The following is a 144,179-nucleotide window of genomic DNA, read 5'->3' on the forward strand; positions in this document are numbered from 1 at the left end:
TGCAGAACCTGATAATACACCTCAGCAGCTGCAGAACCTGATAATACACCTCAGCTGCTGCAGAACCTGATAATACACCACAGCTGCTGCAGAACCTGATAATACACCTCAGCTGCTGCAGAACCTGATAATACACCTCAGCTGCTGCAGAACCTGATAATATACCTCAGCAGCTGCAGAACCTGATAATACACCTCAGCTGCTGCAGAACCTGATAATACACCTCAGCTGCTGCAGAACCTGATAATACACCTCAGCTGCTGCAGAACCTGATAATACATCTCAGCTGCTGCAGAACCTGATAATACACCTCAGCTGCTGCAGAACCTGATAATACACCTCAGCAGCTGCAGAACCTGATAATACACCTCAGCTGCTGCAGAACCTGATAATACACCTCAGCAGCTGCAGAACCTGATAATACACCTCAGCTGCTGCAGAACCTCATCATACACCTCAGCTGCTGCAGAACCTGATAATACACCTCAGCTGCTGCAGAACCTGATAATACACCTCAGCTGCTGTAGAACCTGATAATACACCTCAGCAGCTGCAGAACCTGATAATACACCTCAGCTGCTCCAGAACCTGATAATACACCTCAGCTGCTGCAGAACCTGATAATACACCTCAGCTGCTGTAGAACCTGATAATACACCTCAGCAGCTGCAGAACCTGATAATACACCTCAGCTGCTGCAGAACCTGATAATACACCTCAGCTGCTGCAGAACCTGATAATACACCTCAGCTGCTGCAGAACCTGATAATACACCTCAGCTGCTGCAGAACCTGATAATACACCTCAGCTGCTGCAGAACCTGATAATACACCTCAGTAGCTGCAGAACCTGATAATACACCTCAGCTGCTGCAGAACCTGATAATACACCTCAGCTGCTGCAGAACCTGATAATACACCTCAGCTGCTGCAGAACCTGATAATACACCTCAGCTGCTGCAGAACCTTATAATACACCTCAGCTGCTGCAGAACCTTATTATACACCTCAGCTGCTGCAGAACCTTATTATACACCTCAGCTGCTGCAGAACCTGATAATACACCTCAGCTGCTGCAGAACCTTATAATACACCTCAGCTGCTGCAGAACCTTATTATACACCTCAGCTGCTGCAGAACCTGATAACACACCTCAGCTGCTGCAGAACCTGATAATACATCTCAGCTGCTGCAGAACCTGATAATACACCTCAGCTGCTGCAGAACCTGATAATACATCTCAGCTGCTGCAGAACCTGATAATACACCTCAGCTGCTGCAGAACCTGATAATACACCTCAGCTGCTGCAGAACCTGATAATACACCTCAGCTGCTGCAGAACATGATAATACACCTCAGCTGCTGCAGAACCTGATAATACACCTCAGCTGCTGCAGAACATGATAATACACCTCAGCTGCTGCAGAACCTGATAATACACCTCAGCTGCTGCAGAACCTGATAATACACCTCAGCTGCTGCAGAACCTGATAATACACCTCAGCAGCTGCAGAACCTGATAATACACCTCAGCTGCTGCAGAACCTGATAATACACCTCAGCTGCTGCAGAACCTGATAATACACCTCAGCTGCTGCAGAACCTGATAATACACTTCAGCAGCTGCAGAACCTGATAATACACCTCAGCTGCTGCAGAACCTGATAATACACCTCAGCTGCTGCAGAACCTGATAATACATCTCAGCTGCTGCAGAACCTGATAATACACCTCAGTAGCTGCAGAACCTGATAATACACCTCAGCTGCTGCAGAACCTGATAATACACCTCAGCTGCTGCAGAACCTGATAATACACCTCAGCTGCTGCAGAACCTGATAATACACCTCAGCTGCTGCAGAACCTGATAATACACCTCAGCTGCTGCAGAACCTGATAATACACCTCAGCTGCTGCAGAACCTTATAATACACCTCAGCTGCTGCAGAACCTTATTATACACCTCAGCTGCTGCAGAACCTGATAATACACCTCAGCTGCTGCAGAACCTTATAATACACCTCAGCTGCTGCAGAACCTTATTATACACCTCAGCTGCTGCAGAACCTGATAACACACCTCAGCTGCTGCAGAACCTGATAATACATCTCAGCTGCTGCAGAACCTGATAATACACCTCAGCTGCTGCAGAACCTGATAATACATCTCAGCTGCTGCAGAACCTGATAATACACCTCAGCTGCTGCAGAACCTGATAATACACCTCAGCTGCTGCAGAACCTGATAATACACCTCAGCTGCTGCAGAACCTTATAATACACCTCAGCTGCTGCAGAACCTGATAATACACCTCAGCTGCTGCAGAACCTGATAATACACCTCAGCTGCTGCAGAACCTGATAATACACCTCAGCAGCTGCAGAACCTGATAATACACCTCAGCTGTTGCAGAACCTGATAATACATCTCAGCTGCTGCAGAACCTGATAATACACCTCAGCTGCTGCAGAACCTGATAATACACCTCAGCAGCTGCAGAACCTGATAATACACCTCAGCAGCTGCAGAACCTGATAATACACCTTAGCAGCTACAGAACCTGATAATGCACCTCAGCTGCTGCAGAACCTGATAATACATCTCAGCTGCTGCAGAACCTGATAATACACCTCAGCAGCTACAGAACCTGATAATGCACCTCAGCTGCTGCAGAACCTGATAATACACCTCAGCAGCTGCAGAACCTGATAATACACCTCAGCTACTGCAGAACCTGATAATACACCTCACCTGCTGCAGAACCTGATAATACAGCTCAGCTGCTGCAGAACCTTATTATACACCTCAGCTGCTGCAGAACCTGATAATACAGCTCAGCTGCTGCAGAACCTGATAATACACCTCAGCTGCTGCAGAACCTGATAATACACCTCAGCAGCTACAGAACCTGATAATGCACCTCAGCTGCTGCAGAACCTGATAATACACCTCAGCAGCTGCAGAACCTGATAATACACCTTAGCTGCTGCAGAACCTGATAATACACCTTAGCTGCTGCAGAACCTGATAATACACCTCAGCTGCTGCAGAACCTGATAATACACCTCAGCTGCTGCAGAACCTGATAATACACCTCAGCAGCTGCAGAACCTGATAATACACCTCAGCAGCTGCAGAACCTGATAATACACCTCAGCAGCTGCAGAACCTGATAATACACCTCAGCTGCTGCAGAACCTGATAATACACCTTAGCTGCTGCAGAACCTGATAATACACCTCAGCTGCTGCAGAACCTGATAATACACCTCAGCTGCTGCAGAACCTGATAATACACCTCAGCTGCTGCAGAACCTGATAATACATCTCAGCAGCTGCAGAACCTGATAATACACCTCAGCTGCTGCAGAACCTGATAATACACCTCAGCTGCTGCAAAGCCTTATTATACACCTCAGCTGCTGCAGAAACTGGTAATACACCACAGCTGCTGCAGAACCTGATAATACACCTCAGCAGCTGCAGAACCTGATAATACACCTCAGCTGCTGCAGAACCTGATAATACACCTCAGCAGCTGCAGAACCTGATAATACACCTCAGCAGCTACAGAACCTGATAATGCACCTCAGCTGCTGCAGAACCTGATAATACACCTCAGCAGCTGCAGAACCTGATAATACACCTCAGCAGCTACAGAACCTGATAATGCACCTCAGCTGCTGCAGAACCTGATAATACACCTCAGCAGCTGCAGAACCTGATAATACACCTTAGCTGCTGCAGAACCTGATAATACACCTCAGCTGCTGCGGAACCTGATAATACACCTCAGCTGCTGCAGAACCTGATAATACACCTCAGCAGCTGCAGAACCTGATAATACACCTCAGCAGCTGCAGAACCTGATAATACACCTCAGCTGCTGCAGAACCTGATAATACACCTCAGCAGCTGCAGAACCTGATAATACACCTCAGCTGCTGCAGAACCTGATAATACACCTTAGCTGCTGCAGAACCTGATAATACACCTCAGCTGCTGCAGAACCTGATAATACACCTCAGCTGCTGCAGAACCTGATAATACATCTCAGCAGCTGCAGAACCTGATAATACACCTCAGCTGCTGCAGAACCTGATAATACACCTCAGCTGCTGCAAAGCCTTATTATACACCTCAGCTGCTGCAGAAACTGGTAATACACCACAGCTGCTGCAGAACCTGATAATACACCTCAGCAGCTGCAGAACCTGATAATACACCTCAGCTGCTGCAGAACCTGATAATACACCTCAGCTTCTGCAGAACCTGATAATACACCTCAGTAGCTGCAGAACCTGATAATACACCTCAGCTGCTGCAGAACCTGATAATACACCTCAGCTGCTGCAGAACCTGATAATGCACCTCAGCAGCTGCAGAACCTGATAATACACCTCAGCAGCTGCAGAACCTGATAATACACCTCAGCTGCTGCAGAACCTGATAATACACCTCCGCTGCTGCAGAACCTGATAATACACCTCACTTGCTGCAGAACCTGATAATACACCTCAGCTGCTGCAGAACCTGATAATACACCTCAGCAGCTGCAGAACCTGATAATACACCTCACCTGCTGCAGAACCTGATAATACACCTCAGCTGCTGCAGAACCTGATAATACACCTCAGCTGCTGCAGAACCTGATAATACACCTCAGCTGCTGCAGAACCTTATTATACACCTCAGCAGCTGCAGAACCTGATAATACATCTCAGCTGCTGCAGAACCTGATAATACATCTCAGCTGCTGCAAAGCCTTATTGTACACCTCAGCTGCTGCAGAACCTGATAATACATTTCAGCTGCTGCAGAACCTGATAATACATCTCAGCTGCTGCAGAACCTGATAATACACCTCAGCAGCTGCAGAACCTGATAATACAGCTCAGCTGCTGCAGAACCTTATTATACACCTCAGCAGCTGCAGAACCTGATAATACACCTCAGCTGCTGCAGAACCTGATAATACACCTCAGCTGCTGCAGAACCTGATAATACACCTCAGCTGCTGCAGAACCTGATAATACACCTCAGCTGCTGCAGAACCTGATAATACACCTCAGCAGCTGCAGAACCTGATAATACACCTCAGCTGCTGCAGAACCTTATTATACACCTCAGCAGCTGCAGAACCTGATAATACACCTCAGCTGCTGCAGAACCTGATAATACACCTCAGCTGCTGCAGAACCTGATAATACACCTCAGCTGCTGCAGAACCTGATAATACACCTCAGCTGCTGTAGAACCTGATAATACATCTCAGCTGCTGCAGAACCTGATAATGCACCTCAGCTGCTGCAGAACCTGATAATACACCTCAGCTGCTGCAGAACCTGATAATACACCTCAGCAGCTGCAGAACCTGATAATACACCTCAGCTGCTGCAGAACCTGATAATACACCTCAGCTGCTGCAGAACCTGATAATACACCTCAGCTGCTGCAGAACCTGATAATACACCTCAGCAGCTGCAGAACCTGATAATACACCTCAGCTGCTGCAGAACCTGATAATACATCTCAGCTGCTGCAGAACCTGATAATAAACCTCAGCTGCTGCAGAACCTGATAATACACCTCAGCTTCTGCAGAACCTGATAATACACCTCAGCTTCTGCAGAACCTGATAATACACCTCAGCTGCTGCAGAACCTGATAATACATCTCAGCTGCTGCAGAACCTGATAATACATCTCAGCTGCTGCAAAGCCTTATTATACACCTCAGCTGCTGCAGAACCTGATAATACACCTCAGCTGCTGCAGAACCTGATAATACACCTCAGCAGCTGCAGAACCTTATTATACACCTCAGCAGCTGCAGAACCTGATAATACACCTCAGCTGCTGCAGAACCTGATAATACACCTCAGCTGCTGCAGAACCTGATATTACACCTCAGCTGCTGCAGAACCTGATAATACACCTCAGCAGCTGCAGAACCTGATAATACACCTCAGCTGCTGCAGAACCTGATAATACACCTCAGCAGCTGCAGAACCTGATAATACACCTCAGCAGCTGCAGAACCTGATAATACACCTCAGCTGCTGCAGAACCTGATAATACATCTCAGCTGCTGCAGAACCTGATAATACACCTCAGTTTCTGCAGAACCTGATAATACACCTCAGCTGCTGCAGAACCTGATATTACACCTCTGCTGCTGCAGAACCTGATAATACACCTCTGCTGCTGCAGAACCTGATAATACACCTCAGCTGCTGCAGAACCTGATAATACACCTCAGCTGCTGCAGAACCTGATATTACACCTCAGCTGCTGCAGAACCTGATAATAGGTCTCAGCTGCTGCAAAGCCTTATTATACACCTCAGCTGCTGCAAAGCCTTATTATACACCTCAGCTGCTGCAAAGCCTTATTATACACCTCAGCTGCTGCAGAACCTGATATTACACCTCAGCTGATGTGAAGCCTTTTAATACACCTCAGCTGCTGCAGAACCTCCTCCCTCTGCGTTCACACTCCTGCAGCCAGTGGATGGCGCGGCGGTCATACTTGCACACTGCCGCAGCTTTCACACGTGTAGCACGGGCTGCCCGGGAATAAAGGATGTCTCGTGGTGAAATCGCATTTTTGTTTTCCCTAATTTCTGCTTTCAGGGGAAGATCTGGCGGCCCCTTCCCCGCACTGGATTACTGGCCGGAGCGTGGCGTGTGGTGGCCCCTTCCCCGCACTGGATTACTGGCCGGAGCGTGGCGTGTGGTGGCCCCTTCCCCGCACTCGATTACTGGCCGGAGCGTGGCGTGTGGTGGCCCCTTCCCCGCACTGGATTACTGGCCGGAGCGTGGCGTGTGGCGGCCCCTTTCCCGCACTGGATTACTGGCCGGAGCGTGGCGTGTGCTGGCCCCTTCCCCGCACTGGATTACTGGCCGGAGCGTGGCGTGTGGTGGCCCCTTCCCCGCACTGGATTACTGGCCGGAGCGTGGCGTGTGCTGGCCCCTTCCCCGCACTGGATTACTGGCCGGAGCGTGGCTTGTGGTGGCCCCTTCCCCGCACTGGATTACTGTCCGGAGCGTGGCGTGTGCTGGCCCCTTCCCCGCACTGGATTAATGGCCGGAGCGTGGCGTGTGGCGGCCCCTTCCCCGCACGGGATTACTGGCCAGAGCGTGGCATGTGCTGGCCCCTTCCTCGCACTGGATTACTGGCCGGAGCGTGACGTGTGGCGGCCCCTTCCCCGCACTGGATTACTGGCCAGAGCGTGGCGTGTGGCGGCCCCTTCCCCGCACTGGATTACTGGCCAGAGCGTGGCGTGTGCTGGCCCCTTCCCCCCACTGGATTACTGGCCGGAGCGTGGCGTGTGGTGGCCCCTTCCCCGCACTGGATTACTGGCCGGAGCGTGGCGTGTGCTGGCCCCTTCCCCGCACTGGATTACTGGCTGGAGCGTGGCGTGTGCTGGCCGCCATGTACTGTAGATTTCGGCAGAGCTTTGCGGGCAGCAATGAGTTACAGAAATGTTCCTGCACACAGAGCGAGCGCCGCTCCCTCCGACACCTCCGCCACGTGGTGACAGCTGCCTCCATTCTCTTCCCAGCCGCGTTCACAGCGTTTTGTTATTTTTGTTTTATTTTTATTTTGTTTTTTTTATCATCCGATGTGTGAAAGTTATCAGGAAAATATCAGTGTGTGAATTGACTGCGGAAAATTCATCACGACCGGTGTCGCACGCCGAGATCGCACTGCGTCAGTGACCGCCTGCGGGCAAAACCCCATCCGCAAAGCCGGGCGGGGAGGCCATCAGCCAAACAATGCTCTCTCCCCGACTCCCCCGTACACAGGAGCGCTCTCTCCCCGACTCCCCCGTACACAGGTGCGCTCTCTCCCCGACTCCCCCGTACACAGGAGCGTTCTCTCCCCGACTCCCCTGTACACAGGAGCGCTCTCTCCCTGACTCCCCCGTACACAGGAGCGCTCTCTCCCTGACTCCCCCGTACACAGGAGCGCTCTCTCCCTGACTCCCCCGTACACAGGAGCGCTCTCTCCCTGACTCCCCCGTACACAGGAGCGCTCTCTCCTTGACTCCCCCGTACACAGGAGCGCTCTCTCCCTGACTCCCCCGTACACAGGAGCGCTCTCTCCCTGACTCCCCCGTACACAGGAGCGCTCTCTCCCTGACTCCCCCCGTACACAGGAGCGCTCTCTCCCTGACTCCCCCGTACACAGGAGCGCTCTCTCCCTGACTCCCCCGTACACAGGAACGCTCTCTCCCTGACTCCCCCCGTACACAGGAGCGCTCTCTCCCTGACTCCCCCCGTACACAGGAGCGCTCTCTCCTTGACTCCCCCCGTACACAGGAGCGCTCTCTCCTTGACTCCCCCGTACACAGGAGCGCTCTCTCCCCGACTCCCCCCGTACACAGGAGCGCTCTCTCCCTGACTCCCCCGTACACAGGAGCGCTCTCTCCCTGACTCCTACGTACACAGGAGCGCTCTCTCCCTGACTCCCCCGTACACAGGAATGATCTCTCCCTGACTCCCCCGTACACAGGAGCGCTCTCTCCCTGACTCCCCCGTACACAGGAGCGCTCTCTCCCTGACTCCCCCGTACACAGGAGCGCTCTCTCCCTGACTCCCCCGTACACAGGAGCGCTCTCTCCCTGACTCCCCCCGTACACAGGAGCGCTCTCTCTCTCTGACTCCCCCGTACACAGGAGCGCTCTCTCCCTGACTCACCCCGTACACAGGAGCGCTCTTTCTCTGACTCCCCCCGTACACAGGAGCGCTCTCTCTCTGACTCCCCCGTACACAGGAGCGCTCTCTTCCTGACTCCCCCCGTACACAGGAGCGCTCTCTTCCTGACTCCCCCGTATACAGGAGCGCTCTCTCCCTGACTCCCCCGTACACAGGAGCGCTCTCTCCCTGACTCCCCCGTACACAGGAGCGCTGTCTCCCTGACTCCCCCGTACACAGGAGCGCTCTCTCCCTGACTCCCCCCGTACACAGGAGCGCTCTCTCCCCGACTCCCCCCGTACACAGGAGCGCTCTCTCCCCGACTGCCCCGTACACAGGAGCGCTTTCTCCCTGACTCCCCCGTACACAGGAGCGCTCTCTCTCTGACTCCCCCCGTACACAGGAGCGCTCTCTCCCTGACTCCCCCGTACACAGGAGCGCTCTCTCCCCGACTCCCCCGTACACAGGAGCGCTCTCTCCCTGACTCCCCCGTACACAGGAGCGCTCTCTTCCCCGACTCCCCCGTACACAGGAGCGCTCTCTTCCTGACTCCCCCGTACACAGGAGCGCTCTCTCCCTGACTCCCCCGTACACAGGAGCGCTCTCTCTCTGACTCCCCCCGTACACAGGAGCGCTCTCTTCCCGACTCCCCCGTATACAGGAGCGCTCTCTCCCCGACTCCCCCCGTACACAGGAGCGCTCTCTCCCCGACTCCCCCGTACACAGGAGCGCTCTCTCCCTGACTCCCCCCGTACACAGGAGCGCTCTCCCCCTGACTCCCCCGTATACAGGAGCGCTCTCTCCCTGACTCCCCCGTATACAGGAGCGCTCTCTCCCTGACTCCCCCCGTACACAGGAGCGCGCTCTTCCCGACTCCCCCGTATACAGGAGCGCTCTCTCCCCGACTCCCCCCGTACACAGGAGCGCTCTCTCCCCGACTCCCCCGTACACAGGAGCGCTCTCTCCCTGACTCCCCCCGTACACAGGAGCGCTCTCTCCCTGACTCCCCCCGTACACAGGAGCGCTCTCCCCCTGACTCCCCCGTATACAGGAGCGCTCTCTCCCTGACTCCCCCGTATACAGGAGCGCTCTCTCCCTGACTCCCCCCGTACACAGGAGCGCGCTCTCCCTGACTCCCCCGTACACAGGAGCGCTCTCCCCCTGACTCCCCCGTATACAGGAGCGCTCTCTCCCTGACTCCCCCGTATACAGGAGCGCTCTCTCCCTGACTCCCCCGTACACAGGAGCGCTCTCTCCCTGACTCCCCCCGTACACAGGAGCGCGCTCTCCCTGGCTCCCCCGTACACAGGAGCGCTCTCTCTCTGACTCCCCCCGTACACAGGAGCGCTCTCTTCCTGACTCCCCCGTATACAGGAGCGCTCTCTCCCTGACTCCCCCGTACACAGGAGCGCTCTCTCCCTGACTCCCCCGTACACAGGAGCGCTCTCTCCCTGACTCCCCCGTACACAGGAGCGCTCTGTCCCTGACTCCCCCCGTACACAGGAGTGCTCTCTCCCCGACTCCCCCCGTACACAGGAGCACTCTCTCCCCGACTGCCCCGTACACAGGAGCGCTCTCTCCCTGACTCCCCCGTACACAGGAGCGCTCTCTCTCTGACTCCCCCCGTACACAGGAGCGCTCTCTCCCTGACTCCCCCCGTACACAGGAGCGCTCTCTCCCCGACTCCCCCGTACACAGGAGCGCTCTCTCCCTGACTCCCCCCGTACACAGGAGCGCTCTCTCCCCGACTCCCCCGTACACAGGAGCGCTCTCTTCCGGACTCCCCCGTACACAGGAGCGCTCTCTCCCTGACTCCCCCGTACACAGGAGCGCTCTCTCTCTGACTCCCCCCGTACACAGGAGCGCTCTCTCTCTGACTCCCCCGTACACAGGAGTGCTCTCTCCCCGACTCCCCCGTACACAGGAGCGCTCTCTTCCCGACTCCCCCGTATACAGGAGCGCTCTCTCCCCGACTCCCCCCGTACACAGGAGCGCTCTCTCCCTGACTCCCCCGTACACAGGAGCGCTCTCTCCCTGACTCCCCCGTACACAGGAGCGCTCTCTCCCTGACTCCCCCCGTACACAGGAGCGCTCTCCCCCTGACTCCCCCGTATACAGGAGCGCTCTCTCGCACGCGCTTTCTTTCAACACATCGGTTGGCAGCTTTCTCCAGGAGTACACCGCTGGGGGTCTTTACACTCAGACTCTTCTATCAAGTGGCAATTGTCCAAAATCAAACTATGAAGAGCAGCTCTGGAGGACAAACTGCTGCCCTAGTGAAATGCTGTGAAGACCTGCTCCCAACCATTGCCATTAATGTAATGGTTCCTGCAATATTGAACCCCTTTTTTTTGCCACCAGCGAGGGTCCTCATCCACCATCGCTCCAAATAGTTGTAGTCTGCACTGAGTAATGTATTAGTGGGGTGACCCCAGACCCCCTGAGCTAAAAGTGGAGGAGACATGCAGAAAATGGAGTCTCCTGGAGCGAGAGCAGGTAGTGGGGGCCTCAGTCCGCACCGCTGGAGTAGTCTATGGTTTATCACAAGACATATTTAGCCCCTCGGACTGAGGGGGAGAACTCATCCAATATACTAAGTACCCCCATTTTGGGTGGTCTATGATTTGCATTCGGACAGCAGGGCACAGACGGTGACCATCGGAGCCTTTGGGGCCTTCCAAGCTCCATGGACGGAGCTTTGCCGGCAACCATGGGCCTTTATAGCCTTCTGTATTCCACCATATGGGGCCTGTACCAAGGAAGAATACCTCCATAATACTGCACGGAGCCTGTAGAGTCAGAGGAGTGGATTTGTGACTCTTATTTCGTCCATTCATGTAAATGAGCGTGCAAAAAAAAATAAAAACGCGCGTGTTGATAGGACGCCTTCCCCATAGGTGAGTGATTTTTTTTTTTTTGCACATGTTCCCCTGTTTAAGTCTCCGTGACCCTCCGCTCGCAGTCGGTCCTGTCTCCCGGGAAGGATTACAGCCGGTCGCCTCCATATCTTCTCACTGCTGCCTTTTCTGAGGGTAATTGATAGCGGCTCTGCAGAGTGCGGCGGCATAATGGAGTCACCACATGCGGTATTGGATGACGCGGGCGAGTTCTCAGCCGCCGTCTGCGGGTCAATAGCCGCTATTCATCAGATCTCTTCCAGCCGCCGAGCAGCGCGAGGATCGATAGTCTCATTGCTTGTGTGTGAGATTCAGGCTGCGCCCTGCGAGGTCTGCACCCGGCGGCTGCGGCCGGTCACCCCCTCCCCCGTAGTGAAGCCCATACAGCAGTATCCAGACCATTCCCTCCGTGATCCACGGACGCCCGTTGTGTGATTGTCCTGTTCCTCGGGTCACGTCGGATTTGTCCTGTGTCGTAATGATGGTCGTTACCTGACGCCCCCAGTTTATTTTTTGTCTGGACTGATCCTATTGACTCTTGTCATTTTAGGTATATGCACAGGATAACGGGGTCTGCGGCTTTACCCCTGGATCAGGGATAGTAGCCCCCTCACCCGTCATAAAGAGATAATACCGACCACTAAACCCCCCAATGATGAATCCTCTACATTGCCACCTGAAAGAGAGGCCGAAATTGTCATGTACTTTGTGGTACTGATGCCCGCTGCCAATCAGTGGTCCGGTGTGAGCAGTCAGGGGGGAACTTCATAGCATTGCCTGCTCTGGGGTTAGGGTCCTTCTATGTGGGCAACACTGATTAATATAGCAAGTCGATCGCCACGTAGTGAGATCCATTTACATGGAACAATGGTGGGCACTGTGTGCCACCGAAAAATCAGTATTGTGCGTCCCCATGGGGAGAGAGGTCAGCACTGTGCATCTGTGCTGTCCCTGTTGGGGGGCAGTCGGCACTGTTCTGTCTCCGTGGGGGAAATGGTTGGCACTGTGCTGTCCCATCGGGGGCTGGTCAGCACGGGCCGTCCTTGTGGTGGTGGTCAGCACTGTGCTCTCCCTGTGTGGGGCAGTTGGCACTGTGCGATCCCTGTGTGGGGTCGGTTGGCATTGTGCGATCCCTGTGTGGGGGCTGTTGGCATTGTGCGATCCCTGTGTGGGGGCTGTTGGCATTGTGCGATCCCTGTGTGGGGCGGTTGGCACTGTGTGATCCCTGTGTGGGGCGGTTGGCACTGTGCGATCCCTGTGTGGGGCGGTTGGCACTGTGCGATCCCTGTGTGGGGGCGGTTGGCACCGTGCTGTCCCTGTGTGGGGTCGGTTGGCACTGTGCGATCCCTGTGTGGGGGCGGTTGGCACCGTGCTGTCCCTGTGTGGGGGCGGTTGGCACTGTGCGATCCCTGTGTGGGGCGGTTGGCACTGTGCGATCCCTGTGTGGGGTCGGTTGGCATTGTGCGATCCCTGTGTGGGGGCTGTTGGCATTGTGCGATCCCTGTGTGGGGCGGTTGGCACTGTGCGATCCCTGTGTGGGGCGGTTGGCACTGTGCGATCCCTGTGTAGGGCGGTTGGCACTGTGCGATCCCTGTGTGGGGGCGGTTGGCACCGTGCTGTCCCTGTGTGGGGTCGGTTGGCACTGTGCGATCCCTGTGTGGGGGCGGTTGGCACCGTGCTGTCCCTGTGTGGGGGCGGTTGGCACTGTGCGATCCCTGTGTGGGGTCGGTTGGCACTGTGCGATCCCTGTGTGGGGTCGGTTGGCACTGTGCGATCCCTGTGTGGGGTCGGTTGGCACTGTGCGATCCCTGTGTGGGGTCGGTTGGTATCGTGCTGTCCCTGTGGGGAGGTTGGCACCGTGCTGTCCCTGTGTGTGGGGGGGGGGGGATGGTTGGCACCGTGCTGTCCCTGTGGGGGGATGGTTGGCACCGTGCTGCCCCTGTGGGGGGTGGTTGGCACCGTGCGATCCCTGTGTGGGGGCGGTTGGCACCGTGCTGTCCCTGTGTGGGGTCGGTTGGCACTGTGCGATCCCTGTGTGGGGGCGGTTGGCACCGTGCTGTCCCTGTGTGGGGGCGGTTGGCACCGTGCGATCCCTGTGTGGGGTCGGTTGGCACTGTGCGATCCCTGTGTGGGGTCGGTTGGCACTGTGCGATCCCTGTGTGGGGTCGGTTGGCACTGTGCGATCCCTGTGTGGGGTCGGTTGGTATCGTGCTGTCCCTGTGGGGAGGTTGGCACCGTGCTGTCCCTGTGTGTGGGGGGGGATGGTTGGCACCGTGCTGTCCCTGTGGGGGGATGGTTGGCACCGTGCTGTCCCTGTGGGGGGATGGTTGGCACCGTGCTGTCCCTGTGGTTGGTGGTTGGCACCGTGCTGCCCCTGTGGGGGGTGGTTGGCACCGTGCTGTCCCTGTGGGGGGATGGTTGGCACCGTGCTGTCCCTGTGGGGGGATGGTTGGCACCGTGCTGTCCCTGTGGGGGGATGGTTGGCACCGTGCTGTCCCTGTGGGGGGATGGTTGGCACCGTGCTGTCCCTGTGGGGGGATGGTTGGCACCGTGCTGTCCCTGTGGGGGGGATGGTTGGCACCGTGCTGTCCCTGTGGGGGGATTGTTGGCACCGTGCTGTCCCTGTGGGGGGATGGTTGGCACCGTGCTGTCCCTGTGGGGGGATGGTTGGCACCGTGCTGTCCCTGTGGGGGGATGGTTGGCACCGTGCTGTCCCTGTGGGGGATGGTTGGCACCGTGCTGTCCCTGTGGGGGATGGTTGGCACCGTGCTGTCCCTATGGGGGGTGGTTGGCACCGTGCTGTCCCTGTGGGGGCTGGTTGGCACCGTGCTGTCCCTGTGGGGGCTGGTTGGCACTGTGCTGCCCCTGTGGTTGGTGGTTGGCACTGTGCTGCCCCTGTGGTTGGTTGGCACCGTGCTGCCCCTGTGGTTGGTGGTTGGCACCGTGCTGCCCCTGTGGGGGGTGGTTGGCACTATGCTGTCCCTGTGGGGGGTGGTTGGCACCGTGCTGTCCCTGTGGGGGGTGGTTGGCACCGTGCTGTCCCTGTGGGGGGTGGTTGGTGGTTGGCACCGTGCTTCCCCTGTAGGGGGTGGTTGGCACCGTGCTGCCCCTGTGGTTGGCACTGTGCTGTCCCTGTGGGGTGTGGTTGGCACCGTGCTGTCCCTGTGGGGGGTGGTTGGCACCGTGCTGTCCCTGTGGGGGGTGGTTGGCACCGTGCTGTCCCTGTGGGGGTGGTTGGCACCGTGCTGTCCCTGTGGGGGTTGGTCGGCACCGTGCTGTCCCTGTAGGGGGTGGTTGGCACTGTGCTGCCCCTGTAGGGGGTGGTTGGCACCGTGCTGCCCCTGTGGTTGGTGGTTGGCACTGTGCTGTCCCTGTGGGGTGTGGTTGGCACCGTGCTGTCCCTGTGGGGGGTGGTTGGCACCGTGCTATCCCTGTGGGGGGTGGTTGGCACCGTGCTGTCCCTGTGGGGGGTGGTTGGCACCGTGCTGCCCCTGTAGGGGGTGGTTGGCACCGTGCTGCCCCTGTGGTTGGTGGTTGGCACTGTGCTGTCCCTGTGGGGGGTGGTTGGCACCGTGCTGTCCCTGTGGGGGTGGTTGGCACCGTGCTGTCCCTGTGGGGGCTGGTTGGCACCGCGCTGTCCCTGTGGGGGGGGTGGTTGGCACCGTGCTGTCCCTGTGGGGGTTGGTCGGCACCGTGCTGTCCCTGTGGGGTGTGGTTGGCACCGTGCTGTCCCTGTGGGGGGTGGTTGGCACCGTGCTGTCCCTGTGGGGGGTGGTTGGCACCGTGCTGTCCCTGTGGGGGTGGTTGGCACCGTGCTGTCCCTGTGGGGGTTGGTCGGCACCGTGCTGTCCCTGTAGGGGGTGGTTGGCACTGTGCTGCCCCTGTAGGGGGTGGTTGGCACCGTGCTGCCCCTGTGGTTGGTGGTTGGCACTGTGCTGTCCCTGTGGGGTGTGGTTGGCACCGTGCTGTCCCTGTGGGGGGTGGTTGGCACCGTGCTATCCCTGTGGGGGGTGGTTGGCACCGTGCTGTCCCTGTGGGGGGTGGTTGGCACCGTGCTGCCCCTGTAGGGGGTGGTTGGCACCGTGCTGCCCCTGTGGTTGGTGGTTGGCACTGTGCTGTCCCTGTGGGGGGTGGTTGGCACCGTGCTGTCCCTGTGGGGGTGGTTGGCACCGTGCTGTCCCTGTGGGGGCTGGTTGGCACCGCGCTGTCCCTGTGGGGGGGGGTGGTTGGCACCGTGCTGTCCCTGTGGGGGTTGGTCGGCACCGTGCTGCCCCTGTGGGGGGTGGTTGGCACTGTGCTGCCCCTGTGGGGGTTGATTGGCACTGTGCTGTCCCTGTGGCGGGTGGTTGGCACTGTGCTGCCCCTGTGGGGGGTGGTTGGCACTGTGCTGCCCCTGTGGTTGGTGGTTGGCACCGTGCTGTCCCTGTGGGGGGTGGTTGGCACTGTGCTGCCCCTGTGGTTGGTGGTTGGCACTGTGCTGTCCCTGTGGGGGATGGTTGGCACTGTGCTGTCCCTGTGGGGGGTGGTTGGCACTGTGCTGCCCCTGTGGTTGGTGGTTGGCACTGTGCTGTCCCTGTGGGGGATGGTTGGCACTGTGCTGTCCCTGTGGGGGTGGTTGGCACCGTGCTGTCCTGTGGGGGGTGATTGGCACCGTGCTGTCCCTGTGGTTGGTGGTTGGCACTGTGCTGTCCCTGTGGGGGGTGGTTGGCACCGTGCTGCCCCTGTGGTTGGTGGTTGGCACTGTGCTGTCCCTGTGGGGGATGGTTGGCACTGTGCTGTCCCTGTGGGGGTGGTTGGCACTGTGCTGTCCCTGTGGGGGTGGTTGGCACTGTGCTGTCCCTGTGGGGTGGGTTGGCACTGTGCTGTCCCTGTGGGGGGTGGTTGGCACTGTGCTGTCCCTGTGGGGGTGGTTGGCACCGGTGCTGTCCCTGTGGTTGGTGGTTGGCACTGTGCTGTCCCTGTGGGGGGTGGTTGGCACCGTGCTGCCCCTGTGGTTGGTGGTTGGCACTGTGCTGTCCCTGTGGGGGATGGTTGGCACCTTGCTGTCCCTATGGGGATGATTGGCACTGTGCTGTCCCTGTGGGGGTGATTGGCACCGTGCTGTCCCTGTGGGGGTGGTTGGCACCGTGCTGTCCCTGTGGTTGGTGGTTGGCACTGTGCTGTCCCTGTGGGGGGTGGTTGGCACCGTGCTGCCCCTGTGGTTGGTGGTTGGCACTGTGCTGTCCCTGTGGGGGATGGTTGGCACCGTGCTGTCCCTATGGGGGTGATTGGCACTGTGCTGTCCCTGTGGGGGTGATTGGCACTGTGCTGTCCCTGTGGGGGTGATTGGCACTGTGCTGTCCCTGTGGGGGTGATTGGCACCGTGCTGTCCCTGTGGGGGTGGTTGGCACTGTGCTGTCCCTGTGGGGGTGGTTGGCACTGTGCTGTCCCTGTGGGGGTGGTTGGCACCGTGCTGCCCCTGTGGTTGGTGGTTGGCACCGTGCTGTCCCTGTGTGGGTGGTTGCACCGGTGCTGTCCCTGTGGGGGGTGGTTGGCACCGTCCTGTCCCTGTGGGGGGTGGTTGGCACCGTCCTGTCCCTGTGGGGGTGGTTGGCACCGTCCTGTCCCTGTGGGGGTGGTTGGCACTGTGCTGTCCCTGTGGGGGTGGTTGGCACCGTGCTGCCCCTGTGGTTGGTGGTTGGCACCGTGCTGTCCCTGTGGGGTTGTTCGGCACCGTGCTGCCCCTGGTGGTAAGTGGTACGAGTCACCGCCCGGGTTCCCCGATATCTGTGGACCTTCAGCAGAGTTCATGGTGATGCAGTTTCAGAGACAAAACCGTGACCCACCTCCGTCTCGGACTTTTCACCTTCTGGTAAGAGGGGTCAGTGCCCGGCCCAGTGTCCTCGTATCATCACAAAATCCTGAGGTTGAGCATAAGCCGAGATCTGAGCACATCACATGGATAATACGGCGTACAGCGGGGAGCAGAACCGGGGAGCGGAGGAGAGGGAGGACTGTGCAGAGGAGACGGCTGCCTCATATCCATCTCATTCCGTTTTGGGTGGGTTTTTGGGGCGCTCATGTCACCCTTATAAAGTCCCATTTCTGAGCACTGAGCTCCACGTCCTGCCTCCGATTCTCCGTCCAGCGCTCGGGACCCGGATTCCCCTGATGAGCTTTGTGTCAGGCGACAGATTTCACTAGAAATCCCCATTATTTTATTTGGACAAGATTTGCAATTTTAAGCCTTAAAGTGCCCCAGAAATAGCTCTCGGGGCTTCACACGGCCCCCGCTTCACGCTTTTTCTTTTCTTTTTTTCATGTTATTTGGGTAATTCGCTTCCGGTTAAATTCACATTTTGAGTCTGAAAAAGCTGAAAAAAAAGTAAAATAATAAACCCCCCCCCCCCCCCAAAAAAACAAACCCTAATTTTATACTAGGAGTTAGAAAATTGCAGATAATGAATGAGCATGTGTGACTGTGGTGGTGTTACACAATCGCTTTCAGCTCTTTGGACCGCCCCCAGTTCTTTGGACCGCCCCTAGCTCTTTGGACCGCCCCCAGCTCTTTGGACCGCCCCCAGTTCTTTGGACCGCCCCCAGTTCTTTGGACCGCCCCCAGTTCTTTGGACCGCCCCCAGTTCTTTGGACCGCCCCCGGCTCTTTGGACCGCCCCCGGCTCTTTGGACCGCTCCCGGCTCTTTGGACCGCTCCCGGCTCTTTGGACCGCTCCCGGCTCTTTGGACCGCTCCCGGCTCTTTGGACCGCTCCCGGCTCTTTGGACCGCCTCCAGTTCTTTGGACCGCCTCCAGTTCTTTGGACCGCCTCCAGTTCTTTGGACCGCCTCCAGCTCTTTGGACCGGCCTCCAGCTCTTTGGACCGGCCTCCAGCTCTTTAGACTGCCTCCAGCTCTTTGGACTGCCTCCAGCTCTTTGGACCGCCCCCAGCTGTTTGGACCGCCCCCAGCTGTTTGGACCGCCCCCAGCTGTTTGGACCGCCCCCAGCTGTTTGGACCGCCCCCAGCTGTTTGGACCGCCCCCAGTTCTTTGGACCGCCCCCAGCTCTTCGGACCGCCCCCGAGGAGCTATGAGAGCGACAGTTTAGTGATTTCTTGATGTTATCCCCATTGTTGCTTTGCTGCACTGGGTCTGGATCATCAGTAGACCCCAGCTAGGATCTGCTTAGGGGTTTACCCCTGAAAGAGTTGTCACTCTAGTACGTCCCTCAGTAGATCCTCATGTCACTGATTTTATTTTCTGCCAGGTTCAGGAAGGCAGCAAGAAAGTACGACTCGGATCCTTGATCGCGCTGCTGGTGGATGAAGGTCAGGACTGGACCCAGGTGGAGATCCCCAGTGTTCAGAGCCCCCCACCGGCAAGTCCCACCGCCGCCACGACCACAACACCACAGAAGGGCCCGGCCCAGCCTGGAACATTTCGGTAGGTCTCTATTTATGTCTTTAACACATTTGTTTGATGTCAGCGGTGCACAGGGAAGTGAATAGAGCGGTGTCACACAGGCACGTACTTAACATCTGAACCATCAAATTATGAAAATAATTAACCCTTAAAGTAGATTTAAAGCTTTTTATTGCACCTCCACAAACAAAAAGTACTAAAAAGTGATCAAAACATGGTATGAAGCCCAAAAGCAGCAATGAAATCCTACCGTTTCCCGCAAGAACCAGCGCTTTCTGCGGCTCCACCGATGCGAAAAGCAAAATACGGAATTTTTCAAAACGAGTAAATTACCGTATTTTTCAGTTTATAAGACGCACCCCAACTTCAGAGCAAAAAAAGGTGAAAAAACAACATGGGGTCCGTCTTATAATCTGGTGGTGTCTTACCAGAGAGGGGGGGAGGGGCAGTGGTGGTGGAGCGAGGTCACAGGAGGCAGGGGCGGTGCGTGTCCCAGAAACTGTCGGCTGTGCTGGGGTTCGAGCTGCGGGCGGCGAGGGCTTCAAAGAAATGGCGCCCGGAGTCAGCGCAGATTGAGCTTTCGGCTCAATGGCAAGCCGAGATCTCATCTGCACATGCGCCACCTCCGGGCGCCATTATTCTTTAAGTCCGCTGCTGGGAGATCAATGGGTCGGAGGTGGCGCGTGCGCAGATGAGATCTTGATTCGAGAGCTCTATCTACGCATGCGCCAATTCCGGGCACCATGATTTGAAGGCCTCACCGCCCGCCCCGCAGCACCAGCATCAGCCGCCACAGACCCTACACAGCCGCCGCCGCACCAACCAACGCAGACCAAGCACAGCTCTCACAGCATCTGCACAGCTGCCACAGGATCTGCACAGCCGCCGCAGCACTAGCCAAGCGACCACAGCCCCTGCACAGCTGCCACAGCCCCTGCAGAACCACTGCAGCCCCTGCTCAGCCTCCGCAGCCCCTGCTCAGCCTCCGCAGCCCCTGCTCAGCCTCCGCAGCCCCTGCTCAGCCTCCGCAGCCCCTGCTCAGCCTCCGCAGCCCCTGCTCAGCCTCCGCAGCCCCTGCTCAGCCTCCGCAGCCCCTGCCACAGCCTCCGCAGCCCCTGCACAGCCACCACAGACCCCGCACAGGCCACCGCAGCCCCTGCACAGCCACCGCAGCCCCTGCACAGCCACCGCAGCCCCTGCACAGCCGCAGCATTCCCCCGGCCTCCTGTGACCCCTCTCCACCCCCCCGGTAAGCTACATTCAGATTATAAGACTCACCCTTCACTTTCCTGCCAAATTTTTTTGGGAAGAAAAGTGCGTCTTATAATGGGAAAGATACGGTATATAAAATAAATAGCATAACCCTTACGTGTGTGGTGTCGCCATAATCGCACTGATCTGCAGAATCCTATTATCACTATAAAAATAACATTTTCACCATTTTTTTTCTGCACATTTTATGGTAAAGTGAGCGGCGTCGGTGAGAGTGATACCTGGTGCGCAGTGCGCAGGCCCCTGTTTTGGCGGCGTGGTGCAGGTTTGCGGATGTTATATGGCGGCGCGCGTTCTCCCGGCGCTCACGTGTCCGCTCCGTGGCGTGTTCTGCTCAGACGTGTGAGAATCACAAGTGCTGATTTTTTAATTGCGGCCCTGAGCCAGCCGCCTGCGATGGAGCGAGCGCCTCTAATGACGCGCAGCCAGCTGTCTCCGGGTTCATTATCCTCGGTGCCGGAGTGCAGAGCTGCGCTCGCCCTGGGCGACCCGGCAAGACTCGAAAGGACGAGCCAACACGAAAATCGCGCTGCAAAGGTCACGCCTGCCACTGACTGCCACTGCCTGCCCACTGACTGCCAGTGACTGCCGTCTATTCCGCGCTGGTGGCGTCGCTGCAGTCTGAATCCGTTATCTAATGAGACCGCAGCCACGGACGTGATACTCATCAATTCGCCGGCGTCTCGCGGGAGCGATTTACCGCTCTGCGCTCTAATCCGTCTTAATTCATCCATGTAGACGTTTATTGACGTGGATGTAATTATTGGTATTCATAACGAGCCTTCTAAGGGGCTCTAAAGCACAAGCTATTACTCCCTGTTATCAGACAGCTCAGGCACACACATTCTATAATCTCTTCACATGTCTGATCTGATCAATAAATGCGTTATCCAATTTCTAAAACATTTAAACTTTGCAATATGTTGTTCCTCTGTTACTCCTCCTGGAAATGATCTGACAGATTTGGCAATGATTGGACAGCAGTAGAGTCCACAGGGACCAGCCCCATTGTTAAGGGTATCCCAATATGACATTGTTTGATGTTAATACTTTTCCAGGAGGAGTAACGGAGGAACGGTGAAATGAGTAGTAAGAGAAAATGCTCCAGAATTGTCATGCAAGTGCCATGTCAGGAGAGGCGGCCGTCCTCCATGTTTGTCCCCATTTATTTCCCATCTTTCCACAATGGGCGTTTTGCTTTTTTCCTCTGTTACTCCTCCTGGGAATATTTTGATTCAGTCTGCTTTGATTATTAGATTCAAACCGTATCAAGGTATAAAGGGTCATACCTCATTATCATAGAGTATAATTATATGTACATGATAATTTATTCACCTATTTCCAGGCAGTATAACAGAGCGACAACACAAACATTTTTTTAGAGTTTTGCATTATGGTGTTCCTCTGTTACGCCTCATTGAAATATTTTGATTTGTCTGCCTTGATTAGACCGTATCAAGGTATAAAGAGTCATACCTCATTATCAAAGGGTATAATTATGTGCATTTGTCAATTTATTCACCTATTTCCAGGAGATATAACAGAGCGACAACACAAGCATTTTTTAGAGTTTTGCATTATGGTGTTCCTCTGTTACACCTCATGGAAAATATTTTGATTCAGTCTGCTTTGATTAGACCGTATTAAGGGTCATACCTCATTATCAAAGGTATAATTATATGTACGTGATAATTTATTCACCTCGTTTCCAGGAGGTATAATAGAGGGACGACGCAAACTGTTTTGTTTTTTTTTTACAGCTTTTCATTATGGTGTTCCTCTGTTATTCCTCCTGGAAATGTTGTGAATCATTCGGCACTGATTGGACGGCAGCAGTGTGTGTAGAGCTGTGTCCGAAAGTAGTGCAAAGCTGTCAATATAGTGCAATGTTTCCAGGAGGAATAGCAGAGGAACAGCACAATGCTATTTTCTATGTAACGATGGGAATAATTGTGTCAGTAGAGCGGAGGGTCCTCCAGATTTGCCCCCTTACTCCTGCGTCCCCTCTCTGCATTGGTCCGCACGGGAGCTGCAGACACAGGATGGCGCGGGCCATGTCCTATGGTGGGAGGGGTGATCCTCGGTCAGGGTCTCTGCTTGCTGTCAGTGAATGGAAGGGGCGGTGGATGTTGCGCTTCTGCCGTCCCCCCGGTGTCGCGGATCTTGTAATTAATACCCAGAGCCGTCCGCGAGCCCAGAACACACACTAATCTGCTTACGGGATCAGCTTGAATGAAAGTGTAATTCCCCTTTAACTCGTCAAAAAACGGAACAGAGGAGATAAACAGACCCACGTGCACCGGCGGCTCAGCCCGGACCCCGGGGGGTTAAGATCTATTTTTTTGTGATAAATTTGATGTTTTCCTAATTTCAGGCTCCGCATGAGTCCGGCGGCTCGACACATCCTGGACACACACGGCATCGATTCCAAAAGTGTCGTCCCCTCCGGCCCCCGGGGAATCATCACCAAAGAGTAAGTGCGGACCACCGCGGCTGCAAGTCTTTATTGTCATGTATACCCATCCCCCGCCGGGGTCCAGGAAAAAGGCCGGGGATTGTCCCATGTGACCGCTAATGGACAAATATTGGGTATTTATATACGGGCTTCATTACAAGAGGGGTCATTTTTTTGTTTTTTATTATTTATTAGGGATTTTTAAAATGTAATACTTTATTTTAAGGTCTCAATTCCTAACGTGCCCAAGTGCCCCCTTATCAGCTGATATAGCCCAAGTGCCCCCCCATAAGAGGATAATGGCCCGAGTGCCCTCCTATAAGAGGATAATGGCCCGAGTGCCCCCTATAAGAGGATAATGCCCCGAGTGCCCCCCTATAAGAGGATAATGGTCGAGTGCCCCCTATAAGAGGATAATGGCTTGAGTGCCCCCTATAAGAGGACAATGGCTTGAGTGCCCCCCTATAAGAGGATAATGGCCCGAGTGCCCCCTATAAGAGGATAATGGCTTGAGTGCCCCCTATAAGAGGATAATGGCCCGAGTGCCCCCTATAAGAGGATAATGGCTTGAGTGCCCCCTATAAGAGGATAATGGCTTGAGTGCCCCCTATAAGAGGATAATGGCCCGAGTGCTCCCTATAAGAGGATAATGGCCCGAGTGCTCCCTATAAGAGGATAATGGCCCGAGTGCTCCCTATAAGAGGATAATGGCCCGAGTGCTCCCTATAAGAGGATAATGGCCCGAGTGCCCCCTATAAGAGGATAATGGCCCGAGTGCCCCCTATAAGAGGATAATGGCCCGAGTGCCCCCTTATCAGGTGATATATCTCGAGTGTCCCCTTATCAGGTGGTATAGCCCGAGTGTCCCCCTTATCAGGTGGTATAGCCCGAGTGTCCCCCCTTATCAGGTGGTATAGCCCGAGTGTCCCCCTTATCAGGTGGTATAGCCCGAGTGTCCCCCTTATCAGGTGGTATAGCCCGAGTGTCCCCCTTATCAGGTGGTATAGCCCGAGTGTCCCCCTTATCAGGTGGTATAGCCCGAGTGTCCCCCTTATCAGGTGGTATAGCCCGAGTGTCCCCCTTATCAGGTGGTATAGCCCGAGTGTCCCCCTTATCAGGTGCTATAGCCCGAGTGTCCCCCCTTATCAGGTGGTATAGCCCGAGTGTCCCCTTTATCAGGTGGTATAGCCAGAGTGCCCCCTTTATCAGGTGGTATAGCCAGAGTGCCCCCTTTATCAGGTGGTATAGCCCGAGTGCCCCCTTTATCAGGTGGTATAGCCCGAGTGTCCCCTTTATCAGGTGGTATAGCCCGAGTGTCCCCTTTATCAGGTGGTATAGCCCGAGTGTCCCCTTTGTCAGGTGGTATAGCCCGAGTGTCCCCTTTGTCAGGTGGTATAGCCCGAGTGTCCCCTTTGTCAGGTGGTATAGCCCGAGTGTCCCCTTTATCAGGTGGTATAGCCCGAGTGTCCCCTTATCAGGTGGTATAGCCCGAGTGTCCCCTTATCAGGTGGTATAGCCCGAGTGTCCCCCTATAAGGGGATTTGGGCTGAGTGCCCCCTTATACAAGGATAATGGTTCGAATACCCTGTTATAAGGGGATAATGGTCCGAGTTCCTCCTTATAATGTGTCTTATTTTTATTATTATTGTTACTTATAAATGCCACCAGATTCCATTGCTCTTCACAGGGCCGCGCATCACCTGCACAGATGGAGTCAGATTCCATTGCTCTTCACAGGGCCGCGCATCACCTGCACAGATGGAGTCAGATTCCATTGCTCTTCACAGGGCGCGCGCGTCACCTGCACAGATGGAGTCAGATTCCATTGCTCTTCACAGGCCGCGCGTCACCTGCAACAGATGGAGTCAGATCCATTGCTCTTCACAGGGCCGCGCATCACCTGCACAGATGGAGTCAGATTCCATTGCTCTTCACAGGGCCGCGCGTCACCTGCACAGATGGAGTCAGATTCCATTGCTCTTCACAGGGCCGCGCGTCACCTGCACAGATGGAGCCAGATTCCATTGCTCTTCACAGGGCCGCGCATCACCTGCACAGATGGAGTCAGATTCCATTGCTCTTCACAGGGCCGCGCGTCACCTGCACAGATGGAGTCAGATTCCATTGCTCTTCACAGGCCGCGCGTCACCTGCACAGATGGAGTCAGATCCCATTGCTCTTCACAGGGCCGCGCATCACCTGCACAGATGGAGTCAGATTCCATTGCTCTTCACAGGCCGCGCGTCACCTGCACAGATGGAGTCAGATCCCATTGCTCTTCACAGGGCCGCGCATCACCTGCACAGATGGAGTCAGATCCCATTGCTCTTCACAGGGCCGCGCGTCACCTGCACAGATGGAGCCAGATTCCATTGCTCTTCACAGGGCCGCGCGTCACCTGCACAGATGGAGCCAGATTCCATTGCTCTTCACAGGGCCGCGCGTCACCTGCACAGATGGAGCCAGATTCCATTGCTCTTCACAGGGCCGCGCGTCACCTGCACAGATGGAGTCAGATTCCATTGCTCTTCACAGGGCCGCGCGTCACCTGCACAGATGGAGCCAGATTCCATTGCTCTTCACAGGGCCGCGCGTCGCCTGCACAGATGGAGCCAGATTCCATTGCTCTTCACAGGGCCGCGCATCACCTGCACAGATGGAGTCAGATTAAATTGCTCTTCACAGGGCGCGCATCACCTGCCACAGATGGAGTCAGATTCCATTGCTCTTCACAGGGCGCGCGTCACCTGCACAGATGGAGGCCAGATTTCCATTGCTCTTCACAGGGCCGCGCGTCGCCTGCACAGATGGAGCCAGATTCCATTGCTCTTCACAGGGCCGCGCATCACCTGCACAGATGGAGTCAGATTCCATTGCTCTTCACAGGGCCGCGCGTCACCTGCACAGATGGAGTCAGATTCCATTGCTCTTCACAGGGCCGCGCGTCACCTGCACAGATGGAGTCAGATTCCATTGCTCTTCACAGGGCCGCGCGTCACCTGCACAGATGGAGCCAGATTCCATTGCTCTTCACAGGGCCGCGCGTCACCTGCACAGATGGAGTCAGATTCCATTGCTCTTCACAGGGCCGCGCATCACCTGCACAGATGGAGTCAGATTCCATTGCTCTTCACAGGGCCGCGCATCACCTGCACAGATGGAGTCAGATTCCATTGCTCTTCACAGGGCCAGCGGTCACCTGCACAGATGGAGTCAGATTCCATTGCTCTTCACAGAGGCCGCGCGTCACCTGCACAGATGGAGGCCAGATTCCATTGCTCTTCACAGGGCCGCGCGTCGCCTGCACAGATGGAGCCAGATTCCATTGCTCTTCACAGGGCCGCGGCATCACCTGCACAGATGGAGTCAGATTCCATTGCTCTTCACAGGGCCGCGCGTCACCTGCACAGATGGAGCCAGATTCCATTGCTCTTCACAGGGCCGCGCGTCGCCTGCACAGATGGAGCCAGATTCCATTGCTCTTCACAGGGCCGCGCATCACCTGCACAGATGGAGTCAGATTCCATTGCTCTTCACAGGGCCGCGCGTCACCTGCACAGATGGAGTCAGATTCCATTGCTCTTCACAGGCCGCGCGTCACCTGCACAGATGGAGTCAGATTCCATTGCTCTTCACAGGGCCGCGCGTCACCTGCACAGATGGAGCCAGATTCCATTGCTCTTCACAGGGCCGCGCGTCACCTGCACAGATGGAGTCAGATTCCATTGCTCTTCACAGGGCCGTGCGTCACCTGCACAGATGGAGTCAGATTCCATTGCTCTTCACAGGGCCGCGCGTCACCTGCACAGATGGAGTCAGATTCCATTGCTCTTCACAGGGCCGTGCGTCACCTGCACAGATGGAGCAGATTCCATTGCTCTTCACAGGGCCGCGCGTCACCTGCACAGATGGAGTCAGATTCCATTGCTCTTCACAGGGCCGCGCGTCACCTGCACAGATGGAGTCAGATTCCATTGCTCTTCACAGGGCCGCGCGTCACCTGCACAGATGGAGCCAGATTCCATTGCTCTTCACAGGGCCGTCGCGTCACCTGCACAGATGGAGCCAGATTCCATTGCTCTTCACAGGGCCGCGCGTCACCTGCACAGATGGAGCCAGATTCCATTGCTCTTCACAGGGCCGCGCGTCACCTGCACAGATGGAGCCAGATTCCATTGCTCTTCACAGGCCGCGCGTCACCTGCACAGATGGAGCCAGATTCCATTGCTCTTCACAGGGCCGCGCGTCACCTGCACAGATGGAGCCAGATTCCATTGCTCTTCACAGGGCCGCGCGTCACCTGCACAGATGGAGTCCAGATTCCATTGCTCTTCACAGGGCCGCGCGTCACCTGCACAGATGGAGTCAGATTCCATTGCTCTTCACAGGGCCGCGCGTCGCCTGCACAGATGGAGTCAGATTCCATTGCTCTTCACAGGGCCGTGCGTCACCTGCACAGATGGAGCCAGATTCCATTGCTCTTCACAGGGCCGGCGCTCACCTGCACAGATGGAGCCAGATTCCATTGCTCTTCACAGGGCCGCGCGTCACCTGCACAGATGGAGCCAGATTCCATTGCTCTTCACAGGGCCGTGCGTCACCTGCACAGATGGAGCCAGATTCCATTGCTCTTCACAGGGCCGCGCGTCACCTGCACAGATGGAGCCAGATTCCATTGCTCTTCACAGGGCCGCGCGTCACCTGCACAGATGGAGCCAGATTCCATTGCTCTTCACAGGGCCGCGCGTCACCTGCACAGATGGAGCCAGATTCCATTGCTCTTCACAGGGCCGCTGCGTCACCTGCACAGATGGAGCCAGATTCCATTGCTCTTCACAGGCCGCGCGTCACCTGCACAGATGGAGTCCGATTCCATTGCTCTTCACAGGGCCGTGCGTCACCTGCACAGATGGAGCCAGATTCCTTGCTCTTCACAGGGCCGCGCGTCACCTGCACAGATGGAGCCAGATTCCATTGCTCTTCACAGGGCCGCGCGTCACCTGCACAGATGGAGCAGATTCTATTGCTCTTGCACAGGCCGCGCGTCACCTGCACAGATGGAGTCAGATTCCATTGCTCTTCACAGGGCCGCGCGTCACCTGCACAGATGGAGTCAGATTCCATTGCTCTTCACAGGGCCGCGCCGTCACCTGCACAGATGGAGCCAGATTCCATTGCTCTTCACAGGGCCGCGGTCACCTGCACAGATGGAGCCAGATTCCATTGCTCTTCACAGGGCCGCGCGTCACCTGCACAGATGGAGCCAGATTCCATTGCTCTTCACAGGGCCGCGCGTCACCTGCACAGATGGAGCCAGATTCCATTGCTCTTCACAGGGCCGCGCGTCACCTGCACAGGATGGAGTCAGATTCCATTGCTCTTCACAGGGCCGCGCGTCACCTGCACAGATGGAGTCAGATTCCATTGCTCTTCACAGGGCCGCGCGTCACCTGCACAGATGGAGTCAGATTCCATTGCTCTTCACAGGGCCGCGCGTCACCTGCACAGATGGAGCTCAGATTCCATTGCTCTTCACAGGGCCGCGCGTCACCTGCACAGATGGAGTCAGATTCCATTGCTCTTCACAGGGCCGTGCGTCACCTGCACAGATGGAGTCAGATTCCATTGCTCTTCACAGGGCCGCGCGTCACCTGCACAGATGGAGTCAGATTCCATTGCTCTTCACAGGGCCGTGCGTCACCTGCACAGATGGAGTCAGATTCCATTGCTCTTCACAGGGCCGCGCGTCACCTGCACAGATGGAGTCAGATTCCATTGCTCTTCACAGGGCCGCGCGTCACCTGCACAGATGGAGTCAGATTCCATTGCTCTTCACAGGGCCGCGCGTCACCTGCACAGATGGAGTCAGATTCCATTGCTCTTCACAGGGCCGCGCGTCACCTGCACAGATGGAGCCAGATTCCATTGCTCTTCACAGGGCCGCGCGTCACCTGCACAGATGGAGCCAGATTCCATTGCTCTTCACAGGGCCGCGCGTCACCTGCACAGATGGAGCCAGATTCCATTGCTCTTCACAGGGCCGCGCGTCACCTGCACAGATGGAGCCAGATTCCATTGCTCTTCACAGGGCCGCGCGTCACCTGCACAGATGGAGCCAGATTCCATTGCTCTTCACAGGGCCGCGCGTCACCTGCACAGATGGAGTCAGATTCCATTGCTCTTCACAGGGCCGCGCGTCACCTGCACAGATGGAGTCAGATTCCATTGCTCTTCACAGGGCCGCGCGTCGCCTGCACAGATGGAGTCAGATTCCATTGCTCTTCACAGGGCCGTGCGTCACCTGCACAGATGGAGCCAGATTCCATTGCTCTTCACAGGGCCGCGCGTCACCTGCACAGATGGAGCCAGATTCCATTGCTCTTCACAGGGCCGCGCGTCACCTGCACAGATGGAGCCAGATTCCATTGCTCTTCACAGGGCCGTGCGTCACCTGCACAGATGGAGCCAGATTCCATTGCTCTTCACAGGGCCGCGCGTCACCTGCACAGATGGAGCCAGATTCCATTGCTCTTCACAGGGCCGCGCGTCACCTGCACAGATGGAGCCAGATTCCATTGCTCTTCACAGGGCCGCGCGTCACCTGCACAGATGGAGCCAGATTCCATTGCTCTTCACAGGGCCGCGCGTCACCTGCACAGATGGAGCCAGATTCCATTGCTCTTCACAGGCCGCGCGTCACCTGCACAGATGGAGTCCGATTCCATTGCTCTTCACAGGGCCGTGCGTCACCTGCACAGATGGAGCCAGATTCCATTGCTCTTCACAGGGCCGCGCGTCACCTGCACAGATGGAGTCAGATTCCATTGCTCTTCACAGGGCCGCGCGTCACCTGCACAGATGGAGTCAGATTCCATTGCTCTTCACAGGGCCGCGCGTCACCTGCACAGATGGAGCCAGATTCCATTGCTCTTCACAGGGCCGCGCGTCACCTGCACAGATGGAGCCAGATTCCATTGCTCTTCACAGGGCCGCGCGTCACCTGCACAGATGGAGCCAGATTCCATTGCTCTTCACAGGCCGCGCGTCACCTGCACAGATGGAGTCAGATTCCATTGCTCTTCACAGGGCCGCGCGTCACCTGCACAGATGGAGTCAGATTCCATTGCTCTTCACAGGGCCGCGCGTCACCTGCACAGATGGAGTCAGATTCCATTGCTCTTCACAGGGCCGCGCGTCACCTGCACAGATGGAGCCAGATTCCATTGCTCTTCACAGGGCCGCGCGTCACCTGCACAGATGGAGCCAGATTCCATTGCTCTTCACAGGGCCGCGCGTCACCTGCACAGATGGAGCCAGATTCCATTGCTCTTCACAGGGCCGCGCGTCACCTGCACAGATGGAGCCAGATTCCATTGCTCTTCACAGGGCCGCGCGTCACCTGCACAGGTGGAGTCAGATTCCATTGCTCTTCACAGGGCCGCGCGTCACCTGCACAGATGGAGTCAGATTCCATTGCTCTTCACAGGGCCGCGCGTCACCTGCACAGATGGAGCCAGATTCCATTGCTCTTCACAGGGCCGCGCGTCACCTGCACAGATGGAGTCAGATTCCATTGCTCTTCACAGGGCCGCGCGTCACCTGCACAGATGGAGCCAGATTCCATTGCTCTTCACAGGGCCGCGCGTCACCTGCACAGATGGAGCCAGATTCCATTGCTCTTCACAGGGCCGCGCGTCACCTGCACAGATGGAGTCAGATTCCATTGCTCTTCACAGGGCCGCGCGTCACCTGCACAGATGGAGTCAGATTCCATTGCTCTTCACAGGGCCGTGCGTCACCTGCACAGATGGAGCCAGATTCCATTGCTCTTCACAGGGCCGCGCGTCACCTGCACAGATGGAGTCAGATTCCATTGCTCTTCACAGGCCGCGCGTCACCTGCACAGATGGAGTCAGATCCCATTGCTCTTCACAGGGCCGTGCGTCACCTGCACAGATGGAGTCAGATTCCATTGCTCTTCACAGGGCCGCGCGTCACCTGCACAGATGGAGTCAGATTCCATTGCTCTTCACAGGGCCGCGCGTCACCTGCACAGATGGAGTCAGATTCCATTGCTCTTCACAGGCCGCGCGTCACCTGCACAGATGGAGTCAGATTCCATTGCTCTTCACAGGGCCGCGCGTCACCTGCACAGATGGAGTCAGATTCCATTGCTCTTCACAGGGCCGCGCGTCACCTGCACAGATGGAGTCAGATTCCATTGCTCTTCACAGGGCCGCGCGTCACCTGCACAGATGGAGCCAGATTCCATTGCTCTTCACAGGGCCGCGCGTCACCTGCACAGATGGAGCCAGATTCCATTGCTCTTCACAGGGCCGCGCGTCACCTGCACAGATGGAGTCAGATTCCATTGCTCTTCACAGGGCCGCGCGTCACCTGCACAGATGGAGTCAGATTCCATTGCTCTTCACAGGGCCGCGCGTCACCTGCACAGATGGAGTCAGATCCCATTGCTCTTCACAGGCCGCGCGTCACCTGCACAGATGGAGTCAGATCCCATTGCTCTTCACAGGGCCGCGCGTCACCTGCACAGATGGAGTCAGATCCCATTGCTCTTCACAGGGCCGCGCGTCACCTGCACAGATGGAGTCAGATCCCATTGCTCTTCACAGGGCCGCGCGTCACCTGCACAGATGGAGCCAGATTCCATTGCTCTTCACAGGGCCGCGCGTCACCTGCACAGATGGTGTCAGATTCCATTGCTCTTCACAGGGCCGCGCGTCACCTGCACAGATGGAGTCAGATCCCATTGCTCTTCACAGGGCCGCGCGTCACCTGCACAGATGGAGTCAGATTCCATTGCTCTTCACAGGGCCGCGCGTCACCTGCACAGATGGAGTCAGATCCCATTGCTCTTCACAGGGCCGCGCGTCACCTGCACAGATGGAGTCAGATTCCATTGCTCTTCACAGGGCCGCGCGTCACCTGCACAGATGGAGCCAGATTCCATTGCTCTTCACAGGGCCGCGCGTCACCTGCACAGATGGAGCCAGATTCCATTGCTCTTCACAGGGCCGCGCGTCACCTGCACAGATGGAGCCAGATTCCATTGCTCTTCACAGGGCCGCGCGTCACCTGCACAGATGGAGTCAGATTCCATTGCTCTTCACAGGGCCGCGCGTCACCTGCACAGATGGAGCCAGATTCCATTGCTCTTCACAGGGCCGCGCGTCACCTGCACAGATGGAGTCAGATTCCATTGCTCTTCACAGGGCCGCGCGTCACCTGCACAGATGGAGCCAGATTCCATTGCTCTTCACAGGGCCGCGCGTCACCTGCACAGATGGAGCCAGATTCCATTGCTCTTCACAGGGCCGCGCGTCACCTGCACAGATGGAGCCAGATTCCATTGCTCTTCACAGGGCCGCGCGTCACCTGCACAGATGGAGTCAGATTCCATTGCTCTTCACAGGGCCGCGCGTCACCTGCACAGATGGAGTCAGATTCCATTGCTCTTCACAGGGCCGCGCGTCACCTGCACAGATGGAGTCAGATTCCATTGCTCTTCACAGGGCCGCGCGTCACCTGCACAGATGGAGCCAGATTCCATTGCTCTTCACAGGGCCGCGCGTCACCTGCACAGATGGAGTCAGATTCCATTGCTCTTCACAGGGCCGCGCGTCACCTGCACAGATGGAGTCAGATTCCATTGCTCTTCACAGGGCCGCGCGTCACCTGCACAGATGGAGTCAGATTCCATTGCTCTTCACAGGGCCGCGCGTCACCTGCACAGATGGAGCCAGATTCCATTGCTCTTCACAGGGCCGCGCGTCACCTGCACAGATGGAGTCAGATTCCATTGCTCTTCACAGGCCGCGCGTCACCTGCACAGATGGAGTCAGATTCCATTGCTCTTCACAGGGCCGCGCGTCACCTGCACAGATGGAGTCAGGGATTACACATTAATACATAATTCAGCAATGTAATGAGGAGCGCGGCTCCTGCTCCCAAGAGCTTACAATCAATAAGGATATTATGGGGAAGGGGCAGAAATGTGAAAATTCACCAAGATTGCACATTCAATAATGCCTAAAGTGTCCATTAAAAAGCCATCTTGCCCCTGAGGGCTCCTCTAAAAGGTAACAATGCAGCAGACCTTATTGCGGTGACGTCCCCCCGGCCACGGACCACAAGGCAAGGAGTGCTGGAGCCACAGCGTGAGTGACACTTGTGAGCGGACGACCACAAGCAACACGCGGGGGCCACAGTCTGGGACCCCTCTTACAAGGGAGCTGATCCGGAGAGCCCCTTCCCTGATGTGACGCCGGGCGTTGTAGACCCAGGCTTGTGGATCACATGGTCACGGCGCTGCGAGAGATCCTTGGAACTGGATAAAAAAGTTGCCCAATATTTGCAGATTTGGCCAAAAAGTGCGCAATTGATTTTCTCCAGAAATATGGAATAAAGGGACTAATAAGCAACCACCTAAATGCTGCGAAGACGATATATAAATGTGTACAGGATGTGTTACACCGGAACGGTCTCACACCCGGGACCCCACCTACTGCCAAAACAGCGTCTTCTGGCCCCATATATCCGCCGGCTGAGAGACCGGGACCGGGTGCACGTGCGCCAAACAGAATCGATGGCACAGACGTGGATGAGCGCAATCATCGTCATTCCTATAGGATTTTGGGTACTAATGACCCATCTGTGTGCCCCTCTGGAGCCGGACCGGTGTGGGCATATAGGTGGAGCTATTTAATACTACTACTGACCCAGCAATTACAGGGATGGGCAGCGGGGAGGGATGGGCACCCTGGAGGAAGGTATACCCTAGAGGGATGGACATGGAGCGTTGGGTACCCTGCAGGAATGGGCATCGGGGAGTGAGGGGCATCAAGAAGGAATGGGCATTGGGGAGGCATGGGCACACTGAAGTGATGGGTACACTACAGGGTTCGGGATCCCAAAAAGATGAGCACCCAGGAGGGAAGAGCACCCTGAAGAGATGGGCACCCTGAAAGGATGGGCACCCTGGAGGGATGAGAACCCTGGATGGATGAGAACCCTGGATGGATGGGCACCCTAGATAGATTGGCACCCTGGATGGATGGGCATACTGGATGGATGGGCACCCTGGAGGGATGGGCACCCTGGAGGGATGGGCACCTTGGATGGATGGGCACCCTGGATGGAGGGGCACCCTGTAGGATGGGGACCCTGGATGGATGGGGGACCCTCGAGGGATGGGCACCCTGGATGGAGGGGCACCCTGTAGGATGGGGACCCTGGAGGGATGGGGACCCTGATAGGATGGGGACCCTGGAGGGATGGGGACCCTAGAGGGATGGGGACCCTGATAGGATGGGGACCCTAGAGGGATGGGGACCCTAGAGGGATGGGGATCCTAGAGGGATGGGGATCCTAGAGGGATGGGCACCCTGGAGGGATGGGGACCCTAGATGGATGGGGACCCTGGAGGGATGGGCGTTGGGGAGGCATGGGCACCCTGGAGGGATGGGGACCCTAGATGGATGGGGACCCTAGATGGATGGGGACCCTGGAGGGATGAGCGTTGGGGAGGCATGGGCACCCTGGAGGGATGGGTACACTACAGGGTTCTGGACCCCGGAGGGAAGAGCACCCTGGATGGATAGGTACCCTGAAGGGTTGGGTAAACTGAAAAGATGGAGGCCCTGGAGGAATGGCCACCCTGGAGAGATCGGCACCCTAGAGGATTGGTAATGGGGAGGGATGGGTGCATGGGTGCCCTGGAGGCATGTGCACCTTGGAGAAATGGGCAGTTGGAGGGATGGGCACCTTGGAGAAATGGGCAGTTGGAGGGATGGGCACCTTGGAGAAATGGGCAGTTGGAGGGATGTGCACCTTGGAGAAATGGGCAGTTGGAGGCATGGGGTACCTTGGAGGGATGGGCACCCTGGGTATAACACTTCTGCACACCACACATGTGCCGGTGCTTTTGGACCAGTGACACAGACGCTTTGGAGTATTTTTGTCACCGGGACGTTGGGTGTAGAGTTCAGCAGACATAAAGGGTTAGCGGGCGTCTGTACACAACATGCGGAAATCTCCGGAATAAATCTTTCATGCCGGGCAGATGAACCATCCCGTGTTTCTCCTTTTCCTCTGGGAGGTGCGGACACTTCTCTCCGCCGCTGACGGGTTTTTGGGTATTTTTAGCTCTGTCTGCTCGCAGCTGAATCTCGTTGTGGTGCTAATGACTCGCCTGCAGGAAAGTAACGATGGAAGCGATACAGCGCCAACCGCCGCGGAAACATCGGAATCAGAAGGCTGCGAATCTACATGACAGTTCCCCATGTTTTGCCAGGGGCCAAACGCCACAGCGCGGGGGGGGCCGGAGCCAAACGCCACAGCGCGGGGGGGGCCGGAGCCAAACGCCACAGCGCGGGGGGGGCCGGAGCCAAACGCCACAGCGCGGGGGGGCCGGAGCCAAACGCCACAGCGCGGGGGGGCCGGAGCCAAACGCCACAGCGCGGGGGGGCCGGAGCCAAACGCCACAGCGCGGGGGGGCCGGAGCCAAACGCCACAGCGCGGGGGGGCCGGAGCCAAACGCCACAGCGCGGGGGGGCCGGAGCCAAACGCCACAGCGCGGGGGGGCCGGAGCCAAACGCCACAGCGCGGGGGGGCCGGAGCCAAACGCCACAGCGCGGGAGGGCCGGAGCCAAACGCCACAGAACGGGGGGGCCGGAGCCAAAAGCCATAGCACAAGGGGCCGGAGCCAAACGCCAGAGTGCATGGGGCCCGGAGCCAAACGCCACAGTGCGGGGGGGGGGGGGCGGAGCCAAACGCCACAGAACGAGGGGCTGGAGCCAAACACCAAAGCGGGGGGGGGCGGAGCCAAACGCCACAGCGCGGGGGGGGCGGAGCCCGCTCCAAACATGTGCCGGACTGGCAGTGATCGCTGCTGTCACAGGCAGGTGCAGTGTGTTCAGCACAGCCCTTGAGCCTGTGCCCGGTACACCCCACATCCAACACATGCGATTAAAAAGTCATTAGGGCTTAACATAGTGGAGGGGTAGATATCACCAGTCCTGGTGGTCTAGGGTAATGGAAGGTTTATTATCTTATTTCCTGCTTGTCTGGGGCAGGAGAGCAGTTCTTAATTTACTTTCCGCTGAGGGCGATTCCCCTTGTCTGTGTCGTCCCGGCTAGAAGACGAGATTATATTATATTCCCTGGTGGTCTAGGGTAATGTTTCCATCTTTGATGTACTAGGCTGAAAGGTTGATTGATATTTAACCCTTTGATGTGGTGTAATTCATCCTGTTTGGACAGTCCAGGTCTGGTGTATGGGGGGGTACTCAGTGGCATCCCTCTGTGCATGGGGGTACTGTGGTGGTGTATGTAGTGCAGCACACTTGTTATTGGAGCACTATTGTGGCACTGTTATATAGAGGCACTATAGTGCAGGGACACTGCGGCGGTCGTAGTTATTGGATCACAGTGGCAGTCTCTGTTATGGTGGTCTTTGATTATGAGGGGGCACTAGCGCAGTTTTTATCCTGTGGCATGTTATAGGACATATATGTAGGGCACTATGGTGATACGTGCCTAGAAGTGAGAGGAATGGAAGTCCCGGCACCTGTAGTGCTGGTAGAATGCTGACAAAAAAGGAATGCAGCGCATTACAGAGCAGAGAATTGGGATATATTAGACTGGTATGTGCAGGAAAATGTATCCCCCCCCCCCCCCCCCCGTCTCCGCGCTCTCGCCTCACTGGTTTAGTGTCTCGCGTTACATTATATGGGATACGAGAGGATTGATTTGTAGTGGAGGCGTCTTGTTACTCCCGAATGCCTCGTTAGCATTAATTGAGGTGGACTGATTACCTGCTAAGCCCCTCCCCCGACCAAGAGCGCACGCGGCTCAATACAAGGCGAGTAATGGTTTCTTGTTGCCATAGTAACATGCCAACGCTTTAATTGGAAAGCGGAGTCTTGTCGCCATGGCGACCGCTTTACATTATTTCCTCTTTTCGTGTTTATCGCCTTGTCGGATATCGGGTTGTTTGATCCCTTTTTTTTTTTTTTTCGCGGCGCTCTTATTTTTAGCGTCGGTCGCGGTTTCACATTAGTCATCACCTCCGCATTTTTGTAGCTGTCACTTTTCATTCTCCACAGCCGCCCGCCGTAACCCCTTCCATCCCGGACCCTTCCGGGCGGCCGCTGGGATGGCACGGAGCGCTCGGCCCGTGAAGGGGTTAACGAAGGAGATAGACGAATCCGGCGTAAATGGCGCAGCGTTGGCTGTGCAGACGGGCGCGAGGCTCCTGCAATGTAAAAAGCTTTCTAAATGGAGGGCCTCGGGGGTCCGACGTTACTGCCAGATGAATTCTTAATGAGCTGGAAATGTATTTTTAGAATCCAGTGATTTTTTTTTTTTTTTTCTTTCTGATTTATGCGATTCGGGGGTCTCGGCGTTATTTACTTATATTCTGGGCGGGAGCGCGACGTGAAAATCAACATTTACACTTACTGCCTTTAGAAGGTAAAGGGAATATAAAAAGCTGTGATGGAGGGGCTGTCGGGGTGGGCACACATAGGGGAAGGGGACACGCAGGGTCCAAGCATGTGCGGCTGCCTATCTGTGTGGGGTACTAAGGATTGGGCAGATCAACCTCTTATCTCTATGGGGTACTAAGGATCAAGCATATCAACATCTGCTTAAATCTATGGGGCGATAATGATAAGGCATATCGATATATGCTCATCTCTATGGGGTACTAAGAATCGGGCATATTAAACTTCTCTTATCTCTACAGAGGACTAAGGTCAGGCATATCAACAGCTGCTTATCTCTGGGGTACTAAGGATTGGGCATATCTACATCTGCTTATCTACGGTATGTAGGGTACTAAGGATTGGGCATATCAACAGCTGCTTATCTACGGTATGTAGGGAACTGAGGATTGGTCAAAACAACATCTGCTTATCTATGTAGGGTACTGAGGATTGGGCGTATCGACATCTGCTTATCTATGTAGGGTACTGAGGATTGGGCGTATCGACATCTGCTTATCTATGTAGGGTACTGAGGATTGGGCATATCGACATCTGAGCATCTATGTAGGGTACTGAGGATTGGGCGTATTAACAGCTGCTTATCTATGTAGGGTACTGAGGATTGGGCATATCGACATCTGAGCATCTATGTAGGGTACTGAGGATTGGGTGTATTAACAGCTGCTTATCTCTACGGAGGATTAAGGGTCAGGCATATCAACATCTGCTTAAATTTCTGGGGTAATGATCAGACCTATTGACTGCTCATCTTTGTGGGGTACTAAGGATTGGTATATAGACATCTGGTCATCTCTATGGGAAACTAAAGATCAGGCATATCAACATCTGCTTATCTCTATGAGGTACTAATGATTGGCCTATCAACTTCTTATCTCTATGGGGTACTGAGAGTTGGGCATATCAACTTCTTATATCTATGGGGTACTAAGGATCAGACGTATCAACACCTGCTTAAATTTAATAATAATTTAATAATGATCAGACATATCGACTGCTCATTTTTGTGGGGTATTAAGGATCAGGCATATCGACATCTGCTCATCTCCATAATGATCAGGCATATAGACATTTGCTTATCTCTATAGGGTACTAAGGATCGGGCATATTTACATCTGCTCATCTTTGTGGGATGCTAAGGATTGGGCATATCGACATCTGCTTATTTCTGTGGGGTACTAAGGATCAGGCATATTAGACCTCTTATCTCTACTGAGTACTAAGGATCGGGCATATGAACTTCTTATCCTTATGGGGTAATAAGGCTCAGGCTTCTCAACATCTACTCATCTTTGTTAGGTACTAAGGATTGGGCATATCGACATCTGCTTATCTCTTTGGGATCATAATGATCAGGCATATCAACGTCTGCTTATCTCTTTCTGGTACTGAGCATCGCCCTCGCTTGAGGGCCCGGTCGTAGCCGCATCAATGGATCTCACCCTGACCGGCAACTGAATAAACTGCTAAGAGATTTAAAGGGATTTTCACTTTGTAGTTTATTATATTCAGGTCCCTCATTATACAGAGCGTCTCCTTTCTCTCTCGGTCCTGTCTGGTCTGCAGGTTCCTCATTATACAGAGCGTCTCCTTTCTCTCTCGGTCCTGTCTGGTCTGCAGGTCCCTCATTATACAGAGCGTCTCCTTTCTCTCTCGGTCCTGTCTGGTCTGCAGGTCCCTCATTATACAGAGCGTCTCCTTTCTCTCTCGGTCCTGTCTGGTCTGCAGGTCCCTCATTATACAGAGCGTCTCCTTTCTCTCTCGGTCCTGTCTGGTCCTCAGGTCCCTCATTATACAGAGTGTCTCCTTTCTCTCTCGGTCCTGTCTGGTCTGCAGGTCCCTCATTATACAGAGCGTCTCCTTTCTCTCTCGGTCCTGTCTGGTCTGCAGGTCCCTCATTATACAGAGCGTCTCCTTTCTCTCTCGGTCCTGTCTGGTCTGCAGGTCCCTCATTATACAGAGCGTCTCCTTTCTCTCTCGGTGCTGTCTGGTCTGCAGGTCCCTCATTATACAGAGCGTCTCCTTTCTCTCTCGGTCCTGTCTGGTCTGCAGGTCCCTCATTATACAGAGCGTCTCCTTTCTCTCTCGGTCCTGTCTGGTCCGCAGGTCCCTCATTATACAGAGCGTCTCCTTTCTCTCTCGGTCCTGTGTGGTCCGCAGGTCCCTCATTATACAGAGCGTCTCCTTTCTCTCTCGGTCCTGTCTGGTCTGCAGGTCCCTCATTATACAGAGCGTCTCCTTTCTCTCTCGGTGCTGTCTGGTCTGCAGGTCCCTCATTATACAGAGCGTCTCCTTTCTCTCTCGGTCCTGTCTGGTCTGCAGGTCCCTCATTATACAGAGCGTCTCCTTTCTCTCTCGGTCCTGTCTGGTCTGCAGGTCCCTCATTATACAGAGCGTCTCCTTTCTCTCTCGGTCCTGTCTGGTCCACAGGTTCCTCATTATACAGAGCGTCTCCTTTCTCTCTCGGTCCTGTCCGGTCCGCAGGTCCCTCATTATACAGAGCGTCTCCTTTCTCTCTCGGTCCTGTCTGGTCCGCAGGTTCCTCATTATACAGAGCGTCTCCTTTCTCTCTCGGTCCTGTCTGGTCTGCAGGTTCCTCATTATACAGAGCGTCTCCTTTCTCTCTCGGTCCTGTCTGGTCCGCAGGTCCCTCATTATACAGAGCGTCTCCTTTCTCTCTCGGTCCTGTCTGATCTGCAGGTCCCTTATTATACAGAGCGTCTCCTTTCTCCCTCGGTCCTGTCTGGTCTGCAGGTCCCTCATTATACAGAGCGTCTCCTTTCTCTCTCGGTCCTCTCTGGTCCGCAGGTCCCTCATTATACAGAGCGTCTCCTTTCTCTCTCGGTCCTGTCTGGTCCTCAGGTCCCTCATTATACAGAGCGTCTCCTTTCTCTCTCGGTCCTGTCTGGTCCTCAGGTCCCTCATTATACAGAGCGTCTCCTTTCTCTCTCGGTCCTGTCTGGTCTGCAGGTCCCTCATTATACAGAGCGTCTCCTTTCTCTCTCGGTCCTGTCTGGTCTGCAGGTCCCTCATTATACAGAGCGTCTCCTTTCTCTCTCGGTCCTGTCTGGTCTGCAGGTCCCTCATTATACAGAGCGTCTCCTTTCTCTCTCGGTCCTGTCTGGTCTGCAGGTCCCTCATTATACAGAGCGTCTCCTTTCTCTCTCGGTCCTGTCTGGTCTGCAGGTCCCTCATTATACAGAGCGTCTCCTTTCTCTCTCGGTCCTGTTTGGTCTGCAGGTCCCTCATTATACAGAGCGTCTCCTTTCTCTCTCGGTCCTGTCTGGTCTGCAGATCCCTCATTATACAGAGCGTCTCCTTTCTCTCTCGGTCCTGTCTGGTCTGCAGGTCCCTCATTATACAGAGCGTCTCCTTTCTCTCTTGGACCCGTCTGGTCCTCAGGTCCCTCATTATACAGAGCGTCTCCTTTCTCTCTCGGTCCTGTCTGGTCCGCAGGTTCCTCATTATACAGAGCGTCTCCTTTCTCTCTCGGTCCTGTCTGGTCCGCAGGTCCCTCATTATACAGAGCGTCTCCTTTCTCTCTTGGACCCGTCTGGTCCTCAGGTCCCTCATTATACAGAGCGTCTCCTTTCTCTCTCGGTCCTGTCTGGTCCGCACGTCCCTCATTATACAGAGCGTCTCCTTTCTCTCTCGGTCCTGTCTGGTCTGCAGGTCCCTCATTATACAGAGCGTCTCCTTTCTCTCTCGGTCCTGTCTGGTCTGCAGGTCCCTCATTATACAGAGTGTCTCCTTTCTCTCTCGGTCCTGTCTGGTCCTCAGGTCCCTCATTATACAGAGTGTCTCCTTTCTCTCTCGGTCCTGTCTGGTCTGCAGGTTCCTCATTATACAGAGCGTCTCCTTTCTCTCTCGGTCCTGTCTGGTCCTCAGGTCCCTCATTATACAGAGCGTCTCCTTTCTCTCTTGGACCCATCTGGTCCTCAGGTCCCTCATTATACAGAGCGTCTCCTTTCTCTCTTGGACCCATCTGGTCCTCAGGTCCCTCATTATACAGAGCGTCTCCTTTCTCTCTCGTTCCTGTCTGGTCCGCAGGTCCCTCATTATACAGAGCGTCTCCTTTCTCTCTCGGTCCTGTCTGGTCTGCAGGTCCCTCATTATACAGAGCGTCTCCTTTCTTTCTCGGTCCTGTCTGGTCTGCAGGTCCCTCATTATACAGAGCGTCTCCTTTCTCTCTCGGTCCTGTCTGGTCCGCAGGTTCCTCATTATACAGAGCGTCTCCTTTCTCTCTCGGTCCTGTCTGGTCCGCAGGTCCCTCATTATACAGAGCGTCTCCTTTCTCTCTCGGTCCTGTCTGGTCTGCAGGTCCCTCATTATACAGAGCGTCTCCTTTCTCTCTCGGTCCTGTCTGGTCTGCAGGTCCCTCATTATACAGAGCGTCTCCTTTCTCTCTCGGTCCTGTCTGGTCTGCATGTCCCTCATTATACAGAGCGTCTCCTTTCTCTCTCGGTCCTGTCTGGTCTGCAGGTCCCTCATTATACAGAGCGTTTCCTTTCTCTCTCGGTCCTGTCTGGTCTGCAGGTCCCTCATTATACAGAGTGTCTCCTTTCTCTCTCGGTCCTGTCTGGTCTGCAGGTCCCTCATTATACAGAGCGTCTTCTTTCTCTCTCGGTCCTGTCTGGTCTGCAGGTCCCTCATTATACAGAGCGTCTCCTTTCTCTCTCGGTCCTGTCTGGTCTGCAGGTCCCCCATTATACAGAGCGTCTCCTTTCTCTCTCGGTCCTGTCTGGTCTGCAGGTCCCTCATTATACAGAGCGTCTCCTTTCTCTCTCGGTCTAGTCTGGTCTGCAGGTCCCTCATTATACAGAGCGTCTCCTTTCTCTCTCGGTCCTGTCTGGTCTGCAGGTCCCTCATTATACAGAGCGTCTCCTTTCTCGGTCCTGTCTGGTCTGCAGGTCCCTCATTATACAGAGCGTCTCCTTTCTCTCTCGGTCCTGTCTGGTCCGCAGGTTCCTCATTATACAGAGCGTCTCCTTTCTCTCTCGGTCCTGTCTGGTCCGCAGGTCCCTCATTATACAGAGCGTCTCCTTTCTCTCTCGGTCCTGTCTGGTCTGCAGGTCCCTCATTATACAGAGCGTCTCCTTTCTCTCTCGGTCCTGTCTGGTCCGCAGGTCCCTCATTATACAGAGCGTCTCCTTTCTCTCTTGGACCCGTCTGGTCCTCAGGTCCCTCATTATACAGAGCGTCTCCTTTCTCTCTCGGTCCTGTCTGGTCCACAGGTCCCTCATTATACAGAGCGTCTCCTTTCTCTCTCGGTCCTGTCTGGTCCTCAGGTCCCTCATTATACAGAGCGTCTCCTTTCTCTCTTGCACCCATCTGGTCCTCAGGTCCCTCATTATACAGAGCGTCTCCTTTCTCTCTTGGACTCATCTGGTCCTCAGGTCCCTCATTATACAGAGCGTCTCCTTTCTCTCTCGGTCCTGTCTGGTCTGCAGGTCCCTCATTATACAGAGCGTCTCCTTTCTCTCTTGGTCCTGTCTGGTCTGCAGGTTCCTCATTATACAGAGCGTCTCCTTTCTCTCTCGGTCCTGTCTGGTCTGCAGGTCCCTCATTATACAGAGCGTCTCCTTTCTCTCTCGGTCCTGTCTGGTCTGCAGGTCCCTCATTATACAGAGCGTCTCCTTTCTCTCTCGGTCCTGTCTGGTCTGCAGGTCCCTCATTATACAGAGCGTCTCCTTTCTCTCTCGGTCCTGTCTGGTCCGCAGGTCCCTCATTATACAGAGCGTCTCCTTTCTCTCTCGGTCCTGTCTGTTCTGCAGGTCCCTCATTATACAGAGCGTCTCCTTTCTCTCTCGGTCCTGTCTGGTCTGCAGGTCCCTCATTATACAGAGCGTCTCCTTTTTCTCTCGGTCCTGTCTGGTCTGCAGGTTCCTCATTATACAGAGCGTCTCCTTTCTCTCTCGGTCCTGTCTGGTCTGCAGGTCCCTCATTATACAGAGCGTCTCCTTTCTCTCTCGGTCCTGTGTGGTCCGCAGGTCCCTCATTATACAGAGCGTCTCCTTTCTCTCTCGGTCCTGTCTGGTCTGCAGGTCCCTCATTATACAGAGCGTCTCCTTTCTCTCTCGGTCCTGTCTGGTCTGCAGGTCCCTCATTATACAGAGCGTCTCCTTTCTCTCTCGGTCCTGTCTGGTCTGCAGGTTCCTCATTATACAGAGCGTCTCCTTTCTCTCTCGGTCCTGTCTGGTCCTCAGGTCCCTCATTATACAGAGCGTCTCCTTTCTCGGTCCTGTCTGGTCTGCAGGTCCCTCATTATACAGAGCGTCTCCTTTCTCTCTCGGTCCTGTCTGGTCTGCAGGTCCCTCATTATACAGAGCGTCTCCTTTCTCTCTCGGTCCTGTCTGGTCCGCAGGTCCCTCATTATACAGAGCGTCTCCTTTCTCTCTCGGTCCTGTCTGGTCCGCAGGTCCCTCATTATACAGAGCGTCTCCTTTCTCGGTCCTGTCTGGTCTGCAGGTCCCTCATTATACAGAGCGTCTCCTTTCTCTCTCGGTCCTGTCTGGTCTGCAGGTCCCTCATTATACAGAGCGTCTCCTTTCTCTCTTGGTCCTGTCTGGTCTGCAGGTCCCTCATTATACAGAGCGTCTCCTTTCTCTCTCGGTCCTGTCTGGTCCGCAGGTTCCTCATTATACAGAGCGTCTCCTTTCTCTCTCGGTCCTGTCTGGTCCGCAGGTCCCTCATTATACAGAGCGTCTCCTTTCTCTCTCGGTCCTGTCTGGTCTGCAGGTCCCTCATTATACAGAGCGTCTCCTTTCTCTCTCGGTCCTGTCTGGTCCGCAGGTTCCTCATTATACAGAGCGTCTCCTTTCTCTCTCGGTCCTGTCTGGTCCGCAGGTCCCTCATTATACAGAGCGTCTCCTTTCTCTCTTGGACCCGTCTGGTCCTCAGGTCCCTCATTATACAGAGCGTCTCCTTTCTCTCTCGGTCCTGTCTGGTCCGCAGGTCCCTCATTATACAGAGCGTCTCCTTTCTCTCTTGGACCCATCTGGTCCTCAGGTCCCTCATTATACAGAGCGTCTCCTTTCTCTCTCGGTCCTGTCTGGTCCTCAGGTCCCTCATTATACAGAGCGTCTCCTTTCTCTCTCGGTCCTGTCTGGTCCGCAGGTCCCTCATTATACAGAGCGTCTCCTTTCTCTCTCGGTCCTGTCTGGTCCGCAGGTCCCTCATTATACAGAGCGTCTCTTTTCTCTCTCGGTCCTGTCTGGTCTGCAGGTCCCTCATTATACAGAGCGTCTCCTTTCTCTCTCGGTCCTGTCCGGTCCGCAGGTCCCTCATTATACAGAGCGTCTCCTTTCTCTCTCGGTCCTGTCTGGTCTGCAGGTTCCTCATTATAGAGAGCGTCTCCTTTCTCTCTCGGTCCTGTCCGGTCTGCAGGTCCCTCATTATACAGAGCGTCTCCTTTCTCTCTCGGTCCTGTCCGGTCTGCAGGTCCCTCATTATACAGAGCGTCTCCTTTCTCTCTCGGTCCTGTCTGGTCTGCAGGTCCCTCATTATACAGAGCGTCTCCTTTCTCTCTCGGTCCTGTCTGGTCCTCAGGTCCCTCATTATACAGAGCGTCTCCTTTCTCTCTTGGACCCATCTGGTCCTCAGGTCCCTCATTATACAGAGCGTCTCCTTTCTCTCTTGGACTCATCTGGTCCTCAGGTCCCTCATTATACAGAGCGTCTCCTTTCTCTCTCGGTCCTGTCTGGTCTGCAGGTCCCTCATTATACAGAGCGTCTCCTTTCTCTCTTGGTCCTGTCTGGTCTGCGGGTTCCTCATTATACAGAGCGTCTCCTTTCTCTCTCGGTCCTGTCTGGTCTGCAGGTCCCTCATTATACAGAGCGTCTCCTTTCTCTCTCGGTCCTGTCTGGTCTGCAGGTCCCTCATTATACAGAGCGTCTCCTTTCTCTCTCGGTCCTGTCTGGTCTGCAGGTCCCTCATTATACAGAGCGTCTCCTTTCTCTCTCGGTCCTGTCTGGTCTGCAGGTCCCTCATTATACAGAGCGTCTCCTTTCTCTCTCGGTCCTGTCTGTTCTGCAGGTCCCTCATTATACAGAGCGTCTCCTTTCTCTCTCGGTCCTGTCTGGTCTGCAGGTCCCTCATTATACAGAGCGTCTCCTTTCTCTCTCGGTCCTGTCTGGTCTGCAGGTTCCTCATTATACAGAGCGTCTCCTTTCTCTCTCGGTCCTGTCTGGTCTGCAGGTCCCTCATTATACAGAGCGTCTCCTTTCTCTCTCGGTCCTGTGTGGTCCGCAGGTCCCTCATTATACAGAGCGTCTCCTTTCTCTCTCGGTCCTGTCTGGTCTGCAGGTCCCTCATTATACAGAGCGTCTCCTTTCTCTCTCGGTCCTGTCTGGTCTGCAGGTCCCTCATTATACAGAGCGTCTCCTTTCTCTCTCGGTCCTGTCTGGTCTGCAGGTTCCTCATTATACAGAGCGTCTCCTTTCTCTCTCGGTCCTGTCTGGTCCTCAGGTCCCTCATTATACAGAGCGTCTCCTTTCTCGGTCCTGTCTGGTCTGCAGGTCCCTCATTATACAGAGCGTCTCCTTTCTCTCTCGGTCCTGTCTGGTCTGCAGGTCCCTCATTATACAGAGCGTCTCCTTTCTCTCTCGGTCCTGTCTGGTCCGCAGGTCCCTCATTATACAGAGCGTCTCCTTTCTCTCTCGGTCCTGTCTGGTCCGCAGGTCCCTCATTATACAGAGCGTCTCCTTTCTCGGTCCTGTCTGGTCTGCAGGTCCCTCATTATACAGAGCGTCTCCTTTCTCTCTCGGTCCTGTCTGGTCTGCAGGTCCCTCATTATACAGAGCGTCTCCTTTCTCTCTCGGTCCTGTCTGGTCTGCAGGTCCCTCATTATACAGAGCGTCTCCTTTCTCTCTCGGTCCTGTCTGGTCCGCAGGTTCCTCATTATACAGAGCGTCTCCTTTCTCTCTCGGTCCTGTCTGGTCCGCAGGTCCCTCATTATACAGAGCGTCTCCTTTCTCTCTCGGTCCTGTCTGGTCTGCAGGTCCCTCATTATACAGAGCGTCTCCTTTCTCTCTCGGTCCTGTCTGGTCCGCAGGTTCCTCATTATACAGAGCGTCTCCTTTCTCTCTCGGTCCTGTCTGGTCCGCAGGTCCCTCATTATACAGAGCGTCTCCTTTCTCTCTTGGACCCGTCTGGTCCTCAGGTCCCTCATTATACAGAGCGTCTCCTTTCTCTCTCGGTCCTGTCTGGTCCGCAGGTCCCTCATTATACAGAGCGTCTCCTTTCTCTCTTGGACCCATCTGGTCCTCAGGTCCCTCATTATACAGAGCGTCTCCTTTCTCTCTCGATCCTGTCTGGTCCGCAGGTTCCTCATTATACAGAGCGTCTCCTTTCTCTCTCGGTCCTGTCTGGTCCGCAGGTCCCTCATTATACAGAGCGTCTCCTTTCTCTCTCGGTCCTGTCTGGTCCGCAGGTCCCTCATTATACAGAGCGTCTCCTTTCTCTCTCGGTCCTGTCCGGTCTGCAGGTCCCTCATTATACAGAGCGTCTCCTTTCTCTCTCGGTCCTGTCCGGTCCGCAGGTCCCTCATTATACAGAGCGTCTCCTTTCTCTCTCGGTCCTGTCTGGTCTGCAGGTTCCTCATTATAGAGAGCGTCTCCTTTCTCTCTCGGTCCTGTCCGGTCTGCAGGTCCCTCATTATACAGAGCGTCTCCTTTCTCTCTCGGTCCTGTCCGGTCTGCAGGTCCCTCATTATACAGAGCGTCTCCTTTCTCTCTCGGTCCTGTCTGGTCTGCAGGTCCCTCATTATACAGAGCGTCTCCTTTCTCTCTCGGTCCTGTCTGGTCCGCAGGTCCCTCATTATACAGAGCGTCTCCTTTCTCGGTCCTGTCTGGTCCGCAGGTGCCTCATTATACAGAGCGTCTCCTTTCTCTCTCGGTCCTGTCTGGTCCGCAGGTCCCTCATTATACAGAGCGTCTCCTTTCTCTCTCGGTCCTGTCTGGTCTGCAGGTCCCTCATTATACAGAGCGTCTCCTTTCTCTCTCGGTCCTGTCTGGTCTGCAGGTCCCTCATTATACAGAGCGTCTCCTTTCTCTCTCGGTCCTGTCTGGTCCGCAGGTCCCTCATTATACAGAGCGTCTCCTTTCTCTCTCGGTCCTGTCTGGTCTGCAGGTTCCTCATTATACAGAGCGTCTCCTTTCTCTCTCGGTCCTGTCTGGTCCGCAGGTCCCTCATTATACAGAGCATCTCCTTTCTCTCTCGGTCCTGTCTGGTCCGCAGGTCCCTCATTATACAGAGCGTCTCCTTTCTCTCTCGGTCCTGTCTGGTCTGCAGGTCCCTCATTATACAGAGCGTCTCCTTTCTCTCTCGGTCCTGTCCGGTCCTCAGGTCCCTCATTATACAGAGCGTCTCCTTTCTCTCTCGGTGCTGTCTGGTCTGCAGGTCCCTCATTATACAGAGCGTCTCCTTTCTCGGTCCTGTCTGGTCTACAGGTCCCTCATTATACAGAGCGTCTCCTTTCTCTCTCGGTCCTGTCTGGTCTGCAGGTCCTTCATTATACAGAGCGTCTCCTTTCTCTCTCGGTCCTGTCTGGTCTGCAGGTCCCTCATTATACAGAGCGTCTCCTTTCTCTCTCGGTCCTGTCTGGTCCGTAGGTCCCTCATTATACAGAGCGTCTCCTTTCTCTCTCGGTCCTGTCTGGTCTGCAGGTTCCTCATTATACAGAGCGTCTCCTTTCTCTCTCGGTCCTGTCTGGTCTGCAGGTCCCTCATTATACAGAGCGTCTCCTTTCTCTCTCGGTCCTGTCTGGTCTGCAGGTTCCTCATTATACAGAGCGTCTCCTTTCTCTCTCGGTCCTGTCTGGTCTGCAGGTTCCTCATTATACAGAGCGTCTCCTTTCTCTCTCGGTCCTGTCTGGTCCGCAGGTCCCTCATTATACAGAGCGTCTCCTTTCTCTCTCGGTCCTGTCTGGTCTGCAGGTCCCTCATTATACAGAGCGTCTCCTTTCTCTCTCGGTCCTGTCTGGTCCTCAGGTCCCTCATTATACAGAGCGTCTCCTTTCTCTCTCGGTCCTGTCTGGTCTGCAGGTCCCTCATTATACAGAGCGTCTCCTTTCTCTCTCGGTCCTGTCTGGTCTGCAGGTCCCTCATTATACAGAGCGTCTCCTTTCTCTCTCGGTCCTGTCTGGTCTGCAGGTCCCTCATTATACAGAGCGTCTCCTTTTTCTCTCGGTCCTGTCTGGTCCGCAGGTTCCTCATTATACAGAGCGTCTCCTTTCTCTCTCGGTCCTGTCTGGTCCGCAGGTCCCTCATTATACAGAGCGTCTCCTTTCTCTCTCGGTCCTGTCTGGTCCGCAGGTCCCTCATTATACAGAGCGTCTCCTTTCTCTCTCGGTCCTGTCTGGTCCGCAGGTTCCTCATTATACAGAGCGTCTCCTTTCTCTCTCGGTCCTGTCTGGTCCGCAGGTCCCTCATTATACAGAGCGTCTCCTTTCTCTCTCGGTCCTGTCTGGTCCGCAGGTTCCTCATTATACAGAGCGTCTCCTTTCTCTCTCGGTCCTGTCTGGTCCGCAGGTCCCTCATTATACAGAGCGTCTCCTTTCTCTCTCGGTCCTGTCCGGTCTGCAGGTCCCTCATTATACAGAGCGTCTCCTTTCTCTCTCGGTCCTGTCTGGTCTGCAGGTCCCTCATTATACAGAGCGTCTCCTTTCTCTCTCGGTCCTGTCTGGTCTGCAGGTCCCTCATTATACAGAGCGTCTCCTTTCTCTCTCGGTCCTGTCTGGTCCGCAGGTCCCTCATTATACAGAGCGTCTCCTTTCTCTCTCGGTCCTGTCTGGTCCGCAGGTCCCTCATTATACAGAGCGTCTCCTTTCTCTCTCGGTCCTGTCCGGTCTGCAGGTCCCTCATTATACAGAGCGTCTCCTTTCTCTCTCGGTCCTGTCTGGTCTGCAGGTCCCTCATTATACAGAGCGTCTCCTTTCTCTCTCGGTCCTGTCTGGTCTGCAGGTCCCTCATTATACAGAGCGTCTCCTTTCTCTCTCGGTCCTGTCTGGTCCGCAGGTTCCTCATTATACAGAGCGTCTCCTTTCTCTCTCGGTCCTGTCTGGTCCGCAGGTCCCTCATTATACAGAGCGTCTCCTTTCTCTCTCGGTCCTGTCCGGTCTGCAGGTCCCTCATTATACAGAGCGTCTCCTTTCTCTCTCGGTCCTGTCTGGTCCGCAGGTTCCTCATTATACAGAGCGTCTCCTTTCCCTCTCGGTCCTGTCTGGTCTGCAGGTTCCTCATTATACAGAGCGTCTCCTTTCCCTCTCGGTCCTGTCTGGTCTGCAGGTCCCTCATTATACAGAGCGTCTCCTTTCTCTCTCGGTCCTGTCTGGTCCGCAGGTTCCTCATTATACAGAGCGTCTCCTTTCCCTCTCGGTCCTGTCTGGTCTGCAGGTCTCTCATTATACAGAGCGTCTCCTTTCTCTCTCGGTCCTGTCTGGTCTGCAGGTCCCTCATTATACAGAGCGTCTCCTTTCTCTCTCGGTCCTGTCTGGTCCGCAGGTCCCTCATTATACAGAGCCTGTAAGCTTTTTATCTGCTCTGATTTCGATATGAGAAGATATTAATTAGAGGGTTAAATGTGTGTGTGTGGGGGGGGGGGGGGTTAAGAAGCGAATTGCAGAGATTTTTTTCTTACAAAAATGCATAGAAGGAGCAGAGCAAATACCAGAGGGAAGAGGAAAGGTCCAGGACCCCGCGCGGCACACTCATCCGGCATGACAGGGTCGCACCCGGCGTCTCGTTTTCGGTGCATATGACCTGGGGGCTTTGGATGTGGGGGGAGGGGACGGGATAGATTCCGCTTCCGAGCACCTGCCCAGGGCCAGTCATCCCGCACGTGACATCATTAAAGTGACACTGAACCAGCTCCGATCTCCGTAATTACAGGACCCCTCCTCACAGGCGACTAATGACCCTCATGGATGTGCACATTAATAATGCGGGAGTGTGAGGGGGGGATGGGGGTCCTGCAGTCATACTCCCACATCCCAGTAGTAGTGTTGGGTACTGTATATTAGTGGGTGTCGCAGCATGGCACCGTGCAGTAGATGCCTCTGGATGGCACTGTGCAGTAGATGCCGCTGGATGGCACCGTGCAGTAGAGGGCGCTGGATGGCACCGTGCAGTAGAGGGCGCTGGATGGCACCGTGCAGTAGAGGGCGCTGGATGGCACCGTGCAGTAGATGCCTCTGGATGGCACCGTGCAGTAGATGCCGCTGGATGGCACCGTGCAGTAGATGCCGCTGGATGGCACCATGCAGTAGAGGCCGTTGGATGGCACCGTGCAGTAGATGCCTCTGGATGGCACCGTGCAGTAGATGCCGCTGGATGGCACCGTGCAGTAGATGCCGCTGGATGGCACCATGCAGTAGATGCCGCTGGATGGCACCGTGCAGTAGATGCCTCTGGATGGCACCGTGCCGTAGATGCCGCTGGATGGCACTGTGCAGTAGATGCCGCTGGATGGCACCGTGCAGTAGATGCCACTGGATGGCACCGTGCAGTAGATGCCGCTGGATGGCACCGTGCAGTAGATGCCGCTGGATGGTACCGTGCAGTAGATGCCGCTGGATGGTACCGTGCAGTAGATGCCGCTGGATGGCACCGTGCAGTAGATGCCGCTGGATGGCACCATGCAGTAGAGGCCGCTGGATGGCACCGTGCAATAGAGGCCGCTGGATGGCACCGTGCAGTAGATGCCTCTGGATGGCACCGTGCAGTAGATGCCGCTGGATGGCACCGTGCAGTAGATGCCTCTGGATGGCACCGTGCAGTAGATGCCGCTGGATGGCACTGTGCAGTAGATGCCGCTGGATGGCAACGTGCAGTAGATGCCGCTGGATGGCACCGTGCAGTAGAGGCCGCTGGATGGCACCGTGCAGTAGATGCCTCTGGATGGCACCGTGCAGTAGATGCCGCTTGATGGCACCGTGCAGTAGATGCCGCTGGATGGCACCGTGCAGTAGAGGGCGCTGGATGGCACCGTGCAGTAGAGGGCGCTGGATGGCACCGTGCAGTAGAGGGCGCTGGATGGCACCGTGCAGTAGATGCTGCTGGATGGCACCGTGCAGTAGATGCCGCTGGATGGCACCGTGCAGTAGATGCCGCTGGATGGCACCGTGCCGTAGATGCCGCTGGATGGCACCGTGCAGTAGAGGGCGCTGGATGGCACCGTGCAGTAGATGCCTCTGGATGGCACCGTGCAGTAGATGCCGCTGGATGGCACCGTGCAGTAGATGCCGCTGGATGGCACCGTGCAGTAGATACCGCTGGATGGCACCGTGCAGTAGATGCCGCTGGATGGCACCGTGCAGTAGATGCCGCTGGATGGCACCTTGCAGTAGATGCTGCTGGATGGCACCGTGCAGTAGATGCCGCTGGATGGCACCGTGCAGTAGATGCCGCTGGATGGCACCGTGCAGTAGATGCCGCTGGATGGCACCGTGCAGTAGATGCCGCTGGATGGCACCGTGCAGTAGATGCCGCTGGATGGCACCGTGCAGTAGATGCCGCTGGATGGCACCGTGCAGTAGATGCTGCTGGATGGCACCGTGCAGTAGATGCTGCTGGATGGCACCGTGCAGTAGATACCGCTGGATGGCACCGTGCAGTAGATGCCGCTGGATGGCACCGTGCAGTAGATGCCGCTGGATGGCACCGTGCAGTAGATGCTGCTGGATGGCACCGTGCAGTAGATGCTGCTGGATGGCACCGTGCAGTAGATACCGCTGGATGGCACCGTGCAGTAGATGCCTCTGGATGGCACCGTGCAGTAGAGGGCGCTGGATGGCACCGTGCAGTAGAGGCCTCTGGATGGCACCGTGCAGTAGATGCTGCTGGATGGCACCGTGCAGTAGATGCCGCTGGATGGCACCGTGCAGTAGATGCCGCTGGATGGCACCGTGCAGTAGATACCGCTGGATGGCACCGTGCAGTAGATACCGCTGGATGGCACCGTGCAGTAGAGGACGCTGGATGGCACCGTGCAGTAGATGCCTCTGGATGGCACCGTGCAGTAGAGGGCGCTGGATAGCACCGTGCAGTAGATGCCTCTGGATGGCACCGTGCAGTAGAGGGCGCTGGATGGCACCGTGCAGTAGATGCCTCTGGATGGCACCGTGCAGTAGAGGGCGCTGGATGGCACCGTGCAGTAGAGGGCGCTGGGTGGCACCGTGCAGTAGAGGGCGCTGGATGGCACCATGCAGTAGAGGCCGCTGGATGGCACCGTGCAGTAGATGCCGCTGGATGGCACCGTGCAGTAGATGCCGCTGGATGGCACCGTGCAGTAGATGCCTCTGGATGGCACCGTGCAGTAGAGGCCTCTGGATGGCACCGTGCAGTAGAGGCCTCTGGATGGCACCGTGCAGTAGATGCCGCTGGATGGCACCGTGCAGTAGATACCGCTGGATGGCACCGTGCAGTAGATGCCGCTGGATGGCACCGTGCAGTAGATGCGTCTGGATGGCACCGTGCAGTAGATGCCTCTGGATGGCACCGTGCAGTAGAGGGCGCTGGATGGCACCGTGCAGTAGATGCCTCTGGATGGCACCGTGCAGTAGAGGGCGCTGGATGGCACCGTGCAGTAGATGCCTCTGGATGGCACCGTGCAGTAGATGCCTCTGGATGGCACCGTGCAGTAGAGGCCGCTGGATGGCACCGTGCAGTAGAGGCCGCTGGATGGCACCGTGCAGTAGAGGCCGCTGGATGGCACCGTGCAGTAGAGGCCGCTGGATGGCACCGTGCAGTAGAGGCCGCTGGATGGCACCGTGCAGTAGACGCCGCTGGATGGCACCGTGCAGTAGAGGCCGCTGGATGGCACCGTGCAGTAGAGGCCGCTGGATGGCACCGTGCAGTAGAGGCCGCTTCTAATCGGACACTATTATTTGCTTTGATAATGGGTATTTTGCCAGGTTGTGATGTAATATATGGAGCACTGTTGCTCCCGGTAATTATGGTGACTGTATATGATTGCGGTATGGTAACGTTTGTTTGGTAATGTTGGCTCAGTCTCAGCATCGCCACCCTCTATGGCAGCGTCTTACCAGCACCTTGGATTAGATAGCAGTGTGGCACCAGCTTCCCCGCAGATCTAGTGGATCAATCAGACAGATCCCGCCCGTTACCTGCAGACGTGTGTTAATGTGAAGCCGCTGATTCCCTCTGTGCTTGTGTCTCAGCGATGCCCCTGCACTTCTCCCCATCACCTGCAGATGGCAGCGCGATGCAGCGCGGATTCTGCTACATTCAATGATTATTTTACCGTTTGACGCGAAAACGAAGATCTGTAAATAATGGTGCACGTTTATAGACACAGACGGGTACGAAAGGAGAGCACCCCAAAAAATAGCCCTGAGACGTGGGGGGAAGAGGCACAAAACCTGTCTGATGAGATCCAGGAAGAAATCCCGTGTATTGTAGAATGAAAAGTCCCACAAGATCCCTCATTCTGCTCCTGGTGACCATCCCAGCTCCCACTCAGCTTTTCCACAGCCCTGAATGGCACGGCCACTGTTATTAAACGGCAGCATGTAATACCGCATTTCTCCTCTAGTGGTCACTGCAGTGTCCAATGGAAACTGGTTTTTTGAAGGGGGTCTGGACCTCGTATTTAGTGGGCAGGCTTTGCTCAGACATCCCCTTTAATTACCCATTATTACAGGTAGGGACAAGCCGGCTGGCAGGTGTGTAACGGTGTTTTGGTTCCTGCGGCGGTATTAATCAGTGTTGTCTATTATACAGGGATGCGCTACGGGTTGTATCAGAAAAGGGCGAAACGGTGAAAATAGCGGTGCAGCCGTCTCCTGCCACACAACCGGCAAAGGTGGCACCGCAACAGCCCGCGCCTCCAGCAGGGGTTCCCCAACACCGCCCATCAGACCCTCCGATGTCCGTACCTGGAAAGCCCCTCGCTCCGGTAAGGATTTACTGTATTAGTATTCTTTTTGGAAAAGGATGTGCTTTATGGCGTGCTGCAAAACACTTCTACTCGTATGGAGGTGGAAAATAGCAATGATCGACCACACATTAAAAAGTCACAGAACTGTAGTAAATACCCCAAAAATTAAAAACAAACATATTTCTGTTGCCTGATGGCGCATTTTCCTGCCTCGGCCCCGGCCTTGTGCGCGCTGTCCCTTTAAATACCGATTTTGCTGCCGGTGAATATTCTCTATTTAATGCTGTTGTTTTTTTGGCTTCCAGGGAACGTTTACTGAAATACCAACCAGCAACATCCGAAAGGTTATCGCCAAGAGGTTAACAGAGTCTAAATCCACCATCCCGCACGCCTACGCCAGCGCGGACTGCGACCTCGGAGCTGTGCTCAAACTGAGGAAGGATCTGGCTAAAGGTCAGTGAGCCCTCGCCTCCCGGGGATGCCGCCGCAGTCGCTCTGGGTAATGGGCGGTCAGTCACACCGGGGTCTACGCCTGAAAATACTCACCGCACTGAGGGGGCTTCACATCAATAAGAGTTTCTTAAAGTGACCCTGACCCCTGATGAAGGCTTGTGGTGTAATTGCTGCAAAACGGGTGCACTTGTTTATCATAAAAAATCTTGTTCCCTTTCCAGACAATGCGCAGTTTATTAAAATAAAGTGCTGTTCTCATCTTCCCCAGGTCCATCGGTGGGTCTCTGTCGCTGCTTCCGGTGTCCGGCATTGGCTGAGACCACAGCGCAGCAGCCAATCAGTGCTCTCAGCGGCTCTGAAGCGGACACTCCTTCTCACTATTTGGCTGTCTAAGTGATTCCAGCACTGTAGTCAATGCCAGACACCCAGAACAGCGACTGAGACTCATTGATGGACCAGGGGAAGGTGAGAAGAGCTTTTTTTTCTTTTTGTTTTTTTTTTTTAACAAGTTTAAGCCTTAGCACATCATTGCCTGAAAGGGGACAACCCCTTTAAGAAACCTTGGATGGGGTCAGGATAAGCTACAACCCCCATCGTGAGCTAGGCAGACATCCAGAACAGCGCCTGAGACTCCTTGATAGACGGACCAGGGGAAGGTGAGAAGAGCTTTTTTTCTTTTTTTTAACAAGCTTAAGCTTTAGCACATCTTTGCCTGAAAGGGGACAACCCCTTTAAGAAACCTTGGATAGGGTCCGGATAAACTACAACCCCCATCGTGAGCTAGGCAGCCGATGGCAGACACCCAAAACAGCAACTGAGACTCATTGATGGACCTGGGGAAGGTGAGAAGAACTTTTTTTTTTTTTAGAAGCTTAAGCCTTAGCAAATCATTACCTGAAAGGTGAAAACCCCTTTAAGAAACCTTGGATGGTGTCAGGATAAACTACAACCCTCATCATGATTTAGAGGAGGCATTCAAGCCGAAATTGCTCTTTTTTTCTTTTTTTTTTTTTGCAGCCTTTTGTAATGCGGAGCAGATTCCTTCAGGGTCCACTTCCAAAAAGTGACGGCTACTTCTTTCTTTTCTTTTTTTTAAAAGCTTCTTAGAAGAAAAAAAAGGATTTTTCAAAATTCTGCCCCCCTTTTTTTTTCTTCTGTGTTTCTGGCCGTCGGGCTACTGACTGCAGCAGCAGCTCCCCCCTCCCCCCACGTCAGTGTCAGCAATAGATCATCAACTGTCTGATATGTGACATTAGAAATACTCTGGGATATATGAGTCAGTATTCTGTGGAAGGGTCGCTGCTCCACCCCGGGCCCCCACCCGTGTGGTTTTGTAACATGCCGCCATAAAGTCATTTTCGGCTAGACTTCCCCTTTAAGAAAAAGTTTCCCCAACTGTTGCAAAAAGGGAAAATGTACATTTTTCTTTAGCAACTAAAATCTGGAATTGGGTCACTTCTCCTTTAAAGGGGCGACTGCACGAGGGGTTAATATTAATACAGATTTGCCTCTATACATTGTAGATTATTCCGTAAGAAAAAAAAAATCCATCAGATTAATAAAAATAGGTCCGTTTAATGTGGATGTCTAATCCGTGCGTTCAGCTCAGGGCACGACCTCGCTGCTAATGGAAGCTTTAACCCCCCCGGCTCCAGCTATTTTCCCATCTACACCACGGATTCGGTCACCGATGATGGGACGGAGCCAAAGTTCCCAGACTCCGTGGAGCTGAGCGGTGTAATTACAGGCGGGATAGCGGAAACTGCCGGAAAATCTTATTCCGACGGTAGAGGGAAAACACATTCTCCAACGGTGAGGCATCGGATTAGAACGTGCGGCGTCCTCCCTGGATTACAGCACCACGAAATTTAAAGGGATTGTCAAGGCTTGGGGTGCAAGTCTGCAGTCAGTGTATGTGATGGCAGGCTTGTGAATCCTCACTGTGTGCAGTGTGCGGATTCTTCAGGGGCACGTAACCACAAGTATGTGATTTGTGTTCATACAGTCACATGCCAACTAGACGTGTGCTGTGTTGTGCAATACAAGTAACACGTCTAGTCGGAATGTGGCCGGAAGTGTGAAACTCGCAAACCGCCCTCTCCCAACACTGGAGAATCCTGACAGTCTGCACATTGTGAGGATTTAACAGTCTGCAGTCACATAGAGCGACTGCCAACTTGTACGCCAAGGCCTTTAAAGGGACTGAAGACTGATTGTTAGGTCATCAGTATCAGATCAGTGAAGGTCCAAAACCTGGTTTCCCCACAGCTCTGGGATGTTCACAGTATAAGGAGCCAGACATTACAGCGCCAAACACATGTAGTGGCCATTCTTTGTATTGCAGCTCGGCTCCTATTGAAGTGAATGTTGTCTGAGCTCCAGTACCAAGAATGACCACTAGTCGTTTCAGCTCCATACTGTGCGTCCTTCAATAATGCCATTTATCAATTTTAACTGGACTTTCTTTAATCTGATCAGAATAAAATGTTATTATTATTATTATATGTATTTGTTGTTGTATGTATTTTATTATTATATGTATTTATTATTACTATTATTATTATTATTATTATTACTATTATTATTATTGTATTTTTTATTATTGTATTTTTTATTATAATAATAATAAATACATATAATAAAATACATCTAACAAAGACATATAATATGTATTATATGTATTTTATTATTATATGTATTATTATTATTATTATTATTATTACTATTATTATTATTGTATTTTTTATTATTGTATTTTATTATTATTATTATTATTATTATTATTATTATTATTATTATTATTATTATTATATGTATTTGTTATATGTATTTTATTATATGTATTATTATTATTATTATACTATTATTATTGCATTTTTTATAATTATTATTGTATTTTTATTATTATTATCATCATTATTATTATATTTTATTTTTATAGATTTTTTTAATTTTTTATTTTTAGTATTTTTGTATTTTATTTTACTTTTGTTTTCTACGTTTTGTTTTCTTTTGAGATCATTACTTTTTTTTTTTTTTTTTAAATCTTAAATGCATGTATTTTAGGCCCAAACTAATTTTTGCAATTGGCTTTCTTTCACAATTTTTGCATCATTTTGGCTTTTACTGGCTTATTGTTTCCCTGCACATTCATCTTTGATGTGGTCTGTTGTCATAAATCAGGCGAGAGGAGCTCTGAAAAGGACAGATAAGAGTTACAAACTCTGCATATAGTTGTGTTGCCTGTCAGGAATCGGGGAAAGCAGGGTGACCATTTACAGGGTCAATGTAGATAATAATCTCAAGTGGGTTGTCACCCCTTACTAGACCCCTAAAATCTGCCATGTTGTGCAGATATACCCGGTCGCCCAATAGAAGATGAACTATATTACAAGCTCCAAATATTTTACCAGGTTCATTAACCATTCAGGACACCGGGAAAGTTCTCCGAAACCTGGCATGACGGCATTTAAAGGGGTATTACCACTTTAAACAGTTATAGTATATCCAGATGTAACTTCGCCTCTGGGGTCTGATGTAGGGATCTGGCTGCACATGTGTGACCTGCATCTTGTGGGATTTCTTGGGATATGATAAAAATGATTTCAGGAAATGCCCCTTTAAGTCATCAATATCTGATAAGCAACTTTTGAAACTCTAGAAATAAATGGTGAGAGCGGCACCTTTTCATTCTTGACAGCATGTGACTAGAACCCGTTTTGCTGGGGCCTGCGACTCCCTGAGACCCCTATAAAGGGTTATTCCCGATTTTGGATAGCACTTTTGCAATTTACTGCTTATTAAAATTTGCAGCCGTTCTTGAGATATTAACAAGTATGTTTACAGCTCGTTGCCTAGGAGACCGACCACCACTGCTGTCTAGCTTGTAAGCTCTGCGCCACAGCTAGCCGAGATTGGAAGGTGACAGCTCGCTCCAGTGATCCTGATCAGCTTCTAAACAGCGCTTACAAACTCTAAAAAAAAGAGCTTGTAAACTCTGCGCATGTTCCAATGTCTAGGAGCGGTGGTCGGTCTCCAAGGGAACAAGCTGTAAACAAAAGGAAAGTGTTAATATCGCTAGAGCGGTTGGAAATTTTAATAAGCAGCAAAATGGATTGTATATACAAGCTCTATCTAACAATATACATATGTGAAGATGTAGGCAGGCTTGTCCCTCACATTATAGGCTGGTCTCATACCAGTTGTCATCCAGAAACAGAAGCCGAGCGGAACAAGGGGCTTGTGTGCGGTACTCGCTCTTTAAGATGTCATTACTGGTGATTGAAGACCCTCTGGCGACTCCTACTGAACAGTCCCCGGGGCTCTGCCAGCTCCTCCGGTCATGTATCTGCGCTCCTGAACAGGTCACTGGCTCAGGGTGACAGCTGCTAAATAAAGAGGGTTTCCTCCCCGCCGGGCGCTGGCAGCCATGGATCCGGGGCAGGAGGTGCGCAGCAGAGCCGGGGCTGCGGGCGAGAGCGGGGACGGGAGATTATTAAATCAGCATTGTGTAACTGCACCAAGCCAAGCAATGTTCTTTTCTGCTGAGATTAGGGATTACAGGATTAACCCTTCTGCTGCTGGAGGATCAGGCCCCCCGTTCTTAGACCATGTCTCCAAAGCAAAAAATAAAAAAAATAATCTCTAAAGAGGTTTTCCAAATCTTATCATTAAAACATAAAGGGTTTGTGCCTCATTTTTGTAACCCCGATGAATATGTCACTAGATAATGACCTAAATCAGGTTTTTCATATTTATTGATTATTATTATTTATATATTTATATGTATAATTTTGTCATTTTTATTTTTTTTATTTTATTTTTTTTATTTTATATAGTTATATTTATTATTATTATTTATTTTATTAGTTATTTATATATTATATATTATTTATATGTTTTTTTATTCATTTTATTATTATTATTATTATTATTGTATTATTTAGATATTTACATGTATAATTTTGTCATTTTTATTTTTTTATTTTATTTTTTTATTTTATATAGTTATATTTTTTATTATTATTATTTATTTTATTAGTTATTTATATATTATTTATGTTTTTTTATTCATTTTTATTATTATTATTATTATTGTATTGTTTAAATATCTATATTATATATATATTATTTACAGTTTTATTATTATTTATATATTTATATTTTATTTTTTCATTATTTTGTTATTGTAGTATTATTTTTTATTTAAATATTTATATTATACATATTTATATTTGATTTATTATTATTATTATTATTGTTATTATTATTATTGCCTTTATTTAGTCTATTTTTGTGCTTATCGACTTGTTGTTGTTTTCATTATTTATGGAGTTTTTTAAATTTAATTTTCTTTTTTTTTTTTTTTATTCCTTCCATGCATATTTTTCTTCTCTACAGGTTATGTGTGATATTACTATATACAGTAAAAAAAAAAGTAAGGTTTTTTTCCTGCACTTTGACACTGGTCACCTGGATGTGCAGGGAACCGCAGGCTCATAGAAACGCACTGCAGTGGCCAATAACCATGTGGATGCCAAAAAGTGTCCTTTTGGCCTCTTGTGTATCTGGTATAAAACTGCATAATATATTTAACCGCATAGGTGTACATCTGCACGTAAGGCTATCTATGTGCACATGTTGCAAATTTGATGGCAGACAACCCGCACCCAAATCTCCATGTTCTGGCAGGAAAAAACACTGTGGGGAAAAAAAACACACTTTTTTTTTTTATGCGTTTTTTTCATTGCATTCAATGGTGAGAATGCACAAAGAATTGACATGCTGCAGATTTGTTCCTCTAAGGAAAAAAACCTGAATATGCGCACAGCACTTCAGAATCCTCATAGACTTTACTACATCAGGATATCCTTGCAGATTTCTGAAAACCTGCAAGAAAAAAATGCACCGTGTGGACACAGCCGTACTGTGCTGCTGGGATCGGCGTGGTCTCTGATCCCAGCAGGAGCATTTTATCATACACTGAGATCCAGCGACAGATGTTATTACCCCTTTAATATATTCTCAGTGCTGAGTGTTTGGTTTCTGATACAGAGCATAAAGTGGTAAATGATACAATTGTGTTTTCCTTCAGCCACCACTAGAGGGCGCTCACTGCACACAATAAATCTGCATCCAGTGTTTGCTGAATAATGGTTTCTTGCCTATGTCGTGTCAGTCTTTACTACATTCAACGTATTCTATTCATGGCTCAATATAGATGAGAAAGTCCCAGGACGATTATCACCCTTGATTGACGTCTGGTTGGATTTTGGGCCGAGCTATGAGTGTGTACGACTGTTATATGATGGGTGCTGTTGCCGTTAACCCCTTTTATTTCTCTTTTTATCCCCCCATTTAGATAATATCAAGGTCTCTGTGAACGATTTCATCATCAAAGCCACGGCCGTCACGCTCAGAGTAAGTCCAGTCTGTGCGGCTTGTGACATATGGGAGTTGTAGTTCCCTCCAGCTCTGGATGACATATACAGTGTATACGCTGTATCCTGCACATATGCAGATAATCTTTCCTTCCTCCAGCTCTTTTCAGGCATTGATGTATTTCTATTATCCAATAATGCAGAATATTCAATAATCGTCCATCCAGTCTCATTAATTCCCCGATTTAAAGGGATTTTTCTGCATATTTTATGTATTCTCTTCAATGGTCGCTGTCGTTTGCATCAATCAATAATAATTAATAATAATAATTTACTAATAATAATTTTATTCATTTATATAGAGCTATTAATTCCGCAGCGCTTTACATACATTGGCAACACTGTCCCCATTGGGGCTCACAATCTAGAGTCCCTATCTGTATGTCTTTGGAGTGTGGGAGGAAACCGGAGACCCCGGAGGAAACCCACGCAAACACGGGGAGAACATACAATCTCCTTGCAGATGGTGTCCTTGGTGGGATTTGAACCCAGGACCCCAGCGCTGCAAGACTGCAGTGCTAACCACTGAGCCACCACAAGACTGCAGTGCTAACCACTGAGCCACCACATGGCTGCAGTGCTAACCACTGAGCCACCACTTGACTGCAGTGCTAACCACTGAGCCACCACATGACTGCAGTGCTAACCACTGAGCCACCACATGACTGCAGTGCTAACCACTGAGCCACCACATGACTGCAGTGCTAACCACTGAGCCACCACATGACTGCAGTGCTAACCACTGAGCCACCACATGACTGCAGTGCTAACCACTGAGCCACCACATGACTGACTGCGGTGCTAACCACTGAGCCACCACATGACTGCAGTGCTAACCACTGAGCCACCGAGCAATAGTGAAGAAACTCCTATACGTCACGTGACGGATCACATTGCGATGATCCTGACGTGTTGGGAAGTGTCGCACATGTGTCCTGTGCCCGGGGCTGTGGAGGATTACACAGCACAATCATATAGGCAGGATTGCGGAATCTGTAGTGCAGGCGTCCGTCCGGGGCAGATCTGCAGCGTGTGAACAAGGCAGAGAGCGAGGTCTGTGTTACAGACTATTACATCAGGCATCTTCCATCCTGGCAGAGTCTTTGCCTCCCTAATTATCACGTGGACATCTGCTTGATTTAAAGTGCACCTGTCACCGTCAATTAACGTTTCCTGATGCAACGAGGTATATTCATTCAGCGAGCTGTGACCTGCGATTAGTACGGAAAAATAAATACTTTAAATGAAGGCAAACTTTCCATAAATCAGTAGTACAAGGGGATCTAAAAAACAGAAATCTGCTTTTTTTCTCCATTTATGAGCCACTTCTTCAACTACTATACTTACCATTCACTCTCTAAAAACTGCTAAAATACATCTTGCTTAGTTACTGAGTGATCAGATTACAGCTGCATGTTCAGTACAGACCAAAAGTTTGGACACACCGTCTCATTCAAAGAGTTTTTTTTATTTTCATGACTCTAAAAATTGTAGATTCACATTGAAGGCATCAAAACTATAAATTAACACATGTGGAATGAAATAATTCAAGTGTGAAACAACTGAAAATATGTCTTATATTCTAGGTTCTTCACAGTAGCCACCTTTTGCTTTGATTACTGCTTTGCACACTCTTGGCATTCTCTTGATGAGCTTCAAGAGGTAGTCACCGGAAATGGTTTTCCTACAGTCTTGAAGGAGTTCCCAGAGATGCTTAGCAATTGTTTCCCCTTTTGCCTTCACTCTGCGGTCCAGCTCACCCCAAACCATCTCGATTGGGTTCAGGTCTGGTGACTGTGGAGGCCAGGTCATCTGGTGTAGCACCCCATCACTCTCCTTCTTAGTCATATAGCCCTTACACAGCCTGGAGGTGTGTTTGGGGTCATTGTCCTGTTGAAAAATAAATGATGGTCCAACTAAACGCAAACCGGATGGAATAGCACGCCGCTGCAAGATGCTGTGGTAGCCATGCTGGTTTTGTATGCCTTCAATTGTGAATAAATCCCCAACAGTGTCACCAGCAAAGCACCCCCACACCATCACACCTCCTCCTCCATGCTTCACGGTGGGAACCAGCCATGTAGAGTCCATCCGTTCACCTTTTCTACAAAGACACCGTGGTTGGATCCAAAGATCTCAAATTTGGACTCATCAGACCAAAGCACAGATTTCCACTGGTCTAATGTCCATTCCTTGTGTTCTTTAGCCCAAACAAGTCTTTTCTGCTTGTTGCCTGTCCTTAGCAGTGGCTTTCTAGCAGCTATTTTACCATGAAGGCTGCTGCACAAAGTCTCCTGTTAACAGTTGTTCTAGAGATGAGAAGGGGTGTCCAAACTTTTGGTCTGTACTGTAAATGTTTAATAAGATGAGGGGGGGTGCAAAGTGAAAAGCAAGGGGAGAGAGACACACACAGACCGTGCTATTGCTTTCTATGTAGTGTTTATCTCGCCTAGTATGGAATGCTCAGCTACACTGCTTAGTACCACTGTACAATGTCCTCCATACTGCTGCTTCTATTCTGTGCTTTATCTGGCCTCAGCACAGTATTTACAGTAACACTGCTCAGTACCACTGTATAATGTTCTCCATGGTGTAGTTTTTTATTTTGTGCTTCATCTCACCTCGGACTTGTGTTTACAGCTACATTGGTCAGTACTGTTATATAATATCCTCCATACTGCTGCTTCTATTCTGTGCTTTATCTGGCCCCAGCACAGTATTCACAGCTACACTGCGCAGTACCGCTATATAATGTCTTCCATGGCGCAGCTTTTTAGTTAGTGCTTTATCTCACCTCGGACTTGTGTTTACAGCTATATTGCTGAGTATTGTCGTCCATCATGCTGCTTTCTAGTCAGTGCTTTATCTCACCCCAGAGCTAGATTTACAGCTGCACTCACTAGTCAGTACTCATATAATGTCATACATGCTGATAAGTTGTAGTCAGTGCTTTATGTGGCCCCAGTGTAGGATTCATAACGACACTGCTCAGTACTGATATAATGTCCTCTCTGCTTTTCACTTAGTGCTTTATTTCACGCTGCATTCACAGCTACACTGCTCAATACCGCTGGATAATGTCTTCCATGCTGCTGATCATAGAGAGGAGGCAGGACAGTCTCTGTGTCATGTGTCTGTGTGTATAGGAGACATCACAGCAGCTAGAATTCATCCACTACCACAAAGACAACTGAAAATTAGAGACAGAGAAAAATGCAGGATACAAATCATAGGAGCTGAGATTAAAGGGCGCTTTACACGCTACAATATATGTTACAATGTGTCGGCGGGGTCACGTCGTAAGTGACGCACATCCGGCATTGTAAGTAACATTGTATCATGTAACAGCTACGTGCGATTGTGATTGAACGGTAAAACGTTCATCGCATGCACGTCGTTCAATTCCTAAAAATTGAACGTCAGATTGTTCATTGTACCCGGGGAAGCGCACATCGCAGTGTGTGAGACCCCGGGAACGATGAACAGATCTTACCTGCGTCCTGCGGCTCCCGCCGGCAATGCGGAAGGAAGGAGGTGGGCGGGATGTTTATGTCCGGCTCAGCTCCGCCCCTCTGCTCCTATTGGCCGATTGCCGCGTGACATCGCTGTGACACCGAACGTCCCTCCCACTCCAGGAAGTGGATGTTCGCCGCCCACATCGAGGTTGTATGGACGGGTAAGTACGTGTGACGGGGGGTTATTCGTTTGTGCGACACGTTCAACAAATTGAACGTGCCACACATACGATGGGGGCGGGTACGATCGCATACGATATCGTATGCAGAATCGTAACATGTAAAGCGGGCTTAAGGCTGCTGTTAGCAAGTTTCTTAGTTTTTCCTGAGCCCAAATAACTGGCAGTATATAATGGATGTATTATAACTCTACAGAAATCATTTCCTGTTCATCAGGATCCTGCAAACAGCATGCCAAATGTCAGCGGGATTAACGAAAAGTATATTTCAGTAATACAATACATGGCTTTGGCTGCAGAGGCGTGAAAACATACGAGTGTAGTTAACGTACTGTATATTATGTGCGTGTGTGTATATTTTATATATATATATATATATATATATATATATATATAAAATGTGTGCATCTGCCACTTTATATACTTTTGTTATAATATATACATATACAGTATATATAGTGTGTGTGTGTATATATATGTATATATATATATATATATATATATATATATATATATATATATACCCCATCACTCTCCTTCTTAGTCAAATAGCCCTTACACAGCCTGGAGGTGTATTTGGGGTCATTGTCCTGTTGGAAAATAAATGATGGTCCAACTAAGCGCAAACCGGATGGAATAGCATGTGCCGCTGCAAGATGCTGTGGTAGCCATGCTGGTTCAGTATGCCTTCAATTTTGAATAAATCCTCAACAGTGTCACCAGCAAAGCCCCCCCACACCATCACACCTCCTCCTCCATTCTTCACGGTGGGAACCAGCCATGTAGAGTCCATCCATTCACCTTTTCTACAAAGACACGGTGGTTGGATCCAAAGATCTCAAATTTGGACTCATCAGACCAAAGCACAGATTTCCACTGGTCTAATGTCCATTCCTTGTGTTCTTTAGCCCAAACACGTCTCTTCTGCTTGTTGCCTGTCCTTAGCAGCGGTTTCCTAGCAGCTATTTTACCATGAAGGCTGCTGCACAAAGTCTCCTGTTACCAGTTGTTCTAGAGATGAGAAGGTGTGTCCAAACTTTTGGTCTGTACTGTGTATCTAGTGGAGGTACTGTTCTGTGTGGCAGCCCTGCCATGCACATGGGACTGCGGCAGCTCCACCTGCTTCTGATTTACCTCTTTTACGACCTGTGGAGCGGAACCATTTTATAAGCGCGGATTGTGGGAGTTGTAGCATAGGCACAGGTGGCGGCTCCCTCTGGCTAGAGCCGGATATTGAGCACATGCAGAGCGTTTGCTCGCAGCGTCTCCCAGAGCAGCCGCGACTCTCGGCCCCCACACCACCATTATGACCACCCCTTGCTTTGCCTCCGCTGCCCGTCTGTACTGTGTAGGAACATTCTTGGGGCATTTCACAGTGTAGAGGAAACAAATGTATTCCTTCTGCCATTATTGTAATCTTCGGGGAGTTTCCGGTTGGCTTGCTCCTCTGTGCGTTGCGCTTGCTCCTCTGTGCGTTGCGCTCGCTCCGGGCTGGCGGTGCTGTATCCCTCTGCTGCTCCTGTATCACAGACGCTACGGACAGGGGCTCGCCCATATGCTGCGCTCCGGATCAGCATGGAAGCTGTGGGGTCTGCATTTATTATACGATTGAGGTCTCAGGGGTTTTTTTTAGTTACCTGCTACAAAGGATTAGAAAATCTATGTAAACAATCCAGCCCCCTAATTGTGTAAATGGCTGGTGGGCGAGACATACCAGTCTGCCAAACCATCACATGGCATACATCCATAAAGTCGGGGCAATGAACGGATGACTCTGGTGATGCACATAATTAGGTGTGAAAGTGGAAAAAAATCCAAAAACGGACAGAAAAATGTCTGCCGGCCACCAAAACCACTAAATTATCACTGAAAGGAGACGTCCACCGGACAATGCTGACTTGTTAGGGGGATCCAGTACTCTGTGGCCTCCAGACAGGCGCAGTATGGACATCCTCACTGCGTACCTCTTGCAAAAACTAGGCCGTTGCTATGCACGGTCATGTCGTCATGTGAGGCCTAGTGATTAGGCTTCAGTCAATGTTTTGATGTCACAGGGGCCTGGTAATCACACAATAGGCGCTCAGTCTGTCAGCATTTGATAAAGATTGCGCTGAATTGGTCCGGCGGCCATGGACCACCGACATAAACGCAGGTTCAGGGTCCTACGAATCTTTTTGCACACCTATTGTTGGTAACTACACAAGCCATGGACAGAAGTGCCACTGTTTCAGGAAAAATAAAAAAAAACAGGTGCCTTTATGTCCGGGGAAATGATATGAAACTGATGGTTGCTAGGGACATGTTGCTTGACAACGCTATTAAGAAAGCTGTGGTTGCTAGGCTGTTCTTCCCTAGCAACCAGCATGTCAGACATGACATTGCATTGCCGCTCCCTGTGGCCTCGGCACCAGGCGTGTTGGCAGCAGTTAAGTCCTGCGATTTCCCTTCTCCGCTGGACGTAATGCCATACCACCATTATCACCCAAATTCGGGCCTACATGACTTGGTAGCCTATATGCATGACCGCAAAATTCCTGTCTTTTTGGCCATAATGCAATGTACTTTTTTTTTTTTTTTGCTCATCCCCAGCAAATGCCTGAGGTAAACGTCACTTGGAACGGCGAAGGACCAAGACAGCTGGACTCCATTGACATCTCGATCGCCGTGGCAACCGACCGAGGCCTAATCACTCCTATAATAAAGCAAGCCAGCAGCAAGGGGATACAAGAAATCTCCGACACCGCCAAGGTAAGACGAGGAGGGGGGCACGGGCTCAACAATAGGTCATAAAATATGGGCCTGATTATTCTAAGAGCCTAACAACAAAAATGTCTTGGTTACCCATAGCAACCAATCACAGCTCAGCTTTCATTTTAGCAAGGCTGTTTAAAAAATGAAAGCTGCACTCTGATTGGTTCATGTGGATGACAAAAGACCATTTTGACAGGCGAGACCCCTGATTAGTGCAGGCAGATGACGGCTAGGATTTCCACAGGAGCTCCATAAAGGGGCGCAGTTCCTCAGCCATTTTCGAAATCACCGTTTGCTTTAAGCGAATAGAAACCCTTTTGCTCGTGTCCTGCTGACTCAAATGTTTAGGCTCCACTGTGATGAACCATCCATTGATGGATGTAGAGATGACCTCCGGGACCCCTGCAGATTGGCCTGGGCTCTTTTCTATGTCCCCCATAGATTCGACCTTGTTCAGTCAGAGCGCCCCTTTAAGGGCATGCACATACATCACTCCGGTATATGTGGTCTGATGGCCCGCCGTCCTCTGAGACCAGACGGGGATGTTGCAGGGACTTGTAGGTCCGTATTATGTCTATGCATCATCCTGGGAACAGCCCTGCTCATTAACGCACACCCTCCAATGTCATCACGTCCAGGATTATTTTTAGGAAGCCATAACAGCGCTAATCCAAGAACTAGATGTAAAAAAAAACTGGAGGTTTGAGACTGAAGCACTAAAAGTCCCAGAAGGAATAGTTCTGGTTAGTCATTTACCAGGTGGTCGGCTGTGCAGGTATGAAGGGGTTAACGCGGCACACCGTATGTGGCTGTGCACGATTGTGGCGCACACCAGATTATATCATCGAATCAATGAGCAGAACTACCGTAATGTCAGCTCTTGTCACTGTCCCAGATATAATGACATTACACACATTACATACTGTGCAGAGGCTGCCTGACATTGTGCTGCCTGACATTGTGCTGCCTGACATTGTGCTGCCTGACATTGTGCTGCCTGACATTGTGCTGCCTGACATTGTGCTGCCTGACATTGTGCTGCCTGACATTGTGCTGCCTGACATTGTGCTGCCTGACATTGTGCTGCCTGACATTGTGCTGCCTGACATTGTGCTGCCTGACATTGTGCTGCCTGACATTGTGCTGCCACTGTTGTGTCCCTTCCCATGATAGCACCATAAAAGTTATTTATATACGGTTATAGCAGGAGGAGCTGAGCGGATTATATATAGGAAATGGTTTCAGTAAAACCTGTAATTTAGTAATAAAACTATTCTGGGATTAAGAGTCCAGTGGGTGGTCCTACACAGAATCGGTGCAGGATCAGTAAAGTATGTACACAGTGACTGCACCAGCAGAATAGTGAGTGCAGCTCTGGAGTATAAAACAGGAGGGAACTCAGGATCAGTAATGTAATGTATGTACACAGTGACTACACCAGCAGAATAGTGAGTGCAGCTCTGGAGTATAATACAGGAGGTAACTCAGGATCAGTAATGTAATGTATGTACACAGTGACTGCACCAGCAGAATAGTGAGTGCAGCTCTGGAGTATAATACCGGAGGTAACTCAGGATCAGTAATGTAATGTATGTACACAGTGACTGCACCAGCAGAATAGTAAGTGCAGCTCTGGAGTATAATACAGGAGGTAACTCAGGATCAGTAATGTAATGTATGTACACAGTGACTGCACCAGCAGAATAGTGAGTGCAGCTCTGGAGTATAAAACAGGAGGTAACTCAGGATCAGTACAGGATCAGTAATGTAATGTATGTACACAGTGACTGCACCAGCAGAATAGTAAGTGCAGCTCTGGAGTATAATACAGGAGGTAACTCAGGATCAGTACAGGATCAGTAATGTATGTACACAGTGACTGCACCAGCAGAATAGTGAGTGCAGCTCTGGAGTATAATACAGGATGTAACTCCGGATCAGTACAGGATAAGTAATGTATGTACACAGTGACTGCACCAGCAGAATAGTGAGTGCAGCTCTGGAGTATAATACAGGATGTAACTTGGGATCAGTACAGGATAAGTAATGTATGTACACAGTGACTGCTCCAGCAGAATAGTGAGTGCAGCTCTGGAGTATAATACAGGATGTAACTCAGGATGTGTAATGTATTGTATGTACACAGTGACTGCACCAGCAGAATAGTGAGTGCAGCTCTGGAGTATAATACAGGATGTAACTTGGGATCAGTACAGGGTCAGTAATGTATGTACACAGTGACTGCACCAGCAGAATAGTGAGTGCAGCTCTGGAGTATAATACAGGATGTAACTTGGGATCAGTAATGTAATGTATGTACACAGTGACTGCACCAGCAGAATTTTGACTGTAGCTCTGGAGTATAATACAGGAGGTAACTCAGGATCAGTAATGTATGTGCACAGTGACTGCGCCAGCAGAATAGTGAGTGCAGCTCTGGAGTATAATACAAGAATGACAATCCCTTTAATACGGGTGGTAAAGTAACCCTCTGTCTACAGAGATAGTTGTCGCCATTCTCACTCCTCTCTTCTTTTGTACACTCCAGTTCGTATACAGTTGTACATGGTTTCCATGTAGGCCTGCAGGGCCTTTAGGTAAAGGGTCTTTTTTTTTTTCTTTTTACCAGCCCCTTTCCCCAATCACCCTTCTCCCCCCCCAGCCCTTTCACCTCCTCATACTAAATTATCTGTGAGCCCTCCCCATGATGTCACTTCTATCTGATGTCACTGTATATCCCCCGGCCCAGGCTGCTCACCGCACCCATAGTGTGGTAATATGTCACTGCTGGGCCCATTGATGTCATCACTGTCACCTCTCCCCTCACTGCCCTGGGAAAGGGGATGAATAGTGCATTACTGGTGGAGAAGCTGGTCCGTGCCTGCCCTGTCCTCTACAGCGCCAGCCTTCATAGGAGTCACAGGACACCGGTCCCTGATTTGTTTTCTAGTAGGACCACGCTGATAAACGTTTGTGAACCCCTTTAGGATGGCATGATGCAGTTCACAATCCATATACCGTATTTTTCGGACCATAAGACGCACCCTGGTTTTAAAGGAGGAAAATAGGAAAATAAAATTTTAAGCAAAAAATGTGTTCATGACTCACGGCTATGATTATCATTTGATGGTTTTTCAGCCGTCTGATCCCATTATACTGGAGTAAAATGATGTTAGCGCGTGAAGTATTTATGGTACATGCTGTAAATGTCTGATCTGGAGACCCCCAGCCATCAGGGTAAAGGGGGGTCTCGACCTCGATGGAGAGGTGATCACACGTGCTGTCAGCCTCACCTCCCATTGAAGCTGTTGTCCTCTTTGAATGGGGGTATAGCTGGGGGTCTCAAATATGGGGGGAGTATCCTGTAGATTTGCTTTATTGCTTATTATGGGTAAAACGCGTATAAAGCAGATATTTCCATTTGTCAAAGTGATGGCATGTCACTGGGATTTCTAAACGGTGGGAGTGGGAATTTTGGGACCCCAATAAACTAAGAATAAAGGGGGTCCAAAAACTGACCCCATTCACTTGACTTGAGCCGCGGCCGTCTCCTGCACATTTATGTGGACGATGGCGTCAACGTGCAGGAAAAAGCTTTGAAGACGCAGCTCTACACCAGCGCTGTCCAGCCCGAATTTTTATGAATGGTGAGGATCCCACCTGTCGGACCCTTTTTTCCTCTTCTCCATCATGCAATGATGTTACATGCAATGCGACTGGGGTGGGAAAATCCCTTTACAGGACAGCTGCAGGTTTTCTACTGTATCCAGTCTTTGCCATCGTTTATGTGATTGCTACATTGTAACCTCAGCATGCGATTCTCTAATAATATGTCTGTGTCTGTCCCTGGCAGCGTTCTTGACCTGTCCTGGACACGCGTCCTTCGCTCGCTCGGCTCCGGGATGATTGCAGAGGGTTTGGTGCCGTGTGATGTTCCCTCTCTCTGATGTACATAATGAAGGATCACAATAAAACCCCGTGAGCTCACAGTCCGGGGCCGCCGGAGACGCTTGTGTAAGTGCAGAGGCGCACCTTTACACGGAGCAGGGTGCGTCTGGGCCTTATGACTGTATTTCTGTCCCTTTTCAAAGGATGCAGCCTCTGCCTATCGCAATGGGCGTCCGCCCCTGCCATGCCGGGACACGTTCAAACAGCATGTGCAGCGTTGTGTGCCTCACCCGCCTACCTTTTCATTTTTTGCTGGTATTTTGTGGTTTTCTGCTACGTATCTCGTAAACCGCAAATATCTATTATCCACAGGATAAGCTATTAATGTCTGATCGCCGGGACCGCCACCTATCAGAAGAATGAGGGTCCCAAAGCCCCCTATATGTGCGGCTACTGCTCCATTCACTGACTTAACAGTAACATTTGTTACTGTACCTATAGGGTTCGGAGCAGGAACGTATCTTACTGTGCACAGTGCCACCTGGCTGTAACGCTGGCATCCCTGCGCTCCCTGCTCTCCTACCGCAGGGACACGCGCCATTCACTGCCGCAGCCAGCGCGCACATGTGTTCCAGCGTCTCCCTGCTTCCCCTTCCCGAGACCTGTGCGCGCTGCACAAATCCTCTGGGAGTGTTCCTGGGTGGCGCGTGCGCAGCACTGTTCCTTACTTAAACGGCCAGCGCGTCGCTCCCAGGAAGGGCCTATTGTCCTATCGCTGAGAGGCACTGGGTACGTAAAGCCAGCTCCCACTAGGGGAGGTGCCTGATCAACGTGGTTAGTTAGCTAGAGTTCCTGTGCTAGTTTTCAGGTACCCCTGACTGCTGTGCCTTACAGTGTGCTATTTCATCAGCCTATCCCGGTGGCTTATGCTACACCAGTGACTGTGCCTGTCTGCCCCGGCAATGCCTCCAGCCTCAGCTACTCCGGTGGCTCATGCTACACCAGTGTCTGTGCCTGTCTGCCCCGGCTGTGCCTCCAGCCTCAGCTACTCCGGTGGCTCATGCTACACCAGTGACTGTGCCTGTCTGCCCCGGCAATGCCTCCAGCCTCAGCTACTCCGGTGGCTCATGCTACACCAGTGTCTGTGCCTGTCTGCCCCGGCTGTGCCTCCAGCCTCAGCTACTCCGGTGGCTCATGCTACACCAGTGACTGTGCCTGTCTGCCCCGGCCGTGCCTCCAGCCTCAGCTACTCCGGTGGCTCATGCTACACCAGTGACTGTGCCTGTCTGCCCCGGCCGTACCTCCAGCCTCAGCTACTCCGGTGGCTCATGCTACACCAGTGACTGTGCCTGTCTGCCCCGGCCGTACCTCCAGCCTCAGCTACTCCGGTGGCTCATGCTACACCAGTGACTGTGCCTGTCTGCCCCGGCCGTGCCTCCAGCCTCAGCTACTCCGGTGGCTCATGCTACACCAGTGACTGTGCCTGTCTGCTCCGGCCGTGCCTCCAGCCTCAGCTACTCCGGTGGCTCATGCTACACCAGTGACTGTGCCTGTCTGCCCCGGCCGTGCCTCCAGCCTCAGCTACTCCGGTGGCTCATGCTACACCAGTGACTGTGCCTGTCTGCCCTGGCCGTGCCTCCAGCCTCAGCTACTCCGGTGGCTCATGCTACACCAGTGACTGTGCCTGTCTGCCCCGGCCGTGCCTCCAGCCTCAGCTACTCCGGTGGCTCATGCTACACCAGTGACTGTGCCTGTCTGCCCCGGCAATGCCTCCAGCCTCAGCTACTCCGGTGGCTCATGCTACACCAGTGACTGTGCCTGTCTGCCCCGGCCGTGCCTCCAGCCTCATCTACCCCGGTGGCTCATGCTACACAAGTGACTGTGCCTGTCTGCCCCGGCCGTGCCTCCAGCCTCAGCTACTCCGGTGGCTCATGCTACACCAGTGACTGTGCCTGTCTGCCCCGGCAATGCCTCCAGCCTCAGCTACTCCGGTGGCTCATGCTGCACCAGGGACTGTGCCTGTCTGCCCCGGCAATGCCTCCAGCCTCATCTACTCCGGTGGCTCATGCTACACCAGTGACTGTGCCTGTCTGCCCCGGCCGTGCCTCCAGCCTCAGCTACTCCGGTGGCTCATGCTACACCAGTGTCTGTGCCTGTCTGCCCCGGCCGTGCCTCCAGCCTCAGCTACTCCGGTGGCTCATGCTACACCAGTGACTGTGCCTGTCTGCCCCGGCCGTACCTCCAGCCTCAGCTACTCCGGTGGCTCATGCTACACCAGTGACTGTGCCTGTCTGCCCCGGCCGTACCTCCAGCCTCAGCTACTCCGGTGGCTCATGCTACACCAGTGACTGTGCCTGTCTGCCCCGGCCGTGCCTCCAGCCTCAGCTACTCCGGTGGCTCATGCTACACCAGTGACTGTGCCTGTCTGCTCCGGCCGTGCCTCCAGCCTCAGCTACTCCGGTGGCTCATGCTACACCAGTGACTGTGCCTGTCTGCCCCGGCCGTGCCTCCAGCCTCAGCTACTCCGGTGGCTCATGCTACACCAGTGACTGTGCCTGTCTGCCCTGGCCGTGCCTCCAGCCTCAGCTACTCCGGTGGCTCATGCTACACCAGTGACTGTGCCTGTCTGCCCCGGCCGTGCCTCCAGCCTCAGCTACTCCGGTGGCTCATGCTACACCAGTGACTGTGCCTGTCTGCCCCGGCAATGCCTCCAGCCTCAGCTACTCCGGTGGCTCATGCTACACCAGTGACTGTGCCTGTCTGCCCCGGCCGTGCCTCCAGCCTCATCTACCCCGGTGGCTCATGCTACACAAGTGACTGTGCCTGTCTGCCCCGGCCGTGCCTCCAGCCTCAGCTACTCCGGTGGCTCATGCTACACCAGTGACTGTGCCTGTCTGCCCCGGCAATGCCTCCAGCCTCAGCTACTCCGGTGGCTCATGCTGCACCAGGGACTGTGCCTGTCTGCCCCGGCAATGCCTCCAGCCTCATCTACTCCGGTGGCTCATGCTACACCAGTGACTGTGCCTGTCTGCCCCGGCCGTGCCTCCAGCCTCTTCTACCCCGGTGGCTCACGCCACACTAGAGACTGTGCCTGTCCGCCACGGTCGTGCCACCTGCTACTGCCTGTCTGCTCCTGTGCCCATCCCTGCGCTGGGAGTAGCACCTGGCGTTCGCCTCTCAGTGGGCACTTAGTCAAGCCCCTCCCACTAAAAGGGTAGGGCCGGTATCTCCCGTGGTCCAGTGGGTCCACTTTAGCTCGCCACTTCACCATCTCCTGCGGCGAGCTTCACTGGCTCTTCTGCAGCTCCCAATGGTCATCCCGATGTTCCTGATACTAGAGTGCACTCATTTGCTGCAAGCATACCAGCTTTTGCAGAACTGTATCCTCCCAGAGGTATACGCAGATCATATGGGAGATACATATATATACTGCTAGTTTTTACTGTCAGGGCATATACAATGCCGAACATCTGGAAATGTGAGGACTGAGCTTACATACAAATTCCAGGCGTTCATAGACTAAAGCTCAGCACATGGAGCGGTGACCTCTGCATCAGCCCCATAGGATGATCATTAGTGACCTTCCTGACCACCCACAGCCGAGGCCGCAGCGGTGCTGCTGTGCACTAAATTAAAGGGAACACCGCTCCGGGACAGGCGTCCTTGAAATCGGGCAATCTGAACAATGTATAGTGAATAATGTCCCCCGCATTTGGCCTTTGACAGAATGATGTAGGAAACTTCCATTTAAAGGAAACCTTTGCGTTACCATAACGGGAACCATTCCAAAAAGCAACGGGGGGGTTAAATTTGAGAAACTGGTATCAAAAAGGTTTCTAGACCCCCTTCCAAATTCCATGCGATGATAAGTCATCAAGCTCCATGGTTCCTTCATTCCAGGATTTGGTGAAAAGTTTCATCTCAAAGACTCTTGAATGGTCGCAGCCAATAGTACAAATAACTTTTTTCTATATGGTGTCTGCTGCACGCAATGTGGATCGCAAACAGATCAAGCAATGACAGAGTCTATGGATGGAGGCTGCTGAGCGTCATCTTAAAGAAAGGGGGCGATATTGGGCACTAAGTTTTGGGGTTTGTTTTTGCATGTCAGAAATGTTTATTTCTAAATTTTGTGCAGTTATATTGGTTTACCTGGTGAAGATAAACAAGTGAGATGGGAATAGATTTGGTTTTTATTAAGTTGCCTAATAATTCCGCACAGTAATAGTCACCTGCACAAACAGAATCCTCCTAAGAAGCCAAATCTAAAAAAAACCCTCCAACTGCCAAAAATATTAAGCTTTGATATTTATGAGTCTTTTAGGTTGATTGAGAACATAGTTGTTGATCAATAATAAAGAAAATCCTCTAAAATACAACTTGCCTAATAATTCTGCACACGGTGAATGCAAACGTATATTATTGTTTTATATTTCTGCTATATTCACTATAGAGATGGGTTGATCATGGGAAAGGGTTAAGTGTAGGAATATAAAAAAAATGACATATACTTTTAATATAAAATAATATGCATATTTCACATTTGCAGATATTTTTTCTGCCGCCCCCTGGGGTATTTAGTTCTCTGCTGATGGTCCATTTCTTCTCCGGGCTTTTCTCCTCGCTCGCACCCCCAGTTTCACACAGTTTTGTGTGTACTGTGTAGACATATAGGGGCGGTGTGGACCCCGTATAAAAAGTTGTAACAAAGTCAAGTATGAGAAAAAGAAATGATTTCAGTCCTTAAAGAATGAACTCATGTGATTTCTCAAGTTTCCGCTGCGAGACTCAAGTGAAATAAATGCTCCATTGTCCGTGCGGAGAACGTCTTGGGTGATAAATTCAATAAGCGTCCACTTTGCTCTGCGGCCAGGAGCAGGCGATGAATACACCTCTGTATTAGGACGAGCAAAAAATCCGAGTGTGGAGAATCCTGATCTAATGATACCATGCGTTACTGCGGAGGGATGCGAGGAATTCCCTGTAAAAGCCGATCAATGCGGACCTGTGTGCTCCGAGGAATGCGCCTTCACAATGAATTATCACACTGGGAACTAAGAAAAGAAACATGAAAATGGCTCCCGAAGCGCGTTTCCACTTTAGTGTCACTTTTGGACATTTTGGAGGGTTAATATTACTATTTGCAGCCATCGCACTGACCAAACAGGGGGTCTCCCGACTTATCGAAGACCCTGAATAGCCAGTAATCTGCATTGTTTGTAAATTTCCATCTACAATAAAAACACTTTTTTTTATTATTTTTTATCTCTTCATTCAAGTGTCTGTTTGCACTGTAAAGTTAGCGACTATTTATGAACCATAAGATTAGGATGTGCACCCCTAAGGCTATGTGCCCACGCTGCGGATTTTGCCGCGGATTTACCGCGGATTTTCCGAAAATCTGCAGCAGCGGCACTTCCAAGCCATTTCAATGGCATTTTGGAAATGCTGTGTCCATGCTGCGGATTTTTCCGCGGCGGATTTGCCGCGGATTTTGATCCGGAAAAATCTGCAGCATGTCAATTATTGTTGCGGATTTTGGTGCGGATTTTGGGTATAGAATGGGGAAAAAAAAAAAAATCCGCATCAAAATCCGCGGCAAATTCGCGGTAATTCGCAGCAAATCCGCGGCAAAAATAAGGTGCGGATTTGCCGCGAGAAGTCGCGGATTTTCATGCAGAAAAATCCGCAGGTACATTCTACCATGGACACATAGCCTAACAATCCAGGTCATAATAGTGTAGTTAAAGAGTACGTATACATTTGGATAAAACGCGCCCTTAGGCTCTGTGCGCCCTTAGGCTCTGTGCGCACTAGTGCGTTTTGCCCGCGGATTTATCTGCGGATTTGCCGCGGAAGTTTCTTGAGAAATGTCTGCAATCTTTGTGCAGACATTTCCCAGCAAATCCTATGATAAAAAAAAATAGCTGTGCGCACTGTGCGGATTTTTCTCAAGAAATTTCCTTGAGAAGAATTTCTCGAGAAAATTTCTTGAGAAAATGAGCATGTCAATTCTTTTCCGCAGGTACCCTGCGGATTTCGGCAGTACAGCCTGCAAAATCCGCAGGGAACCACCCGCGGCAAAATCGCGGCTATTCCGCGGCTAATCCGCGGCAAATCCGCATGCGGATTTGGTGCGGATTTTTTCCGGAGGTCCGGAAATCTTTCACTCCCAGAAGTTTCTCAAGAAATTTTCTTGAGAAACTTCACATTTCTAGTGCGCACATAGCCTAATTCCTCAAAAAGGTAAAACTGCTTTTGGTAAATATACCAGTCCAATATGTCCAGAAACTGTTCCCATTCTTGTGCTCTATAGTTTGCCATTCATAATTTTTCCATCATTCTGCTGGCATTATAGGTGCTGGAACTTCCTCTCCCTCACTTCCCAGCAAGCAATGCTTCTGCCGTTGTACAATGGCTTGCCTGTCTTAAACTATAAGCCCACCTCTATATTATGCCAATTATACAATTTGAAGGAAGAGCAACAACAAAGACCCACCTCCTTTTCCTTCAGAGAGACGATGACCCTCCCCCGCTTCCTGCAGAGAGGCGAAGACCCTCCCCCGCTTCCTGCAGAGAGGCGAAGACCCTCCCCCGCTTCCTGCAGAGAGGCGAAGACCTTCCCCGCTTCCTGCAGAGAAGCGAAGACCCTCCCCCGCTTCCTGCAGAGAGGCGAAGACCCTCCCCAGCTTCCTGCAGAGAGGCGAAGACCTTCCCCGCTTCCTGCAGAGAAGCGAAGACCCTCCCCCGCTTCCTGCAGAGAGGCGAAGACCCTCCCCAGCTTCCTGCAGAGAGGCGAAGACCTTCCCCGCTTCCTGCAGAGAGGCGAAGACCCTCCCCCGCTTCCTGCAGAGAGGCGAAGACCCTCCCCCGCTTCCTGCAGAGAGGCGAAGACCCTCCCCCGCTTCCTGCAGAGAGATGAAGACCCTCCCCCGCTTCCTGCAGAGAGGCCAAGACCCTCCCCCGCTTCCTGCAGAGAGGCCAAGACCCTCCCCTGCTTCCTGCAGAGATGCGAAGACCGTCCTCCGCTTCCTGCAGAGAAACTAAGATCCGCCCCTACTACCTGATGAGTTCAAAGACCCCCCATACTGTCATTCTTCTTGATGTCTCCTACGTCCCTGCTTTTTGCAGAGCAATGAAGACCCCTCGTCCAGCTCCTGCAGAGAACCTAAGACCTGTCCCGACTACCTGAGGACAATCCCGCCCTTCCCCCACTGTCTGTAGTTCTTGGCTACTCTGCGGTTAGAGGAGGATTACACCTGACAACAGTCCTACAGAAGAGAGACCCCTAGTGGCCGGGACTTTGGAGGGATTTTTATTTTTCGGAGGAGATATGATTTATAAATCAAGTGATTTGCAGATTGACTGTTTCTGACATTATCAGATGAGATGAAGTTGTGACCGTGCAGATGGGATAGACGAGATGTGATTATGGGTAAGATACATGTGTGGTCAGGTCACATTGCCGTTCAGTGACCCCGGTCACATGGAGGCAGTGACGATCGCTCGTAGTCTGTGTATTTCCACTATTTACAGATCTGATGATATAACGAGGCCGCGGTGCAATTATATATATTACACTGAGATGATTTGCATTAATCTAATAATTACATAAGGACATGATATAATGTCGCCTCCTCACAATATGAATCATGGATCTGTACTTTCCATTGTTCATAAATGAACAACATGCAATTATCTTTTCGAAACAGCGCCACTGCTGTCCACAGGTTGTGTGCAGTATTGCAGCTGAAGTAATTGGGATGACATGTAATACCGTGCACAACCTGTGGACAGGTGTGGCGCTCTATATTAATAAAAAGCAACCAGTGCCTAATGTGTATAGCATTATACCCTGGTTCTCGGGGGACTGTTGGCGTCCCAGCAATCAGAAAATGATCATTCATTCTATAGTTGGGGGATAATTTGGGATTTGGATAATCTTAAAAAAATGCCCCTTTCATGGACATTCTCAGTGTTGGCCCTTAAAGGGGATGTTGCAATTTTGCAGACACGTTATATTATGCCTGGGCTGTAAGAATGACACAATTGTTCCCTTCCCTGGAATGTATCTTGTTGCTTCCAGCTTTCCCTGTGGTCGTGTATCTCGTTGCTTCCAGCTTTCCCCGTGGTCGTGTATCTTGTTGCTTCCAGCTTTCCCCGTGGTCGTGTATCTTGTTGCTTCCAGCTTTCCCCATGGTCGTGTATCTTGTTGCTTCCAGCTTTTCCCGTGGTCGTGTATCTTGTTGCTTCCAGCTTTCCCCGTGGTCCTGTATCTTGTTGCTTCCAGCTTTCCCTGTGGTCGTGTATCTTGTTGCTTCCAGCTTTCCCCGTGGTCGTGTATCTTGTTGCTTCCAGCTTTCCCCGTAGTCGTGTATCTTGTTGCTTCCAGCTTTCCCCATGGTCGTGTATCTTGTTGCTTTCAGCTTTCCCTGTGTTCGTGTATCTTGTTGCTTCCAGCTTTCCCCGTGGTCATGTATCTTGTTGCTCTCAGCTTTCCCTGTGTTCGTGTTTCTTGTTGCTTCCAGCTTTCCCCGTGGTCGTGTATCTTGTTGCTTCCAGCTTTCCCCATGGTCGTGTATCTTGTTGCTTCCAGCTTTCCCCATGGTCGTGTATCTTGTTGCTTCCAGCTTTCCCTGTGGTCGTGTATCTTGTTGCTTCCAGCTTTTCCCGTGGTCGTGTATCTTGTTGCTTCCAGCTTTCCCCGTGGTCCTGTATCTTGTTGCTTCCAGCTTTCCCTGTGGTCGTGTATCTTGTTGCTTCCAGCTTTCCCCGTGGTCGTGTATCTTGTTGCTTCCAGCTTTCCCCGTAGTCGTGTATCTTGTTGCTTCCAGCTTTCCCCATGGTCGTGTATCTTGTTGCTTCCAGCTTTCCCTGTGGTCGTGTATCATGTTGCTTCCAGATTTCCCCGTGTTCGTGTATCTTGTTGCTTCCAGCTTTCCCCGTGGTCGTGTATCTTGTTGCTTCCTGCTTTCCCTGTGGTCGTGTATCTCGTTGCTTCCAGCTTTCCCCGTGTTCGTGTATCTTGTTGCTTCCAGCTTTCCCCGTGTTCGTGTATCTTGTTGCTTCCAGCTTTCCCCGTGGTCGTGTATCTCGTTGCTTCCAGCTTTCCCCGTGGTCGTGTATCTTGTTGCTTCCAGCTTTCCCCGTGGTCGTGTATCTCGTTGCTTCCAGCTTTCCCCGTGGTCGTGTATCTCGTTGCTTCCAGCTTTCCCCGTGGTCGTGTATCTTGTTTGCTTCCAGCTTTCCATGTGGTCGTGTATCTTGTTGCTTCCAGCTTTCCCCGTAGTCATGTATCTTGTTGCTTCCAGCTTTCCCCGTGGTCGTGTATCTTGTTGCTTCCAGCTTTCCCCGTGGTCGTGTATCTTGTTGCTTCCAGCTTTCCCCGTGGTCGTGTATCTTGTTGCTTCCAGCTTTCCCTGTGGTCGTGTATCATGTTGCTTCCAGATTTCCCCGTGGTCGTGTATCTTGTTGCTTCCAGATTTCCCTGTGGTCGTGTATCTCGTTGCTTCCAGCTTTCCCCATGTTCGTGTATCTTGTTGCTTCCAGCTTTCCCCGTGTTCGTGTATCTTGTTGCTTCCAGCTTTCCCCGTGGTCGTGTATCTTGTTGCTTCCAGCTTTCCCCGTGGTCGTGTATCTTGTTGCTTCCAGCTTTCCCTGAATTTGTGTATCTTGTTGCTTCCAGCTTTCCCTGTGTTCGTGTATCTTGTTGCTTCCAGCTTTCCCCGTGGTCATGTATCTTGTTGCTTCCAGCTTTCCCTGTGGTCGTGTATCTTGTTGCTTCCAGCTTTCCCCGTGGTCATGTATCTTGTTGCTTTCAGCTTTCCCTGCGTTCGTGTATCTTGTTGCTTCCAGCTTTCCCCGTGGTCGTGTATCTCGTTGCTTCCAGCTTTCCCCGTGGTCGTGTATCTTGTTGCTTCCAGCTTTCCCCGTGGTCGTGTATCTTGTTGCTTTCAGCTTTCCCTGTGTTCGTGTATCTTGTTGCTTCCAGCTTTCCCCGTGGTCATGTATCTTGTTGCTTTCAGCTTTCCCTGTGTTCGTGTTTCTTGTTGCTTCCAGCTTTCCCCGTGGTCGTGTATCTCGTTGCTTCCAGCTTTCCCCGTGGTCGTGTATCTTGTTGCTTCCAGCTTTCCCTGTGGTCGTGTATCTTTTGCTTCCAGCTTTCCCTGTGGTCGTGTATCTTGTTGCTTCCAGCTTTCCCTGTATTTGTGTATCTCGTTGCTTCCAGCTTTCCCTGTATTTGTGTATCTCATTGCTTCCAGCTTTCCCCGTCGTCGCTGTCTCCTGCTCCGGGTCGGTGCTTGGAGGTGTGGACCTGGGCAGCGGGGGAGCTGTTAGCGCCGCACACTTCACCCTCCCCTGTTAGCAGCAGCCGCAGCACCATGTTTCACAGATGTAGCAGCTTGACCCAGTCCCAGAGCAACAGAGCTTAGTCTGCAACGGGCTCCAGCAGCTGCCAACCCTTCCCGGTTTTTTACATTGTCAGTATGAGACTTTTGCAGAGTCGAGACATTTCGGGCCCTATAAATAGTGACACAGATGTCACCTCGCTGATTACTGGTGCGTCACCGTGACAGATGTGTAAATCCAGGCACCCATAGTGCCGTCCTAGGTAAGATCTGCACACACAATGACCCTGCCTAATACATTATCCCTATTTTTAGACATTTGTGCTTTGTGTGTATCGTATAGTTAGTAATTTGCATTCTGTAATTACTGCAAGTTCATTGTGTCCATTATATAACAGCATGGAATAAAATGTGGCCAGGAATCGGACCAATGGAAAACTTCAGGGACCATTTTTACATCTTAAAGCGCACCAATCAGCAGGATTTTCCTATATAATCTAAAGCCAGTGCTATACTGGCACTATCAGGCTGATTCTATACATACAGTGCTATACTGGGGCTATCAAGCTGATTCTATACATACAGTGCTATACTGGCACTATCAGGCTGATTCTATACATACAGTGCTATACTGGCACTATCAGGCTGATTCTATACATACAGTGCTATACTGGCACTATCAGGCTGATTCTATACATACAGTGCTATACTGGCACTATCAGGCTGATTCTATACATACAGTGCTATACTGGCGCTATCAGGCTGATTCTATACATACAGGGCTATACTGGCGCTATCAGGCTGATTCTATACATACAGTGCTATACTGGCACTATCAGACTGATTCTATACATACAGTGCTATACTGGCACTATCAGGCTGATTCTATACATACAGTGCTATACTGGCACTATCAGGCTGATTCTATATATACAGTGCTATACTGGCACTATCAGGCTGATTCTATACATACAGTGCAATACTGGCACTATCAGGCTGATTCTATACATACAGGGCTATACTGGCGCTATCAAGCTGATTCTATACATACAGTGCTATACTGGCACTATCAGGCTGATTCTATACATACACTGCTATACTGGCACTATCAGGCTGATTCTATACATACAGTGCTATACTGGCACTATCAGGCTGAGTCTATACATACAGTGCTATACTGGCACTATCAGGCTGATTCTATACATACAGTGCTATACTGGCACTATCAGGCTGATTCTATACATACAGTGCTATACTGGCACTATCGGGCTGATTCTATACATACAGTGCTATACTGGCACTATCAGGCTGAGTCTATACATACAGTGCTATACTGGCACTATCAGGCTGATTCTATACATACAGTGCTATACTGGCACTATCAGGCTGATTCTATACATACAGTGCTATACTGGCGCTATCAGGCTGATTCTATACATACAGTGCTATACTGGCACTATCAGGCTGATTCTATACATACAGTGCTATACTGGCACTATCAGGCTGATTCTATACATACAGTGCTATACTGGCGCTATCAGGCTGATTCTATACATACAGTGCTATACTGGCGCTATCAGGCTGATTCTATACATACAGTGCTATACTGGCACTATCAGGCTGATTCTATACATACAGTGCTATACTGGCACTATCGGGCTGATTCTATACATACAGTGCTATACTGGCACTATCAGGCTGATTCTATACATACCTTTAGTTGTCAGCTCGGATGTATAGGTTTTGAAATCCAAGAAAGTAAAGTTTATAAAATCGTCAGCTTCTTGAGTGACAGCAGCTGAGGATCAGATAATAGCTGGGGGTATTCATACTTATCCCTTCCCCTTGTTAGAATTAGCATAAGTATTATACAATGAACCTAGCAGGACCCGTGGTGAGGTCATACCCATGTGACCAGAAGGGGCGGGGCCTATGCCAACAGAAAAAGGTTGCTTCTTGGTATCAGCTATGTTGGCTGAGGCCCCGCCCCTTCTGGTCACATGGGTATGACGTCACCACAGGTCCTGCTAGGTGGATTGTATAATACGTATGTCAATTCTAACAGGGGAGGGGATAAGTATGAATACCCCCCAGATATTATCTGATCTTCAGCTGCTGTCACTCAAGAAGCTGCTGATCTTATAAACTTTACTTTCTTGGATTTCAAAACCTATACGTTACATACGAAAATCCTGGTGATTGGTTCTCTTTAAGCATGTATTTTAAACTAAAAATAATTTTTCCAATTGAGTTTCAATAAACATTTTGGCTTTTGCAGGATCTCTGTTTCCTTGCGCTCTGCAGGTTACATAATGAGTTAACTGAGACATTGTCAGTGAGCTCGTTCTTATAAGAGAGTTAGCAAGTCTTCTAGAGGCCAAGTCAGTAGTCCGTAGTCATTGTATGGGAGACAGTCGAACGGCCTCCAACCTACTGGCACCTCGATTTATTAGCCGGCGTGGCACAATGTCATGTCGCAACGATGATGTCACACCGGCTAATCAAAATGAGTCAAGGTTGTAAACGGATAGCGGGCAGCTCATACAGCTCCTATACAGCAACCACGGACTACTGACCTGTCCGCTACACCAGGATTCTGCAATCCTATTCACTCTCCTCTCTTTTATATGTCTTTTTTTTAACTATTCCATATGGATTTATGAGCACAGACCACATCAAAGTTGAAATTAACTTTGATGTCACAAATAAGAACAGAGGAGCTCAGAAAAAGACAGATTACAAGGTACAAGCTCGCTGACTGATCCTCAGTTAACTCATTCTGCAACCAGCAATGTGCAGGGAAACAAAGAGCCAAACGGTGCAAAATTTTCAATTAAACATAATTGCAAAAATTACTTTTAGCCCAAAAGTCATGCAATTAAAAATAATTATTATCCCCCAAAAGGTCTCCAAATGCTTTTAGTGCTTCAGCGTTCCTTACAAACATGAGGTTAAAGGAGAACTCACAAGCTGCCTTCAGCCAGCACTATGGGGAGCAAAGTGCATATTGATCTGATAATAAGGCCAATGTTGTAAGATCTTAAAGGGATGTTCCATCCTCAGCGTTTCATGGATAGATTTAGCAAACATCGTATTGTGTTGCAATACCAGGCACAGCCACCGCACGATGGATGGCGCTGTGCACCATGGCTCCTTCAGTCAACGGATCGTTATCAAAGCCATCAATCATCTTGATTGTGCATCTCTCAATATCCTAATCTTGTGTGACGTCTTTAAGGAGTAATCACTGTTTTAATGTATCTTATTCGAGAATTCCGCTTCTTTCTCCTCCTGGACTGATCATTCATTCTCATTTCATAAGTAGAATATGCAAATTTTCCCCATTACTGAGACCAGAGATGACAGTTAGTGCCAATGAAGTTCTATGGAGCTAACTGTGCCCGCCTCTAACTCCTCCCATCTCCATAGAATGTTATAAGCACCAACTGTCATCTCGTATCTCGTTAATGAGAAACTCTTCACTGAATACAGAGGTTACCCACAAAATAAGAGGAAAAAGAAGCAGATTTCTCTGATAAGATCTATTACAAAATTGTTTATTTTCATGTGAACTATTCATTTATTAAATAATAATTAAAACGATGATTACTAATTTAATTAATAATAATAATAATTTTATTCCTTTATATAGCGCTTTTAATTCCACAGCGCTCTGACGTCGGGTGGTTTCTCATTTGTAGTTTTATTGAATATATTGTGTCTCTTTCCTTTTAGATTTTGGCCCAGAAAGCAAGAAATGGGAAACTGTTACCAGAAGAATACCAGGGGGGATCGTTCAGGTAAATGTATACGGCTCTAAGGAATTTATTAGAAATATATGTATTTCCGTTGGACATGGACAGAAATGGCAAAATATATTGATGGGGGAGGCGTGAGTAGACCTCCTAATTCTGGACATTCTCTGTAATATGTATAGAGTTATAATGTTGGGGGATACCCCTCGATGACCTGTGCTATTATGGGGTATATATATTAATTCCCATTAGAGGCTAGGTCCGATGTTTAAGCCCTTGTGTAGACCATTGTTTGCAGAATTCTGGAGGGGAGCTGTATACGCTAAACAAACCCTCTCTAATTTAGGGGCAAGAATATAGGATCAGACTACACATAGGCTGTCTGTAGTCTGTTACCATGACAACTAATAGGTATAAATAAACAAAAAGTGGACCCCAAATGCTTCAAATAACAAAATCTATTAGTACTCACTCTCCCATGTCTAATGCTGGCTTTCTGCCGCGGCTCCGGTCTACTCCGGTGTTTTGACTGCAAAATAGAGATGTCAAGTCACCGCTGCAGCCCCTCACCTCCGTGATTGGCTGCAGCGTTGATGTGAGCAAAACACTGAAACTAAGGGGCACTTTGCACGCTGTGACATCGCTTAGCGATGCCGAGCGTGATAGTCCCCGCCCCCGTCGCAGCAGCGATATCTTGTGATAGCTGCCGTAGCGATCATTATCGCTACGGCAGCTTCACATGCACATACCTGCCCTGCGACGTCGCTCTGGCCGGCGACCCGCCTCCTTCCTAAGGGGGCGGGTTGTGCAGCGTCACAGCGATGTCACATGGCAGGCGTCCAATAGAAGCGGAGGGGCTGAGATGAGCGGGACGTAAACATCCCGCCCACCTCCTTCCTTCCGCATTGCAGCCGGGACGCAGGTAGGAGATGTTCCTCGCTCCTGCGGTGTCACACACAGCGATGTGCGCTGCCGCAGGAACGAGGAACAACATCGTATCTCCTATTGGTGTGACATTATGAAAATGTCCGACACTACACAGATCACCGATTTACGACGCTTTTGCGATCGTTTATCGGCGCATCTAGGCTTTACACGTTGCGACATCGTTACCGGCGCCGGATGTGCGTCACTTTTGATTTGACCCCGACGATATCGCAGGTGCGATGTCGCAACGTGCAAAGTACCCCTAAGAGAGGGTGAGCAATATGGGATTATGGTATTTTATATGACTGTGTCACTTAAAGTGGACCCCAAACGTTTCCTTATATCCCTCATCACAGAACTGTTCTTATTTCTCGGATCCTGTGTCTCATATTAATGATTTTCTTTCTTTTTAAATCTATGGGGCCTGCAGCATTTCTAACCTGGGCATGTTCGGCATCACCGGCTTCATTGCGGTAATAAACCCCCCGCAGTCCTGTATTCTGGCGGTGGGACGCTCCCGGACGGAGTTGGCTCTAGCCGAAGATGAAGAGGGAAACGCCGAGCTCTCCCAGAAGGAGCTGCTGAATGTTACCCTGTCCAGCGATGGCCGCCTGATCGACGACGAACTGGCCTCCATATTCCTGGAACGCTTCCGAACCAACCTGGAAAACCCAATTAACTGTGCCCTATTCTGAGCAACGTCACTTTATATGGCGCCCCGGAACTGCCGTGTATTCTGGTGCTTCCCCGAGAACGAACAAACCGTGTATAGGATGGAATAATAAAGCAGATTAACTTATTAGAAACCGGTGTGTGACTCTTCATATTCATAGGACTGATTGTGGGTCTCAGAACCTGGACTTAAGGTCTAAGAGGCTGGAAAGTTTGGGCCAGGAGACCTGCTGCCAGTCACACCGCCCCCCATCATCTTCAATGTTCTACATACGTGCACTTTTCGAAAAAAAAAATGACGCTTTCTATTGTTTTGTGTACACAGGTCTAATGTTTGTCCATGTGTCTCCATGGCAACAGACTACAAACAACCCCTTTTTGTAGTCTGACCTTTCATTTATGGTTACTCCATTGCTCCTGTCCCTTTTCTGGCAAAGCAGATAGAAAGGAGTCACATCGGACTGCGGGATCAGACTACGCAGGGTCTGTTTGTAGTCTGTTACCATGGAGACACTCAGACATACATAGTAACTTCATACATAGAACGGAAGTATCGATTTTTAGCAACAGTTGCTTCATCTATTATTTTAGAAGAGTCAATGCAATGTCATAGGTTGCAAAAGTAACCAAACCCTTTACTTTCTGGAAAAGCACAATGTCTGCAGTCTGTGTTTTGTTTTTCAGTCTTAATGATATTTTGCATTGTAGTCGAGTTTTCCTTTAATTAATTTAATTTGCACTCAACCAATCAAGCCTGTCTGTGATTGTCTGCCGCAGGTTGCCGCTTATTAGTGCTATTACATAAGCGTTTTACAGTGTTTGTTACTGCGAGGAATGGGGACAAGTAATTATCCGTGATTCACGAGGCGCGCCGACTTTTGCAGAATGTAATGGGTCATGTTCAGTATGTTAGGGACGTCTACTGTGAAACTCAGAATCTACCGCACAATATGTCAGCGCATCCAAAGTGTCTTGTGCCCTTCGTGATTGGAGCCAGTATTTGGATAAAGTTTGTGTCTTGTTTGATTTTTGCAGGTTTCTTATTCCTTAATACATAACTCCCATTCCTAAGGCTATGTGGATCCTCATCAAAATCCTCCGCAAAACCTGCATCGACGACTCATGGAAAACTCGGCCACAAAATCCTCCGCAAAACCTGCATCGACGACTCATGGAAAACTCGGCCACCTTATTTCTATTGGAAATCCACTTTTCTAAGTTATTTTAACCTTTTTTTTTCACTTTAGGTTTTGAAAAACACAGATGGAAAAAAAAAGTGAATGATGCCCAACATCTACACGTTCTCACCTAGCCTTTGGATAGGTGCACATTTTTCATTACTGGGGTCCAACTATTGGGATGTCCACCAGTCCCCCAGTTGGGTTGTGAACTGCCCATTGATATGGAAAGGTGGCCGCTCACGCGCAGCACAGCTCTATTCATTCTATGTGTGCATGCCAGACATGGCGAAGTACAGCACTCTGCTTTTCCCGTCTGTCTTTTATGGCACCGAAGTGCAGCGACCGCTCCATGTTGATGGGACATTCAGAGATTTTTAATATTGGTAATAACCATTAAAGGCTCTGTAAAGCTGAGCTTGGATGGAGCTATACAACTGCTGGCTTTGTGGCACCACGTCAAATCGCTTTTGGAACAAATCAAGCCAGACATGTCACTTGGAGCACCGATCACCAAGCTACGATACATCTACAAATCATACAAAGAGAGCAATCACTGGAGAAGGACATCATGGTTGGAAGCATAGAAGGAACAAGGCGAAGAGGAAGACTAGCAACCCGATGTCTTGATATTATCAAGATAACAATGGTGAAGACCCTGGTGAACCTATCCAGGCGGAGAAGACCCTGGTGGACCTATCTAGGCGGAGAAGACCCTGGTGGACCTATCTAGGCGGAGAAGACCTTGGTGGACCTATCTAGGCGGAGAAGAGCCTGGTGGACCTATCTAGGCGGAGAAGACCCTAGTGGACCTATTTAGGCGGAGAAGACCCTAGTGGACCTATTTAGGCGGAGAAGACCCTGGTGGACCTATCTAGGCGGAGAAGACCCTGGTGGACCTATCTAGGCGGAGAAGACCCTGGTGGACCTATCTAGGCGGAGAAGACCCTGGTGGACCTATCCAGGCGGAGAAGACCCTGGTGGACCTATCCAGGCGGAGAAGACCCTGGTGGACCTATCTAGGCGGAGAAGACCCTGGTGGACCTATCCAGGCGGAGAAGACCCTGGTGGACCTATCCAGGCAGAGAAGACCCTGGTGTACCTATCCAGGCAGAGAAGACCCTGGTGGACCTATCCAGGCAGAGAAGACCCTGGTGGACCTATTTAGGCGGAGAAGACCCTAGTGGACCTATTTAGGCGGAGAAGACCCTGGTGGACCTATCTAGGCGGAGAAGACCCTGGTGGACCTATCTAGGCGGAGAAGACCCTGGTGGACCTATCCAGGCGGAGAAGACCCTGGTGGACCTATCCAGGCAGAGAAGACCCTGGTGTACCTATCCAGGCAGAGAAGACCCTGGTGGACCTATCCAGGCAGAGAAGACCCTGGTGGACCTATCCAGGCAGAGAAGACCCTGGTGGCCCTATATAGGATGTGAAGACCTTGTTGGACCTCTCTAGGTGGAAAAGACCCAGGTGGACCTTGATAGGTGGAGAAGACCCTGGTAGAACTATCTAGTCAGAGAAGATTCTTGTTAATCTATCTAGGGGAAAAAGACCCTGGTGGACTTAACTAGTTGGAGAAAACCCTGGTGGACTTATATAGGCTGAGAAGACCCTGGTAGAGGTAGACCTCTTTAGGTGGAGAAGACCATGGTAGAACCTCTCTAGGCAGAGAAGACCCTGGTGGACTTATATAGGCTGAGAAGACCCTGGTGGACCTCTCTAGGTGGAGAAGACCCTGATAGAACCTCTCTAGGCGGAGAAGACCCTGGTGGACCTATCTAGGTGGAGAAGACCCTGGTGGACCTATCTAGGCGGAGAAGACCCTGGTGGACCTATCTAGGCGGAGAAGACCCTGGTGGACCTATCCAGGCGGAGAAGACCCTGGTGGACCTATCCAGGCAGAGAAGACCCTGGTGGACCTATCCAGGCAGAGAAGACCCTGGTGTACCTATCCAGGCAGAGAAGACCCTGGTGGACCTATCCAGGCAGAGAAGACCCTGGTGGACCTATCCAGGCAGAGAAGACCCTGGTGGCCCTATATAGGATGTGAAGACCTTGTTGGACCTCTCTAGGTGGAAAAGACCCAGGTGGACCTTGATAGGTGGAGAAGACCCTGGTAGAACTATCTAGTCAGAGAAGATTCTTGTTAATCTATCTAGGGGAAAAAGACCCTGGTGGACTTAACTAGTTGGAGAAAACCCTGGTGGACTTATATAGGCTGAGAAGACCCTGGTAGAGGTAGACCTCTTTAGGTGGAGAAGACCATGGTAGAACCTCTCTAGGCAGAGAAGACCCTGGTGGACTTATATAGGCTGAGAAGACCCTGGTGGACCTCTCTAGGTGGAGAAGACCCTGATAGAACCTCTCTAGGCAGAGAAGACCCTGGTGAACCTATCTAGGCTACACAAAATTGATCTTCCTGGAGAGCGTTTATCCATCAAGTCACCATGGCTCAAGATCCAGCTGAAGCCTGTTAAAAGAAAGAAGTCCTCAATCATCAAGGGATGATACAAAGCATGAAAACCCATAGACACAACATTCTTCTATAAGCAGTTGGGTTCCCTGTGCCCCCCATGAGCTCAGTAGACCCCACTATGTGACCCTAGGTCTCCTCGGAATCACAAATGTGGAACGTTAACTTGTAAATTTAACAAAATATCTGAATATTTCCAGTTAAACGGACACTCATGGTGGCAAACACATCATCCGCTAGATATAGCAGGGGAGGGGGGACTACGGGGGCTCGCAGTCCCATGGTGCCCGGTATGAGCTGTGTCCTCTGGTGCATCTCAAGGGGGCGCTTACTGTACAGAGCACACCCTGATCCGGCAGCGATGCCTCCATCCATGTGGAATGCATTCTTACTGTTTGACTTAATACAGATGCTTTACTTTCCTCATCTGCTATTTTTATCATCGGATGACATCCTGTGGCGAATAAATGCGCTCTTTGGATGGCTGCCCTCACTTTACGCTGAAGTCATTGTTTGCAGATTGCAGTCAGTGTCTTCAGTAGGTGATGCTTCTGCGCCTTCTTCCTATGGCCCCTACATGGGGGTCCTGAGTGCCTTACATTGGGGGAGCTGGTAGGTCAGATTTAGATGGATTATATATTGGATTTGGTAAAGTAATCAAGTGTATGGAAAATCCGCAGCACAATACAGTACCAATCCCTAAAAGCTCATCTACACGTTGTGTAAAATTTCTGCACGGAATCTGCCCTGTGCCGTGGATTATGTCACATCTTTCTGCAGAATTTATTGTGGACTTCACCTTTTTGAAGTGCGAAGGGTGAAATCTGCTCCAAAATCTGCATCCAAATTATATTGCGGCAATTCTGCATCAAATCTGCAGTGTGTGCATTTACCCTTAGGCTACGTTCACACATCAGTTTTTTTTCCATCAGGCACAATCCGGGAAAAAACGGATAAAACGGATCTGGCGCCGGATCCGTTTTATCCCCATTGATTTGTATTAGCACCGAATTGTGCCTGATGGCCTTGCGTTGCATCCGTTTTTGACGGATCCGGCGTAGTTACTCAATGCGGCGGCCGGAGGGAACATCTCATTGAATGTTTTTTGTCTCTGGAAAAAAAAACGTAGTGCGCCGGATCCGGCGTGATACGGCGTGATTTACAATGGAAGCCTATGGACACCGGATGTGTTTTTTTAAACTGAGCATGCTCCAATTTATTGTAAAAACCGGATCCAGCAAAAAACAAACGGATGAAACGTATGCAAAAACGGATGCGCCGGATCCGTTTTTTGACGGATCCGGTATACCGAATCCGTCAAAAAAAAGGATCCGGCGCATCTGTTTTTGCATATTCTGCGCCGGATCCGTTGCATCAGGCACACGCCGGATTGTGCCTGATGCCAAGAACCTGATGTGTGAACATAGCCTTAAGGGGAAGCTGTTATTACTTTTTGGAAAAATAAACAAAAAACCTTTACAAATGTTTTTTTTTTTCTATACCACAATCTTTATTAAGAATTAAAATGACAAATATTGCAGTTTTCACACTAGTGACAAACTATTCTAGACTTTATTTTTATTGTTTCAGGAAATGCACTCGTACATTAGCAGCAAAGAGCAAACTGCACACTCTCATTAGATGTTTCAATACAATAGATAGGATCAATGGTCACTGTGAAGGGAGGAAGGAGCAGGGTCAGCTGTAGTATCACCAATTGTGTTATAAGCTGTGTATTAGAGGTATTACCGGTTTTTATAATCCTGCCTCTTGTGATAATGAGACTGCTGAAAATTGTTCCTGAAATTAGAGGAATTATGAGTCTAAAATAGCCCCAGAGGCCAGTGTGAAAATTGCAAGAAATTAAAAAAAAAAAACTCAAAAATATTTTAAAATTATTGAACATAAAAACTCATAGGTAACTTTCTGACATCACATTCCCTTTAAAGGGAATCTGTCACCAGGTTTTGGCCACCTAATGTGAGAGCAGTATAAAGTAGGGACAGAGATCCTGATTCCAGCAATGTGTCACTTACAGAGCTGCTTAGTGTAGTTTTGATAAAATCATTATTTAATCAGCAGGAGATTATTATTAAAGGACTACTTGGCATGCAGCAGGTAGTCCAGCATATTCATGAGCTCAGTATAAAGGCCCCATCACACACCGAGATAAATCTTTGGCAGATCTGTGGTTGCAGTGAAATCATGGACATATTGTTCCATTTGCACACAGCCACAAACCTGCCACTGATTGTCCACAATTTCACTGCAACCACAGATCTGCCGCAGATTTATCTCTGTGTGTGACAGTGTCTTTACTGCTAGATCTGCAGCACAGAAAACAGTGATTTTATCAAAATGACAGCAGACGGCTCAGTAAGTGACACATCGCTGCAATCAGGGTCTCTGTCTCTACATTATGCTGCAGATGGGGGAGCAAAAACCTGATGAAAGATTCCCTTTATAAGGTGAGCCATGTCTGTTAATGTCCCCGATACCCCCTTAAAGGGGACCTGATTATGTTATGTCTACCTATGCTACAATTAATAGGGGGCATATGGAGTCAGTGGGATATTTGGAGCTTGATACGCTGAGCTCTCTGTGTCTCGTCATAACAGACTAAATTTTTGTCAGCTGAATCCACTACTATTGAAAGGTTCAAAAATCCCCGCAGGCGCCATCGCTCCGCATCGAGCCCGTGAGGACAATGGGGGCTTTTCATGCCTTGTGATATCATGAGTTTAGGGAGATGTTCTAATTAAATGCGCAAAACAAATCTATAAAAAAAATCTGCGTCTTTGATTTTTCTTGTAAAGTGCCGATATATTCCACAGATCATCCCCATTCACATTATCTCGCCATCTAATCCACGGGAGGGCGCTGATCCACACCCACTAATACAAAGATCTGCATTATATTAGCATACGCACACACAAGTATATATCAAATATACACGTACAGATGGAAAAAAAATATTTGGCTTTTACTTTTCTGGGTGTTTTTTTTTATTTTTATTTTTATTTTAAATCCATAATGTGCAGGATTTGTTTTTATATAAAGATGTATCGCAATGCACCATTGCAATGTTCCTGCAAAACATAGATTACAATTTAGATCATTAGGTAGAGACAATTCTCTTATATATAGGTGGGGACTGTTTGCTCACATTACAGTTTAAGGCTTTGTACACACACTACAGATTTGGTGCAAAAAGTTTCTGCACCAGATCTGCACGCTTTGGTAAAAAAAAGCGTCAAAACCGGACGCAGTTTTTGATGCGGTTTCTTTGGGCCATCGAGAAAGTCAGATGGTGAAAAAACGCTGATAAAGCTGACCAATAATTGACATGCTGCAGATTTGTTTTCCGTGCTAAAAGCGCACAGAAAAAAACAGCGTGTGCACACCAAATCTAAAATACCATAGGCTTTGCTGGCTTCAGGAGAAGCATGCAGATTTTGATGCAGATTTAAAAAAAAAAAAAAAAACTGTCAAAAACTGCAGCGTGTGCACAGGGCCTAAATCGGACGAGTCCAATGCGAGAATATCTCACACTGCGCTGTGACCAATTTTAGGCAATGAGGCAGAGCAGATTTGTGCCTTTTTTTTTTTTTTTTTTTTTTTCTCATGCCGATTTGAGAAATCGCAGCATGCTGTAAATCGGATCACATGCACTTATACAAGTCTATGGTGCGTACAAAACATCGGACCGCACTCGGATGACATTCCACCCGATATCAGCAGAGACAGGTAGTGTGGAAGATGGAGAGATTAATGTTTCCATCTTCTCCGCACCTGTGATCTAGCTCTCACATGCAAGAGAATCGGATCACCATAATGACACTCGGATCACGCGCACAGCAGAGTTAGAGCCGAGTGCCATTAGAATCTCGCATCAAATGCTATACACTAGTGTGACTCCGGCCTTAAAGGGAACTTGTCACCAGGTTTTTGCCACCTAATCTGAGAGCAGCATAACATAGGGGCAGAGATCCTTATTCCAGCGATGTGTCGCTTACTGGGCTGCTTAGTGTAGTTTTGGTAAAATTACTGTTTAATCAGCAGGACATTATCATTATAGGACTACTTGGTGTGCTGCAGGTAGTCCAGCATATGTATAACTGCTCTATCTGCAACTAAGAAACCATTGATTTTATCAAAATGACAGCAAACAGTTCAGTAAGTGACACATCGCTGGAATCAGGGTCTCTGTCCCTACATTATGCTGCTCTCACATGGGGAGAAAGGGTTGCTAACCATCCAGAAATTCAAGGAAAGTCCTTAAGAATCCATAAAAAAAAAGTAAGACGTCCGTGGGGTTTTTTTTGTTTGCTTTTTTTTTTAACGTACAGATTTTTTTTGTACTGTAATTATCATTTTACAGTTTGCAGGGAATGCAGCTGATGTCGACATATCAGAATTATGTGGAGTAGACATGTATCCCGTATTATATTAATTATACTAATGATTTATTATGGTTTTCCAACTTGTCCGTAAAAAATGCTGTCCGTGATTTTTTTGATAAGTTGGCAATTCTGATGTGACCGCTGCAGCCAATCACTGGCTGCTGCAGTGATGTGTTCGTCACTAATATGGCCAGTGATTTGCTGCCATGAATGAAATGAAAGCTGCACTGTGATTGGTTGCTATGGGTAACAGTGTCTCTTTTACGCCAAATTCAGATAAATGTGAAATACGGATTATTGTGTCCAGTGCGGACGATGGTCTCCTTCCATGAACTCAATAGTCTATTAGGCGGGGAAGACAGGCGGCCGGTCCACGTTTCATGAAGTCTAAATTCGGTCTAGTTTGTTTTCTATCTTCCCAATCTTGCTTCATAAATTCCCACCATTAGGCCTCTTTATCGCAACAGGCCTCGTTGCCCATAGTAACCAATTAGAGCGCTGCTTTCATTTTTCCAGAGCCAATTTAAAAATGAAAGCTGAGCTCTAATTGGTTGCTATGGGCAACAAGGCCTGTTTTGATAAAGAGGCCTAATGGTGGGAATTTCTGAAGCAAGATGGGGAAGATAGAAAACAAACAAGCCGAATTCAGACTTCATAAAACGTGGACCGGGTTTTCCGGACTGTCAGCCTGTCTTCACCGCCTATTAGGCTGTTGAGTTCATAGAAGGATACCATCAGCCGCAGTGGTCCATATTTCATGGATATGTGAATATGGCGTAAAAGAAACACTGTTACCCATAGCAACCAATGAGAGCGCAGCTTTCATTTTTCCAGAGCCAATTTAGAAATGAGAGCTGAGCTCTGATTGGTTGCTACGGGCAAAGAGGCCTGTTCTTGACAGTTTTGCTAAATCTCTCATATAATTATCTGATTATAATGGATTATATTCCGCTCATACAATGGAGGACGCGTCCCACTCATCCCCTGCGTTATTACCGCATTATAGCAGAGATAAACAATGTGGAGTCAAGGAATTTCCAGAATCTCGCTCAGTGTCTGATGGAAATTTCAGACGCTCTTAATCCGGCCTGTTTATCTTTTCCAGAACGTGAAGGAGACATTTTTCCATTGAGCACATTTATATTCTCTGACTAAAACCGGTGATTCAGCTCTGAATACGACTCCTGGACTCGGCGCACAATCCAGTTCAGCGACGTAGACTGGATCACCCGCGCCTCGGGAAAAGAAAGTACTGTGCCTGCTAACAGAGCAAAAATGCCCGCAGATATTTCCCTACAACAAACAATGGCCCTGAGTGCCCCCTGCAAAAGTAATAATGCCGCCATTGTGTGCCATCCGCCTCCTAAAACAATATAGTTGACAAGCTACTCTTCGGGACTATATCCTTCGGAAAAAAAATCAACAATATTTAATGGACGTGCTCTGCCCTCAGCCATCAGTTCAATGAAGGGGCTGCAGGTTCCTGTGTCTCATTTATTGGTCATTTAGGCAACGCAGATCACCTCCTTGGGTGGCCGTGTCTGGCGCTGCAGCTTTATTAAAGTTCCACTACCAACCTCTTTTGTCTTAACTATGGGATAGTGGGGAACCGGGGCTCCTAAGCTGTCCCTCAAGCTAGGGGGCCCTATGCTAGCCCTAAATTCAGGGATACTCCTGATGGTGGGGAGGCCTGAGTCTCCTGACCAGTCCTGTTAGTATTTCTCCTCCCCCCTCACCCCTGGGAGGGACAGGACAGGAGTGTGTTGAAAACCACAGATAAAGACCAACACAGGGAAAAACTGTCACACTGCACACAAACAAGATAAGACAATAAGAGATTCAGGAGGAAAAAAAGAGCAAGATAGACGTACAAAAGAACAGGGGTAAACTCCAAAACTGCACCAAGCAATAAACACAACTTTCACCAGAGAGTCTGGACACCACACCTCACAGACCAACATAAAATAAACTATAGCTGGCATGAGCAGAAGGATTCCACCAGCATAAATAGGAGGAGAGCAGATGTGATAGGTCTCAACATGGGATTAAAGGAGCAAGCAGACCAGCAGATATTAACTCGTTAGCCTGCCTATAAATCAGCACACAGCAGGTTGATGCAGAGTCTGCCTTTGTTGATCTCAAGCACCAGAGAAATCATCAAGTGAAGTGTCAGAATCTGCAATATGAACAGAGTCCAATGCAGCCATGACAGTCGGCGAAGTTTGTACAAAACTCTGTGTGATACCTTCATGCTTCAGATCAGTGAGGGGGATGGATGTCAAACCACGACTGTTTAATGTAGGCCATCATTAAGTCTCAGAAGAACCCTTTAACCAACAGGGAGTTACAATGAGATGTGGATGGAGACGTTAGAACCAAACTAGAATAAGTGATTGGGCCTGGTACTGCTGTTTGCCCCATTTAAAGGGAATCTGTCACCAGGTTTTTGTCTGAGAGCAGCATGAGGTAGGGGCAGAGATCCTGATTCCAACAATGTGTCACTTACTGGGCTGCTTAGTGTAATTTTGATAAAATCACTGTTTAATTAGCAGTAGATTATCATTAGAGGACTACTTTGCGTGCTGCAGGTAGTCCAGCATATTCCTGAGCTCTGTATAACTGCTAGATCAGCAGCAGATAAAACATTAATTTTATAAAAATGACAGCAAACAGCTCAGTAAGTGACACATCGCTGGAATCAGGGTCTCTGTCTCTACATTATGCTGCTCTCAGATGGGGGAGCAAAAACCTGGTGACAAATTCCATTTAAGTGGCAAATGGCCCCTTGATTGCGCAGACCACTGTTTCATATAGACCATTATTATTATAGTCCCAAAAGACCCCTTTAACCAGCAGGGCAGAGTTGCAGTGAAATGTGAACACATATTTGCCAACAGCGCCAATTATTCCTGGATAATCCTATGGTCTGACACAAAAAAGGCATGGAGCTTTTGAGAATCCTGTCCAAAAGTAAGTGCCTAGGGGTGGCCTCTTGGGCGGAGAATGAGGATAAATATGCATTACTTATGCTGAATCGTGCATTAACGTCCATTAAACACGCATGCAAATGAGCTTTGAAGTGCATTGAGGGTGTGTCCATGCACTCTGTATCAACACACCTCCAATGCACTTCCAAGCTAATTTGCATGTAGCTTTAAAATTCAATTTCTTATCGCTGATTACTACAAAACTGGTTTCATTTTTATTGTTGTCCTCCATCCTATCCCGCCATACCACTCGTTTCAGCAGTAAAATCGTCCCTTCCGTTTATGTTGTGTCTGGGTAATTGATAGAAGATAATGAACCTTCTTAAAACAATAGCTGGATACAACACAAAAGTGAAGGAACCGGTTCTACGACCCGACTCGTATTCTTCCCGCTAATTGATCTTAAGTAATGCGCAGGTCGGATCATGTTGCGTGATAAGATCTCTCTGTATCAATGGACTTCATTAAATATGGATTTTGGATGAAGTGAACCGGAGTAACCCCACAGCTCAGGAAGGAACTTGCACCGGGCATGACAATGCCAATTTATTTTTTTTGGAGCCTGATGAGAGCAGGGTTGGTTATACAGATTAATCCAGCCATGATTGCCAGGATATACCCAAGTAGTGGTGGCCAATTGAGCACCGGACACCGGACAATAACTGCATATGAGGGTGTAACACAGGAGTTACTAGACCCAGAGGCGCAACTATCACGGTCACAGCGATACAGGATGAGGCCATATATAAAAGGATGGGTCATGATGGGGACATACAGTGGGTACGGAAAGTATTCAGACCCTTTGCTCAGTATTTAGTAGAAGCACCCTCCCTTTTGAGCTAGCACAGCCATGAGTCTTCTTGGGATCCTGGATTTGGCGATCCTCTGCCATACTTCCTTGTAGATCCTCTCCAGTTCTGTCAGGTTGGATGGTGAACGTTGGTGGACAGCCATTTTCAGGTCTCTCTAAAGATGCAGAATTGGGTCTAGGTCAGGGCTTCTGTTGGTCTGGTCAAGAAAGGTCAGGGTTGTCCTGAAGCCACTTCTTTGTTATTTTAGCTTTGTGCTTAGGGTCATTGTCTTGTTAGAAGGTGAGCCTTCGGCCAAGTCTGAGGTCCAGAGCCCTCTGGAAGAGGTTTTCTTCCAGGATATCTCTGTACTTGGCCGCATTCATCTTTCCTTCAGTTGTAACCAATCGTTCTGTCCCTGCCCCATAGCATGATGCTGCCACCACCATGTCTCACTGTGGATGGTGAGAAGTGCCTGGTTTTCTCCACACATACCACTTAGAATTATCACCAAAAATTCAATCTTCGTCTCGTCAGACCAGAGAATCTTATTTCTCATAGTCTGGGAGTCCTTCGAGTGTTTTGGTTTTTTTTTTTTGCAAACTCTATGTGAGCTTTCATATTTCCTGCACTGAGGAGAGGCTTCCTTTGGGCCACTCTGCCATAAAGGCCCGACTGGTGGAGGCTGTAGTGATAGGTGACTTTGTGGAACTTTCTCCCATCTCCCTACTGCATCTCTGGAGCTCACCCACAGTGATCTTGAGGTTCTTCTTTACCTCTCTCACCAAGGCTCTTCTCCCACAATTGCTCAGTGGCTGGATGGCCAGGTCTTGGAAGAGTTCTGGTGGTCCCAAACTTCTTCCATTTAAGGATTTTGGAGGCCACTGTGCTCTTAGGAACCTTGAGTACTGCAGAAATTCTTTTATAACCTTGGCCAGATCTGTGCCTTGCCACAATTCTGTCTCTGAGCTCCTTGGGCAGTTCCTTTGACCTCATGATTCTCATTTGGTGTGACATGCACTGTGAGCTGTGAGGTCTTATATAGACAGGTGTGCGCCTTTCCAAATCACGTCCTATCAGTTTAATTACACACAGCTGGACTCCAATGAAGAAGGAGAACAATCTCAAGGAGGATCACAAGGAAATGGACAGCATGTGACTTAAATATGAGTGTCTGAGCAAAGGGTTGAATACTTGTGACCATGTGATATTTCAGTTTTTCTTATTTAATAAATTTTCAAAAATGTCTACATTTCTGCTTTTTTTCTGCCAAGATGGGGGATGGGGAGCAGAGTGCACATTAATGAGAAAAAAATGAACTTTTTTGAATTTAACAAATTGCTGCAATGAAACAAAGAGTGAAATATTTAAAGGGGTCTGAATACTTTCCGTACCCTCTGTATGCCAGGATGGGGCCATGAAGGGGACATCTATACCAGGATGGGGCCATATATTGCACGATATAGCCATGATGAGGTCATGCATCAGGATGGGGGCATATTTACTAGGAAGTGGCCCAGGATGGGGGACATTAGTACAAAATAGGGGTCAGTACTACACAATGAAGGGGTAGGGGGGCAACTCGTATGTCTTTATAGGATTTAGAATGCTACAACGACCAGCATATGGTGGGGCCCAGGCTCAAACTTTGCACCGGGGGTCCATTGGACCTGTATATGACCCACAAAGGGGCCAAAATAAAAGGTAGCCAACATGCACAGAACAGTTGCAGAGACACATTTTGCGTAAAGATCCTACCAGCTTTCAAAGTTGAAAAGTCCGGAGGAAAAAAGTGGAAGAAGAAGTAACATGTCCATTGTTGAGATATTGCTGGTAGAGAAAAATCTCCACATTTGACTGCTGAATATTAGGTTATATTGAGTGTATTCTGCTCCAAAACTCACATTAAAAACTGCTTCAAAACTAAGCTTAAAAAAGCACCATAAACAAAAAGGTCAAAATATTCACCCCCAAAAATTAGTGGATTAAAAAAAATCAATGTAAAAAAATTTCCGAGCACAAATTGAGCCTGAATTCTGGTGCATTCTTGTATTTCTTTGATATTTTGCTCCTTCTGTCTCACACAATTATCAGAGGCGCCCCTTCATGACACACACCATACCCCGCAGCTCTCCGACCCCCACCCCACCCTATATAAAGCCCATATCTAGCAGTAATGATGCAGACAGCTGTGGTCAGAGGAGGAAACCCCCGAGAGTCTCGGCCTGCACATGTTCCAGCTCAGAATCGACTCATCTCATGGCTGCCGAGTTTCGCTTCCTTGGATACGGTTTCCAGTTTTGAAACATTTCTTTGTTATGTGGTTTTACATCATACAGCGACGGGATCCACTGTATACAGTACGATCGTCTCCGAGGGACAATATGGAGCTGTCATCCCATTACTACATAATCTCTGCATACCAGTAGCATTAATAGCTGGCAGTCATCCCTGTAGTGATGGTCTGCAGGCGTCCACACACCCCATCCCTTTCATACCCCTGCTTATAATAATACATCCACGATATATAACTGACCTGAATTCCACTACCCGTATATTTGTCTTAATACCGGACGTCGTCTCAGTTGATGAGCTTTATCTCACCTGAATCGATTATTTACAGTCATATGAAAAAGTTTGGGCACCCCTATTAATGTTAACCTCTTTTCTTTATAACAAATTGGGTTTTTGCTATTTCAGTGTCATATATCTAATAACTGATGGACTGAGTAATATTTCTGGATTGAAATGAGGTTTATTGTACTAACAGAAAATGTGCAATCCGCATTTAAACAAAAAGTATTCGCACCTCAACATAAAAGTGACATTAATATTTTGTAGATCTTCCTTTTGCAGAAATCACAGCCTCTAGTCGCTTCCTGTAGCTTTTAATGAGTTCCTGGATCCTGGATGAAGGTAGATTTGACCATTCCTGTTTACAAAACAATTCCAGTTCAGGTAAGTTTGATGGTCGCCGAGCATGGACAGCTGCTTCACATCATCCCACAGATGTTCAATGATATTCAGGTCTGGGGACGGGGATGGCCATTCCAGAACATTGTAATTGTTCCTCTGCATGAATGCCTGAGTAGATTTGGAGCGGTGTCTTGGATCATTGTCTCGCTGAAATATCCATCCCCTGCGTAACTTCAACTTCGTCACTGATTCTTGCACATTATTGTCAAGAATCTGCTGATACTGAGTTGAATCCATGCGACCCTCAACCTTAACAAGATTCCCGGTGCCGGCATTGGCCACACAGCCCCAAAGCATGACGGAACCTCCACCAAATTTCACTGTTGGTAGCAAGTGCTTTTCTTGGAATGCCGTGTTTTTTTGCCTCCATGCATAACACATTTTTGTATGACCAAACAACTCAATCTTTGTTTCATCAGTCCACCGGACCTTCTTCCAAAATGTAACTGGCTTGTCCAAATGTGCTTTTGCATACCTGGCGACTCTGTTTGTGGCGTGCTTGCAGAAACGGCTTCTTTCGCATCACTCTCCCATACAGCTTCTCCTTGTGCAACGTGTGCTGTATTGGTGACCAATGCACATTGACACCATCTGCAGCAAGATGATGCTGCAGGTCTTTGGAGGTGGTCTGTGGATTGTCCTTGACTGTTCTCACCATTCTCCTTCTCTGCCTTTCTGATATTTTTCTTGGCCTGCCACTTCTGGGCTTAACAAGAACTGTACCTGTGTTCTTCCATTTCCTTACTATGTTCCTCACAGTGGAAACTGACAGTTTAAATCTCTGAGACAACTTTTTGTACCTTCCCCTGAACAACTATGTTGAATAATCTTTGTTTTCAGATCATTTGAGAGTTGTTTTGAGGAGCCCATGATGCCACTCTCCATAGGAGATTCAAATAGGAGAACTACTTGCAAGTGGCCACCTTAAATACCTTTTCTCATGATTGGATACATCTGCCTATGAAGTGCAAAGCTCAATGAGGTTACAAAACCAATTTAGTGCTTCAGTAAGTCAGTAAAAAGTAGTTAGGAGTGTTCAAATCAAGAAATTGATAAGGGTGCTCATACTTTTGCACCTGTCAAATTTTGTTTAAATGCAGATTGCACATTTTCTGTTAGTTCAATAAACCTCATTTCAATCCAGAAATATTACTCAGTCCATCAGTTATTAGATATATGACACTGAAATAGCAAAAACCCAAATTGTTATAAAGAAAAAAGGTTAACATTAAGAGGGGTGCCCAAACTTTTCCATATGACTGTACTATCGAACCATTCAGCACAGAGAGAGATGGACTGTTAGCTTTTGGGACGAGTCTTGTTTGTGTCTTTGGTCCATTGCACAATCAGTTTTTCTGGCACCAAATATGAAAGGGTTGTATAGAAAAAAAAAAATACTCCGAAACCTCTATTGGGTTCAGGGTTTTGGACGGCATCTCCAAAAGCCTTTATTCCCTTTTCCTCCTTGGATTCCCATTTTATGTGACTGGTCAGGGGCGCAGCTATATTGGGTGCAGGAGTTGCAGTTTCATCCAAGCCCTCGAACCTTGGGAGGCCCAAAAAAATCCCTTTGTCCCATATGAGAAGTCCAATAATATTTGTGACATGGCGGATCTGTTGGAGCTTTTGCATTGCGACCCATGAGCTCAATTGTGGCTGTTAAGACTCCAGTCTTATTTATGTGGTGCCTGGAACAGTTTGATTCCAGCATCAATATTTTTGGTTTAGGGTTGAGGTATTCCGCTGGTGCAAAGACTAAGGGGTACTTTGCACGTTGCGACATCGCTACTGCGATATCGTCGGGGTCAAATCGAAAGTGACGCACATCCGGCGCCGATAACGATGTCGCAACGTGTAAAGCCTAGAAGCACCGATAAACGGTCGTAAATCGTCGATCTGTGTAGTGTCGGACATTTTCATAATGTCGCACCGATAGGAGATACGATGTTGTTCCTAGTTCCTGCGGCAGCGCACATCACTGTGTATGACACCGCAGGAGCGAGGAACATCTCCTACCTGCGTCCACCGGCAATGTGGAAGGAAGAAGGTGGGCGGGATGTTTACGTCCCGCTCATCTCCGCCCCTCCGCTTCTATTGGCCGCCTGCCGTGTGACGTCGCTGGGACGCCACATGACCCGCCCCCTTAGGAAGGAGGCAGGTCGCCGGCCAGAGCGACGTCGCAGGGCAGGTGAGTGCATGTGAAGCTGCCGTAGCAATAATGTTCGCTACAGCAGCTATCACAAGATATCGCATCTGCGACGGGGGCGGGAACTATCGCCCTCGGCATCGCTAGCAACGGCTAGCAATGTCGCAGCGTTCAAAGTACCCCTAAAGGCACAGCGATGGTGATCCGGTGATTGATTCCTTGGATAATATCTATCGAGAGTAAAATGAAATGACCTGGGAATAGTAGATTACTATGAGCAATGACAAAAGTAGTCATTCAAAAAGTTCTTAGAAGGACAGCATGGAGAAAAAAAGGATAGAGAATAGTGATGAGCGAGCACTAAACATTAGCGTGCTCGGTACTCGAATCTAGCAGGTCAGATGCTCAGACGGGCTCAACTCCAGTAATGAGTATAATGGACATCAATGAGAAACTCCAGCTTTTTTCCGAAAGACCCTAATGGAAGGTCTGGGGGGGGGGAAATAAAAATAAAAAAATCTCTGAAATGAATGGAAACAGCATCAAATGGAATGGGAATAGTATGAGGAAGATGCCTAGAAGCTTTTTTGACTCCAAGGTCACTGCTGTAAACTAAATAAATAAATATTTTTTTTAAAAAATTATATGTGGTCCCCCCTATTTTTGATAACCAGTCAAGATAAAGCAGACAGCTGGGGGCTGGTATTATCAGGCTGGGTAGGCCTATGGTTATTGGGCCCTTCCCAGCCTAATAATAGCAGCCCGCAGCCACCCCAGAATTGGTACGTCACATTAGATGCACCGATTCTGATGCTTTGCCTATGCTATAAAGAATTTATATAAAGAAAGACAATCAGAATGGCAGAAATGCTACTTTTCAGTCTCCACACCTCAAAAAATATAATAAAAAGTAATCAAAATATCATAAGTATGACAGAAGGTCATGCGGAGTCTGAAGCGAAGGACAGTCACACTCACACACATGGACCTGGGCACTGCTGGATTTTCGTGGGCTACACCCAGGGACACTCATATTTCCCAATTGACTCCATTACTTCTGTACAGTAATTAATACCCATAATTCAAAATAATGACAGTAATAAGTGCGTTCGTCTTCCAAAATATGAGGCCGATTCCACCCATACTAACATTTCAACATATCCCCTCCCCAGTCCTTGAATGCAGAGGTTAAAAAAAAAAAATCAGCTTTTATTTTACAAGCGAATGTCTTCTGTCTGATTTTGGCACGCTGTATTATACTCCAGAGCTGCATTTACAATTCTGCTGGCTGCTACTGGAAACAGTCAACAAGCATGTTGACAGCTACTATCCCTAAAAGCCTAAAGGTCACAAATTTCCAGAGCTCCTTGCAGACATTGAACCAGTCAGCTCTGCTGACTGCAGAATTGTAAATGCAGCTCTGAACAATAAAACCAGGTCAAGATAAGTAATACAAAATGTATTTTAGAAGGATGTTCTGAGTTGAAAATGTAATTCCCTCACTCGGAATCACCATGAATTAGCTAAAACAAAGTGTGTTTTCTTGGAGGACCAAGAACTTCTGGATATTATATGGACAGCCTTAGTGCGCACTCAGTGAGCTGTCAGGATTCTTATTCACAGTTGCTGGAGCTGCATTCGGGGAACGTAGACTACGACAGAACTTCATGCGAATATTTTTGATAATTTGGTGAATGAGGGAAAGTATGGGGGAGTCTTTATACAAATAAACTATTTTTCCTGTATGTAGTGTTTTTTGGGGATTACTAAACCTCTAGGTTTGATGCCAACTGACATTACATAGTTTACATCAACCCCCCAAAAATATTACCCCGATTGCCACCACACAAGGGCAAGTGAGAAGAGCTGGCTAAAGCACTAAAATTGGTGCATCTAATTTAGTGCACCACTTCTGTGGCAGCTGCAGGCTGGTATTTTTAGGCTGGGAAGGGCCAAATAACCATGGGCCTTCCCAGCAACCCCTTTAATTAACAAAAAAGGGATTGTCCATACTTGTGGATAAAGCCTTCAGACACTTTATGTGACTGCAGACTTATGGATCCTCACAGTGCGCACGCTGTCAGGATTCTCCAGTATCAGGATTGTTTGCTCATTTACATGATTAACATACTTCCTGCCACATTATGACTAGACGTGTCCGGCAGTGAATGACTAGTCAGCACGTGACCTCATATATATAAAATGCATACTTGCAGTGATTTCCTGGGACCAGAGAATCCTGACAGTGTGCAGTGTGCGTGCTGTAAGGATTCACAAGTCTACAGTCACATACAATAAATGCAGATTTGAATCAAATTCCTGGACAAACTCTTTAAATAACATATTTAACCGTTGATTAGTCTTTGCAGAGTTATGAATCTGTTTCTTTCTCCCAAATGCTGAAAGTGCTGCTTTAGCTGCCGAGTTCACGCTGTTTTAGAGGCTGTTTTGAATGCAGCTCTGGCCTGAATCCGTAATCAAACACGATTAACCAACACTGAGAATGGGAGAAGGGAAGAATGGATATGGAAAAAGCTGATCAATTATTAAATAAAATAAAAGCTTAAATCCCCGTGTAACGCTCCTATAAGACGACACATTAGACGCTCGTTGCGTCTGTTACAGAGGAGCGCTTCTCGCTGTAATTATCCATCTGACATTTCGGAGTATCGATCGCAGTCATTGATCACCCCTGTAAGGTCACCAAGGCAGAAACTAATCAGGACAGATATGAAAGCTATCCATTATTAGTAAATGTGTCCGCCACACGCAGCGATTCATTAGTCACATTTCATGCCATCTCCGCCAGAGGTTATTAACAACAACCATTATAGTGACAAACGGACAAGAGCAATACAAATAATATGTCTTCGAAATTTAAAGGGGAACTCTTCTGTACAAGTCCACTGATCATAGATTGATGAAAATGTGAATACAGCCTCACATGATCCCTATTGAAGTCAATAAGCTGCCACCATGGTGGAGGTGCATGTCCCCTGTAGCCAACATAGACGGGGTCTTGAGTCTCTAGGATGCTAGTGTAATGCTCCTGAAGCCATCAGGGTACTACAAGGTTCTGCATCCTCACCAGGATGAAGGGCCTACCCCCTAGGGCCCCGGAAGACCAGTGCCGGTAACAACAAAAACTCCAGGTAATCCCAGTTTTCCCCAACAACCCCCCATACAATGGTACAAGGCTAGGGTCGGACCAAAGGATGGCCGCCTAGAGGTGACGCCAGTCAAGTCCACTATTTGACCACGTGGGAGGGGCGGACTGTGGGAGACAGTCAGAGAGTCTGAGAGAGTCGAGAAGTGAAGGTGGAAAGGAGGAGACGCACTGACCGTAACCTGGTACCAGGAGCGTAGTTGCCGGTGGAGTACTCCTGGAACTACGAACTGACAGGGTACAGGACCCTAGGACAGGTAGCAGCTCCAGGCCGACCTGTTAACACCTGCACAGCGAGGGGACCATCAAGGACCTCGATGACCTTAAGAATCCGAAGACTCAGTAGCAAAGGGAGAACCGGGGACAGGACCAGAGACTCCAGCCCCACAGGGTTCACGCTATCGTCAGGCGGACAGAAGTGGACAAACCACCGGATGGGGACCCCCAGTTGCTCTATGCCACAGGGACCCATTAACCAGAGACAGGTGCAGGGGAAGAAGGTACCAGATTACTACACTGGCACTGGAACGAAGGGGACCTGGAGGTGACACCAGCCGGCCTCGGGCAACCAGTTACCACCAACCAGCAGTGAGTGAAGACCAGTTGCACTCAACCTCTATCTGGACTACCTTCTTCCAACTCCCGTCACATCACCCATCCTCTGGGGCCCGGCCTTGCTTGTGGAGGACCTTCCATCAAGGCTGCAATTAACACCAGCCCCAGTAGGGACTTTTTCAGCGGTGGCTCCATCGATATAGCCGTAACACCACAAGTGGCGTCACGTATGAACACTAACCTAAATCCCTTGTATATATATCCCCATTACAAAAAAGGCTCAGGGCACGGAACCGGGCAACGGCCACCACTGTGATATTCCACAGATATACACTGCCTGGAACCGAGTACCCCATATCCCTGGGTGCGACTCAAGTACTTCCTAATTGTTAATAAAGAAGATTCTCAAGACCCTGCTTCGGTAATTCGTGGCGCCGGATTTATGAATAGGAATCATACAAATGTTTGAGTATCCAAACATTGGGACGGTTACCAAATAAAAAAAAAGATGTCTAAGTACTGGGACCTCCAACGATCAGAAGAGTCCAAAGAATTGGTGGTATCTTACTGAGAGCCATAACTATCCAGGGAATGAAGGTCCAAGAACTGGGACTACCATAAATCATTTTCGGAATTGGTTTGGGTTGCTCATGGATTCCAATCACTGGGATCCTCACTAATTATAAGAATGGGGTTACAACCATAGAAATAATGGAAATGGAAGTCCAATCGCTGAGATCCTCACCAAGTATGAGAATGGAGGGTTCTACCTCTAGGATCTCCACTTACAAGAATGGGGTGAGGTGAAGGTCTCATTGGTTTGACCTGCATGATCACAAGTCCAACAAATGGGACCACTACAGATAACAAGTGTCGGAGGTCCACACTGGGTGGGTGTCCATCTACTAGGACCTTCATTGGTCTTTACAGTGGGGATCTAATCATTGGGATCCTTACAAATTATGACCAAGTGGATCCAATCCCTGGGGCCATCGCTGATCATGAGGATGGAGTAGAATGTCTCAGTTTTTGAGACTTAACCCATTGAAGAGGTGGAATGGCCACGTTGACCATGCATTGGTTGCACGCTCTTCTTCGAACCCTTACCCTTCCCTTGTCTGGGCGGGTTCAGCTCTCAGCAATGTATATTTTATTCAGTTCTTTATGTTGTGCTTCCACCTATTACCAGATCCAGGTCACACATTAAAGATTCATCCATAAGGACCCCGTATGGTGACAGCCCCCTCCTCGCCATCAGGATACATCACCGATACTCCGCGTTGTTATAGAAACTAAATAAATGACATACATAGGAATACACCTGACCTGAGATTGTGAAGGGGGATGGGAAGATATAGCAAATATACAAAACCCACAGAAAACAATCCCGTCACTGCTGAATAGAAACATGGTGGCCACAAAGAATGGAAACTCCCACCGGAATGTTATGATTTCCGTCCTCGGAGACCCTCGCTTCAAGTTGTTCCACATCTGCTCCATCCATTGAAAAGATACATTTTTGGATTCTTCTTAGATCACGGTATATTGATGTTCCTCTGTTATTATTCCTGGAAGTGTATGAATAAATGTGGTAACTTTGTATAACCCAGGAAAACCTAATGGTTCATTTATTTATATGTTTCCAGTAGGAACAACAGAGGAACGGAGAAGAACATCTGGTGACAAAAACAAAGGATAATATATAGGAACGCAGAGATGTTTTGGTAATGTTGGTTCAGTGTCTTTGAAAGTAGGTTGTAGAGAAGCGGTGTACGGGGAGGATGTGTGTCACCACTGTGCTGCGGCGACACATGATGGGGAGCAGTAAACAGGGTCTGATGAGATTGAACAGAGCCGTTACTTTTATTATTGATGTCTTCTTATTTGGCAGAGGGTCCTCTAAGCCTCCAGAGCCCAGGTGCGACTTCTACTTCTGCACCCACAAACGCTGCACCCCTTTCTTTGACCTGGAGGAGCATTTCTCATGTGCTCACTGGCGCCCCCTACATCCCTGCCAAGATCAAAGGAAGATGGGAAGTTGACAACTACCCTGTGCCTAAAAAAAAAGCTTTTCAGAGTATGTAAAAATGCAAAAATCCATTTCAAAATGTGCTCAGGACCAGAAAACTGAAGACGCAGTGACACTCATTCGCTGCAGTACCAAGCACAGCCACTATCGTATGTGTGGCATCCCTGAGGCTTCAGTCGCCACAGGGTACTGCACCTCACTTAAGATGCAGTACTCATTCCGGGTATTGATTAGGTCAGTGCCGGTTCCACATCCAAACATTCCATAAAAATACAGCATGGTGCCCTCCCCACTGGGGTCTGGACTAGGGTCGGGTCTTAAGGTTGCCACCTAACATTGGGGCATCCATCCACTAGTGACAGGAATGCGGGGGATGGGAGGAGCAGCCACAGGGGGAGAGGGAGGAGGACACTTACACAGGGAGTCGTGCCCTGACATAGGTTGGGGAAGGAAGCAAGAGGGCTTACCGGTGGAAGCTGTGGGACAGAGGAGAAAATACGGTCGCTGAGGGGAGAGCTTAGTTGCTCCCTCGGGACCGGCACAGTTCAGGGTACGTAGCCCTAGGGTGGTGTATACTTCAAGTTGCGTCACCAGAATTTGCCAGACAGGGGGATTTCAAGTCCCTCTGGCCACCACCAGATCCCGGAGCACAGTAGCAACATAGAGCCCGGAGTCATGATCACGGTTAGGCCCTAAACAGGCTCGTGCTGCCTGCAGACGGGACAGGAACTTTAACACCGAACAGGGGTCCCCAAGCACTTCAGGTCACGGGGATCCACACAGAAAAATCGCAAGAAGGAAGGGCCCGCAATCCATAACACCGGCGGTGACCTCCAAATTACCCGGGATCGGCTGGGGCCCATCACGGCAGAGACCGGCACTCCAAGGGTGGCAACCGGACTATAAGTAAAAGACCTTGAACCGCAACCACTGAGTCAGCCCTTCACTGCCGGCGCCGGCACCCCGTGCTCCGGTGCCAACAGTTGCTATCACCCCCATCATCCTCCCTGGGGCCTAGCTCTACCTGTGGGGAGCTGAACCATCCCGGCTGCGACACCATCTGCCCCAGAGGACAGAGACCGCAGCGGCGGCTAATTCCTGGCCGCATACCGCAGGTGGCATCACTAGACAACTACTCCCAATATCCTCAACCTCTTCATCATCATCATCCCACCATCCATCCCTTCGTGGACACCTCAGGGTCACGAAACTGGTCAGGGCCACCCGTGACATCCCCTGGCCCTCCCCGGCCCGGTGACGAGTATTCCTCAGGTCCCGTGGGGTGCTCCATATGTGTGGAGATGGTTGGGCACTATATGGATGGACTATCTTTGCTCCATCTAGTGTAAAGGGTGCTTTACACGCTGCGACATCGCTAGCGATTGCTAGCGATGTCGAGCGCGATTACACCCGCCCCCGTCGTATGTGTGACATGTGGTGATCGCTGCCGTAGCGAACATTATCGCTACGGCAGTGTCACACGCACATACCTGTTCAGCGACATCGCTGTGTCCGTCGAACAATCCCTCCTTCCAGGGGGAGGTGCGTTCGGCGTCACCGCGACGTCACTAAACAGCTGCCAAATAGCAGCGGAGGGGCGGAGATGAGCGGCCGGAACATGCCGCCCACCTCCTTCCTTCCTCATTGCCGGTGGACGCAGGTAAGGAGATGGTCCTCGCTCCTGCGGTGTCACACACAGCGATGTGTGGTGCCGCAGGAGCGACGAACAATCAGCGGCATGCACCATCACCGATACGTGTCAACGATCAACAATTTTTGACATTTTTGCGATCGTTGATCGTCGCTCCTTGGTGTCACACGCTGCGATATCGCTAACGGCGCCGGATGCGCGTCACAACCACCGTGACCCCGACGATATATCGTTAGCGATGTTGCAGCGTGTGAAGCCCCCTTAAGGCCGGCTTTGACATCAATGTTGTTTTTGTAGAGACAATAGTTATGGTAAAACCCATAGGTGCTGCTGTGGTGGTACCAGGAACTTTAAGCCGTGAGCACTGAGCTAGCATTGAAAGGGCTGAATTAAATGGAAAGTATCAGAAAATGATCCATTGTTTATATCAGGCTGTTATGTTACTTGTAGTTCTCTTTTTTAAAACTGTCAAAGTTTTCTTTTTCAAATCACAATCTGTATGAAAAAAATAGTGATCTTGCAATTTTCACACTGGGGCTTTTTTTTTTTAGACTCATACTTCATGTATTTTCAGGAAGAGTTTACGACCCTTTCCTTATCATCAGAGGCAGGTTTACAGTGACTGATAACACCTCTATATAGAGTAGATAACACAGGATCCACCATTCACAATAGGCGATGTCACAGCTCACCTCCTCCTTTTGTACAATGATTGATAACACCTCTATATAGAATAGCTAACACAGGATCCACCATTCACAATAGATGTCACAGCTCACCTCCTCCTGTACGATGACTGATAAAACCTCTCTATACAGCTGATAACACAGGATCCACCATTCACTATAGATGATGTGACAGCTCACCTCCTCCTCCTCCTCCTGTAGAATGACAGATATAACCTTTATATACAGTACATATCACAGGATCAACCATTCACAAAAGGAGATGTCACAGCTCACCTCCTCCTCCTGTACAATGACTGATAACACCTCTATATCCAGTAGATAACACAGGATCCATCATTCACAATAACGAATGCAACAGCTCACCTCCTCCTGCTTGTGTGTAATGACAGATATCAACTTTATATACAGTACATAACACAGGAACCACCATTCACAATAGGTGATGTCACAGCTCACCCCCTCCGCTTCCTGTACAATGACTGATAACACCTCTGTATGTATATATGTATGTATGTATGTATGTATACTGCAGCAGATAACACAGAATCCACCATTCACAATAGGTGATATCGCAGCTCACAATCACCTCTGCACACGCTCATTAGATGCTTTGCTACAAAAGATAGGGACAGAGTCTGATCATTGCTTCTAATGTTAATGTAAAATTCCTGAAGTTAGCGTCTAGAAAAGTCCCAGTGGCCAAAGGGAGAACTGTAAGACATATACATACATACATACATACATACATATTACAGTATGCTTATTTAAAGGAAAAAAAAAAGGATTGTGATCAGAAAGGGAAAAAAAAACACAACATTGCTTAAAAAAATACATTTAACCCTTAAAACCTAATGGATAATTTTCTGATCACACATTCCCTTTAAGGCACGACATACATTATATAGTCAGCCCCCTATGGGACGGTAGCAGGGAGCTCGTGAGGTTTTCGGCTTCTCGTTTATTACACGGACTTTCTGAGTTTTTTGCTCTTAACCAGCAATTACACCGCAGCGTTCCTCTCCCACATGTAATTACGCAGCCGTCCCCGGGACGGAGCAGACTCTCCCACATTACAGCACTGTCCTTACAGCTGTCAGATTTCCACTGATATTATTACTTTCTACATAATTATAGATTTGCTGGAAATGTCACGTTCAGATATGAAATAAAACCGATCTTAAGAGTCCATCCACAGAAAACTCCAACAGAACAAGTAACGAGCAAAAAAGAACAAGACGTCTTCCTCTTGTTTCCACTATGGAATTTTATATCTTATCCGGTGGAAATCTGCATCATCCTCAGAGGAAATAAAGGAGTTGTCCAGATGGCTTGCAGTCACTCTATGCGACTACAGACTTGGTATTCCTCACATCGTGTACAGTGCACACTGTTAGGATTCTCCGGAGTTGGGAGTGGGTGGTCATGTGTCCACTGTCCACACGTATACGATATATATATCTATATATATTACACTTTCCAATGAGACGTATCTGGCCTCATTCACTTCACTTCTATTAAGCACGTTTAGTTGGAATGTGGTCAGATTATGCAAATCAAAAATTTGTCATCACGTGATCACCCCAGAGAATCCTGACAGCATAGAGTGACTGCAGACTTGTTAATCCTCACAGTGAGTACAGTGCATGCTATCAGGATTCTGTGGAATGGGCCTTCATGTGACCACATGTATGCGATATGTATACTTCCAGACACATTCCAACTAGACATATCCAACCTTATTCACTTCACCTGTATTGAGCAAGGCAAAGCAAGTCTAGTCAGAATGGGGTCAGGATTATACAAATCCCATATTTGTGGTCACATGAGCGGCCGTAGAATCCTGACAGTATAGAGAGATTGCAGACTTGTTAACCATCACATCATGTACAGTGCACGATGTCAGGATTCTCTGGTGCCAACTCCGGGAGTGGGTATTCATGTGTCCACATGTATGCGATATGTATATTTCCAGACACATTCCGACTAGACATATCCAACCTCATTCACTTCACTTGTATTAAGCGAGATCACGCAAGTCTAGTTAGAATGTGGTCAGGATTATGGAAATCACAAATTTGTGGTCACATGACCGGCCGTAGAATCCTGACAGCATGGAGTGACGGCAGACTTGTTAACCCTCACATCGTGTATAGTGCACGCTGTCAGGATTCTCTGGTGCCAGGATCCAGAGTGAGCCTTCATGTGTCCACATGTATGCGATATGTATACTTCCAGACACATTCCAACTAGACGTATCCAACCTCATTGAATTCACTTGTATTGAGCGAGGTCATACAAGTCTAGTCGGAATGTTCAGGATTTAACAAATCATTTATTTGTGGTCAGCATAGAGTGACTGCAGATTTTTGTGCCTAATCTGGATAACCCCTGGGGACGCAGGGGAGCACGACCGGGAGCGGCAGCTGTGACCGGTGGGCACGTGGACTGGATCAGTGGGTATGGAGCAGTGCCGCGACCGGATCAGTGGGTACGGAGCGGTGCCACGACGGCGAGACCGGATCAGTGGGTACGGAGTGGTGCTGGGACATTGGGAGCGTGACAGTACCCCCCCTTTATGCCCCCCTCCAAGCAAAGTACCCCCGGGGCACCCCAGGCCGGGCCTCCAGGCCGCGAATCAGCTCATCAACAGGGAAGGACCGCAAACTCCGCACCCTCCTCTCGGCCACTACACCTCCCAGCAGACACCCCTTGGCAGCAGCAACGGGGAGAGGGAGAGTACTGGCAGCAAGAGAGGGAATCGGGGACAACCAGCTCGGCAGTACAGGCGGTAGAAGAGAGGGAATCGAGAACGACCGGCTCGGGTGTCTCGGACCGGGCACAAGACATTGTCTCATCATCAGAAGTCGGTGGTATCAGAGTCTCAATTGCCAGGGACGGTGGAACGACGCTGGACTGCGTCGTCTCCTTCTGGATCCGGTGGTACCAAAGGCTCAAGTGCCAGGAGTTGTGGTACAACGCTGGACTGCGTCGTTTCCTCTTCTTGCAGCATGACGGGCTCAGGTGCCAGGGGCCGAGGAACGGGCTGTAGACAGTTATCATGGCACAAGGGACTCCAGCGAGTGATTACGCCAGAGCGCCAACTGATGTTAGGGTCATGGAGTTGTAGCCAGGGCAGACCCAGCAGGAGCCATTCTCGGGATGACATACAAGGCAATAGTCTCAGTGTGCAGAGCTCCAACACGGAGTCTCACGGGTTCGGTGGTATATAAGACGGGTTCGTATAACTGTTTTCCGTCCACGGAGGCGAACCAGAGGGGTTTAGCAAGCGGGATCACAGGTATCCGATAACGGTCCACTGTAGCTTGTAGGATGAAATTACCCGCTGCCCCCGAATCAATGTGAGCCTCTGTCGTTAACCGGGTGTTCTCAGACGTTACCTGGACAGTCTGTGTAACCGGGACTGAGGGGATTCCGGTACCAAGGGTGGCGGTTCCCACCATCCCTTGGACTTGGGGTCTTCCTGGCCTCTCAGGGCAAGAGCGGAGCAGATTTGAACCGCTTCCACAATAGAAACACAGGCCCCGGGCGAGCTGCTCTGCACGGCGTTGCTCGGCGTGGCTCAGCCGGTCTATTTGCATAGGTTCGGGAGTTGAATCACAGGAAGGCAATGGCAGGGGAACGGTAGACCTCTGCGGGAAAAAGGCGTGACGGATTGGTCACTTCTCTCGGGATACCTCCTTGGTCCGTTCCGGAAAACGGAGATCAATCCGGGTGGCTAGGGATATCAGAGCGTCCAACGTACGGGGAACGTCACGACCGGCTAATTCGTCCTTAATGCGGCCCGACAGGCCCTCCCAAAAGGCCGCCGTCAATGCCTCGTTGTTCCAGCCTAGCTCGGAGGCAAGCGTGCAGAACTGGATGGCGTACTGGCCAACCGTTAGGGTCCCTTGGCGTAGCCGGAGGAGCGAAGAGGTAACCACGGTAGTACGTCCTGGTTCATCGAAGGTACTTCTAAATGCCTGAAGGAATTCCCGGATGTCGGTGGTCACCGGATCCTCGTTCTCCCACAACGTATTTATCCAGGCCAACGCTTCGCCTTCCAGTAGGGACATCAGAAATGCCACTTTTGCTTGATCCGAAACAAACAGGTGCAGGAGCAACTGGAAATGCAGGGAGCATTGGTTCAAGAAGCCTCTGCAGGTCTTGGGATCTCCCGCATAGCGAGGCGAGGCAGAGTTGCGAGGCCGAGGAGACAACGGGTTCGGACGTTGTCGCTGTTCGCTGCATCGACGAGGTCGAGGCGGCGGTCTGTAACGTATACAAGCGGCTGTCCACAGACGTCAGGAAATTCAATATACGGGTTAAGGTTTCTCGCTGTCGCAACAGTTCCTGGCGCAGTTCAGACGTCTGTGCTCCGGCGGAATCCATGGCCTGATCAAACTGTAAGGTCCAGGAGGTGGATCCACTGGACCGTGCACCCCACCGGAGGCCTGGGTACACGGTAGCTGGAGCACTAGTGTGGCCAGGACGGGGACAGCATCCTACAGGCGATGGGTAGAACAAAGTCACCGGGGTCACGGAGTTCCCAAAGACAGTACGGAATACTGGTACCGGTGCCGGGTAGTAATGGCAAGCAGTAGTACTGGTAACGGGACACGGCACAAGGGGACCTGAGCACCTAGCTCCAAAGACTAAGCTTCAAGACCCGTTGATCAGGCGCCGCCCACATGGCAAGGCCAGTCTTATATACCCAGCACAGCCCTATGTCATATCCTGCTTCAGGTGTGCTGGGCCTATAAGAGCAGGAGAGCGGGTGCGGCCCGGTCCTATACAGAACCATGAGCCTCCGAATCAGAGCCCGACCACTCCGAGTCAGACACAAGGGAGCAGGACGCAGGGGAGCACGACCGGGAGCGGCAGCCGTGATCGGTGGGCACGTGGACTGGATCAGTGGTTAAGGAGCAGTGCCGCGACGGCGAGACCGGATGAGTGGGTACGGCGCGGTGTCGGGATGGTGCGACCGGATCAGTGGGTAAGGAGCGGTGCTGGGACATTGGGAGCGTGACAGATATGGGATGATGAAATGTATTTTCCTCTCTCGGATAACCATACGTTGCCTCCATATAGGATTCTGGATGTGCGGGGGATGGGCGCCCGTCATTGGGGCTCATCCACTTGGGACAATTCCTATAATTCAGCACAAGTGATGACTTTTATAAGATTCATTATTATGTCAATCTGATAATCCGCAACCTAAGAGGTCCAAAAATGCCAGATTAAAGGGATTTTGATTGTGTTCCTCCGTTCAGCCAGCGGAGATCTCTATAATCTGCGGGATTTATTCTCCGTGATTCCAGACTCTGGGTAGAATCAGTGTCAGTATTAATAGAAGGATTTCAGATGCTTTGCTGCATTTGGCGCTCATAAACAGGCGAGACACATCATTTTATTAGTGTAAGCAATGCTCGGTCACATGGCTGCTGCGTACACTACAAATACGGCCGATCCTTGGCAGCCGAGCGTGCGGAGTAATGCGCAAGACAGTCAGCTTTAGGAAGAACCAGGATTCACATGAAGTTACCATTCTGGTGCATCCTTACATTCAACTTTGTATTGTGCCGCACCTCTGTTACTCCTCCTGGAAATGTATCAGCAGTGACAACTGTTACTATTCCCCTTTACCATAGGGTTTGTCCCTACAAAGGGTTACCCTGATTGGTCAGAGTGTGCAGGAAAACAGCACATTGACAGGAGGAATAACAGAGGACTGACGAAATGCAGAAGAGCTGATCACAGAAGGTATACTTACATAGGTTGAAAAAAGCCCCCTGTCCATCTAATTCACCCTTCCTCCACCAATTATATGTTTTGTAATTAAATCATTTATATCCGACAATGTTATACTGAGGAAATCATCCAGCCCTTTTTTCAAAGCTGTTATTGTATTGTTATTACTACCTCTTGTGGTCGGCATTCCACAGTCTGACCGCTCTAACTGTAAAGAACCCTTACCTATTTAACTGCAGGAATTGTCTTTCTTCCACTCGCAGTGACTGCCCCCTGGTTAGTTGTTATTACTACCTCTTGTGGTCGGCATTCCACAGTCTGACTGCTCTAACTGTAAAGAACCCTTTCCTATTTAACTGCAGGAATTGTCTTTCTTCCACTCGCAGTGACTGCCCCCTGGTTAGTTGTTATTACTACCTCTTGTGGTCGGCATTCCACAGTCTGACTGCTCTAACTGTAAAGAACCCTTTCCTATTTAGCTGTCGGAATCGCTTTTCTGCCACTCGCAGTGAGTGCCCCCTGGTCCTTAGTATTGTCTTTGGAAGGAATAAGTCATGTGCCAGTCCTTTATATTGACCACACATGTATTTATACATATAAATGAGATCTCCTCTGAGACATCTTTTTTTTTTAAGCTAAACAAACACACCTTTTCCCACCTCTCATCATACGGGCGGCCTTCATTCCTTGCAAAAATCTAGTAGCCACCATTGAACTGACACTAACTTCTGAATGTCCGTTTTAAAATGTGGAGCCCAAAACAGGATCCCATATTCTACATGTGATTTATAGAGGGGTAACAATATGTTGGGATCACGGGATCTAATCTCTCTTTTTATACACCCTAAAATCTTGCTTGCTTTTGCAGCTGCTGCCTGACATTGAGTGCTGCTGCTCAGCTTACTTGTAACCAGAATACCCCGCTCTTTCTCCTGTTCTGTAGTCCCGAGTTTACTTCCATTTAATGTATATGCAGCTATAGGATTACTCCGTCCTAGGTGCAACGTATCTAATTTGCCAAGTATCTGCCCATTCCGACCTCTTATCCAGATCATTTTGTAATATTGTACTATCAAGGTCAGTTTTTAATATCCTACATAGTTTGGTGTTGTCAGCAAAGACTGACACTTTACTATCAATCCCATCCACAAGGTCATTAATAAAGAGATTAAAAAGAACCAGTCCTAGCACATATTACATCTGCTGTTATTGAACAGTAATCATTGAATATAGGTGGTGCAATTTCATCATTTGGCCTCCAGGACACGGACGGCGGCCATCACTTGTCTAATGGGGGATAACGAACCCCAATAAGTCAAGGCCTCATTTGTGGAACTGGTACATATACAAGGGGGGACTCGTCAGATAGGCCTGTTCTGGAAACATTTACAGTAAATCTGGCAGCTTGCTTCTATGTGTCGCGAAACAGGCGTCGGCATCTATGCTTTGTTCAAATTCTGTGACTTTTTAACACCAGTTTTCTGCTGTAAAGTTAAAAGTCGCCTTTTAATTAAGGGAACTTCCATTTTTGTATAATGACATTTTCTTCAGCCTTTTACCATTTTCAATACCAATGTTTGCTGTCACTGGATGGAAACATTCTTCACATCCAAGGGGAGAAAACCTTACAGACCTCTTTTTAATAGCTGATTGTTACAACTATATCGAGTTTGCAGAGTTGCCGGAATCTTCTGATACTTTGTTTTTACACTGAAACATATTTATAAATACTGATACATTGTATCAAGTTGTCAGGACAGGAAAAGTGATTTCTGCCAGTGGAGTCCAGTCTGGGAGACGTTTTGTTCATACCAAGTCCATTTTAGTTGGATCTTCTTTTTTTAGGGTCTTTCCGCTGTCTGATCGCCCCATCAGCCAATCTACGTGTTTCTTTCCTATCAGCCTCCATATACGATTGTGCATTTGACACGTTTGCTATAAAACATTGAAGCTGGGAGGTAACTAGGGGAAGTCGATTCACGGCAGATATGAACATATTTGCTCAGTACTTTTGTGTGAATGTTTGCTGTTGCAACAAGGTTTGTAGGTTTGTAGCCGAGGAAGTCTTGTACGGGGGTGATCGCTCTCAACTTCCTCCGATTTGTGGTTTCCAAAAACTTCTATTCTGAAATATTTGTCAACAGGGTAAAAATACCCCGATCGTCATAGTCTTGAATGTGTAGAAATCTGGCGTTTGCAAGAAATGACTCTGGTCAGCTCTAAAGCTGCATCGACACATATCGTATATTGTCTGATACATGCACAGAAAAATAAGAGCCGGTGCCCAGAGTGGGATTCTTAGGGTTCAGTAAAGGAAATGATGAGGGTCCATCCTCCACCTACACAGAACATGTGCACATTCCCTTTAAGCCCATATTAACTTTGTCATTATCATAGTGGACGCTAAATATATCATCAATAGGATCGCATAGGTGGGAACTAGAAATGAAGACATTTTACTGGTTTCCAGAAACGTTCAGGCAGGTTTGATGATTTGCTGACTCTTTTAGGAGTCTGTGAGGTCTTCCCTTATTCTAGGACCTTCAGGAACGTTGGGGAAGGTCCTAAAATAAGAAAAGACCTTAAAGACTCTTAGAAGAGTCATCAAACCTGCCTGAAAAGTAAAGCATAAATAATCTGGATTATTATTTATTACTATAGCACCATTTATTCCATGTGTTTTACATAGGAAAAATGGGCATACATAGACAAGTACAATAATCATGTACAATACAAGACATAGACTGGTACAGGAGGAGAGAGGACCCTGCCCACGGGGGCTCACAGTCTACAGGAGGAGAGAGGACCCTGCCCACGAGGGCTCACAGTCTACAGGAGGAGAGAGGACCCTGCCCGCGAGGGCTCACAGTCTACAAGGGATGGGTGAGGATACAGGAGGAGAGAGGACCCGGCCTATGAAGGCATACAATCTACAGGAGGAGAGACGACCCTAGCTGCGAGGGCTCACATTCTACAAGGGATGGGTCAGGAAATCAGGGAAAGCCTATTAGATTTCCTGATGAAGAAGTGGGGAGACACTTTGAAACGCATTGAATAAAACCACCTTCATTTGATCATCTTTGGATTTATGTTATATCTTCGGCGGCGCAGTAGTAGCTTCACATTTCCTTTGTTACTGATATGTTTAGACAGAGAGAGACACCGAGACACAGACAGACATAGAGAGACAGACAGGGAAAGAGACAGAGAGACACAGACAGACATAGAGAGACAGACAGGGAAAGAGACAGAGAGACACAGACAGACATAGAGAGACAGACAGGGAAAGAGACAGAGAGACACAGACAGACATAGAGAGACAGACAGGGAAAGAGACAGAGAGACAGAGACAGACATAGAGAGACAGACAGGGAAAGAGACAGAGAGACACAGACAGACATAGAGAGACAGACAGGGAAAGAGACAGAGAGACACAGACAGACATAGAGAGACAGACAGGGAAAGAGACAGAGAGACACAGACAGACATAGAGAGACAGACAGGGAAAGAGACAGAGAGACAGAGACAGACATGGAAAGAGACAGAGAGACAGAGACAGACATGGAAAGAGACAGAGAGACAGAGACAGACATGGAAAGAGACAGACAGGGAAAGAGACAGAGAAACAGAGACAGACATGGAAAGAGACAGACAGGGAAAGAGAGAGTCAGAGACAGACATTGAAAGAGACAGACAGGGAAAGAGACCGAGAGACAGAGAGAGAAACAGACACAGAGGCAGAGAGACAGACAGAGACAGACATGGAAAGAGACAGACAGGGAAAGAGACACAGAGACAGACATGGAAAGAGACAGACAGGGAAAGAGACAGACAGGGAAAGAGACAGACAGGGAAAGAGACCGAGAGAGAGAAACAGAAAAAGAGAGAGAGACAGACAAAACAGAGAGAGACAGAGACAGACAGACAGACAGAGGCAGACATGGAAAGAGACAGACAGGGAAAGAGACAGAGAGAGAAACAGACACAGAGAGACAGACAGAAAGAGGCAGACAGACAGAGAGAGACAGAGAAAGACAGAAAGAGACAGACAGAGACAGACATGGAAAGAGACAGACAGAGACAGACATTGAAATAGACAGACAGAGACAAACGGCAAAAGAGACAGGGAGGGAAAGATAGAGAGACAGGGAAAGAGACAGACAGACAGAAAGATTGAGAGAGAGGGACACAGACAAGCTGGGAGAGAGGGAAAGTGTTAGAGAGACAGTTACTATCCCGGGCAACGCCAGGTACGACAGCTAGTTGGGAAAAAAAGGCGGGAAGTGGAGAAGAGGCGCAAATGATGGGGAATGTAGAGAAAGTGATGAGCGAGAGTGAGGAAGAGGTATAAAATGAATGGCAACGAACAGGCTCTGAAGAGGACAGTGAATTCCTGCACTCCCTCTTTTCCCTTTTTATCTTTTCATTTTCTCATGTTTTTCTTGTGTGCCAATGGTTACAGCCTGGTTTAATAATGTTCAGCAATGATTGCAATGTGTTTCATAGATCCTGGCAGCTATTTGCAAGTATTGGTCCATAGAGTTGGAGCGGTTAGGGGTTAGTGGTTGGGGCTTTATGATGGAGTATGGATCCACGCAAACTCTTGGTCTGGAAATTTTGGGCTTCCAGATAGGGCTGGTGTCTCATAGAGTTGTTTGGTGAATTAGCCACCAGTGGGGGTTTTTGGTGTCCTACCCACCGATGGTGACAGCTCTACGTAAATCAATAGTATTGGTCTAATTGATGGTCATCAGACATTTGAAGCTCCATGGACTCCCTCTACTCTTATTTATATCTGTTGGGTGATGCGAGTGAATTTTTAATGGGAAGTGGTGGGATGTAAAGGGGGAAAGTTTGGGTGTTAGAACGGCCGGAAGAAATTGTGAGGTTTGGTAGTTGGTTGATATGGAGCAGACTCTACGATAGTCAAGGGCTGGATTAATAGATGATGGTTATTGGAATAGATAATGAGGACATCTCCGTGGTCCCTGCTGCTCTTCGTCATGAGTCGGTGGATGTTTGTTTTCTCCTCGCACCCTCATGTAACACTCATTTGTGTTCTACATCAGTGAAAACAGCTAATAGATCCCAGGCCCGGGCTCCGAGCCTCTGAAGCCAGCATAAAGGCTGCTCCTCTGGGGGGTCTGGAACATTCGCGCTCTTTTCTTGCCAGATTCTTCTGCAGAAATGGCAGACCACAAAAAAAGAGAGATATAATAATAGATCTTGAATATCTGCCAGGATTCTGGAGATGTCTGAAATCTGCCAGCTTTTCCCTGGGAAAAAGGGCAAAATCATCAATCCATTGATCTTCAGGCTTTTATGAGAGAACACTCGAAACGCAGCAGCTGCAACCGTCCCCTCGCTCTCGCTCTGCAGAACCCTCCAAATAATTAAGTGTTTATACAATTCATGTCATCATTTTACCGGTTCCATCAGTGCGGATCCTGCTTTGGAGCAGAGAGTGAATTATTAATTTTATTTAATTTATTTTTCTTATTATTTTGCCATAATGATGTATAGTTATAAAGTGTAACAAAAACTGCACAAGACAGCGATTAATGGTCAGCATCATACGGTATACTGCCTAATAGCAATGCCTTGGGTGCGGCTACAGTAGGCACAGGGGTTGCAGACAGTCACACCCAAACCCAGGAGCCTTGGTTCTTTTGGCCTTTATAAAAAGACCACCTGTGATAGGATGGGGGCCTATTGGAGATTTTGCATTGGGGTCATTGCCCTATCATAAGCACCATATGGAGACAGTGCCATAAACTGACCAAAAACCCATCCACTCAGTTAGCTAAGCAACAATGCTGCACAGTGCTACCATCATTTTGGATTTTTAAATGGCCTTCAGCTCAATTTCAAGCCATGGCGACTTGATGTTTGAGTGCCCTTTAGGAAGATTGATCTTGTGCAGCCTAGATAGGTCCACCAGGGTCTTTTCTGCCTAGATAGGTCCACCAGAGTCTTCTCTGCCTAGATAGGTCTACCAGGGTCTTCTTCATCTACATAGATCTACCTGGGTCTTCTTCGCCTAGTTAAGTCCATCAAGGTCTTCTCCACCTAGAGAGGTCCATCAGGGTCTTCTCCACCTAGATAGGTCCACCAGGGTCTTCTCCACCTAGAAAGGTACACCAGGGTTTTCTCTGTCTAGATAGGTTCCCCAGGGTCTTCCCCGCCTAGATAGGTCCACTAGGGTCTTCTCTGGCTAGATATGTCCTCTAGTATCTTCTCTGTCCAGGTAGGTCCATCAGGGTCTTTTCTGTCTTGATAGGTCCACTAGGGTCTTCACCTAGATAAGTTCACCAGGGTTTTCTCCGCCTAGTTAGCTCCATCAGGGTCTTCTCCGACTAGATAGATTCACCAGGGTCTACTCTGTCTAGATAGGTCCATCAGGGTCTTCTCTGTCTATATGTGTCCACCAGGGTCTTCTCCGCCTAGATAGGTCCACTAGGGGCTTCTCTGCCTAAATAGGTCCACCAGGGTCTTCTTCGCCTAGTTAGGTCCACCAGGGTCTTCTCCACCTATATAGGTCGACCAGAGTCTTCTCCGTCTAGGTAGGTCCACCAGGATCCTCTTTGTCTAGTTAGGTCCACCAGGGTCTTCTCTGCCGTTTTCTTGATAGTATCAAGCCATCGGGTTCCTTGTATTCCTCTTCTTCTTGTTCCTTCTATTCTTCCAACCATGATGTCCTTCTCCAGTGATTGTTCTCTTCGTATGATATGTCCACAGTAGGCAATGCGTAGCTTGGAGATCCGGGCTCCGAATGGCACAGGAAACTCAGCCACAGCGTGGAGGAAGAGTGGGAAGAGGATGTCACCATCCATGAAGACTAGAAGACATCAGAGCCAGATACTTAGACATTTCCAGTCCTTCATGATGACATGATGTGTCCCGTTGTGTCGTCACCGTGGTCTTGTAAATGTCAGTGGTGCCTGTGATGCCGCCATTCGAGCGTCAGCCGAGGTAGTTTACATGACCCATGTCCGGCTGCCATTGAGTATTGACGAAGCTTTTGTGAATCCTGCAATTCTTTTTACCATAGATTGTGACCTACCCTAGAATCCAGTCTGGGATCTAGAACTTTATGGACTTCTGTATTTCTGTAAATTACGATTGATCATGATGAGGCCTCCAATCTCCAGTCATCAGGGTATTGGGTGCAATTAGTAAAATATCTCCTTTTCCCTGGCGCGCTCGTCGGTGGGTCCATCCTCGCTTCTTGCGGTCTTCAGTCTCCATCCATAGGAGCGCAGCTCTCTGCACTAATCGCTGCCGCTCCATCCAATTACCCAATGCTGCTAATTACTCCTATTTGTCAACGGCAATGCTCGGTCTTTGCGTCTCTGCTTTTGATGGATTATTCTCCTGTGGCCCCCGACGTGTGAGCGCGGCAGCCTGTAATTACTGATGGCGGAGTTGCTGCTTCTCTCTGCAGACTGCGGCTAATTACGAGTTGGGAAATTGTGTCCCAGCCTTGAACGAAATGTCATGGATGTGACATAACTACTGTGGGATTTATTTACTAACGCCGCGCTATACATTCAATCGACCAATCAGCAATTAACGCTGATCCCCCAGACACCGGATACAGAGCCCCTAATCATCTGCATAGTCAGCAATTCAGAGGAGACCTACCTGGAGGATTTATGCCTCCAAACTAAGCAGATCCCAGACGGTAGCGATGATGGCCTTGTATGTTCTGGTCAAAGGGATCTTAAGGTCCTGGCGTTAGAGAGAGGGGAGCGGGGTCACCTCCTAACACTCACCTGGGGCTGATCCCTGCACTCCCTAATGTCCCTAGATGGGTCCTTCCAGCAGTGCGCCGTCATGTGTCTAGGTCCTCGCTGGCCCTGAACTCACCCCGACTTGCCAAGGCCAGCGAGACGCTAGTCTCACCACTGCAATAAGAGAACACGACACAACAAATAACACTCCACAGCTTCTCCAGCAGGAACTTCTCAGCTGCAGCAGAAGCGACACCTCAGCTTCTCCAGAGACTCGCTCCTTTAAAGTAGACAGCATAGGTATGAGCTATAGCCGGCATAGGGAGGAGTGAAGAGCGGATACTTATAACAGAAAGGATTGACTGCAGCTGAGGTTACAACTACCTGTTAGATCACAGGAGGATAGAAATGAACCTTAACTCCTTCAGTACACCATTTGCTGCTGTACTCTGATAGGAATGTATTGCAGTCACCGCAGCTTGTATCTGTTCACTTCTTTCTATTAGGAGGTGCTCGTCAGATAAATCCTAGGTGGTCAGTGGTACATACTGTAGATGTTTTCCTGGTGGCCAGAGGTATATACATAAATTTTTAAGCCAAAATAGGAAATAGAACTCCATGTCAACCACCATAAATCATGGCAACCTCACCATATCAAAACCTAAGAACCATAAATTTGAGTTTGCACAACCATCATATAAATCATCAACAGAAATTCTGCATATATTAGATATCTTTATTACATCATAAGTACAAAAATAAAGTGCTGGTACCCACAGACATTAAAATACCCTACCCCATAAAAACATCCTAAAACAAAAACTGGTGCAGTGTGGAACAATACTCATAATTAATCAATGAAAGAGTTAAATATTACACATTTGAGAGCTCTGGGGATAACCATAATCAACCATATAGCATATTTGCTGGTCCAAATCACTCCATAAGTGACGCGTTTCGCTTCCGCTTCGTCTTTTCCCCCCTTGTCGTCCTGTCCCACGGTTGATCTTTTCACCAGATTGGTCATTCAGGATTTACGTAAAATTCCTGAAAAGAGATCACATGACAATCTAAGTTTAAGACAGAGGAGGGCAATTGATGAATTGGCTAAGATGAAAGACATCGTGGTGAAACAGGCCGACAAGGGGGGAAATGTGGTGATTTGGCCAACGGAGAAATACGAACATGAGGCATTTAAACAGCTGAATAACCGTGACTGTTATCGTAAGTTGGAAAGGAATCCGACAACAGTATTTCAGGGTGAACTTGAGAGGATACTTAGGAGGGCATTTAATGAAAACATTATACCGCAGTCGGTTTTTGAGGGCTTGGTCAAGCAGTTTCCTACAGCGCCAACCTTGTATTTTTTACCAAAGGTTCACAAGGACATATTGAATCCCCCGGGCAGACCTATTGTTTCGGGCATCAATGGTCTTTGTGAGCCTGTTTGCAACTTTTTGGATCATTATTTGAAGCCCCTGATGTTTGATCTCCCTTCATACATCAGAGACTCCACTGATTTCTTGGTCCGTCTGCAGGAGTTACATCTTGATGAAAATACCATAATGCTAACTGCAGATGTGGAATCTTTATATACATCTATATCTCATGCAGACGGACTAAGGGCAGTGGAGTTCTTTTTGGGTACTACCTCCCTGGATGGGGGGCTGGTCAATCTCCTGCTCACTCTGCTCAGATTTATCCTCACCCACAATTATTTTCTCTTCAGGGGGCGGTATTATCTCCAGGAAAGGGGCACTGCTATGGGGGCGTCTTGTGCGCCCTCTTATGCGTGCCTCTTCCTGGGATATTGGGAGCGCCAAATTCAATATGCAGAATTTCTGTTGATGATTTATATGATGGTTGTATATACATAAATACCTGGGGGGTAAATAATATAACAATGAATCCCTGGTGGCCAGTGATACATATACCGGTATGTCTCCCTGGTGGTCAGATGTATATGCATTTCTACCTGGTTACGAGTGGAATAAAAATAAATCCCTGGTGGTCAATGGCATACACATGAATTACAGTGACACATCTATGACTCCCAGGTAACCAATGGTAAATATACTGAATGACTCCCTGGTGGCGAGTGGTGTAATTACATGAGTCCCTGGTGGTCAGTGGTGTAATTACATGAATCCCTGGTGGTCAGTGGTGTAATTACATGACTCCCTGGTGGTCAGTGGTGTAATTACATGACTCCCTGGTGGCCAGTGGTGTAATTACATGACTCCCTGGTGGTCAGTGGTGTAATTACATGAATCCCTGGTGGTCAGTGGTGTAATTACATGACTCCCTGGTGGTCAGTGGTGTAATTACATGACTCCCTGGTGGCCAGTGGTGTAATTACATGACTCCCTGGTGGCCAGTGGTGTAATTACATGAATCCCTGGTGGTCAGTGGTGTAATTACATGACTCCCTGGTGGTCAGTGGTGTAATTACATGACTCCCTGGTGGCGAGTGGTGTAATTACATGAGTCCCTGGTGGTCAGTGGTGTAATTACATGAATCCCTGGTGGTCAGTGGTGTAATTACATGACTCCCTGGTGGTCAGTGGTGTAATTACATGACTCCCTGGTGGCGAGTGGTGTAATTACATGAGTCCCTGGTGGTCAGTGGTGTAATTACATGAATCCCTGGTGGTCAGTGGTGTAATTACATGACTCCCTGGTGGTCAGTGGTGTAATTACATGACTCCCTGGTGGCGAGTGGTGTAATTACATGACTCCCTGGTGGTCAGTGGTGTAATTACATGACTCCCTGGTGGCGAGTGGTGTAATTACATGAGTCCCTGGTGGCCAGTGGTGTAATTACATGACTCCCTGGTGGCCAGTGGTGTAATTACATGAATCCCTGGTGGTCAGTGGTGTAATTACATGACTCCCTGGTGGTCAGTGGTGTAATTACATGACTCCCTGGTGGCCAGTGGTGTAATTACATGAATCCCTGGTGGTCAGTGGTGTAATTACATGAGTCCCTGATGGCCAGTGGTGTAGTTACATGACTCCCTGGTGGCCAGTGGTGTAATTACATGACTCCCTTTTGGCCAGTGGTTTAATTACATGACTCCCTGGTGGCCAGTGGTGTAATTACATGACTCCCTGGTGGCCAGTAGTGTAATTACATGAATCCCTGGTGGTCAGTGGTGTAATTACATGAGTCCCTGATGGCCAGTGGTGTAGTTACATGACTCCCTGGTGGCCAGTGGTGTAATTACATGACTCCCTTTTGACCAGTGGTGTAATTACATGACTCCCTGGTGGCCAGTGGTGTAATTACATGACTCCCTTTTGGCCAGTGGTTTAATTACATGACTCCCTGGTGGCCAGTGGTGTAATTACATGACTCCCTTTTGACCAGTGGTGTAATTACATGACTCCCTGGTGGCCAGTGTTGTAATTACATGACTCCCTGGTGGCCAGTGGTGAAATTACATGACTCCCTGGTGGCCAGTGGTGTAATTACATGACTCCCTTTTGACCAGTGGTGTAATTTACATGACTCCCTGGTGGCCAGTGGTGTAATTACATGACTCCCTCGTGGCCAATGGTGTAATTACATGACTCCCTGGTGGCCAGTGGAGTGTATACACATGAATCAAAGGTTGTCAGTGGTTTGTGGAGCACAGTGGTATACATGAAATACACGACCACGAAAGAGCAATTTATTAACCTGAAGTGGGAGCCGGTGGTGGCATAAATGCGATTACTACAGAAGGAACGGGCTGCGTTTCATTATGTGAAGTAAAGCGATGCAATCAGGGCAGGACGGGGAACAACTGAGTCACATTTTGAGGTCGTCACTAAAAACGCAAAATACAAAGAAAGTGAATAAAAATGCAGAATAAGCAAAATGTCACGGAAGAAGTGACCCATGAGACATTTCAGCCGAAAAATGTATAATCAATCCAAAGTCATATATAGTACATCCATATGGTGCAGACATAGAGGAGAAGAAAAATATACAGTCCACATACATTATTCATGAAAGAAAATTATTCTGCAAAACCAGCTTATAGATATTTTTAAATATATATATATATATATATATATATATATATATATATATATATATATATATATATACACACACACAGTTAGGTCCAGAAATATTTGGACAGTGACACAAGTTTCGTTATTTTAGCTGTTTACAAGTTTACAAAAACATGTTCAGAAATACAATTATATATATATATAATATGGGCTGAAAGTGCACACTCCCAGCTGCAATATGAGAGTTTTCACATCCAAATCGGAGAAAGGGTTTAGGAATCATAGCTCTGTAATGCATAGCCTCCTCTTTTTCAAGGGACCAAAAGTAATTGGACAAGGGACTCTAAGGGCTGCAATTAACTCTGAAGGCGCCTCCCTCGTTAACCTGTAATCAATGAAGTAGTTAAAAGGTCTGGGGTTGATTACAGGTGTGTGGTTTTGCATTTGGGAGCTGTTGCTGTGACCAGACAACATGCGGTCTAAGGAACTCTCAATTGAGGTGAAGCAGAACATCCTGAGGCTGAAAAAGAAAAAATCCATCAGAGAGATAGCAGACATGCTTGGAGTAGCAAAATCAACAGTCGGGTACATTCTGAGAAAAAAGGAATTGACTGGTGAGCTTGGGAACTCAAAAAGGCCTGGGCGTCCACGGATGACAACAGTGGTGGATGATCGCTGCATACTTTCTTTGGTGAAGAAGAACCCGTTCACATCAACTGAAGTCCAGAACACTCTCAGTGAAGTAGGTGTATCTGTCTCTAAGTCAACAGTAAAGAGAAGACTCCATGAAAGTAAATACAAAGGGTTCACATCTAGATGCAAACCATTCATCAATTCCAAAAATAGACAGGCCAGAGTTACATTTGCTGAAAAACACCTCATGAAGCCAGCTCAGTTCTGGAAAAGTATTCTATGGACAGATGAGACCAAGATCAACCTGTACCAGAATGATGGGAAGAAAAAAGTTTGGAGAAGAAAGGGAACGGCACATGATCCAAGGCACACCACATCCTCTGTAAAACATGGTGGAGGCAACGTGATGGCATGGGCATGCATGGCTTTCAATGGCACTGGGTCACTTGTGTTTATTGATGACATAACAGCAGACAAGAGTAGCCGGATGAATTCTGAAGTGTACCGGGATATACTTTCAGCCCAGATTCAGCCAAATGCTGCAAAGTTGATCAGACGGCGCTTCATAGTACAGATGGACAATGACCCCAAGCATACAGCCAAAGCTACCCAGGAGTTCATGAGTGCAAAAAAGTGGAACATTCTGCAATGGCCAAGTCAATCACCAGATCTTAACCCAATTGAGCATGCATTTCACTTGCTCAAATCCAGACTTAAGACGGAAAGACCCACAAACAAGCAAGACGTGAAGGCTGCGGCTGTAAAGGCCTGGCAAAGCATTAAGAAGGAGGAAACCCAGCGTTTGGTGATGTCCATGGGTTCCAGACTTAAGGCAGTGATTGCCTCCAAAGGATTCGCAACAAAATATTGAAAATAAAAATATTTTGTTTGGGTTTGGTTTATTTGTCCAATTGCTTTTGACCTCCTAAAATGTGGAGTGTTTGTAAAGAAATGTGACAATTCCTACAATTTCTATCAGATATTTTTCTTCAAACCTTCAAATTAAACGTTACAATCTGCACTTGAATTCTGTTGTAGAGGTTTCATTTCAAATCCAATGTGGTGGCATGCAGAGCCCAACTCGCCAAAATTGTGTCACTGTCCAAAGATTTCTGGACCTAACTGTATATATATATATATATACTGTGTATATATAAATTCTCCCACCTACCGGATTGTCCATATGTGTAATAAAATATTAGGTTCTTTTTTTTTCTTCTCCTTTTCTTAGGTGAGAGGAAGTTACAATTTTCGAGATCATTACTCATCCTGGTTTATGAATTTACTGCCAGAATTCAAAAACTCTTAAAAAAAAAAAAAAACACAAAAAAATCCTAATTTGCAGTCTGTTGATTTAATTTTCTAGCCAATAACTAGGAAAAAAAAAGAGGGGTCTCAGTAGGAAGAACAAGCAGAGCCTCTTTTTCTCAGCCTCACAAAAATGTGGCTCCTCTGGGGAGGGGCATCCTCTCCAGTTTTTGGCTATTAGTAAATGCAATGGGACCAACCAGGACTGAGTCCCATTAATCCAAGTGTTTGAGTTGATCTGCCTCCGTATTTCTATATCCTAAGGGCCAATTCCACACTTTATGACTTGCTAACAATACAGCTCCTCTGGGGAGGGGCATCCTCTGCAGTTTCTGGCTATTTATTAGTAAATGCAATGGAACCAACTAGATCTGAGCCCCATTTATCCAAAGGCCCGATGATCTGCCTCCATATTTCTAAGTCCTAGGGACAATTCCATATCCCCTGACTTGCTAACAATACAACTCCTCTTAGGAGGGGCATCCTGTGCAGTTTCAGGCTATTAACTAGTAAATGCAATGCTACCAACCAGGACTGAGTCCCAATAATCCAATAGCTCAATGGTTTGCCTCCATATTTCTATGTCCTAGGGCCAATTCCACACACTGAATTGCTAACAATGTGGCTCCTCTGAGGAGGGGCATCCTCTGCAGGTTATGGCTATTAACTAGAAAATACAATGGGACCAACTAGATCTGAGCCCCGTTTATCCAAGGGCCCGATGATCTGCCTCTAGATTTCTAGGTCCTAGGGCCAATTCCATATCACCTGACTTGCTAACAATGCTGCTCCTCTGGGGAGGGGAATCCTCTGCAGTCCTCTGCAGTTTCTGGCTATTAATTAGTAAATGCAATGAGACCAACCAGAACTGAGCCCCAATTATCCAAGGGCCTCATGGTTTGCCTCCATATTTCTATGTCCTAGGGCAAATTCTACACCCCTGACTTGCTAACAATACAACTCCTCTTAGGAGGGGCATCCTGTGCAGTTTCAGGCTATTAACTAGTAAATGCAATGCTACCAACCAGGACTGAGTCCCATTAATCCAATAGCCCAATGGTCTGCCTCCATATTTCTATGTCTTGGGGCCAATTACACTCCCCCTGACTTACACCCCCTGACTTGCTAACTATGCGGCTCCTCTGGGGAGGGGCATCCTCTGAAGTTTCTAGCTAATAACTAGTAAATGCATTAGGACCAGGCAGGACTGAGCCCCATTAATCCAAGTGCCCGATGATCTGCCTCCATATTTCTATGTTCTAGGGCCAATTCCACACAGTCTGACTTGATAACTATGCGGCTCCTCTGGGGAGGGGCATCCTCTGAAGTTTCTAGCTAATAACTAGTAAATGCAATGGGACCAAGCAGGACTGAGCCCCATTAATCCAAGTGCCTGATGATCTGCCTCCATATTTCTATGTCCTAGGGCCAATTCTACACAGCTTGACTTGATAACTATGCGGCTCCTCTGGGGAGGGGCATCCTCTGCAGTTTCTGGTTATTAACTAGTAAATGCAATGGGACTAACCAGGACTGAGTCCCATTAATCAAAGGGCCTAATGATCTGCCTTCATATTTCTATGTCCTAGGGCCAATTCCACACCCTCTGATTTGCTAACAATACGGCTCCTCTGGGGAGGGGCATCCTCCGCAATTTCTGGCTATTAACCAGTAAATTTAATGGGCCCAATTAGAACTGAGCCCTATGTATCCAAGGGCCCAATGATCTGCCTCCATAGTTTTATGTCCTAGGGTCAATTCCACACCCTCTGACATGCTAAGAATACAGTTCCTCTGGGGAGGGGCATCCTCTGTAGTTTCTTGCTATTCTATAATGCATGAAGCAAGCAGAGATGGGCACCACTTTTCCATGGGCCTCTACATTTCCATTCTTAAGGGGAAACCACTTGAAAATTAACCCTAAGGTTACTGAATATTTCATAAATCAATAGAACACATGAAAATAAGCAACTTTATAATGTATCTTATCAGAGAAATCTGCTTTTTTCTCCTCCTGGACTGACTTTTCATCCAAAATTCTAGGTAAAATCTGTCAATTCTGTCTTTAGTTGAGATAGACTTTCTCATTACTGAGATGGAGATGACAGTTGGTGCTTTTAGGATTCTATGGAGATGGGAGAAGCCAGAGGCAGAAACAGACATTCTGCTGCAAGTTTTACTGAAAAAAAACATTTAGGCTATGTGCACACGCTGCAGATTTGGTGCAGAAATTTCCTCCACCAAATCTGCACCTTCTGGCAGAAGAACACAACAACATGGTGCATTTTTGGTGTTTTTTTTGTGAAGTCAATGGCTGGAAGGGTTAAAATACGCAGGCGAAAACATCCCAAAAAGTGACATGCCGCAGATTTTTTATTGCACAACAATCTGCAAGGAAAAAAAAAGCAACGTGTGCACAGCACTTCAGAATCTCATAGACTTTGCTGGGGAAGGATAGGCATGCAGCGTTCTCAAAAAATGCATCATGTGCATAGAACTTTATAAGCACCAACTGTCATCTCCTATAAGATTTTATGGTATATTCACTGAAGATTTTCCAATAATTTGAGATTTTTGAGAATGAATGAGGAGGAGAAAGAAGTGGATTTCTCTGATAAGATATATTACAAAGCTTATTATTTTTACGTATATTATTGATTTATGAAATGGAAATGAAAGCAGCGGTCACTGTATAACTGAAAATACATAGCGTTTGTTCCAGGAGGTGAAGGTCCTGCACTTTCCCATGGAAGCGTTACGTCATGCTGGATGTTGGGTGATGGCGCAGCTGAGATGGGATTTGCTCTTTCCTTCGGTTCCGGGCGTGTGTGCAGCTGACGCGTTCCCCGGACAGCCGGGTGATCTCACATATTACACATAGCGGGCTCGTCTCAACATCTCTGGGATTACGGGGCAATCAGCATTAATCTGCAAAATCCCGGCTCCTTCCTGTACCCCGGAGACCAATACACTTCTGTATAGACTTGTCCGACCTCTTATTCTGTATTACTCTGAATTTCCAATGACAAGGAAACCCCAAAATAACTGAGCAGAAGTCGTGACCTGTGATATATCACCTATTAGTCAATGCTCTGGACATCCCTTATTCCTAGTCACTAGCAAACATGTAGCATCATCCATAACACAATACAAGTACTAGCATCACCTCGAGCAAAAAAAGTAGCCCCTGAAACACTGGCAGCATCAACTCGAAGACTAGTACAGCACCCAGAACACTATTTACATCCCCTATAATATTTGTAGAATCACCTAGAACACTAATATCATTGCTTACAACACCTGCAACATCACCCAGAGCACTTGTTGCATTATATTGTACACTAGTGGCATCACCTAGAATACTAATAGTAGTATCACGTAGAAATATTGTAGTATCACCTAGCACACTCGTAGTAAAACCTAGAACAATTTTATTGTCACTTAGGGCACTAGTATATTACCCAGAACATTAGTAGTTACACCATAACACTAGTAGCATCACTTAAATCACTAATACATCACCTAGAACACTACTAGCATCACTTAGGGCACTAGTACATTACCCAGAACACTAGTAGTTACACCTAGAACACTAGTAAAATCACTTAGGGCACTAGTACATCACCTAGAACACTAGTAGTTACACCTAGAACACTAGTAGCATCACTTAAGGCACTAGGTCATCACCTAGAACACTAGGAACATCACTTAAGGCACTAGTACATCACCTAGAACACTGATGGTTACATCTAGAACACTAGGAACATCACTTAAGGCACTAGTACATCACCTAGAACACTAGTAGTTACACCTAGAACACTAGTAAAATCACTTAGGGCACTAGTACATCACCTAGAACACTAGTAGTTACACCTAGAACACTAGTAACATCACTTAAGGCACTAGCACATCACTTAGAACACTAATAGTAACACCAAGAACACTAGTACTATCACCTAGAACACTATTACCTTCTCCTAAAACATATGTAAGATCGCCTAGAACAATTTAAGGACCGCCTAGAACACTTGTACAATCGTATAGGACACAGGTATCATTACCTGTAACATTAGTATAATTGTTTAGAACACTTGCATCATCACCCAAAGTACTTGTTGTATTAATTTGAACACTAGTAGCATCATTTAAGGTACTAGTACATCACCCAGAACACTAGTAGTAATACCTAGAGTACTAGTACCATTATCTACAACACTATTACCATCCCCTATAACATTTGTACAATCACCTAGAATCGCATAGAACTCTAGTATCATCACTTGCAACATCACCTATAAAACATTGTATACTTGTAGCATCACCTAGAATATTATATCAACTAGAAATTTTGTAGTATCACCTAGAACACTAGTTGCATCACTTAGGACACTAGCACCTCCCCCAGAACACTAGTAACATCTAGCAAACTAGTAGCATTTCTCAGGGCACCAGTACATCACCTAGAATACTAGTTGTAACATCTAGAACACTACAGTAGTATCACCTAGAACAACACTACTTCTACTCAATATTCTCCATAGAATCAATAGAGATACAGTAACAAGTCCAAACTTTATAGACAGGAAAAGCAAAGTGATTAGGTATTGATTAGAACATTGTTTAACCCTTTATTCTTTATCCAGAGTGAAGCTGGTTTTTACCTGATGGCAAGACGGAGGATATTAGATTCAACTGTAAGGTTGAAAGTTGTAAGTAACTGTTTAGTATATTGGATTGATGGCCATATTTTATATTACTGGTTGGGAAGTCTCTTTCATACGCTGAGGTATAAATTCATATGTACCATAATATACGAGGTGCTCTCCAGCCACAATGGGAATCTGGACCTGGTCATTCTCCTTGGTCCCACAAGGAGGCTTATGATGGTGGATGCTTCCTCCAGAACTGGTTCCAGGTCACTGGTCTTCACCAATGCTTTAGATATGCCCTGATTTGTTTGATTGAACAAGGGCGTCCTGAAGCCATGTTGGATCCTTGATATATTAGTCTTATTTATACTAGGGCAAAGAAACCAGAAAAACAAGAGGTTTCTGCGGCAGCCAAAACTGTAAATCCCCTCCCGCACACAGTAGACAGAACGTCTCTGACTATCCTACCCAATTATACCACTTTGCCAAGGACTGAAAATGAAGAATTTTCCAGCTCCTTGTTTTTTTCCTTTCATACCTCTTCTCTGTCCAGGGCTTGTGCGTAAAGGAACAATAAATGCCAGTAAATTTTGTGATCATTTTTGAAAAAAAAAACAAGTAAATCAAAGCCTAAAAGTTTTCGATTTCTTTACATTCAAACTTTTCCTCGATCGGACGATTCGTCTTCGCGGAGACCTCGTGTCTTGGTGTCCTCCTTGTGTACTTGGGTCCTTCTCGTGTCCTTGTGTCCTCCTTGTGTACTTGGGTTCTTCTCATGTCCTCGTGTCCTCCTCGTGTACTTGGGTCCTTCTCGATACCTTTCCCAAAATCAGGTTTCAAAAATATCAAGCAGTGAATTTAGAAGGTTTACAAAACAAAAGGAGTTATTATTTATTGGTTTTGGGGCCATGATACTCTTAGAGATCTCATTCCTCTTCATATAGTAATCCATCAGCTCAAAGTGGATTTCCACAATCAGACGTGGTGCACTGGATTTCGTGAGTGACGTGCCGAATCTGCTCTGCTATTGGTCTGCTGAGCAGATCTCCAGATTGGCAGGTCAGACAGGCTCTGTGATTGGCAACAATTACTATTGGCAATCCTGGCTGGTGCATTGCGCATGCGCTGCCCATTGACGGACACTGGAGTTGGATTTGGGACTATATGGTTCTTTGGCAACCAAATCTGATTTTTAACCCATCAACCTAAGAAAATTAGGGCAAAATCAAGAGATAGGAATCCAGAGAAGAACTAATCCTGAAGAGCTAAATATAATTCAATGAAAATGTAATTATTAGCTAAGCCACAAGGGAATTAGGGGTTGTTGGCCCCCCTGGAAAGTGATTGCTGAGGGGTCTGAAGACCTTTATGTTATATGGATGGAAGGGGCTTAAAGCAACTTAGTGTATGAAAGTGTAATTCCAATAGATGCTTGGATGGAAATAAGGAAAGATGGAATGATGGATGGATGGATGGATGGATGGATAGATGGATAGATGGAATGATGGATGGATGGATAGATGGAATGATGGATGGATGGATGGATGGATGGACAAATGCAAGGATAGATGGATGGATGCATGGATGGATGGATGGAAGGATAGATGGAAGGATGGATGTACAGATGGATGGATGGAAGGATAGATGGAAGGATGGAAGGACGGATGATGGAAGGATAGATGGAAGGATGGATGGATGAACAAATGGAAGGATAGATGGAAGGATGGACGGATGGAAGGATAGATGGAAGAATGGATGGACAAAAGGAAGGATAGATGGAAGGATGGATGGATGGAAGGATAGCTGGAGGGATGGATGAACATATGGAAGAATAGATGAAATGATGGATGGATAGATAAAAGGATATATGGATATGTGGAAGGATGGATAGATGAAGGGATGGATATCAGGATGGATGGACGGCCAAATGGAAGGATGACAGATGAAGGATAGATAGAAGGATAGATTGATGAATGGACAAAAGGATAGATAGACGGATGGATGGATGAAAAGAAAGATTAGGGTCAGAGCGCCCATCAAAGTGCCAGTGGATCCTTTAGTGGTGGTCTCCATAATGCATCCCAAAGATCCTCCAATAGAGCCGACTTTGGAGCCAGTCACTTTCCGTCTGGTCTGTTTCTTGTAAGATAATTCACAAATAGCCTGTGGTGTAATCCACTTTGATGGACCCAAGGACCCTCAGCCTGACACTTGAGGAGGTGGAGAACCCTGTGGTGTCGGCATTTCCAAGTGCCCAAGCCCCATCCTGCTGTTAAATTAATATTGGTAAAGAACTATTAGAAATTAAAAAAAGTGACAACCTCTTAGTTCTTGTCTTGAGCGTCTGAAGCCCTGGAGTCGCCCATGATCGTGGCTGGCAATAATTAGTGCGATGTCTGTGTAGTCAGGGGGTCTCGCCCTCGGCCTCGTCTGCAGCCCCTCCTGTATGTTCTAGTAATCGGTATTTAATTCCAAGTAAAATAAATCTGGTGGAAACTTCACAGAGGATCATTAGTGGCCACGCGACTGACATCCCTACAGAATATCCCCGACAAGGATCCGAACCGCGGCCATCAATCAGCTCAGATTGTGTATGTAGCTGCCGTGTGAGGGGAACGTGGGCACAAGCGTGGTACAAAGTATGATCATCTACAAATGTATCATCCCATCAGGGAAAGGGAGCCATTACATGAAAAATAAAGAGGCCGGCCTTCATAGAGGTCACAATCATCAGCTGAGCCACAGAGAACAAGGGGTTGTAGGCCCCCCGGAAAGTGACTACACAGGGGTCTGAAGACCTCAGTGTTATGTGGATGGAAGGGGCTTAGAGCAATTTAGTGTATGAAAGTGTAATTCCAATGGTTGCTTGGATGGACGGACGGACGGACCGATCGATCAACAAATGGACAGACAGATGGAAGCATGGATGAACACATGGAAGAATAGATTGGATGGATGGATAGATGGAAGGATCGATGGATAGAAGGATGGTTGGAAGGTTGGGTGGACAAATGGAAAGATTTCTGGAAGGATGGATGGATGGAAGAATAGATGGAAGGATGAAGGACAGATGTAAAGATGGATGAATCAACAAAGGGAAAGAGATGGAAGGATGGATGGACGAATAGATGGAAGGATGGATGGACGGATGAAAGGATAGATGGAAAAGTGGATGGATGAATAGATGAAAGGAAAAATGTATGGATTAATGGATGTACAGATGGAAGAATGGATGGCTAGATTAAAGGATAGATGGAAGGATGGATGGATGGATGGATGGAAAGGTGGATGGGAGGATAGATGGAAGAATGGATGAACACATGGAAGGAAAGATGGAAGGAGAGATGGATAGATGGACGGATGGAGGATTAGATGGAAGGATAGATCGACAAATGGACGGACAGATGGAAGCATGGATGAACACATGAAAGAATAGATGGAAGGATGGATGGATAGATGGATGAAAGGTTGGGTGGAAAGATAGATGGAAGGATGGATGGACACATGGAAGAATAAATGTAAGGATGGATGGATAGATGGAAGGATGGATAAAAGGATGGAAGGATGGATGGATGGAAGAATAGATGAAAGGATAGACGGACAGATGAAAGGATAGATGGAAGGATGGATGGATAGATGAGAGGATAGATGGAAGGATTAATGGATGGATAGATGGAAGGATGGACAGACGGAAGGATAGATGGAATGATGGATGATGGAAAGATAGAAGGATGGATGGATGGATTAATAGATGAAAGGCGAGACGGACGGACGTATGAATGAATGGAAGGATAGATGGAGGATGGATGGATGGATGAATGGATAGACAAAAGGATAGATAGAAGTATAGATAGAAGGATGAATGGGCAGAAGGCTAGATGGAAGGATTGACTGATGGAAGGAAGGACGGATGGACAGATAAATATTGTAGATCCGCAGTGGGGGTTGCATGTTTTTGTGATATTAGTTTTCTGGGGCCTCTTTGATGATGGGCTTCGTGTTCCCGATGGTTTATGACTGTCTGCAGCCTGGTGCGGATTATATGTGAATTGTCTCCAGGTGCGTTGTTCTCCTGAACCCTCCAAAAATTATTAATCTCCTCTTCTCTCTGTACAGACCGATTTCCAGGCAGAAACATGGGAAAGCACATGCCCTGGAATCACCTTCCCCAGCAGCTGGGAGTGATCCCCTTTCACGACCCCCCCCCCCCTTCCGCTTTCTCGTCTCCGCGCACAGAGAACTCTAAACATGGATTACAGTCATCGCTAAAGTTCCATGGAATACCCGTCCTCTGACATCGACGCCATCAGCAGATCTCATCTCCGAGGAGGAACAGCGCAAGAAATGTAATCAACGGCTCAAACAAAAGGTGCGTTATATCCCTGGCGTGAGACGCTGCACACCAACATCCGCCACGTTTTATGGTGGTAGAACTTGTAGGACGTTCCGGCAGCTGGAAGCTTCTAGAAGCAAAAACAAACAACAACATAATCATCTTTTGTGCTTCCAGGTAATAAACGAGCTCATGTAATCAGGACCGAGGGCCGGGCATTATATTATCACTACCCTAATAAATCTTCCCCCATCATCGGTGATATTATTGAGAAGTGGAAGGAAACGCAGCAACTCAGCCACGAAGTGGAGACCCCGTAATGTTACAGAGCGGGGGGCCGAGTGCTGAGGAGCAGAGGACAGAAGAGTCCCCACCACTCTGATGACCCCATAACTGCAGGGTCCAGACCTCCTCTGGTAACAGCAGCACAAACACTGCGACCGCCAGGAGCTTCATGGCCGAGCAGCTACAACCATACATCACCAAGCACAATGCCGAACCGTACATCACCAACCACAATGCTGAGCCATACATCACCAAGCACAATGCCGAGCCGTACATCACCAACCACAATGCTGAGCCGTACATCACCAACCACAATGCCGAGCCGTACATCACCAAGCACAATGCCGAACCGTACATCACCAACCACAATGCCGAGCCGTACATCACCAAGCACAATGCCGAACCGTACATCACCAACCACAATGCTGAGCCATACATCACCAAGCACAATGCCGAGCCGTACATCACCAAGCACAATGCTGCGCCGTACATCACCAAGCACAATGCCGAACCGTACATCACCAAGCACAATGCCGAACCGTACATCACCAAGCACAATGCCGAACCGTACATCACCAACCACAATGCCGAGCCATACATCACCAAGCACAATGCCGAGCCGTACATCACCAAGCACAATGCTGCGCCGTACATCACCAAACACAATGCCGAACCGTACATCACCAAGCACAATGCTGAGCCATACATCACCAAGCACAATGCCGAACCGTACATCACCAAGCACAATGCCGAGCCATACATCACCAAGCACAATGCCGAGCCATACATCACCAAGCACAATGCCGAGCCATACATCACCAAGCACAATGCCGAACCGTACATCACCAAGCACAATGCCGAGCCATACATCACCAAGCACAATGCCGAGCCATACATCACCAAACACAATGCCGAACCGTACATCACCAAGCACAATGCCGAGCCATACATCACCAAGCACAATGCCGAGCCATACATCACCAAGCACAATGCCGAACCGTACATCACCAAGCACAATGCTGAGCCATACATCACCAAGCACAATGCCGAGCCATACATCACCAAGCACAATGCCGAGCCATACATCACCAAGCACAATGCCGAACCGTACATCACCAAGCACAATGCCGAGCCATACATCACCAAGCACAATGCCGAGCCATACATCACCAAGCACAATGCTGAGCCGTACATCACCAAGCACATTGCCGAGCCATACATCACCAAGCACAGTGCTGAGCCATACATCACCAAGCACATTGCCGAGCCATACATCACCAAGCACATTGCCGAGCCGTACATCACCAAGCACAATGCTGAGCCGTACATCACCAAGCACAATGCCAAGCCATACATCACCAAGCACAATGCCGAGCCGTACATCACCAAGCACAATGCCGAGCCATACATCACCAAGCACAATGCTGAGCTGTACATCACCAAGCACAATGCCGAGCCGTACATCACCAAGCACAATGCCGAGCCGTACATCACCAAGCACAATGCCGAGCCGTACATCACCAAGCACAATGCTGAACCGTACATCACCAACCACAATGCCGAGCCGTACATCACCAACCACAATGCCAAACTGTACATCACCAACCACAATGCCGAGCCATGCATCACCAAGCACAATGCCGAACCGTACATCACCAAGCACAATGCTGAGCCGTACATCACCAAGCACAATGCCAAACTGTACATCACCAACCACAATGTCGAGCCATGCATCACCAACCACAATGCCGAGCCGTACATCACCAACCACAATGCCGAGCCGTACATCACCAAGCACAATGCCGAGCCGTACATCACCAAGCACAATGCCGAGCCATATATCACCAAGCACAATGCCGAGCCGTACATCACCAAGCACAATGCCGAGCCGTACATCACCAAGCACAATGCTGAACCGTACATCACCAACCACAATGCCGAGCCGTACATCACCAACCACAATGCCAAACTGTACATCACCAACCACAATGCCGAGCCATGCATCACCAAGCACAATGCCGAACCGTACATCACCAAGCACAATGCTGAGCCGTACATCACCAAGCACAATGCCAAACTGTACATCACCAAGCACAATGCCGAGCCGTACATCACCAAGCACAATGCCGAGCCATAAATCACCAAGCACAATGCCGAGCTGCACATCACCAAGCACAATGCCGAGCCGTACATCACCAAGCACAATGCCGAGCCGTACATCACCAAGCACAATGCCGAGCCATACATCACCAAGCACAATGCCGAGCCATACATCACCAAGCACAATGCCGAGCCATACATCACCAAGCACAATGCTGAGCCATACATCACCAAGCACAATGCCGAGCCATACATCACCAAGCACAATGCCGAGCCATACATCACCAAGCACAATGCGGAGCCGTACATCACCAAGCACAATGCCGAGCCACACATCACCAAGCACAATGCCAAGCCATACATTACCAAGCACAATGCCGAGCCGTACATCACCAAGCACAATGCTGAGCCGTACATCACCAAGCACAATGCCGAGCCATACATCACCAAGCACAATGCCGAGCCATACATCACCAAGCACAATGCCGAGCCACACATCACCAAGCACAATGCCGAGCCATACATCACCAAGCACAATCCGGAGCCGTACATCACCAAACACAATGCCGAGCCATAAATCACCAAGCACAATGCCGAGCTGCACATCACCAAGCACAATGCCGAGCCGTACATCACCAAGCACAATGCTGAGCCATACATCACCAAGCACAATGCTGAGCCGTACACCCCCAAGCACAATGCCGAGCCGTACACCCCCAAGCACAATGCCGAGCCGTACATCACCAAGCACAGTGCCGAGCCATATACCACCAAGCACAATGCCGAGCCATATACTACCAAGCACAATGCCGAGCCATATACCACCAAGCACAATGCCGAGCCGTACATCACCGAGCACAGTGCCGAGCCGTACATCACCAAGCACAATGCCGAGCCGTACATCACCAAGCACAGTGCCGAGCCGTACATCACCGAGCACAGTGCCGAGCCGTACATCACCAAGCACAATGCCGAGCCGTACATCACCAAGCACAGTGCCGAGCCATACATCACCAAGCACAATGCCGAGCCACACATCACCAAGCACAATGCCGAGCCATACATCACCAAGCACAATGCTGAGCCATACATCACCAAGCACAATGCCGAGCCGTACATCACCAAGCACAATGCTGAGCCGTACATCACCAGGCACAATGCTGAGCCATACATCACCAAGCACAATGCTGAGCCGTACATCACCAAGCACAATGCTGAGTCCACACAACTCTGCTGACCCCATAACTGCAGAGTCCAGACCTCCTCTAGTCAC

The 144,179-nt window shown here is 49.4% G+C and overlaps 1 protein-coding gene across 1 annotated transcript; it reads left to right on the forward strand.

Moving 5' to 3' along the window:
* Nucleotides 1-17,385: 17,385 nt before the first annotated feature.
* On the forward strand, nucleotides 17,386-87,205 carry PDHX (pyruvate dehydrogenase complex component X). Its single transcript, XM_075326529.1, has 9 exons — nucleotides 17,386-17,448; nucleotides 18,840-19,015; nucleotides 22,641-22,739; nucleotides 53,986-54,160; nucleotides 54,448-54,595; nucleotides 60,957-61,015; nucleotides 67,319-67,477; nucleotides 85,453-85,517; nucleotides 86,830-87,205. The coding sequence occupies exons 1-9, from the start codon at nucleotides 17,386-17,388 to the stop codon at nucleotides 87,092-87,094; spliced, it is 1,209 nt and encodes a 402-aa protein (XP_075182644.1). The 3' UTR covers nucleotides 87,095-87,205.
* Nucleotides 87,206-144,179: the final 56,974 nt, after the last annotated feature.

The sequence above is a fragment of the Anomaloglossus baeobatrachus genome, chromosome 10, assembly GCF_048569485.1.
Source record: "Anomaloglossus baeobatrachus isolate aAnoBae1 chromosome 10, aAnoBae1.hap1, whole genome shotgun sequence".
NCBI classification, from domain to species: domain Eukaryota; kingdom Metazoa; phylum Chordata; class Amphibia; order Anura; family Aromobatidae; genus Anomaloglossus; species Anomaloglossus baeobatrachus.

Excerpts from the sequence above, each read along its gene's own strand:
- PDHX (XM_075326529.1), top strand. The coding sequence starts at position 17,386 with ATGGTGATGCAGTTTCAGAGACAAAACCGTGACCCACCTCCGTCTCGG. Across the intron at positions 19,016-22,640 it reads GCCCAGCCTGGAACATTTCG|GCTCCGCATGAGTCCGGCGG; the intron begins GTAGGTCTCTAT and ends TCCTAATTTCAG. Across the intron at positions 61,016-67,318 it reads CCACGGCCGTCACGCTCAGA|CAAATGCCTGAGGTAAACGT; the intron begins GTAAGTCCAGTC and ends GCTCATCCCCAG.